The sequence below is a fragment of the Bos grunniens genome, chromosome 15, assembly GCF_055505025.1.
Source record: "Bos grunniens cultivar Pamir isolate PY7600 chromosome 15, Bosgru_T2T1.0, whole genome shotgun sequence".
Classification (NCBI taxonomy): domain Eukaryota; kingdom Metazoa; phylum Chordata; class Mammalia; order Artiodactyla; family Bovidae; genus Bos; species Bos grunniens.
The window spans coordinates 1915333-2037971 of NC_141179.1; the positions used below are offsets into that span (position 1 = coordinate 1915333).

General features: G+C 39.2%; 2 protein-coding genes across 16 annotated transcripts; one reads left to right on the forward strand and one right to left on the reverse strand.

The window, feature by feature from the left end:
* Window positions 1–9516: 9516 nt before the first annotated feature.
* Window positions 9517–82758, reverse strand: MRE11 (MRE11 double strand break repair nuclease). Of its 13 annotated transcripts, none has more exons than XM_086338817.1 (20): window positions 82651–82758; window positions 81520–81626; window positions 79827–79959; window positions 74239–74399; window positions 69806–69893; window positions 68341–68482; window positions 64298–64412; window positions 58925–59110; window positions 58072–58243; window positions 55337–55417; window positions 51756–51882; window positions 48459–48559; window positions 46639–46812; window positions 40470–40532; window positions 31090–31309; window positions 29864–29947; window positions 22474–22532; window positions 20367–20434; window positions 14829–14907; window positions 9517–12724 (listed from the first exon to the last, which is right to left on the reverse strand). In XM_086338817.1, exons 2-20 carry the CDS (start codon window positions 81537–81539, stop codon window positions 12671–12673), a joined length of 2127 nt encoding a protein of 708 aa, XP_086194943.1. In that variant the 5' UTR covers window positions 81540–81626; window positions 82651–82758; the 3' UTR covers window positions 9517–12670. The 13 variants fall into 13 exon arrangements, 12 of the variants coding, with proteins under 12 accessions (XP_086194943.1, XP_086194941.1, XP_086194942.1 ...); XM_086338815.1 differs by lacking the exon at window positions 82651–82758 and adding an exon at window positions 82523–82627; XM_086338816.1 differs by lacking the exon at window positions 82651–82758 and adding an exon at window positions 82476–82627.
* Window positions 82759–82783: 25 nt separating this feature from the next.
* On the forward strand, window positions 82784–100508 carry ANKRD49 (ankyrin repeat domain 49). 3 transcript variants are annotated; one of them, XM_086338833.1, is made up of 4 exons: window positions 82784–82814; window positions 83667–83848; window positions 97946–98296; window positions 99009–100508. In XM_086338833.1, exons 3-4 carry the CDS (start codon window positions 98042–98044, stop codon window positions 99468–99470), a joined length of 717 nt encoding a protein of 238 aa, XP_086194959.1. In that variant the 5' UTR covers window positions 82784–82814; window positions 83667–83848; window positions 97946–98041; the 3' UTR covers window positions 99471–100508. The 3 variants fall into 3 exon arrangements, with proteins under 3 accessions (XP_086194959.1, XP_086194958.1, XP_086194956.1); XM_086338832.1 differs by lacking the exon at window positions 83667–83848 and having other exon boundaries at window positions 82784–82911; XM_086338830.1 differs by lacking the exon at window positions 83667–83848.
* Window positions 100509–122639: the final 22131 nt, after the last annotated feature.

Sequence of the window (122639 nt, forward strand, 5' to 3'; positions counted from 1 at the left end):
CCTATATACAATGGAATATTACTCAACCATAAAAAAGAATGAACTTGAGTCAGTTCTGATGAGGTAGATGAATCTAGAGCCTGTTATATAGAGAAGAAAGGCAGAAAGAGAAAAACAAATATAGTATACTAACACATATACATGAAATCTAGAAAAGTGATACTGATGAACCTATTTGCAGGGAAGAAATGGAGATGAAAATGAAGAGAATGGACTTGTGGACACAGTCAGGGAGGGAGAGAGTGAGACGAATGGAGAAAGCAGCACTGACATATATACACTATCAGGTGTAAGAGGGACTGCTGGTGAGAAGTTGCTGTGTAGCACAGGGAGCCAGCCTGATGCTCTGTGATGATCTGGAGTGATGAGATGTGGGGAGGGGAGGGAGGCTAAGGAGGGAGGGGATGTATTGCATAATTATGGCTGATATGTGTATGGCAGAAACCAACACAACATTGTAAAAATTCAAAAATATATTTGAAAAAGTCTGTGTTCCACTGAATCCTCAAGGCTAGGGCAGTAGCCTCAGTGCTATCTATCTGTAACTGGAGTAATTAAACATGTCCTGAAGCCAAATATAAATATATATATATATATGCATACACATATATATGTGTGTGTGTATCAAATGAATAAAACAAATTCTATTTTGACAGTTAAAAATGACATGTCCCTTAAGGTTAATTTAATTACTAATAACGTCCTGGGCTTATTAGCTATTTGCATTTCCTATCTATCACTTTAAAATGCATGTCCTCAGGCCATTCAACAAGGGAATTTGTTAGCCTTTACCAAGTCTTTAAAATGTAACCACACTTTATATTCAAAAAGTTCATGTCTAAGAATTTATCTTAAAGAAACAAAGTATATTCACAAATACATATATATTTATTATATTAATTATTTATTTCCAATTTTTTTATAATCAGAAAAAAATAATCAATGTGATTTGGGGAGAAAACCAAAAAATAGAAAAATTTCCATAGGAAATTATTAAATAATTTTAGTTGCTGGACACATTAAACCTAACTGAATTAATCCTGACAATCCCAGTGGTCACCCATTCTATAATCTATTATCTATTATAGATTTTATCTGAACCAACTGGATACCATTTACTTTTCAATTTTCACAAGAACTTGGTCAATGAGTCACCCATATTTACTGCTTATTGTTTAATATGAATCCTTGTAACCATTTGAAAAGTCTCTCTCCACGGGAAAGCTCTCCTCTGGGTGTTTACTCTGTCTGGGCCAGTCACCAACATGAGATCCAGCTCACAGTTTCCTTTGTACTTTGCCCTTCTTTTTTATATAATCTCTCTTCAAAGATGCACCAGGATTTGAGACTACTGTTTTAGGTTGTTAAGTCAGGACATGCCTCAGTTTCATGGGAGGCAGTGTGGTCATGCAGAAAGAACAAGATATGGATTCAGATTTAAATCTCAGCTCTACATTTACTAGCTGTGTGATCTTGTTCAGTTGCTAAATCACGCCTCACTCCATGTGTGACCCCATGGATTGCAGCACTCCAGTCTTCCCTGTCCACCATCTTCCAGAGTTTGCTCAAACTCATGTGCATTGACTTGATGATGTCTTCCTCTTGTCCCCTTCTCCTCCTGCCTTCAATCTTTCCCAGCATCAGGATCTTTTCCAATGAGTCAGATTTTCACATCAGGTGGCCAAAGTATTGGAGCTTCAGCTTCAGCATCAGTCCTTCCAAGGAATATTCAGGACTGATTTCCTTTAGTATTGACAGGTTTGATCTCCTTGCTGTCCAAGGGACTCTCAAGAGTCTTCTCCAACACTACAGTTCAAAAATTTCAATTCTTCATTGCTCAGTTTCCTTATACTCTAACTCTCACATCCAAACATGACTACCGGAAAAACCATAGTTTTGACTATTCAGACCTTTATCAGAAAAGTGATACCTCTGCTTTTTAATATGCTGTTTAGGTTTTTCATAGCTTTTCTTCCAAGGAGTTAAGTATCTTTTAATTTCATGGCTGCAGTCAATGTCTGCAGTAATTTTGGAGCTCAAGAAAATAAAATCACTGTCAGTGTTTCCATTGTTTCCCCATCTATTTGCCATTGAAATGATGGGACTGGGTGTCATTATCTTCGTTTTTGAATGCTGAATTTTGTCAGCTTTTTCACTCTCTTTCAACTTTATCAGAACTCTTTAGTTCTTCTTGGGTTTTTGGCTTTAGGGTGGTATCATCTGCATATCTGAGACTGTTTATGTTTCTCCTGGTAATCTTGATTCTAGCTTGTTTGATTCATCCATCCCAGCATTTCACATGATGTACTCTGCATATAAGTTAAATAAGCAGTGTGACAATATACAGCCTTGATGTATTCCTTTCCCGATTTTAAGCCAGTCTGTTGTTCCATGTCCAGTTCTAACTGTTGCTTCTTGACCTGGATGCAGGTTTCCCTGTAGGCAGGTAAGGTGGTTTGGTATTTTCATCTCTTTAAGGATGTTCCCATTTGTTGTGATCTTATGCTCTTTAAAAAGGGTAATAATGCCTACTTTTTAGTGTTATGAGAATAATGAGCGCACATATACACACCTGGAAGCCTGGTGGCTCAGATGATACAGTTTGCCTGCAGTTCAGGAGACCGGGCTTTGATCCCTGGGTTGGGAAGATCCCCTGGAGAAAGGAATGGCTACCTACTCCAGTATTCTTGCTTGGAGAATTCCATGGACAGAGAAGCCTGGCAGGTTACAATCCATGGGGTTAAAAAGAATTGGACACAACTGAGCGAGTAACACTTTCATACACAGTTGGGCCTGACAGGGAAGGGCAACTCAATGAACATCACTCTCCTTCATCGTCCACCTCTCCTCATTCCCTGGTGTGACCCCTGGGGAGAAGGGACCCCTGCAGAATACAAAGGGATGTCATGTAGAGTGGACATGAAGACGGAAGGAAACCAACAGCTGGAGAGACAGAGGGGGTTGGATAGTGAGGGTCAGAACTGGCAGAAAGCCTGGACTGGCTATTTTGTAAATGAACAAAGGGTCTCGGGAGAGGAGGGTAATCCACCTGGCTTACACAGCTTGGAAGAAAGGAAGGTGGGTGAGGTTGGGGCATGGGAATCATTACTACTCTCTCCTGACAGGCTAGGTCACCAACAGGCAAAGGAACATTAGGCCAGGTAAACAAGGTTGGTAACATTTCAGGTAAGAAACAGAAAAATAACAGCAAGAATAGGATATTTTCTTAATGTCACAAACATTAGCTAGCTCTTAGCAACCCAAATTGGTTTCTTTGACTATCAAAGGAAATGTCAAGTCTGGGAATAAGATCAAAGTTTGAATTAAATCAACTACAATCGATAACAGTTAAGAATTATAACCAACCATATAGAACAGGGAACTATATTCAATGTCCTGAGATAAACCATAATGGAAAAGAATAAAGAAAAAAGAATGTGTGTGTGTGTGTGTATATGAATCACTTTACTGTACAGGAGAAGTTAACATAACATTGTAAATCAACTATATTTCAATTAAAAAATTATAACCAAACTGAAACTACAGAAGTATTTTTGCTAAAAACTTATATTAACTCACAAGCAGTATATATGATTATAAAATTTACTTGAAAATTTATGGAGCCAAGAATTACCAAGATATTTTTGGGGAAATAAAAAACAAAGAGGGAAGGCATGTTCTAGTAGATGAAAAGCTCATTATAAAAGTATAGTAATGAATTTGAAACAGAGTAATGGAACCGAATAAAAAGGTCAGAAATAAATCCACATATGTATATGTGGTCTGTTAATTAATGACTAAGAGAGCTCTGCACTGCAGGGGAAAATGACAAGTGATATCAACAAATGGTGTTGGGGCAAGGGCGTCTCCATGTGGAGTAGAATGAAATGATTCATATCTCAGACCACACATAAAAATAAATGCCCAGCTGGACTGTAGAGTTACATGTCAAAGACAAATCAGATAAACTTTTGGGAGATAACATAGATGAACCTCCAGATCCTAAGATCTTAGGATAGAGAAATAAGACACAAAAACGTTAATCACTGATAAACTGAACTTTGTTGAAATGAAGAACTTCTTTTCAACAAAACATCACTTACAGAATGAAAGGGTAAGCCATTGGAGAGAATTTTCAATACATATACACAATAAAGAAATCATATAAAACATACATCTCAGAAATCAGTTTAAAAAAAAAGCAGAATACTCACTCAAAAATGGGCAAAATATTTGAATACATGTATTACAAAAGACATCAAAATTGTGAAAAAAATATGCATGTATGTTTCTTAACATCATTAGTTATCAGAAAAATGAAAATAAAAACAGAAGACAGTACTACATATCCATCAGAATGACTAAAATGAGAAAGGGTGAAAATATCAAGTATTTTATAAGGACATGGACCATGCTATGTGGCTGGTGGGAGTGGGAACTGCTATAAGCAATGAAAAAGTAGGGAAATGCTGCAACATGGCTGTAGCTCATATATCACATTGTGAAAAAGAAGTTATACACAAAAAAAGGTACACACTGTATGAGCCCATTTGAATGAAGTTATCATTTGCTAAATTTATAAAATTTGGAGAAGAAGCTAAAATTTTATGTTCCTTGTCTGTACTTTGCAGTTTTTTGATATATTTACACTGGAGGCCAGTGCACTTAGATAAGACAAAAAACATTAAAGGCATAAAAACTGAAACAAGACCTAAAAATATCTTCATTGGCAGATCACATAAAATTACACCTGAAAAAGCCAAATGTATCAAAGATAAAACAAATTTAAGTGACAGGATTCATCAAATTAGCAGGATATAAAATTATTATACAAAAACAAATAGATTTCATATATAAAAATAATACCAAGTTATAAGATATAATGGAGGAGAAAAACCATAATCACAGTACCAGCATGACAAGATGAAATAATACTGATGATTAGATTTTTAGTGTTCAAAACCTCTATGAAGAACATTTTAAACATTTTTAAGACACATAAAATAAACTTGAATAAATGTTAGTCTTTGTTCTTAGATAGGACATCCTTAAAAGATATCAGTTCTTCCTAATTTGTAAATTTAATAAAATTCTAAAAAAATATACCAAAACAGTTTTTGTTGCTGTTGAAGCTACAAAAGTGATACTTAAATTACTTTGGAAAAACAAACACAAAATACCTAGGAAAACATTGAAAATGAAAAGCTATGAGGGGTAATGAGCCCTATTACATTCAGCTCAGTTCAGCTCAGTTCAGTCAGTCGTGTCTGACTCTCTGCAATCCCACGGACTGCAGCACGCCAGCCCTCCCTGTCTATCAGCAACTCCAGGAGCCTGCTCAAACTCATGTCCATTGAGTCAGTGATGCCATCCCACCATCTCATCCTCTGTCGTTTCCTCCTCCTCCTGCCCTCAATCTTTCCCAGCATCAGGGTCTTTTCTAATGAGTCAGCTCTTCGCATGAGGTGGCCAAAGAAATGGAGTTTCAGCTTCAACATCAGTCTTTCCAATGAACACCCAGGACTGATCTCCTTTAGGATGGACTGGTTGGATCTCCTTGCAGTCCAAGGGACTCTCAAGAGTCTTCTCCAACACCACAGTTCAAAAGCATCAATTCTTCAGCACTCCGCTTTCTTCACAGTCCAACTCTCACATCCATACACGACTACTGGAAAAACCATAGCTTTGACTATATGGACCTTTGTGGGAAAAGTAATGTCTCTATTTTTTAATATGCTGTCTGGGTAGGTCATAGCTTTTCTTCCAAGAAACAAGCATCTTTTAATTTCATGTCTGCAGTCATTTTGGAGCCCAAGAAAATAAGTCTGTCACTGTTTCCATTGTTTCCCAATCTATTGCCATGAAGTGATGGGACAGATGCCATGATCTTAGTTTTTTGAATACTGAGTTCTAAGCCAGGTTTTCACTCTCCTCTTTCACCTTCATCAAGAGACTCTTTAGTTCCTCTTCACTTTCTGCCATAAGTGTGGTGTCATCTGCATATTTGAGGTTATTGATATTTCTCCCAGCAATCTTGATTCTAGCTTGTTCTTCATCCAGTCCAGCATTTCGTGTGATGTACTCCGCATATAAGTTAAATAAGCAGGGTGACAATATACAACCTTGATGTACTCCCTTCCCTATTTGGAACAACTCTGTTGTTCCATGTTTGGTTCTAATTCTTGCTTCTTGACCTGCATACAGATTTCTCAGGAGGCAGGTAAGGTGGTGGTCTCGTATTCCCATCTCTTGAAGAATTTTCCACGCTTTGTTGTGATCTACACAGTCAAAGGCTTTGGCATAATCAATAAAGCAAAAGTAGATGTTTTCCTGGAATTCTCTTGCTTTTTCAATGATCCAACAGATGTTGGCAATTTGATCTCTGATTCCTATGCCTTTTCTAAATCCAGCTTGAATATCAGGAAGTTCACAGTTCATGTACTGTTAAAGCCTGGCTTGGAGAATTTTGAGCATTACTTTGCTAGCATGTGAGATGAATGCAATTGTGCAGTAGTTTGAATAGTCTTTGGCATTGCCTTTCTTTGGGACTGGAATGAAAACTGACCTTTTCCAGTCCTGTGGCCACTGCCAGTTTTTCAAATTTGCTGGCATATTGAGTGCAGCACTTTCACAGCATCATCTTTTAGGATTTGAAATAGCTCAGCTGGAATTTCATCACCTCCACTAGCTTTGTTCATAGTGATGCTTCCTAAGGCCCACTTAACTCCTCACTTCAGGATGTCTGGCTCCAGGTTGAGTGATCACACCATCATGGTTACCTAGGTCATGATCTTTTTTGTACAGTTCTATTCTTGCCACCTCTTCTTAATATATTCTGCTATTAGTCCATATGATTCTGTCCAATTTATTGTGGCCATCTTTCTATGAAATGTTCCTTTGGTATCTCTAATTTTCTTGAAGAGATCTCTAGTCTTTAATACTACACATTAAAACATACTATACAGCCTTCATATTTAAACTTTGTGCTATTGGTGCATGAAGAGCACCAATGGAAGGGAACAAACTTGAGAAATAGACCATACAACATATGGGAACCTAGCCCATCACTGGGGCAAAGAGGCAGCTTTAATAAATGATGGACAGACAACTGGAGAGTCATTTGTAAAAGAGAAAATTAAATCTATTCTTTACAACTTTACACAAGAGCAAACTCTAAGTGGATCAGAGATCTAAATGTGGACAAATGAAACTAAGAGCACAAAAAGAAAGTAATGCATTATAGACAAAGGGCTAATATCCTTAACATAAAAGTATTTTTACTAATTGGTGGGGGTGGAAGAACTAAAGATCTCAGGAAAAGGGGTTAAATACATGAACAAGCAATATACCAAAGATGGCCCTGAAATATATATTTACAGGTTCATAACAGAAATGCAAACTAAAATTATATGGAGATGCTCATCCACTAGATTGGCAAAAAAATCAAAAGCTTGACAATAAATTCTAATGGTGAGGCTATGGAGAAATAGGCTGTCTCACATATCTTTGGCAGAAATACAAAACAGAGTAACCTCTATGGAGGGAATTTGGTGGTATTTAGCAAAACTACACAAACATTTACTGTTTTACCCAGCAATTCCACCTTCCAGGAATTTACTCTGAAGATACACATCCATAAATAAGAAAATACTAACAATGTTAACATTGCAGAAATGTTTATATAATTGCAAATACTGGAGCTACTTAAATACCCAAATACAGGAAAATGATAGAATAAACCACTGTATTTAAACTCAAGGGAGTACTATGCAGCTATGAAAAACAGAAAAATCTATATAAATTGTTTGGTGTAATTTTCAGGATATATTGTTTGGTGGGGGGCAGGGAGAGAATATATAGCATACAACTTTTTGCATAAGAAAAATGGAGAAATTAAAATACACAAATTCATTTTTAGCCAAAATAAATACAGAAAAGATAAACAATGAAATTGTTTACTTACAATAGAGCAGAGAAAGGGATGTGGGAGGGAAGAGAACAACATTTGAGGGCACACTAAAATACACTGAAGTATTAAGGGGCAAAGAAGCATTTCCCCTTGCAATCTACTCTCCAAAGACTGCAAAAAAAATTACACATAAGTGTACATGTTCATGTTTGTATATGAATATATGTATGGATCCCCGGTGGCTCAGAGGTTAAAACCTCTGCCTGCAATGTGGGAGACCTGGGTTCAATCCCTGGGTCAGGAAGATCCTCTGGAGAAGGAAATGGCATGGAACATACACACATAGAGAATACTTTTTTTAATGATGAAAAGTTAAAAATTGGTGAATCTGAGTAAAAGGTAAAAAGTTCTCTATTATCCCTGCACATTTTCCATAAATTTGATATTATTTCAAAATTAAAAGTTTAAAAAATGTAACCTGGTTTCAAAGCACTACTGAAAAGCTCAGAAATCAAGACTAGAATGATGAGCTGCTGGGTGCTTTCAGGTATGTCTATGACAGATGGTTAGATGTCATTTCACAAGTCCTATTTCTAGACTATCAAGACCTACAGGCAAAACAAAACAAAAGACCATCAGATACGCAATTGTGCCTCTCATTCTACTAGGCAATGCCTTTTCACCTCTAGCAACACTTGCTCAAAGTCCAGATACATCCCATAATCAGTTCAAATGCAATTATAGGTAGACCGAAGTTAGTTTTATAAGCTTACAGATGAGAAAATACTGATTTTTAAACATAACAAAAATGAAACACTTGAAATGAGGTACTGTGATCAAGGGCACTCAAGTGCTAGTGTTGGGTGGCTGTACATGATTCATAAGCACTGCTGTAGCTCTAACAGGCAGAACAGAGCAGCCTGGGCCAAACAGCCTAATATCCATCGTGCTTCTTTTGGCTAATTAACTATTATGTGCAATCACTGGTCAAGAGCCCTTTGAATCCTGCTTTACCACTTATGACATCAAGGCACACAGATTAAATATTCTTTTATTTGACCCAAATTATTAGAGTGATAACACTTAAATTACACATTGGAAAGCACTGCAATTATCTCTTAAAAAAAAACAGACAATGGTGGCTTAAATTAAAACAGCTTGAGAAACAAGATACATAAAACTCAGGATATCAAAGTAAATACTAAGGTGAACATATACCTTGACACAGAGACTGTTCAACCATTTTTGTTAGTAGTCATGTCAAAAGCAATTAGAGAAATATGTACCTAAACTGTTGAGAGGTTGTTTGGGGAGAAGATTATGGGGAAATACATGTTTTGATAAAGATTTCAATGTCTGAATTTTGAAGAATATGCATTGCCTGTATGATTTAAATAGCTAAAATCAGATTTAGCTATCAGTCACAGAACAGATATACAAATGTGCTTGGCAAGAGAAAGCTATATGAACTGACTTCATAGAGACCTATCTAAACTGCTAGTATTTTGAGACCTAGTTATTAAACATTAAGTTCAGAAATATTAAAAGGGAATAAGATAAGCAAATGATGAAATGTAGACATTTTTCATTCAAAAATATGGAAGCTCTTTTGACTCAAAAAAACCAAATCTTTATTCTATAACAAATGAGCTTAAAAAAAAAATAATAATTAGCTTTAAAAAGCCATAAAACAGTGTGACAAATGTATAAGGAATACAAAAAAGGACAACAGATTACACTGGGGGAAAGTTATTTTTAAATACAGTACACTTCAACAGAAAAATTTTACAATGGGAAACTTTTTAATTCCATTTTTCTAATAAAGACTTTTCTCTCTTTATTAAAATATAAAACATTTTCTTCTTGAACCTTTACATGTAAAATTTATTGAACTGACAATTTCCTTAGTAACACAGGCTGAGCCAGGTGAAATATGCCAAGCAATTTACATATAAAATTAGAAAGCTAATTTTGGTTTTAACTGCATAGGTTCAGTATTATTGCATAGGTTCCAAACTTACTGCAAAACTACACTGAGTAAATTTTAAATTTGGAAGCATCACCTTGTGGCGAAAGAACGAACTTCTCAATGGCAGGGGTCAAGATGGGGTTTCCTAGAGAGGACACCAGTGCTCCTGAGGCACTGGTGAAATTCTATTTTCTGACCTGTACAGAATGCCATGAGGCTCACTTTATCATTATTTGTTTAACTACATGACTTTTCTGTTACTGTATTTCATAATTTTAAACATTTATGAAAACCATATCCAATATGTACCCAAATTGGAAGTCTGAATGCCTGAATTTCCTAAGTACCAACTTTTATTTCCTAGAATTATAAATGTACTATTATATTTTTGATATAAAATGCCAGAAAAAAGATATTCTTTGGTAAATGATGAAAGAAGTTTTCCCCTCAGAATGTTTTCACTGATGCTTTCTCTCAGCCTCTGAGGAAACTGCAGGGGTTCTGCAGTTATCACCTCTACACATCTATCCCAACTCGAAAAATCATCCAAAAAGCCCTAGATTTTACTGCATCAATATACAATAAAAAGGATATGTGGCATACTTAACTATAGAGCAAAATTCATCAAAAATGTCTTTCTTTCCTACTTTACTTACTATAGCTGCTGCTGCTGCTGCAGCTAAGTCGCTTCAGTCGTGTCTGACTCTGTGTGACCCCATGGACAGCAGCCCACCAGGCTCCTCTATCCACAGGATTCTCCAGGCAAGAATACTGGAGTGGGGTGCCATTTCCTTCTCCATACTTACTACAGGGTTGGCCCCAAAGTTCATTTGGGTTTTTTGTAACATTTCATGGAAAACCCCAACACTTTGGGGCCAACCAATATACAGGAAGTGACATGCTATTCACAAAATGACCTGAATTAGCTGGGGAGAATTCACCTTCTCTCCCTGCCTGAGTTACTTTTCACAGGAGCTAAATGCATCCCATTTAGTACCTCTTTCATACCATAGAGCAGTTTGCAGAGAGGAAGTCGTTACTCTTTTTCTCAGGAACCTGTCAGGTTTAATTAATGACCATGTCCCTTACTATGACTCTCACCTGAACACATCTGATTGGCAGGTGAGAAGAGTCATTGGCTGAGTCTTCCTAGAGACTGTCTCCCAAACCAGCTTCCATCCCACCGTGGAAAGCATCTCATCTTTGCTTCATTCAAATACTGGGAATATTAAAGATGGGAGTAGATGTGCTGGAGAGTATTTCACAGGCCAAGGCCTTCTGCTGAGGCTTTGGTGCTACCTACTAAAATAATCCTATACTCAAATGAAGTACAGAAAATATTTTTAAAGAAACCAGGGCTACATTGCAATTCTTGACTTGGGTCCTTGCAAAGGGCTATGATATACAGGCCAGCCACTAAGCTAATGTTGTCTTTTGGAGTTTGATACATTCTAGGTTTGAATATACCAAAGATCAGGGCTATTGCTCCATCTAGTGTTTGTTTCTACCTATGAAGAAATGTCATAATGTCTTGCACCACCAAGATCTGTAACTTCCTTTAGGAGTTTGACTAAATAGCTGCATTGTAAGATGAAAACAACACTCCAACGGGGTCTTTTAACAGTCTTAAAAAGGAAAATGGGATTACTGAACTTAAATCTGAAGAGGTCAAATTCTTTGGTCCTAAGAAGTAGTAAGAGCCATTTTCTCCTTTCTTACTTACAAGTAAGAAAAAGTAACAGAAGCTGCTTCTCTAAGATTTTGGAATTGCCCATGCTCAATGTTAAGATAAAATATTAATAGTGAGGAATCTTGGCACTGATATTCCATAGAAGTGATACTTCATTGTTAATCTAATATAACCATAAGGCTCAATTGGCCAGTCTATCTAAAAAAAAAAAAAAAGATTCAATATTTCTAAGAAAATATGGTTAAACTATTTTAACCCTTTCCTCTTAGAAATAGATAAGGAAGAGACAGAAACTTTAATAATGGAAAATAATGCAGGAAATTACTACCAGTCAATGGAAGCACAATCTTTTAGAATCTTTGCTACAACTGGAATAAGAAATGATAATTATGACAGACTTTATTGTTTGATACCAACTTTTATCGAGTTGTTCAAAGTACAGGATATATGTAATCATTCAAAGTCTCTGGCTGATACCTTCACAAGCATTAGAAAAAGAACATATATTGAAAAAGAACACATATTGAGTAACAAACAGTGAGCTTAGGCACTGTTCATATAAACTGTTTTACGTGCAGGAAATCCAGGATGTCTAGAAATTACTAAAATTATAAAAAAAGGGGTAAAGCTCTTTTCCTCAACTCTGGCTAAATGTCATCACCTTAAAATACTGACACAGTGTTTGATTATAAAGCAGAAATGTACAATGGTAGATTTATTTTAGTCCTTATTCAAGAATGATATTTACAGAAAGCTCTCACTCAGTATAAATAAAACTATTGTATGTCATATAACCTTCTAAGTTTTATAGAGCATTTATAATACAGGTAACATTAACACCAGATTGAAAAATAAGGAGAACCAAGGCTACTCTATGTGTCCTTGAACTGGGAAGTTTCTCAGACAGTGGAGTCATGGTCAGGAAATGATACTAAAAAACATAAATTTTTATACATTAGTTTCTCCATCTCTGTGTAAGCAAGAATGATTCAAATTCTTCAGTTAACTGCAATACTCAAAAAATCTTCAACTGGTAAACTCTTAGTCTGCAATGTTTCAGTTTTTCCCGAATCTTAAAAACTTCAAACTGCCATCAAATATATTATCTTCTGTTTCTTCTTAAACAACTAAGGTTCATAAAAGGATCGTCATCGTCCTAAAACGACATCCAAATGTAAAATTAGTGACTGTTCCATGCTTCACTGAGATAAAACAGAAGTGCTTACGGGCAAACAATGCCAGTAAGAGCCATCTTCTCTTTTCACATCGGGTATGCTTTCGTGTTTCTATTTCCTTCATAAATATAAATTGTCAGTTTTTTTTTCTCTTTCTCCCTTCCTTAGTAGCCATTTCACTGTTAAAATAAATAAGCTCAACTGAATTTTTAGCAAGCATTAAAAATAAAAATTTATCCTGCTTTATATGAGTGTGTATATATACACCCATAATATATGTCAATATATGTCTCTCAGTTATTCATCCTACAAAAAGCAAATAAGGTACGGGAAAGCCAAAAAATAAATACTATTCAAGTTATTTCTATTAGGTTTTTAAACAGGTTTTTTTTTTTCAATTTACAGTTTATAACTGGTATATATCACGTTCCAGAAACTGAAAGCCAAAAAATTAATGAAGCCACATGATCCAGTTTAGAAATAACTGCAATTTTTATTCCCACTACCCATATAATGCCAGAAATAGATCCAATACTCTCAGAATGATGCAAGAAACAATCTAGCAAAGCAATCTTTCAAATATTTTTTTAGAAAAAGAAGTAGACGGGCTATTTCAGTTTCAATGAGTTCCTGTGTTCCTGGGTTGTTTATTACATGTACAGTATAAATAGGCAAGAATATCAGATGTTTGCTAAGAATTTAGAGAGAATGAAAAGTAACAAACCTAAAATAAGCCCCAAACACATGATCTAATGCAGATAACATAAATCAATGATTATATATTTTATAACTAAATATTCAAAAGAGAAAGCAAAACTGTAAAGTTTTGGTTTATGTTTCTTTTAAGAAATTACTAAAAAGGAATAACTATTTGGTGTTAGGCTCTGTTGGCGATGTTAACACATTCAAATGTTCACCAAGTTAGCCATCTCTAGTGATATATGGATGTCTTGAGAAATACAAATTCGCTCTCACTTATTGATTCATTTTCTGCTACCATAAAAGGCAGAACTGATTTATAAATGAGAGTTAAATCCAAACTAAGGTATAGTAGAGAATTTGCAAATAGTTCTCCTTTGCAGTTAACTTGAAGTATACAAATTTTTTAAGTAACATATAACCATATGTACATCTAGATGCTCTGGAATTAACAAATGCATCAACAATTGCTCACTTCTCTCCTGGAGGCAACATGTTAGTATTTAATAGACAGACTGTATGAGTTCATATTGCCATTTTTCTCTGTAGCCCGAGTTCTAGGGAGTCTTTCTTCGAGCTGTTTCAAAACCACATCTGAGACACAGGGAACATGACAGCAGCAGGTGAAGCTCAAAATCATAGGTGTGATTCACATGCTACAATGGGGATAACCCTGGAGAACACTGTGCTCAGTGAAATAAGCCAGGCGGAAAAAGACAAATTCTATATAATCCCACTGATCTGAAGTATCAGAGCAGTCAAAATCATAAGGACACTAGAGTGGTTTCTAGGGGCTGAGGAGAGGGGAAATGGAAAGATGTGGTTCAATGGGTATAGATTTTTGGTTCTGGAAGATGCACAGGTTCTGGAGGCTGTTGCACAACAATGTGAATACACTTAACACTAGTGAACTATTGATAATTGTACACTTAAAACTGGTTGAGATTTAAGTTTTATGTTCATGTTTCTACCACAGTTGAAAATTACCACCATGCATCCTTATATAGGAAATGTGTAGAGCATATAATGAGGATTTAATAAACATTCTATTAAAAAGTAACTTCTGTGATATTATCACCGCTATTTCTCCAAACATAAACAACAAAAGCTTAAAAAAACTATTCTGATCCTACTGTTAACTGGGCAGGTTAAATAAGAGCTGAGTGAATATTAGACGTTAATTTCAGGCCTTTCACATCTGAGACATTTCCACTGACAGGCACTCAACAGAGGCCACTCATCGATTCCACAGTAACTATGGTTCCAAGGAAGGTGATCAATGAAACTATATTCAGAAATAATTTTTAGCAACTAGCTTAGCAGTTCCTATTCAGATTTTATAAACACTTATATTATTTAAGATTTAACTTAGTACTTCATTATTACCTCATCTGATTCAAAGTCGACCCCTTTGGTGATCTGGCTCTGGGACATGGGTTTGCTTGATGATGAAGTGCTTGAACCTCTGAGGCAAAATAGGAGAAAAACAGAGAAGATGAACCAAAAATTCATCACGGGAGCCTTTCTTGCCAAATTTTTCATTTTAGTAGCAGCGATAAATAAAAACAGCTAGTACATTCTCTTCGAGCTGCATTAGAGGCAGTAAAAGCTCAGAGATGTGTGAGGAAAAGCACTCTGAGGTCAAGGTGTGAATTCCAGTTCTGCCCCTTCTGTTACATGGCTTCTAGCAAGGTATTCAGCCTCTGTGCCACAATCTCCTCAGATATGAAACGAGGATAATAATACTTTTTTAAGAGATTAAATGTGTTAGCCATAAAAAGGAATGAAACTGGGTCATTTGTAAAGATGTAGATGGACCTAGAGAACTGTCATACAGGATGAATTAAGTCAGAGAGAGAAAAACAATTATCTTGCATTAATGCACACATGTGGAATCTAGAAAAATGGGAGAGATGAACCTATTTGCAAACCAGGAATGGAGACTGATGCACAGAACAAACATACAAACACCAAGGGGGGAAGGGGAGGAGTGGGAGGAACTGAGAGATTGCATTTACGTGTATGTACTCTTTATGTTGTTGTTGCTGGTTAGTCACCAAGTTGTGTTTGACTCTTTGTGACCCTATGGAATGAAGCCTGCCAGGCTCCTCTGTCCATGGGATTTTCCAGGCAAGAATACTGGAGTGGGTTACCATTTCCTTCTACAGGGGATCTTCCCAACCCAGAGATCAAACCTGCGTCTCCTCCATTGGCAGGTGGATTCTTTCCCATTGAGCCACCAGGGAAGCCCATATACTATTGACACTCTCTGTAAAATAGATAACTAATGAGAACATACTATGTAGCCCAGGGAACTCTACTTACTGCACTGCAGTGACCTGAATGGGAAGAAAACCCCAAAGTGAGGGAATATATGTATGTATATGTATGGCTGATTCATTTTGCTCTACAGTAGAACCTAGCACCGGACAAGGCTATGGCACCCCACTCCAGTACTCTTGCCTGGAAACTCCCATGGATGGAGGAGCCTGGTAGGCCGCAGTCCATGGGGTCACTAAGAGTCGGACACGACTGAGCGACTTCACTTTCACTTTCATGCATTGGAAAAGGAAATGGCAACCCACTCCAGTGTTCTTGCATGGAGAATCCCAGGGACAGGGGAGCCTAGTGGGCTGCCGTTTATGAGGTCACACAGAGTCGGACACGACTGAAGTGACTTAGCAGCAGAACCTAGCACAGCATTGTAATTATACTCCAATAAAAAATAATTTCAAAAATAAAAATCAATAGCCACTTAAAAAAGATTAAATGTGTTAATATACCTAAACACTTCGATCAGTGCCTGACATGTATGAAGCATTTCACAGATGTTTGCTTGTATTATCATAGTTCTTAGCATGTATTAACACATATCTACTACTATCCTCTACTCCTCAAAATTATGGCAACATTGAAATATTTTAATTCAACTATCAGCTATGTTTCCATAAAAGGATAAAAGGATCTTGGAAAAGCCTCACTGCTTTCTAGGGTTGCTTCAGTTAATATTATTCATGTTCTGTCCAAATTGAATAGCAAATATTTATTTAGTACTTGATCCTTGCCAAGTACTAAATGATAGGCCCTGGGAAATATCGGTAACCAAGTTAATCAGGAATCTGCTTTTATGAAGCTTAACTTGTAGTAATGGAATTCATATTCCTGTCTTTTTACTAACAAAAATTTTAAGTTATCTTAGAACAGGGGCCAGCAATCTTGGTTAGCAAGCCAAATCCAGCCTACCTGTTGCCCACAGATGTGAGCTAAGAATGGTCTTCACCTTTTGAAATGGGTACATTTAAATCGTTAAGTACCTACATAATATCCCCAATATTGTCTCCTGGCCCACAAAGCCTAAAATATTTACTACCTAACCCTTTAAGAAAAAGGTGGCTGGCTCCTGTCACAAATGAAAGCAGCGTTTGTGAATTCCTAGCCAACGATTTATTACCACACTTTGGAATGTTATTACAGCAAAAGAACTGAAGGTCTTGTCTGGACAAACTGTTTGAAACAAGAGGTCTTATGTCAGAAGGAAACAGAAAAACCCACAGGTTCTCAGGCACAAAGGTAAAGGAGGATATGACGAGCAAACTCGAAGAGCAACACAGCTTCAGAGACAGCAGATCAAGGAACTTATCAACCGATCCAACTGGGACTCTCCTACCTCTCTGTATTTGACCTAAGCTGGAACTGGTCATTGACTGGTTTCCATCTGTGACAGGAAGACAGAGCATCAAGAGCATAAAGCCGAAGCCCACCACGGCAGGCAAGGCATTGTGGATACGGGGGCTGGGGAAAGTGGAAAGTTAAGAAAGAAGCACGCACTGAGACCTGACTCTGCCTGCTGCTGTCTCCCCAGACAAATAACCAATAGTGCCCAGACATCTACACCAGACGCTGACTCATGTGATCACAGCAGGGGCCCCTAATTCTATACCAGAGGACCCCACAGACTGACAGATCCAGTCTATAAGAGGTCCCCTATCCTTATAAATCAGTGCTGGAAGCAAAAAATGGCTATATTGCTTTGACTGCTAGGCCAAATAAATAAATGGCTTTTGTCCTTAATGACCAAAAAAAAAAAGGTTTAATTTGATGAGCTTTAAGGCAGAGAGGGTGTATTAAATTGTGTGCAGGAGCTCTAAGTCTTCTTCATTTTTGCACAGATATAATTTGGAGCCACAGGTCAGAATTCCTGTCTAGAGATGTTCGCCCAATTATGTCAGTTGTAGCACTGTCACAAGCATAAGATAACATGTTAAATTGGCCTTGGCACATAAAAGGTGCCCCCGAAATGTCAGTTCCCCTCACTGTGAGGTTTAACAGGATCCCTTCCATCTCTCCTCTTCCCCCTGGCCTGATGGGACCGGGTCTTCTCTTGCTCGTGGCTTTAAGATGAGGGTGGGTACCACCAGCTCTATCAAATCTGGAAGGGTCCTCTTATTCCCAGTACAACAAGGTAGAGTTAGTCACTCAGTTGTGTCCAATTCTTTGTGACCCCATGGACTGTAGCCTGCCAAGCTCCTTTGTCCATGGACTTCTCTGGGCAAGAATACTGGAGTGGGTTCCCATTTCCTTCTCCAAGTGATCTTCCAGACATAGGATTCGAACCCAGGTCCCCCACATTGCAGGCAGATTCTTTACTGTCTGAACCACCATGGAAGCCCACAGCAAGGTAGAGTTTGCTGCAATTTTTCCAAAGAAAAGTGGGTGGACCACCATTGCCTATCCAGCAGAAGGGAGTTTTACAGCTGAAAGTTCTTTCCTTTTTCAAGTTAACCACCAGAATATTAGTGCTTTCACTGCCTACCATTCTTCATATTATTCTCATTCGATTTCCCTAGCCTGTTCCTCTTTATAGAGGTGTTACTTTGTGCCAAGTACTGACAGAGTTAACTTAGGCAGGTTGATAGGGAGTCCAAGGCCCCTTTAAGGAGGTGAACATTCTTTCTTTTTCACATTCTTTTGCCTTAGCCACGTAGGCCTTGTAAGCCCTATCTCTTGCTCAAGGACATGTATTTTTTAAGCTCAAGATGTATGCTGTGGGAAAAGAGGTCTGACAAAACTTTCACAGCTTTGACGCATTCTTTTTATCTATTCTCAACAGCCAGTTGAAAAGTATATAATGCTTTTATATAAATATATTTAATGCTTAAATATATTTAATGCTCTGCTTAAACTAGCGAGGCAGATACTTTTCTACCCCCTTCCTGTGCCTTTTGCTAGAACACTTTTCTATCACTTTCACTTTAATAAAATCTCTGCTACACAAAGCTCTGAGTGACTGAGACTGTGTCTTTGGTCCCAGAGTTAAATCTTCTCCTTTGGAGACCACAAATCCGGCACCGTTCACCATAAGCTATCAGTGCTGTACTTAGCACTTCACTAACATTAACTTACTTCTAAGCCTCATAATAACCCTTGGAGATGAATATTCTTGTCTTCATTTTACAAATGAGGACACTGAGGCACAGAAGAAACTTGTACAAGGCCCATACTCAGTAAGTAGGAGAGCTTAATGCTTCCAATTATGACTAAAATAAATATACCAACCATGTTATTACTAAATAATTTCTACCAAACAACCTAAATCGTGTTACCCAGTTGCTGTCATTAGGAACACAAATCTGCCAAGGCTGATTTCAGATTTCTTGCCAAAATGTTAGTTTCTAAATCGTCTCGTCATTTAAATGACTCTTATTCATGCATAGAGGTCTGAGAGTTTAATCTATTATGTTAAGAAGCAATAGCAGAGGATGAACCTAGAGATTATCATAACAAGCAAAGTAAGTCTGAATGAGGAAGACAAATACCATATGATATCACTTATATGTGGAATTTAAAATACAACACAAATGAACTTATTTACAAAATAAAAATAGAGTTACAGACACAGAGAACAGACTTGTGCTAGTCAAGGGGGAGAAGGGTGCAAATGGGATAGACTGGGAATCTGGAATTAACAGATGCAAACTATTATATATAGAATGGACAAACAACATGGTCTTACTGTATAGCACAGGCAACAATATTCAATATCCTGGGATAAACCATAATGGGAAAGAATGTGAAAAAGAATGTATATATATGTATAACTACTCTGCTGTACAGCAGAAAATAACACAACTCTATAAATCAACTAATACTTCAATAAAATTAAATAAAAGAAGCAATGGCAGAGGTGAGTCCTGGAGCAGAATGCCTGGTCCGTGACTGGCTGGTGACCTCAGGTAAGTTATTTAAACTACCAGGCTTCACTTTCTTCAAAGACAAAAGGGAGGAAAACAGAGTTATAAATACATTTACCTCCTGGAGTGACTGTCAGCAGCAAACAATCTAATTCATATGCAAAGGCTTAGAATGGTGCCTGACATACAGGAAGTGCTAAAAGCTAAAACTGAATATAAACAAAATACAAAGCTGTTTTCTGTTAATTGAAGAGAACACAGTACTCTAACAAGAAAATCACTGGTTAATAAAGGCAAAAGGAAATGAATGACAAGTTATTCAAACTGTCACTGAAAATACTTGTAATAATGATGCACTGACTCTATGAACTAGCCCCTGGTCTATTTTTCACTTCTGTATATACATGACTGCTTCCCAGGTGGCTCAGTGGTGAAGAATCTGCCTGCAATGCAGGAGATGATGGTTTGATCCCTGGGTCGGGAAGATCCCCTGGAGGAGGGCATGGCAACCCCACTCCAGTATTCTTGTCTGGAGAGTTCCATCGACAGAGCTTAGTCCATGGGGTTACAAAGAGTCAGACATGACTTAGTGACTAAACAGCAACAACAAATACATGACTAGTTGAAAATGAATCTGTTAGATTTCCATGACTTAGAAAAATGTATAAGGAGAATTCTGGATAATTTTTAATTTTTTCAGATGTTTCTTCTTGTAGGAAGTGACTACACCTACCTTTGATCAGTTTTGAAAGTAGTCAGAAAAACGTCTTCTTCGGTATCTGACTCATCCACCTCAATCACCTAAGAGGGAGAAACAGCAAATAGTCTTTGTGGGGATGGAAAATTTGAATAAAAATGCATTAAAGAGTCTAAGAATACATTTTTTATAAAAATTTACAAAGAAGGAGGCAGAAACCATGTTAACAGCACCCTGTACCATGGCAGCCTGGGTACGTACAGGAACATGTACCTAGACTGGTGAATGACTCACATAGGGTCACATGCAGATAGTGCCCTGTGACTGATTCTCTTGGGTTTGAAATGAAAGACCGTCGTTGTTTCATCTCTAATTAAAAATGAGGTATATAAGACTGTGTGGCTTCGAAGTACTGAATATCTGTTTTTCTGTTACATTTATCCCTGTTAAATACCACTTGTTGCCTTTAAGCCTCACTAAAGATATTTATGATTCTTGATTCTATAATCCAAAATACCACCTATTCTATATTTCTGTTATCTTGACACTTAATACACACATTTGCTGTGTCTTCATCTAACTGATAAAGTCAAAGACAAAACAGTGAAAAAAACAGCACTTGAGATCCACTCCCTCAACAGGTTAACATTGAACTATTAGTCAAAAACCATTAAATGAAGCTATCAGCTATGAATCCAGACAATATTTTTGTCCATGAAACTGTCATTAGATTGTCTTATGTACCTTGAAGTAATCTAACACCTTCAGCATTCCTCTAAACCACCACTGCTGCTGCTGCTGCTAAGTTGATTCAGTCGTGTCTGACTCTGTGCGACCCCATAGACGGCAGCCCACCAGGCTCCCATCCCTAGGATTCTCCAGGCAAGAATACTGGAGTGGGTTGCCATTTCCTTCTCCAATGCATGAAAGTGAAAAGTGCAAGTGAAGTCACTCAGTCGTGTCTGACTCCTAGCTACGCCATTGGACTGCAGCCTACCAGGCTCCTCCGTCCATGGGATTTTTCAGGCAACAGTACTGGAGTGGGGTGCCATTGCCTTCTCCACTATGTAAGCCCAATTAAAAAAATGAAAGAAAAAGTTAGTTTGCCATGACTTAACTCTTTTTGAACTCATATTCTTACATTATAAAAGAAAAATCTAGAAGGGAAGCTTCCTTGTGGACATGATGAAAGTTCTGTTTGTTTTCATATATGAAGCGATAGAGGGCAACAGCTGACGGAATAATGAAATGGAGGTCAGGATAAAAGGACCAGAAGAGGTGGAAAAAAAAAAAAAAAAAAGATGAAATTAAGAGAAATAAAAGAGCAATAGTAGGAGCAGGACAGAGAAGCTTTCTGGAAGAGGAGGTCAGCCACATCACAAGCTCGCAGAGACCAGGAAGGGATGAATTTAACATTGCTAGGGTGGTATGATACAGAGCAGTGATTCTCAGATAGGTGTGATTTTTAACCCCTACTCCCATTGCAGAAACGTCTGGCATGTCTGGAGGCATTTTTGATTATTATATCTCAGGGTGGGGGGGGGGGGTGGGGGGTGGGGGGGGCGGACCCACAGCCACTCAGAGGCAGAAGCCAGGAATGATGCTTGAAAAGTGAGACACATGGGTTTTGAAAACAAGGGAAGAGGAGACTCAAGCCAATTTTGGACTCTCCTTGGAATCCAAAGGAACAGCAGAAGTTTCATGTTAAATCTAGAGTCACACAGAGGTCCATAAACTCAGACCTTGTAATCTGTCTTGAGTCTAGTTTCAGCCATTAAGACACAGCCAGAGTATGTAAGTAACAAAAGGACACCAACAAGAAACAAGACCACTCTGTGCACTGAATGCCCATCTTCTGTAACAGTTTTCCACGCACGGACCCTTCTGGTTCAACATTATTATTCTTAAAACTATTACTGGGGACACATATTTATGGATGTAAATTAAGGTGATTCACTCTTTTTTTAAGAGAGAAAACAAAATAAAAACTCCTAGAAGCCCTCAGCCTTTATAATCAGTAAAGTTCTCAACAGTTTTAACATTTTACATTTTTTTCTTTTATTTACTCTGTAAAGCAAAGAATTGACAATCATAATGTACAAAATATAAAGTAGCCCACAATTATAAAACTTTTGTTCCTTACCTCGGTATAATTTTTAGTAGCAACATTTCGGGAGGGCTGCTGTCTTGTAGATTTAAAGGCTACAATGAAAAAGATGATACATCCATTATGTTTTTCTTAAAATAGTTTAGAAAAATCTGCATGCTTCTTTAGCTGATTATTTCCTAAGTTTTATCTGTAAAAGCTCATGATGACTAATTATAAAACCACTTACATTTCTTAAAATCTGAAGGGACATGGAATTATATGTGTAATTGTCAGTCTCAAATGATTTTTCTGATTTACTCAAATAAAGTAATAAGCAGTGTTCATAAAGACATCTATAGTAAAAAGTATTTTACAGCAAAATACATGGATAAAACCTGATCACCAAATAGACTGAATTCCAAATAAGTGAAAGTAACCTTCTCAGGTCTTCTCTTATAGTTGGCAAGCTCTTTCCTCGTGGCTCTACTGTGTTAGGAGCCACTTGTTCCAGTAAGAGCTTCCTTACTCTCCTCTACTGTGTTAAAAATATTCAGTATCTAAGTAATTGTCCAGAGGGAATTCTAGAAAAACTACGTTGTTTCACAATAACTTTCCTAGAAATCCTTACATTTTCACCTTTGTAAACCTGGTTAGAATCATGAAGTTTATTCTTCCCAAGACTATCATATTATGATTTTACAGTAAGAAACATAATTTGGTCTTCATCCACATTTCTGGCAGAGAGCCCCTAGCCAGTCAGTGTTAGTCACTCAGTTGTGTCTGACTCTTTGCAACCTCATGGACTGTAGCCTGCCAGGTTCCTCTGTCCATGGAATTCTCCAGGCAAGAATACTGGAGTGGGTTGCCATTCCCTTCTCCAGGGGATTTTCCCAACCCAGGAATCGAACCCAGGTCTCCTGCATTGCAGGTGGATTCTTTACTATCTGAGCAACCAAGAAGCCCAGGGAGCCCCTAAAATGCTGATTTCCTGAAATGATGAGAGCCATCAAGGTGCTTTTTACTATGTTAACAAGGCAACTTTGGGACCACAACTGAGGGAGGCTGGGTACCAGGGAACCAACTAGGAAGAGAAGGTTGGAACTTTCAGTCCCCAACCTGATTTCTGGGGAGGGTAGAGAAGCTGGAGGTTGAATCAATCACCAACAGCCAATAATCTCATCAATCATGCCTATGTAATGGGGCCTAGATAAAAACCCAAAAGGAGAGGGTTCAGAGAGCTTCCAGGGAATGAATCAGGATATTTCCACATGCCACCATGCCTAGACCCCAAACTTGATACAGACAGAAGCTCCTTTGTTCTGGCTCTTGCCCTAAGTATCTCTTCAACTGGCTATTGATTCATATCTTTAATATCTTTGGTAATAAGCCAGTAATCCAGTAAGTAAACTAGTTTCCTGTGTTCTGTGAGTCACTCTAGCAAGTAAATTGAATCAAGGAAGGAGTCATGGGAACCTCTGATTTATGGCCAAGTGGTCAGAAGTATGGGAATAACCATATTCCAGCATGTGACTGGCATCTGAAGAGAAGGAGGCGGTCTTGTGGAGCTGGGTTTCTCCCCTGTGGAATCTGATGCTGTCTCTGGGTAGTCAGTGTCAGAACTGAGTTGACTTGTAGGACACCCAGCAGGTGTCTGAGAACTGCATGGTGGTATGGGGAACCACCCCCCAACCCCACACACACTGGAATTAAGAGCAGAATATTAAAAACCTAGAATAAAATGTAAACAGCCCTTCAGAGGTTTAAGTTTCTCCTAAGCCTTACCAGTTTCCTAACATAAAAAAAAAGGTCTCCCCCAAGATAACCCCAAAGCCAAACAACAGGGCAAGAGGAGATAAAAAGACAGAGGATTTAAAGAAGTCAAATGCTCAAACAATCCCACAAAGTCCAAAATTCTCCTAGTAAGAAAACTCAGGAATCTACCCACCTTAGACCTAAGATACCATTTACTCCCTTTTTCCACCCCCAATCTTGGCATGTCTAGCTAAGAGGGGAGAGGAAAGACAGAAGCAGAGTTCTTACCCACGTACTCTATTACTGGCTTCACATCCTACTCTACTCAAAGGCTGGACAGGGCAACTGAATGAAAGAGCCAGTGACTGTGACTCTTCCAAAAAAATATTTCTGCTCAATTATTATTCACTAATGGACTCCTCAAACTCTCAGCTCCTTGAAGAAGAAACAAGAGCCTTCCTTTCTTTCTATCCCCAATAAATGTTTGTGTGATAAATTAACATTATCAGAAAATTAAGCACTGGGTTCTATTAGGAAGGCAATGCATACTGTACTGGGGGCTAAAAGCTCTGGTTTTAAGAGTTAGACCTAGGTGGACTCTCTAGCTGGGTGACTGTGACCAAGTTCCTTGGCTTCTTCAAATCTCAGTTTCCCTACCTATAAAACAGCATTAATAATACTTCATGCTGAAAATTGTTGAAAGGATAAAAAGAAGTAGTTAATGTAATGTAAATTGTTTTGGCAAGTGACTATAGGAGTAGGTATTCAAATGATGTCGCTAGTAACAGAGACTACTACTATCATCATTGTAGACGGAGTAGCACCAATGGTAGCCATGGTAAATTAAATGCAAAGACAGAGGCTCTTTTATTTACTTAGTCACTATCCTTTGCAGACAAACTTCTATGGAAAAATGTTGCTGCTGGCTATAAATGTAGTATCTAATAATACATTTCCCAATAAAACTCCAATGCAGTAACAAACCTCTACACTCCATGTAGTTTGTTATAATAGAATTGAACCTTTATTTATCTCTTCATTCCTCCATTTAGAATACAAACACAGAAGCTATAGTTTTAAAGCTGCTTTTGTCCCAAAGTTACAACAACTATAGCTAGTACTCCATGGTTATTCTGTCACAGACTGTATTAAAAAGTCAGTTTTATTTTTCAAAAAAAGGCCCAATGTTGGATGTAACCAGTTAAATGTAAAACCACTGAGCCAAATCAACTGTATAAAAGACAAATTTAGACTAATTTATGGACAATCCATTTTCATAAGTTTATTGTAAACACTGCCACTAATACTATTAATAACAACAGCAATCACTGATTGGATTCTTATCAAGTGCTAAGCTCAGTAATGGATATGCATAGTTCACTTAACACTTTTAATTACTCTGGGAAGTTAGTACTACTCCCCAGTAGGAGGACAGAGTGAACAGGTTATATTTATTTAATTGAAATCTTAGAAGAATAAGAACAGAATAGAGGTAGTATCTGAAGGGATAACAACAAAGGATTACTAGAAGTGATAAAACACACCAATTCACAGTTTCATGAAGCTGAATAAGTTCTAAGCAGGACAAAAAAAGAATTGAAATCTAGATTCATCATAGTGAAAGTGGGGAACACCAAAGACAGCTAGATGGAGAAAAAATGGACTACTTAAAAAAAAAAAAAGCAACAAGCTAAACTAACAGCTGATTTCTTAACAAGAACAGTGGAAACTTGAAGACTCAGTTTGAGTGATTAATTCTGTCCCATGGTGTTAGGGAAAGCTTCACAGAAAACAATAAAGCCTGGACTTTTCTGATGGTACAGTAGTTAAGAATCCGCCTGCCAATGCAGGGGATGCAGGTTTCATCCCTGGTCCGGTAAGATCCCACATGCCATGGAGCAACCCATGCACCACAACTACTGAGCCTACAGGCCCTAGAGCCTGTGCTCTGCAACAAGAAAAGCCACCTCAAGAAGTCTGCTCACTGCAACTGAAAAAGCCGGTGCATGGCAATGAAGCCCCAGTGCAGCCAAAAGTAAAAAATTAATTAAAAAAAAACAAGCAAACAAACAAAAAACTGAACAAAGCCATGATGAAAAAACTCAGTTTGGGCTCAGGTAAAGGCAGGTAATTTACAATGTCCATGCCTCTGTGTTGCACATTAACCAAATTGTAGTGGCTTAACAACGTGTTCATATTTTATTCTTGTTCCTTTCCTAACTCCCTCTTTTTTTCCAATAATAGCTCTATCTCTTTTTTAACATTAACATTTCACAAAAGCCTACTATGTGCCAGCCTTTGGGGGGTGGGGGGGCACCCTATCATCTGGCTTGCAGGATCTTACTTCCCCAACCATGGATTGAACCTGGGCCCTCAGGAGAGTCCTAATCAGTGGACCACCAGTTAATTCCCAGGTTTTTTGCTTTTAATCTTCAGAATAATCGAATTTGGCAAGATTAGTCCCAATTTACACGTGAACAGACTAGGAGAGTGAGTGACTCATCTAAAGTCACAGAACTTTTCATATGTTGAACTCAGCCCAGATTCTTTACAGTGCTTTTTTTTTTCACTTCCTTTCCCCTTCTCTGCTTTTATTTTAGACCTGTTAAGAATGTCTCAGTATCCTTCTAGATGCCATTTTCTAAATGGCAACAGAGACAACATACTTATGAAGTCAAATGGATTTCAGTTGGCTCTATGCAAATATTGAATAATTCTTGAATAAAAACATAGCAGCAGAACTTCTGATAAGAAGATTCTTTGAGAATCATTTAATAGATCTGATGTCTTTATCTGTTCTCCAAAGGCATCTGTCATCCAAAAAATACTGAAAAACTTCCTCTGATGGAGTCACAGGTCATTTCCTTCTGAGGTGGCTTACTCCATGTTTGGGCTGATTGACAGGCTCTTCTGTATAATGCAAAGACTACTGAGAACCAATTAGCTCAATCAACCAATTAGCTCAATCTCTAATTTTATCTCACTCTGGAAACTAGTATAGTGCTTAACTACTTGTCCTGAAGGCCAGAGAATGTGGGGGATCAATTCAAGCTTCAGAATTTACCAGCTGTGAGACCTTAGATAAACTGCCTATCTTTTCAAAGCCTTGGTTCTCTTTTCTGTAAAACAGAGAAAATGTAAGTACCGACCCTACTGAGCAGATGCTAAAGAGTCTGCCTGCAAAGCAGGAGACCCAAGTTTGATCACTAGGTCTGGAAGATCCCCTGGAGAAATGGCTACCCACTCCAGTATTCTTGCCTGGGAAATCCCATGGACAGAAGAATCTGGTGAGCTACAGGCCATGGGGTAGCAAAGAGTCAGACATGACTGAGCGACTAACACTTTCACTTTCCATTGAGCTGTTGACAGGCATCCAGTAATTGTCTCATAAATATTAGTAATTATAGTTGCAGACAATTAGCAATTGTCTCATAAATTAGTACTATCAGTGGTTTTATCAACCTATGGCAAAATATTTAGCTCAATTCCCTCGTCTATAAAAGAGGGAGTACGTGAAATTGTTCTTAAGTCTTCCAGGTCTCTTTTATCATATAATAAACTTAAATCTGTGTGTGATTAGGTTTTCCCATCTGTCCTCACTGGGGAGCAGTTCTTAACCTAGAGCCCATGGATGGGCTTCTAGGGGATCCCTGAACCCTTTGAAATTGAATATAATTGCATAAGTATTTATTTAAAGACAGGATATGTAGCTTGCAGAATTTATAACTTAAAACAGATTTAAAACCACTGTCTTTAGGACTGTGCAAATCATATCTATTCGATCTTTGACATGATTGAACTTTGTTAATGTAAAGATTTCAATTTTTCCCAGGTTAGCTATCCTAAGTTCCTTCTAAGAGATTTTTTTATATTATATGGTTTCTCTTCTGAATGATCATATAAAGCTGATATCCTTCTTGAAACATGGTTCCAAAGATGAGCACAGTATTCTTGACATGATACATCCAATCAGCACAGAGAGAGAACGTCCTTGCTGTAGAGAAGCACTACTTCTATAAATACTGCTTTAGGCACTGAGAGGGTAACAGGCAGGAAGCCTAGGGGTCTCCAAACGGAGGAAACAGGCTGCAAGTGTCAGACGATTTTCTCTCTCTTAAGCGGCAGGAGGAAACAAACTACAAGTATCAGAATTTTTTCCTTCTCTATACAAAATTAAAAGGTTTCTTTTAAAATTCTATGTTGCCATGATGACACCTGGTTCCACCTGAACTTAACTTTTCTCAAACCTTGAGCTAACCAATGTGTTTTTCTTACGGAAATGCTTTTCTTAAGCTATGTTAATGAACTATGTCTTTCTTCAAGTCAGTTCCCTTAAGAGACTCAGAACTGATAAGGGCTCAAGGAACCAGTATGTTTTACTCATACAATTGTTCTCCTAATCTATGTTAATGAAACTATATATTTGCTTGGAAACCTGCCTTTCTTCAAGATTCATGTCAATGGCTTTATGGCCCAGGATGACTCACCTTGTGCCAATGTTATGTCAAAATGCATGTTGTGGATGAGGGGCCTGGTGCTGGTCTCTGAGTTTTGAGATATTTCCTTTCTCCAATTAGCAGCCTGCTAGTAGCTATATAACATCCAGCCAAAAGCTAGCAGGGAGGCACTCTTTCCTTCCACTTCTGATGTCTATGTCCATAAGCCTTCTCTATCTCTTTTATACTTTAATAAAACTTTATCACACAAAATCTCTGAGTGATTGAGCCTCGTCACTGGCCCCAGATTGAATTCCTCTCCTCCAAAGAGCAAGAATCCTGGTGTCCCTTATGGCTCAGCAACAGCCTTTTAGGCACCATCAGATTGAGACAGTTAGATCAACCTTTGCACAACCTTAGTGACCTAAGTCTTTCTTACTTGGTTTCCTGCTAATATCACATACTTCTCAGAACTCTCTCTGTGCAGCCATCCTCTTAGACATATATACAGCATGTATTTACCCTTCACAAATTTCATCTTGTAAGATTTAATCCAACTCTTTAATCTGTCAAAAATTAATCTCTAATAAGATAATATAAATACAATACATATGGATATACTCTCAATTCAAAGGAGAAAAAAAATCACCTATTTTAACATATATTTTCACAAATCTGATTTATAATTTCTGCTGATCTCATAAACTATAATATTAAAAATAGTTTATTAAATTTCTATAATAATTATCTAAATAGTTTATAAAAAAATAGGTTCCCTTAGTTTGAGGCTAGCTTTCAGACACAACACATATACAAAATCAATGCATAGAATTCTGTCTGTAATTTCCCTTGAATGCAGCTCACATGACTATATTAACAGTAGAGATGGACAAAAGCAGCATTAGAAAAGCAAGTTAACAGTATGTTAAGAAGCAGTTCCTTGTCTCTTAATCACTGTTGATACACTGACCAACTGCCTTTTCTATGTCTCAGTGATCCCTCTATTAAAGGGAAATCATCAGATCTAATATCAGATATTATAAAAAATACATTTTAGAGCTCACCTTCTTCAATAGCCCCCCTGAATGGCAAAGGTCTTTTAAATTAATATAATTTATCCTGTGATTTCAATAACTCTTTTGACTCCCCAGTGATGACAACACAAACCAGTAAGACTTATTCATGGGGTTTCCTGGGTCTTTTTGCATTGGAATTTATAAATAACTGAAAGATGATCACTTGCAGTCTATACTCACCATCTATAATAGACATATTTCTAGACGTTGATGTAGTGGCCTTTGAACCTCTGCCTTGAGTAGAAATCTCCAGACTAGTGCCTGCTGTTAGAATATTGAGCAGTTAATATACAGTCCATCAGTAGCTAAAGTTTTCTTTAAAAAAATAAAATCAAAATGAAATCTTAAAAAACTTATCTCAAAACAGTTTATGTGTAAAATGCCAAATATATATATATATATATATATGAAGAAACATCTAGAGTCTGATCAGTCAATTTTCAAAGACTATACTTAGGCCACATCTGGTTCATATTGCTCCATTTAAAATTTAAGGAAAATATTTATAAATGCAAGGATAATAAAATAATCATCAATAGAATATGGAGACTTTTCTCCTTGGAGATTTTTAAATAAATTAGTCCCCATTTTAACCAGTTTAAAATTCCTATAGATAAATATTTAATAAAAATAATTTTTAAATATTCCTAGGGATTTTTATACTTCATTAGGAAGTCACTGGGTGAAAGCTTTTATTATTTGGACTATTCAATGACAACAGTGTCACATTAAACACAATGATGGTAATTAATCTTAACTAACATTAATAAATCAAATTGTTTGAGGGCAGTTTTTCTTTGTAAACAAATTTTATAAAGCCATTTCATGATAATGTGGGCATTTGTATCTTATGACACTAACAAAAATAATTTTTATGATCTGGAGTTTTATTCTTACTGTCAGTGGGCCTTAGTTAATCATTTTCCTTAAGTGTTTCATTCACTATTACTTTGTATATGTGAGAGTAAATGTATCAATTAAATATATCAAATGTATAAGAAAAACTGAAACTTTTTTTTTTTGGCTGTGCAGTGAGACTAGAGGGATCTTAATTCCCTGACTAAGGACTGAACCCACACCCTTAGCAGTGAAAGTTCAAGTCCTAACCACGGGATCTTTAGGAAAATCCCCAAACACAATGAAATTCTTTTAAAAAACAGGAGAGTAGGTATTAAACTCTTTTATTATGTAAAAAAATATATATTAAAAACTTTATGTGCATGTGGCTATTCAATATTTAAGTGAAATGTATATGTCAGAACTACATTAAAGCCTATCTCAGCACATTATAAAGATAAATTTTTGAAGGACTGTGTAACTCAATTCTGCCAATGGGGATACAATTCTGAATTTCCTGCACAACTGCCAAGTGTGAATGTGTAGGGAAGACAGTACTTGGGGCTAACCTCTTCCTCTCTGTGACCCCCTTCTTGACATTGAATTCTGCCCTCTTCCTCCTCTTTGGCCTCTTCCTCGGCCTCTTCCTTTGTTGGCTGCTGCTTTGATGCTATCATCAGAGTCATCAGCCATCTGTTCTGCCAAATCTATGCTCATAAGGTCTTCAGCAGTCAAGGCGGAAGCGGCGTCCTCTGACTGAGATCTGAGGGCTCTGGCCCTACTCATGGCCTGACAGGGATGATAAGAGGAAAGCACGTTAGTAGACAATGCAGCATCCTCCCAACTCATTAATCTGGTCACTCTGGTGAACTTCTCATATTGAGAAACTGTCTAAACTATTATTTTTCACTAATTATGCTGTTATTGTTGTTGTTCAGTTGCTCAGTTGTGTCCAACTCTACAATCCCATGGGATGCAACATGCCAGGCTCCCCTGTCCTTCACTATCTCCCGGAGTTCACTCAAACTCAGGTTGACTGAATCAGTGATGCCATCCAACCATCTCATCCTCTGCCGCCCCCTTCTCCTCATAGTCACACTAAAAAATGCAATACAAGAGAAGCCTTCTCCACCAGCAATCAAATTCAGTGCCTGTGATTTGCCAGACCGATTTGCAATACTACCTATAAAAGGAGACCTTTTGAAAGGTATACTAAGGAGAATAAAATTTCACAAAATCAGAAGTTTCAGAACTGGGAGGAATGGCAATTCTGGCAGGAGTTAGCAATCAACCCTAATTCAACAGGCTTTGCAAGTGGTGCCAGTGGTAAAGAACCTGCCTGCCAATGCAGGAGACATAAGAGACGAGTTCTATCCCTGGGTTGGGACGATCCCCTGGAGGAGGGCCTGACAACCTCTCTTGTCAGGAAAACAAGAGGAGAAAATCCCATGGACAGAGGCACCTGGTGGGTTACAGTCCATAGAGTTGCAAAGAGTTGGACATGATGGAACTGACTTAGTACACATGCACGCATGCCTAATTCAACACCACAATTTGTAAGAGACTGTCATCATTTGAACTTCTCTATACAATGCGCTATTGATAAATAACAAGGAAAAAACCTCACGAAAAATAGCTTCTATCTCTGAGTGATGACATTTTAGGGTGCTTTTCTTTTCTTCATTATTATTGAATATTACAAATTTGCTACAATGTACATTTTCTAAAATATGACTTTTATAATCAGAAAAACATAAGCAATAATTTCTTACAAATATATATAAAAAGAGTTAAGTAGAACAAAACAAGTGAAAGCCTGGAAAAGGATTAAAACCTTAGGATCAAGATTTTAATTTAATAAATAAACTGTCTAAAGAAGACCAGTTTGACACTTAACGAAATATCCTGAATAACCCTGAAGTGACAATAGATTTCCTGATTAAAAACAAAAAGAGCAATGCTCTGATCTCTTCCTTTAAATCTATCAAAATGTAACAAGAAGAACAAAAATGTTTTTTAATGTTTTCAATGAAATTAGAAAAATGCTCTACCCACAAAACACAAAGCCTAGGAGAAAGAGTTAATGGGTAGGAGAATGAATAACTGGCTTGGCTAAAGAAGAATGCTGAAGAGTTTCAGACAGTGTAGAGAGCTCCAAAATTGATCTATCCCTCCCAAAAGACCATGACAACAGTCTCTCTTGCTTAGAATGACAAGTTCTTGGTCTAAGAACAGGCACCTAGAGTGTTTCCAAGCTCTCTGTGATCCATGAACTATGGACAGACAGGGCTAACTAAGGAGATGAGAACAAAGCAGGCAGGGCAGAAGCAGGAGTGAAGTGGTGGTGGGAGGGAACCAAGCTTCACGATGAGGCATCTGTTGGAGTAGAACAGCTAACTCACTACAAGCGTTCAACATGGCATTACAACTCAAAAAGAAAAAACTTCAGGGAATACAACAAAAAATATAAAAAAACTGTAAAGATTTCAATTAATCTTTCTTGTCCCAGATAAAGTATGGCCAATCCTCATAATTTTCACATCCCATATATGCAAACTCACCTACTTGCCAAAATGTTTTTGTAACCCCAAAACAATACTCCTGATGTTTTTGTGGTCATTTATGGGCATATGCAGTGAAAATTTTTAATTGCCTGACACACACATTCCCAGATGATGTCAAACAATGTGACACTTAGCCTTCTGGTTTCAGCTCTCGTATTTGTAAATGAGTGTCCTTTTCAGAATACTTGTAGTGCCATGTTGTTCACAATTCTGTGCTTTTGGATGGTGATTTTACTTTTAAAATGGCCCCTGGTGTACTGCTAAAGTGTTGTTTACTGTTCCTAAGTGCAGGAAGCTAAGACGTGCCTTGTGGAGGAAATACACTTGTCAGATAAGCGTCATTCAGACATGAGTTATAGGGCTATTGGCCACAAGTTCAATGTTAATCAATCAATGACATATACTGAATAAGGTGTCCTCAAACAAAAACACACACAGAAAAGGTACTGCATTAATCAGTTAGCAAAGATTTTGTAACCAGTGGCTGGCAAGAGCCTATTGTATTTCTTCTTGAAGCAGTAAGTTAAATACTCACTCAGTGTTTGTAGTGACTTTATAGAATACAACTACCATAAATAACAGTACATTAAAAAATGTACTAAAGACCTAAATTACACACTAAGTCAAAGTGTGCTCAGTCGTGTCCGACTCTTTGCGACCCCATGGACTGTAGCCTACCAGGCTCCTCCGTCCATGGGATTTTCCAGGCAATAGTACTGGAGTGGATTGCCATTTCCTTCTCCAGGGGATCTTCCCGACCCAGGGATCGAACCCAGGTCTCCCACATTGTAGACAGACGCTTTACTGCCTGAGCCACCAGGGAAGCACTGTAAATTACATACTAAGGTAGATGTAATTGATACATGTTGAACTCTGTACTCTGAAAATAAATAATATACTTCTTTTCAAGACCCCATGAAATGGTTTAACTGATATATAATGGGATGCTAAGAAAAAGATCAATTCTAAATAGCAAAAAAGAATAGCATACTTTCTCATCACAGTGCAATAATATTAAAAATGAAAATACCCTGACTTCAAATTGCAAAATAAAACAAAAAGTACAGAATATCTAGAAAATTATAATAAAAATACTGAATATCAGAACAGATGAAAGTATTTTAAAATGAATTGTTAAATTAAAGCAAAGAAATGAGAATGGACGGAGAAAAAAAATCTAAGGAAAATTGAAAGAATTATGACAAAGCACTCTGTTCAATTCTAAGTAATTTGGAAAATAAATGACCTCAACTAAACCAAGACAGTCTCAACAGACTAATTAACAAACAACATTTTGAGAAAATTATTAAAAGATCTACACTCCAGAAAATGACCACAACCAGAGAGTTTCACAAGTAAATTCTACCAAATCTTCAAAGAATAGATGATTCCATGGCTATTTCGATAGCATTAAGAAAGAAAGCTGCAAATTTCTTTTTATAAAGCCAGCATAACATAGTACCGAAAACTGACAAAGGACTGCATGCACAGAAGAAAAATTACAGTATTTTACTCATGAATATCAAAGCAAACAAAAGGAATCCAGGGCACACTGAAAGACCAGTACACCCATTACCAGGGGGTTCATAAAGTGATACTAAGGATGTGTCAATAATAGAATAGAAAATAATATAATTCACCATATTAACAGAAAACAGGAGGAAGAACCCCACAGGCGTTATCTTCACAGATGCCAAAAAAGCTTTTGATTCATTACCTATTCCAGATTTAAACAAACAAAAAACCTTCAGGAACAAAAGGAGACCTCTTTTACATGAAAAAAACCCCTAACTCTGCTACCCAAACACTCAGTATGAGTGTGCACACACTTTCACCTGAGTGCTCTTATAAATCAATTAGAGAAAGGCCAATGACCTAGGCAAAAAAAATAATACTCTATGTAAAGAACATGACAAAGTGTTTCATATAATGTAACTTATAAAAACTGTTCAGACTTACTAGTAATAAAAAAAGTATGAATTAAAAACAACAGTAAGAAATAATTTTTCACCACTTAGATTTGTAAAGATCATATAGCAATTCCATGTTTAACCTTCTGAGGAATCATCATACTGTTTTCGACAGTAGCTTTTATCTTCCCACTAGCAATGCACTGGCAATCCACTCCAGTACTCTTGCTTGGAAAATTCCATGGACGGAGGAGCCACCATGGTAGGCCGCAGTCCATGGGGTTGCTAAGAATCAGACACAACTGAGCGACTTCTTTTACTTTTCATTTTCATGCATTGGAGAAGGAAACAGCAACCCACTCCAGTGTTCTTGCCTGGAGAATCCCAGGGACGGGGGAGCCTGGTGGGCTGCCATCTATGGGGTCGCACAAAGTCAGACACGACTGAAGCGACTTAGCAGCAGCAGCAAAGCACAAGGGTTGCCATTTCTCCATTTTCTTGCCATTATTTGTTACCTTCTAATTTCTTGGAGAACAGCCATTCAAAGGAATACAAAGTGTATCTAATGGTTTTGATCAGAATTCCCTAGTATTTCATGATATTGAGAATCTTTTCTGTGCTTAGTGGTTAACTGTATCTCTTCTTTAAAGAAATATCTAGGCAAGCCCTCTGTCCATTTTTAAAATGGGTTGTTTTGTTGAATTTTAGAGCCCTTTATATATTCTGGTTATTAATCCTTTATCAGATATATGATTTGCAAATATTTTCTCTCATCCTACTGGCTGCCTCTTCACTCCATTAATAGCACTTGGTATTACAGCTTAAAAAAAGATATTGACCCTGAATCAAATTCAGATAGAACATAAGAAAGAAATCAGAGGCCAGTCCAACTATGAACTTTGGATCAGACTAAGAACAGTTTCTACATTTTTAAAGGGCTGTTTAAAAAAAAGTGACATATACCACAGATGGCCAGCAAAGCCTAAAATATTTACTACTGATATTTGGCTTTTTATTTAAATAGGAACCTACAGTTAAAGAAAATACTTGAGAGTTTTTCTATGTGAACAAGACATTAAAGCATGTTTTTTATCTCTAAAGGAAAAACTAATGCTTTTGTTTGTCTGTTTAAGTAACCTAAGTATGATACTGGGATTCATGTTCTGAGCTAAATAATTCTACAAAGCTGTGAATTACACCTTGGGAAAGCCTCGAACTTTATTAGTCAAGTTCTAAATAGTATCAGTTCAGTTCAGTTTGGTGTCACTCAGTGGTGTCCAACTCTTTGTGACCCCATGGATTACAGCACACCAGACTTTACTGTCCATTACCAACTCCCAGAGTTTACTCAAACTCATGTCCATGTGTTGCCATGATGCCATCCAACCATCTCATTCTCTGTAGTCCCCTTCTCCTCCAGCCTTCAATTTTTCCCAGCATCAAGGTCTTTTCAAATGAATCAGTTCTTCACATCAGGTGGCCAAATACTGGAGTTTCACCTTCAGCATCAGTCCTTCCAATCAATATTCAGGACTGATTTCCTTTGGATAGACTGGTTGAATCTTCTTGCAGTCCAAGGGACTCTCTCTCAAGAGACTCTCTAACACCACAGTTCAAAAGCATCAATTCTTCGGTGCTCAGTTTTCTTTATAGTCCAACTCTCACGTCCATACATGACTACTGGAAAAACCATAGCTTTGACGAGACAGATCTTTGTTGGCAAAGTAATGTCTGCTTTTTAATATGCTGTCTAGGTTGGTCATAGCTTTTCTTCCAAGGAGCAAGCATCTTTTAATTTCATGGTTGCAAACACCATCTGCAGTGATTTTGGAGCCTCAAAAAATAGTCTGTCACTGTTTCCATTGTTTCTCCAACTATTTGCCATGAAGTGATGGAACCGGATGCCATGATCTTAGTTTTCTGGACGTTGAGTTTTAGGCCAACTTTTTTACTCTCCTCTTTCACTTTCATCAGGAGGCTCTTTAGTTCTTCTTCGCTTTCTGCCATAAGGGTGGTATCATCTGCATATCTGAGGTTAGTGATATTTCTCCTGGCAATCTTGATTCCAGCTTGTGTTTCATCCAGTCCAGCATTTCTCATGATGTACTCTGCATATAAGTTAAATAAGCAGAGTGACAATATACAGCCTTGATGTACTCCTTTCCCGATTTGGAACCAATCTGTTGTTTCATGTCCAGTTCTAACTGTTGCTCCTTGACCTGCCTACAGATTTCTCAGAAGGCAGGTAAAGTGGTCTGGTATTCCCATCTCTTTAAGAATTTTCCACAGTTTGTTGTGATCCACACAGTCAAAGGCTTTGACATCATCAATAAAGCAAAAGTAGATGTTTTCCTGGAACTCTCTTGCTTTTTTGATGATCCAACAGATGTTGGCAATTTGATCTTTGGTCCCTCTGCCTTTTCTAAATGCAATTTAAACATCTCTAAGTTCACAGTTCACATACTGTTGAAGTCCGGCTTGGAGAATTTTGAGCATTACTTTGAAATATGTCAGGTGAGTGCAATTGTGCAGTAGTTATAACATTCTTTGGCATTTCCTTTCTCTGGGATTGGAATGAAAACTGACCTTTTCCAGTCCTATGGCCACTGCTGAGTTGTCCAAATTTGCTGGCATATTGAGTGCAGCACTTTCACAGCATCAACTTTTAGGATTTAAATTAGCTCAGCTGGAATTCCATCACCTCCACTAGCTGTGTTCATAGTGATGCTTCCTAAGGCCCATTTGACTTCATATTCCAGGATGTATGGCTCTTGGTGAGTGATCACACCATCATGGTTGTCTCGGTCATAAAGATATTTTTTATACAGTGCTTCTGTGTATTCTTGCCACCTCTTCTTAATATCTTCTGCTTCTGTTAGATCCATACCATTTCTGTCCTTAATTGTGCCCATCTTTGCACAAAATGTTCCCTTGGTATCTCTATTTTCCTGAAGCGATCTCTAGTCTCCCATTCTATTGTTTTCCTCTATTTCTTTACAGTGATCACTGAGGAAGGCTTCCTCATCTCTCCTTGCTATTCTTTGGAACTCTGCATTCATATGGGTATATCTTTCCTTTTCTCCTTGGCTTTTGGCTTCTCTTCTTTTCTCAGCTATTTGTAAGGCCTCCTCAGACACCCATTTTGCCTTTCTGCATTTTTCTTGGGGATGGTCTTGATCACTGCCTCCTGTACAATGTCACAAACCATCCATAGTTCTTCAGGCACTCTGTCTATCAGATCTAATCCCTTGAATCTTTGTCACTTCCACTGTATAATCCTTAGGGATTTAATTTAGGTCATACCTTAATGGTCTAGTGGTTTTTCCCTACTTTCTTCAATTTAAGTCTGAATTTGGCAATAAGGAGTTCAGGATCTGAGCCACAATCAGATCCTGGTCTTGTTTTTGCTGACTGTATAGAGCTTCTCCATCTTTGGCTGCAAAGAATATAATCAATCTGATTTCAGTATTGACCATCTGGTGATGTCCACGTGTAGAGTCATCTCCTATGTTGTTGGAAGTGCTATGACAAGTGCGTTCTCATGGCCAAACTCTGTTAGCCTTTGACCTGCTTCATTCTGTACTCCAAGGCTAAACTTGCCTGTTTCTCCAGGTATCTCCTGACTTCCTACTTTTGCATTCCAGTCCCTTAAAATGAAAAGGACATCTTTTTGGGGTGTTAGATATAGAAGGTCTTGTATGTTTTCATAGGACCAGTCAAATTCAGCTTCTTCAGCATTACTGATCAGAGCATAGACTTGAATTACTGTGTTCTTTAATGGCTTGGCTTGGAAACGAACAGATATCATTCTGTCATTTTTGACATTGCACCCAAGTACTGCATTTCAGACTTTTATGGACTATGAGGGATACTCCATTTCTTCTAAGAGATTCTTGCTCACAGTAGTAGATATAATGATCACCTGAATTAAATTCACCCATTCCAGTCCATTTTAGTGCACTGATTCCTAAAATGTCGATGTTCACTCTTGCCATCTCGTTTGACCACTTCTAGTTTACCTTGATTCATGGACCTAACATTCCAGGTTCCCATGCAATATTCTTCTTTACAGCATCAGACTTTACTTCCATCACCAGTCACATCCACAACTGGGTGTTGTTTTTGCTTTGGCTCCATCTCTTCATTCTTTTTGGAGTTACTTCTCCACCCTTTTCCAATAACATATTGGGCACCTATGGACCTGGGGAGTACATCTTTTAGTGTCAGATCTTTGTGCCTTTCATACTTTTCACGGGATTCTCAAGGCAAGAATGCTGAAGTGGTTTGCCATGCCTTTCTCCAGTAGACCATGTTTTGTCAGAACTCTCCACCATAACCCATCTATTTTGAGTGGCCCTACATAGAGTGGCTCATAGTTTCTTTGAGTTAGAAAAGGCTGTGGTCCTTGTGAGCAGTTCCAGCTCTTTCCAGTTCACCACCTGTCAGCTGCTGCTGCTGCTAAGTCGCTTCAGTTGTGTCCGACTCCGTATGACCCCACAGATGGCAGCCTACCTGGCTCCCCTGTCCCTGGGATTCTCCAGCCAAGAGTACACCTGTCAGCTACAGTTCTGAAATATTTAGGCAACAAAAATGGACTAATGGGACAGTTGTATGAATTCAGTGAGGATGAAACTTCTGGTCATATAGTTTAAATTTTTCTTTCTGCATATCTCTGTCTCACGTACTAAACTGAGACTCTCTGGGGGAACCAGACCATCTTTTTCATGTTTATATTCCTAATAAAAAACACAACGGCTACCCATAACAGATACTATAGAAAATGCTGAAGGAAAGCAATCAGAAGTCCAAAATAAATAATTGATAAAATAATTTTTAAGTACTAGACAGCAATCATCCAACACTTACAGCAATTAGAAAATAGGAAAATATAGTTCAATTTGAATTTCAATCATGAATTCACCAAGTACCAGACAGAGGCCCAAAGTTTAAGTTAAGAGTTGCTAACCCCAAATTCCTAATCTAAAAAGAGATGGAAAAGACAGTGATGAGGGCAATCAAGAAAATTTCAACAGTTTAGAAAGACCAGTGGACACTGTGCATTTACGTTTAATGACACTGCTAACCAAAACACTAAATCTCTTCTTTTTTTGCTGCAAACAATATCAGCTCAGTGGGGTAAGGTTTTATCTTATATTGATAAGATGTTCTAATAGCAGTTGGGAATTATTTTGACTAATAACAAGTCTTCAAACTATTATTCCTGCCCCCTGCCCTCCCACTCCATACACGTATCAACAATTAGTTAAGTTTTAAACAATAGCAGAAGGTTAAAAAGAGAATATCAGCAACCACAATATTCATAGGTTGAACTGGAATAAGTCAAAGGCAGCTGTCATCAGCCAACCCCTGCTCAGTCCCACCCACCAAACCAAGATCCTGTAGACTAAGTAAACCTACTAGTTATTCTGATTTAACAAGCTGACAAATATGCAAAGGAATTAACAGGAAAATTACCTCTCGAACTTCATCATCTTCTTCATTCGTATTCTTTTGTCTGCTTTCTCTGAAACGACGTACCTGGATTGTAACAGAAAAATTCATAAATATGTTACAAACACGTCTGTTATGTAAATACAAAACTGCTTAACAGACGCTTTTCATTTCAACATAAAACTTGGAAATTCAAGTATAGTTTTGTTTCACAAAAGATTAAAGAAGTCGTATTTTCCCAGTGCTGCTGCTAAGTTGCTTCAGTTGTATCCGACTCTGTGTGACCCTATAGATGGCAGTCCACCAGGCTCCCCCATCCCTGGGATTCTCCAGGCAAGAACACTGGAGTGGGTTGCCATTTCCTTCTCCAGTACATCAAAGTGAAGTTGCTCAGTCGTGTCCGACTCCTAGCGACCCCATGGGCTGCAGCCTACAAGGCTCCTCTGTCCATGGGATTTTCCAGGCAAGAGTACTGGAGTAGGCTGCCATTGCCTCCTCCAGTGACTTACATTAAAAATTCAGAAATGTACTCTAAGAAAAATTGGCCATAAGCAAAATTATATTACCTGCTGCCAAACAGCCAGTCAGACTACAGAGGAAGAACCTGCAATGTCCTATGGGTGTTATACTTCAATAAAATAGCTAAGAACAAAAACCTCTCGAAAACAGGTTTGAGTTATTACACTACACAAATTATCCTTAGGCTCCTCTAAAATAGTGTCCCAAATGGGTGGGCCCTTGAAGATCCGTTTTGTTAACAGTCAACCACTGAAAGTTTAATGATTGCAAACCCTGGTCCTGGTGCCACGGATACAGAGCTTCCTTTGTTACCAGTTGCTGCTCACAAAGCTCTTACAATTTAGTTATGTTGCTGGAGATACGCTCCATTTATTTAATAATTTACTCAGCACATATTTACTGAGCCAAGCCACTAAGTACCAGGTACTACTGTAGGGGTGGAGAATACAACAATCAACAAGAGTCAGAAAGTCTGCCCTTAAGGAGCTTATAATCACTGTGTGCATGTTGTCTGTGTTTGAAAATCAGAAACAAATAAGCTATATTGTATTTTAGAAGGTGTATGGGATCAAGTCTAGTTGGGATCAGCTAGACTGGGAAAACTGTTCTTACTTACCTCTGAGGAGCCTCTGGCATTCCCAGCGCCAATTTACTATGGTTTCCTACCTGGATGAGCAGTTAGCATGGCTTATGTGACTAGAGTGGCATTAAAAAAAAAAAAACCCTGTCAACTTCTGCACATATCTTGCTATGTGTCCAGTCCTGGGTTTGCAATGTGCATACAAGGAGAGGAGGAGTGGGTGCCTGGCATTTCCCAGATCTCTAATGCCTGCCTATACTCTATACCAGCTGCCTTTAAGTAAAAACCTGGAGTATGCTCAGTGGAGTCTTCAGAGTCCTTTCAAGTACGTGAACCTGTGAAATTTTTGCAAAAGGTTTTACATGCTCCCAGAGAAATAATGCAGGAAGAGGCAGAGAGAGTGCCAAGGAGAGGCTACAGGAGATCATCAAAGACCTGACTGAAAAGGTAATAAAGTGATAAAGTGGCAAGGATTTTAAAAGGTAGGGAATGCACTTCACAAGTACCTGGGGGAAATCATTCCAATCAAAAGAAAGAATACATGCAAAGGCACCGGGGCAGAAACACTATATGTTTAAAACAGCAAGGGGGATGCTGGGCTTGAGCAGACAAGTGGCTGAAGAAGTTACAAAAACCAGATCCAGTAAGGCCTTGGGAACAACTGTAAGGGCTTTTTCTTCTCTGGCAGGAGTGACTTCATCTGAATTACTTTAGGACCACCAACAGTGGAACTGAGGACAGAAAAGAGGGTGGAGGACAAGAAACACAGGCAGAACAGCGAGACCAGTTTGGAGGCAACAGGAGTAACTAAGGTGAGAAACAGCCATGCCTTAGACCACTGATAGTGATGGAGGTGGTGAGAAACAGTCACATCTGTACAGATTCTGAAGGTAGAGTTAAAGGATTTCCAGGCAGGATACAGGTGACAGGAAGAGAGGAATCAAGGATGATTTCAAGGTTGATCGCCTGAGCAAATTAAAGAATGGTGCTTCCACTAGGGGCTAAGGATTAGTGGCTCAGATGAGGAATGCTGGAAGCTGAGGAGGTCTCCTGAACACCTGAGTGGAAACATCCAGCAGGCTCTTGGCTACAGAAGACTTGAGCTGACAGAAGAGTTCTGAGCTAGACTTTTGAAAAGTTATCATCAAACTGATGTTGGTATTTAAAGCCAGGAAGTTGGATGAGAATACAAAAGGAATGTGTAGATAAAGAAGGGGTCAAAGGACTGAGTTCTGGAGACTCCAACATAAGAGGGTTAGAGAGGTAAGAGGAATCAATAGAGACTGAGAGGCACAGATAATGAGGTGGGAAGACAACCAGAAGAGTGTGGAGCCCTAAAAGCCAATGGAAAAAAGAATTTAAGAAAGTGGTCAAGTGAGATTTAAGATGGAGAATGGACAGTGAATTTAGCACCGGAGTTCACTGGTACTTTGACCAGAGTAAATTCACTAGAAATATGGGGTCAAAACCCCAGAAGGAACAGGTTTAAGAGAAAAATGAAGGCAAAGATTCCGAGCAGCAAATATAGAAAAAAATTCTGCTGTGAAAAATGAACAAAGAAGCAGAGAAAGAGCTAAAAGGAAATAAGATCTAAGCTCCAGAGTTTTGTTAAAAGAAATAGCAGCGTGTATGTTATGATTCAGTAAAAGGGGGGAAATATAGGAAAAATCATTGTTTTTTAAAAGATAGCATAGCATGTAATAGTACTCCAGGTAGCATATGATATACCAAAAGCACTGGGTCATTCACAGACGAGAAATGAGAATCAGGGAAAAAATACGGAGCAGGCATTATGTGCCAGTGTACCTAGGACTTACATGTGTTCTTTTAATCCTCACAGTTTTGATGGTAGTTCTATTATCCCTATTTCATAGATGAAGCAGAGATATTAAAACAGCCCACTGACAGTTCCACAGCAAGTAAGGTCGTCCAGTCTGCAGTCCATACGCTTAGCCCCCATGCTACACACACACACACACACACACACACACATTCTCTCTCTTTCTCTCTCTCTCTCTCTGTCAAAAGTCATGATGTCACTCCAGGTGTAGATGGTCCTTCTGGAGGGTAGAGTATGAGGAGGGGAGCTTATTTTATTTATTTTTTTTAGAGTAGCTTGGGTTCACAACAAAATTAAAATGAAGTTACCTAGATTTCCCATATACCCTGTCCCACATATGCACAGCCTCCCCTATTAATATCAACATCCCCCACCAAAACTGTTCAGCTGACACTCCACACTCCATACTCTGTATCACCCAAACTCCAGAATTTACCTTAAAGTTCACTTTAGGGTAAATTTACCTTAAAGTTGGTAAATACCAATTGGTATTTACCACTTGTACCTTAAATTTACCAGAATTTACCTTAAAGTTCACATATGCTCACTTGCCAATGCTCACTCTTGGTGCTGTGCATTCTATGAGGCTGGACAAATGTATAATGTATACATGTATAATCCACCACTTTAGTTTGATACAGTGTGGTTTCTCTGTTCTAAAAAACCTCTGTGAATCTATCTATTCATCCTTTCACCCCACCCCCACAACCACATCTTTTTACCAAGTCCATAGTTTTACCTTTTCCAGAATGTTACACAGTGAGGAATCATGTGCAGTACATCAAGTTACTTTTTCAGATTGGCTTCATTCACTTGGTAATATGCATTTAAGGTTTCTCCATGTCTTTTAAATGCTTGATAGGTCATTTCATTTTAGTACAGAATAACATTTCCTTATCTAGATAGTTTCACAGTTCACTTATTCATTTCCCTACTGAAGTACATTTTGGTTGCTTCCAAATTTTGGCAGTTCTGAATAAAACTGCTATAAATACCATATGCAGGGTTTTGTTTGGACTTAAGTTTTCACCTCTGTTGGGTAAATACCAAGGAGTATGACTGCTGAAGAGCATGGGAAGAGTGTGTTTACTTTTCTAAGAAACTGCCCGACTGTCTTCCAAAGTGACTATATCATTCTGCATTCCCACTAGCAATATAAGAGTTCCTATTGCACTACATCCTCACCAGCATTTGGTGCTGTTGGTGTTCATTCCGATAAGTGTGTAGTAGCCTCGTTTCCCTAATGACATGAGATGTGGAGCATCTTTTCATATGCTCACTTGGCAATAGTCTATCTTGTTCTGTTAAGGTCCCTGGTCCATTTTTTAATTGGATTTTAAAAATTTTCTTATTGTTGAATTTTAAGAAATTTTTTCATATTTTAGATAATAATCCCTCATCAGATGTTGTTTCTTTTGCAACTATTTTCTCCCAGTCTGTGGCTTGTCTTCTCATTTTTTTAGTCTTTTGTAAAAGAAAAGTTTTAAATTTTAATGCAGTCTGGATTATCAATTACTCCTTTAATAAATCATGGTTTTGTTGCTGAATCTAAGTCATTACCATACACAAGGTCATCTAGGTTCTCCTACGTTATCTCCTGGGAGTTTTGTAGTTTTGCATTTTACATTTAGCGGGGGATGGTCATATTATATTTATGACACTTAACTGAGAAATCTACCCATGCTAAAAATTTATGAACCTAACACATCCAGAATCACAGAGTAAGGGGTTTTAAAGTGTAAATTATCTGCCTTCCCTGTAAAAGTACCTGGCATTTAATATTACTGGTTGTATACTAGCTGACATCATTAGGCTTTAAAAGAATGATGTTAAATAATTAAAAGCACAAAAATAAAAGTCAAGTGGAATGAGTTTTAAAAATAATACTTTGTTCTTCTGCCTAGAGGGAATTTGGAAAACACAGGAAATGATCCCTTATAATCCTACTACCTGAAATAACCACTGATAACATCTGGAATATTTTCTTCCACTTTTTCGCATACACACATAGACATACTCACATAGAAAATACAAATAATTGTGATCACGTGTATAGTTTTACTTCTTTGGAATTCTTTTCCCACTTAACACTGAAAATACTTTTCCATGTTCTTAAAATATAATTTTTAATAGCTGCATAGTATTCTATGGGCTTCCCAGGTGGCACCAATGGTAAAGAACCCACCTGCCAATGCAGGAGACTCAAGAGACATGGGCTCAATTCCTGGATAGGGAAGATCCCCTGGAAGTGGGCACGGTAACCCACTCCAGTATTCTTGCCTGGAGAATCCCATGGACAGAGGAGCCTGGAGGGTCCTAGTCCACAGGGTTGCAAAGAGTCGGACACGACTGAAGTAACTTAGCACAAACACATAGTATTCTATAGTATCTATGTGCCAACATTTTACCAAAACATTTCTGACATCTCCCCTACAGGTAACACTGAGATAAATTACATCCCATTCAAATCTCTATCTCATTATTGTCTTAAGAAAATTTCCTAGGGCTGAATTAAAGGGAAAATCTTAAGCCTCTTGACATACACTGCCAAAATGCTTTATAGTGCAGCTGTTCAAACTCAATACTCTACCAGCAGGGTACTAAATATCTTTAACAAATCATTGCTACTTTGACAAATAAAAAATTAATTTGAGTTTCTTTGATTATCATAGGTTAAATACCATTTTCATATGCTTATTAGCCATTTGTATTTCTTTTGTGAACCACCTATTCAGGTCCTCTGTTCATTATGTTATTGAAATATTTAGTAATCTTAAGATTCATAAGAGCCCTTTAACATTATATTAAGAATATTAACCTGTTATTCTGCCCACATACAAGTATGTTTTCCATGTCAGTACCATGTGTTTTTTTGACAATCTGACATGCAAACATTCAAAAATTTTATGTAGTCAAATCTAAAGAGTTTTTACTCTGCTTTTATGCTTACAGGAACTGCATTTTCTAAGTGAAATTCAAAATCTTAATCAAAACTTACTAAAAAATTGAAGTAGACATTTTCACCCTATGAGGTTCATTTTAAAGCACTTAACATTCACTAGGTATCAATCATTTTTGAGACCATATTCTAGACACTTATTAGACATTTTATAATTTAATCCTCATTTTGTGATCTCAATTTTAAAGATGAGGAAACTGAACAAATCAGAGAAGTAGTGATTTACCAGAAAGGAATGCAGAGCTACTCTTAAGGAGAGACTATCTAAATAGATTTTTCACCCCAAATTATTCACCTCTTCATCGATTTTATCTTCTAGGGCATCAATATGACGTTCTTTAAGAAATCGCTGTGTTTTTTCCAACTGATATTTCACTAATTCCTCTATGGCATCTTTTTCTTCCTTGTCCACAAATTCTTGTACTGCTTCACCCATTCCCCTTTCTGTTAGAAGTGAGAGCTGTACATTCTGTAAGAGACAGAAAACAGTATTTTCTGATGCAGAAAACAGTATTTTCCCTACAAAACAATTCTATACAAGTAAGGAAAATTACAGAATCAAGGAAAAAGACAAAAAAGTTATCTAGTTACTGGAGGAAAAATGAAGCAAAGCAAAAGAAAACAAAGGACAGTAATTAAGCCTAGAAATATTACAGGCCAACAACAGCAAAGTGTAAAGTAACAGGAGTAGAGTCCAGGACCTATGAAAACAGAGAGGCCTGAGTGTCTGGGACACAGAGTGCAGAAATGGGAGCTGATGATCAGATTAGGTTGACCAGCGTGGAAGGCAGAATTGTTTGCTGTTTAGTCATTCAGTTGTGTCTGACTCTTTGTGACCCCATGGACTGTAGCCCATCAGACTCCCCTGTCCATGGGATTTCCCAGGAAAGAATACTGGCGAGGGCTGCCATTTCCCTCTCCAGGGCAGAATAGTGGCCCCCTTAAAGATGTCCACATCCTAACCTCTGTGACCCATGAATATGTTACATGGCAAAGGAGAATTAAGGTTACAACTGGAATTAAGATTGCTAATCAGCTGGATCGGAGAAGGCAATGGCACCCCACTCCAGTACTCTTGCCTGGAAAATCCCATGGACGGAGGAGCCTGGTAGGCTGCAGTCCATGGGGTCGTGAAGAGTTGGACACGACTGAGCAACTTCACTTTCACTTTTCACTCTCATGCATTGGAGAAGGAAATGGCAACCCACTCCAGTGTTCTTGCCTGGAGAATCCCAGGGACGGGGGAGCCTAGTGGGCTGCCATCTATGGGGTCGCAGAGTCGGACACAAGTTGGACACAACTGAAGCAACTTAGCAGCAATCAGCTGGATACAAAATGGAGATGAGCAGGGACTATCCGGGTGGGCTCAGTATAATAACAAGCATCCTTCATAGCAGAAGTGAGGCACAGAAGGGAGTCAGAGAGATGTATCTGGGGAAAGACAGCAAGGCAGATACAATGTTGCTTGCTTTGAAGATGGAAGAAGGGGCCTTGAGCCAAGTAAGGTAGGAACAGCCAGAAGCTGGAGAAGTTGAGAAAATGAATTCTACTCTACAGCTTCTAAAAGGGAACACAGCCCTGCTAATACCTCAATTTTAGTCCAGGGAGAAGAGTGAATTTCTGACCTAAAAGATTGTTAAAATAATAAATTTGCATTGTTCTAAACCACTAGGTTTACATTGTTTTAAACCACTAAATTTATTTCGGCAGCAACAGGAAGATAAAATAACCAGAGGATCTCAAAATGGCATATACTCATGATGGTAAGAGTAGCATCACCATCCTGTGGCTATATAATAAAGCAATTCTGAAATTACATCCTGATGCAAGAAAATTAAATCCCAGATTCAAACTTATGTAGCAGAGGTAAAAAGAAAGGATAACAACAATAATACACAATAATTGTGGTGTTAATAACTAACATTAATTAAGCAGTTATTTTTCTTGATATATAATAACTATAAATGAGTGTAACTGATTATCACCCTACTTACTTCATGAAAACATTCTGAGGATTCATTTTGTTTAAATTGTCAATTATACATATCCTAAATTGAAATCTGTTATTATAAGATCACCACTAATTCAAATGGAGAACTGTAATTAAGAAATTACCTTCTCCGCAGTTTGAAAATACTGTTTTACAAGGTCTTCAACCCTTAGTGTTGTTCCTTCTGAGGGTTTTGAGATGAACTTGCCAAAGTTGATCTCTTCTCCTAGAAAAAAGACATCCATGAAGAGAAAAAATAACAGTTTCTATTTCAATGTTGGGGCCTTCCTGGTGGCTCAGTGGTAAGGAATCCACCTGCCACTGCAGGAGACGTTGGTCCAATCTCTGGGTCAGGAAGATCCCCTGGAGAAGGAAATGGCAACCCACTCCCTATTTTTGCCTGGAAAATCCCACGGACAGACTGTAATCTGTGGCGGACTACAGTCCATAGACACGACTAACCGCACACAGACACCTTAATATTAAAGTACCCAAATTCACTGCACATTCCTGTCAGTGGAGGAGGTATGCCCAAACTTTATCAACTGTCAGCTTGCTCAACGTAATAAATTTTGAGACAAAAATATGGCATTTTTGCTAGTTTCAAGAGTCTTTCCCCCCAAGTCTCTACTTCTTTTCCTGATCTCCAAGTGACATGTCTCTTGGCTCCATCTTCAAGGGTGGTCCACAGATCTCTGGGAGTTCCCCATACTGCTTCAGGGGGCTCAATAGTAATACTAAGACATTATTAACCTTTTCCACGGTATTGCCACTTACACTGATGATACAAAAGCAGCACTGGGTAAAACTGCCAGTGCCTTGGGATGAGTGAAGGCAGTGGTTCTGAGCTCTACTAATAGTCATCACCTTGTATTCACAGTTCAAAACAAGACAAAGCAAACAGCCAGTTTCACTAAAGAATATCCTTGATGAAACAGCAAAAATTATTAATTAAATCTGAGCCCATAGTACATATATGTTTAATATTCTGAGAGACAAATAGGAAGCGTGTGTAGTAAAGCAGATTTACTGCATTCTTACGCAGGATGGTTGTCTCAAAAAAAAGTAGGTACAGAATAAAAAGAGTACTGGGTAAGAAGTCAAAAAGCATGTCTGGTAATATGCTCTGTTCATAACTTTTGTCAGGGAAAATGAATATTAACTGTCCAGCAGGTGTGCAACATGGTGTGGAAAATACAATAATAAAATGATAGGAGACAGCCCATAATAGCTAATGATTACAATAAAAGGTGGTAAGTGCTACAACAGAGCTGAGAATAAAAATATGACACACCAAGAAGAAATGAACTATTTCTTCCCCAAGAAGACTCAAAATAATGTGCAGATAGCAAACACTACTATCACTTGACTCAAGACTTGCAGAATGAGTAAGACTCACTAAGCAAAAAAAGAGAAAGACAAAATATCTTAGGCAGAGGGAAAAGCTTATGCCATGGCTTACAGGATAAAGAGGCACAAAGTTCAGCATGCCTCTTGCAAAGCAGTGAGGACAAGTAAATAGAAATCCTTTTTGAATTTCAAGATGGGAGAATTAATGCTGCTGCTGCTAAGTCGCTTCAGTCGTGTCCGACTCTGTGCGACCCCATAGACGGCAGCCCACCAGGCTTGCCCATCCCTGGGATTCTCTAGGCAAGAACACTGGAGTGGGTTGCCATTTCCTTCTCCAATGCATGAAAGTGAAAAGTGAAAGTGCGACCCCATGGACTGCAGCCTACCAGGCTCCTCCGTCCATGGGATTTTCCAGGCAAGAGTACTGGAGTGGGGTGCCATCGCCTTCTCCGGGGAGAATTAATATTATTTCATAAATATGATTACTACATTTCACTACGCCAGACACTATGTTAAGACCATTTACATACATTATATCTTCTAATCCTCACAACAGTACTCTGAGGCAGGTACAGTTATTATCCTAATTTTGATGACAAGAAAACTAAAGATCAGAGAGATTAAGCGATTTGCATGATTTCACACAAGTGGTTGAAGTAGCAGAGCTGGCCAAAACAACAAACAATTTCATGCTTTCAAAATGATACATGAAAGGGTCATTGTTTCCATTAAGCAATTAATGTTTAAGCAAAAAAGGGATCATCAGAACAAGACTCACTATGGATGAAACAAATAAAATAAGGAACCAGTTCTAAATTCCATATTCTCACAAATGCTATACCAATAAAACTCCAAGGAATTGATAAGGATGAATGATTAAAGTAAATCATCATCAATAACTAGGTAAAATTAATAGCATAAAAACCTTTCTCTGATATGGATTGTTTTCCCCTAAAACAGTATTCTATGAGCTCTATTTAAATATCCAAATGACTATTTCAGGCTGAATTAACAGTACACACTATTTTGATCACAACTTAACTATGAAAATAGAAGCTCATTAAATCAGGGTTAATAAAAACCAATGTGGTATATATGTAAACAAGGGACATATTAATTCTGACTCAATAGTTCTAAGGAGAAGAGCCATTGTATTTAAAAAAGGTCAATATTTCTTATGAAGAAGCACTATTTCAGTCAGGTTACCTGTTTTTGATAAATGCTAAAATAAAGGCAATTAGTTTTCACAAAACTTAATTAGCCCTTAAGTATATATCTTTTTAATATTCTGGGACATCTCTTAAGTCCGGAATCTTAAATCATATATGCCGTGAAGTTGAAATATTTAGCTGTAAAATTTAAGAGTATATTCTCTAAACATTAAGAATATATAGTAATAATAGATATGTAAACACTAAATATATAAAGTATGTGTTGTTAATCAGCAGCATGTTTAAAAAAAAACTATGAAAGCTATCATTTCTTCACTGATACCCGCAGGTTTATAAGCGATTGCTATCTAATTTTTGCCTGCATGCGTGAGTGTTTAGTCACTAAGTCGTGTCTGACTCTTTGTGAGTCCACTGACTCCTCTGCCAGGCTCCTCTGTCCATGGGATTTTCCAGGCAAGAATACTGTAGTGGGTTACCATTTCCTTCTCCAGGGAATCTTCCTGAACCTGGGATCAAATTTACCACAGGTGGCTCAGTGGTAAAGACTCTGCCTGCCAATGCAGAAGACGTGGGTTTGATCTCTGATCCGCGAAGATCCCACATGCCTTAGAGTAACTAAGTTTGTGCACCACAACTATTGAGCCTGTGTTCTAGAGCCCGGGACTGCAACTACTGAGCCCACTTGCCAAAACTACTGAAATGCAAGTGCCCTAGGGCCCCGAGCTCCACAACAGAGAAGGCACAGCAATGAGAAGTTCCCATACCCCAACTACAGAGTTGTCCCTGCTTGCCAAAACTAGAGGAAAAACTGCAAAGAAACAAAGACCTTGCATAGCCAAAAAAATACCTTAAAAAGAAAGATGCTAAAAATATCTTTAAAAAAACAGACAACCAGCTTACCCGTGTTTTCCTTTTGTTCTCTGTGCCTGAAAAAGTGGATAACATCTTTTGGATTAGCTACCCGATCCACAAATTTCTGGCTAAAGCGAAGAACACTGAATGGTTCAAAGCCTCCACTATAGTCCACCTGGAAATACAGAACAAGTTACAAAGGCTAGCAAACAAGAGAGCAACAATTTCAGTATTTATGGGTAAGACTTTTAAGTTAGTACTGTATGTTAATATTCTACAATTCATTTTAAAGATCATGATGATGTTACACAATTTATTCTATGAAAAAATAAAGCTTCAAAGGTTTATGCTTCTGCAAAACATTGTTTGATGGAATCAAGGTACAGCAAGAATTCCCACAATGTCAGAATCACTGTATCTCCCCATGGTAAAAACACTCTAGGAACCAGGAATATCATCTGAAAAAGGATGGGATATTTCTAAACAAGTTTTCTTAAACTTTTAAAACAGATATCCAAATAGAATGCTGGCTGGCACTAGATGTATTTATTAATTGGTTTATCACGTAAGGATAAGCTTTCACATCAGACAATAATAAACACTGGGAAAATTCATGGAGGAAAAGAAGCAAGTCTGTGAGCTTTGAGAAATGATCACCTTCAAAACACGTGACAGTCACCTCTTGGTATTTCAGGGGGATTGATTCCAGGACCCCTGGCTGGGAACACCAAAGTCTGCAGATGCTGAAGTCCCTTGTATAAAGTGGCAGAGTTCAATCAGCCCTCCATATCTGCAGATACGAAACTGCAGGTACAAGAGGGCTCACGATTTCTATTTAGAACTAACAATGATTCTCAAGGCAGGCTTTTTCTAAAGACATCTCTTATGGCACCAAGCCCCTTACAAAGAAAAACAGATATAATCATTTTCCTAAACCAGCTGTTCTCAAAGGATGCTCTGGGAACAAGCTTTGTACTACATCACCAGCCTCTCCAGACTACACCTAACCTCCACCCCACTTACACTCTCTGTCACACTTAGCACTAGCTAAGATTCTGTTCACATATTTGCTATTTGTTTATTTTGTCTCTTCTCACACCTCCACCTCCTGTAAGCCTTGTCTATTTTATCTTCACTGCCCACCCCACACTCTCACATGCAGAAAAGAAGGCACTCAGTAACTCAGTAAACATCTGTTCATTGAATTAGTGAATCAATGAGGGTCATCTAGCCAATATTTTGGAATACTACCTACAGGAAGATATTTCTTCTTTTTATCATTAATGAATTAGTAATGTGTTTGGGAAAAGGAACGCCTATTTCCAATTTAAGTCTGATTAGTTTTAACAGTATCAGGCAGACATAGATGAGAAACATGGTGCTTCTGCCCTGATAAAGAGATCTGTGTGGTTCTCTTAAAGCAGCTAAGTTTCTATTACCCAGACAAACCATCTCTACAGCTGCCACGTTCTAAACCAGAAAACGCCAAATGCTCAAGCTAGGGGGTCTCCCCAAAACACATTTTTAACAACTGAACTCCAGTCTAGTTTTATTTGTAATTTTCTGCTTCTAAATGTTACAAAATTATTCACTAAGCAAACTTTACTGAAGTGTCCACAATGTCTAAGTACTCTGCCAAGGGCCAGATATAACATAAATAAAACAGCATCCTGGTTGGAAAGAAACTAAGAAGCTGGCTAGGAAGACAAACCATGTAAAGAAGCAGCTGCAAGCAGAACCTGAACAGTGCTGTAAGAAGTATGTACAGAGGAGATTAAGGACACAAAGGAAGAGACTGCTAAGAGAGCATCCGGGCTCAGCTACAGCAATGACAATGAGATGGAGAGAATTCACTCAGATCTAGAAAGCACATACCCAGGGACAAGAGACCCAGTGGCTCAAGGTCACATAGCTAGTGACAGAGCTGGAATCAAACCAGACAGTCTGACTCTAGACTGTCTTCTTTACCTTCATCCTGTATGGCCCAGGGCTTCTCAAATTTTCATGTGCATATAAATTTTGGGGGGATCCTGTTAAAATGCAATTCAGTGGGTTTAATATGGAGCCTGAGATTCTGTATTTTTAAGATTTTCCCAGGTGATGCCAGTGCTGCTGCAGTTTGAGGGTCATATCCCTTGGGCACAAGGCTTTAGAAGGACTCTTGGACTCCAACAAGGATGTCTCAGGGGTAGGTCAAAATTTGGGAGCCATCATTCTATAGGTGATCATATGCCTAGACTGGACACAGGACTAACTAAAATATAGGAAGGGACAAAGAAAACTTGTAGAAGAGAATGCCAAAGAGTGACTCACTAAGATGAAAAAAATCTACTGGATTTGACAGTTGAAGGTTGCATTTTTCACCTGAGATGGTGGTGTCACAGCCTTGATTATAGTGGACTGCGGAAGAGACTGTTATATGAGCAATACAGACAATGTATTATTTTGGGGGGAAGAAAATCAGAAAAGGTAGGAGCTAGAAGAGAAAGGCACAGGGGTGGCCAAAAAAAAGAAGTCTTGTTATTTGTGAATATCATGATGCAAAAGATAAGCAGGTTTAGAGGCACAGGAAACACTTCAATTTCTTAGAATTTTCTAACTCTGAAATGTCAGTTCTTGCCACGTATTTATCAAGCACTTGCAATTGCCAGGGACTGTTCTGGGATCTCTGGCTACATTAGTTAACAAGATTCACAAAGTTCCATGCTTCCGTAGAGCAGATAGTTTGGTAGCTGAGGACAAATAATAACCAAAATAAATAAACAAATAAATTGGATGTTGTAGTTCAGGTGGATGTGTTGTGGGGAAAAAAAGAAGACGTAGAGAAGGGTAAGTGAAATCAGTAGTGCTGGAGAGAGGACCTGGGGGTTACAGTCTTAATCAGGCTGGGGTCCACTGAGGTGACTACTTGGGTGACGTGAGCAGACCTGGAGGAAGTGAGCGGGTCTGATATGTCCGAGGCACTGCAAGAAGTCCGAGTGCCTGGAAGGAGGGGAGAGCGGGGACCGCAAGCGATGAAGTCCGAGAGCTCGGCCAACCTAGTCAACACAACACTATTTAGAAATGAGGGAAGCAAGAAAACAAAACCATCAAACCTATCAGAATAAACTAAAATGGATAGCCAACAAGGACCTGCTATATATATAGCACATGGAACTTTACCAGTGTTATGTGGCAGCCTGGATGGGAGGGGGATTTGGGGGAGAACATATATATGTATGGCTGAGTCCTTTCACTGTTCACTTGAAAGTGTCACAACATTTTTAATCAGCTATACCCCAATATAGAAGGCAACGGCAACCCACTCCAGTACCCTTGCCTGGAAAATCCCATGGACAGAGGAGCCTGGTAGGCTGCAGTCCTTGGGGTCGCTAAGAGTCGGACACGACTGAAGCGACTTAGCAGCAGCATAACCCAATATAAAATAAAAAGTTTATAGAAAGGAATGAAACTATGATTAAATCAAATACTGGCTGCTTTATTATTTTCTTCACCAATGATGATAGCTCTTTTTACTATACGTACTCTCTTTGCTATTTTACCAAAAAAAAAAAAAAAAAATTCATGTAAACTGTACAAAACTCTCCTTTGAAAATCAATAAAGCTGAATTCATCTAAATAGGACTTACTCGCAGTCGTATAAGAGGCTTCTCTGGCTGTTGAGAATTTCCCAGACGTTCCCGTTCTGCATTTTCAAGCATTTCTTCAACCTCAAAATAAAGATATTGTCATGACTAGGGGGAAGAGGTATTTCTGGCTGGCATCTAGTGGTAGAGGTCAGAGAGGACTTGTAAAAATCCCACTGTGCACAGAACAAGCTCCCACAACAAAGCATTTCCCAGTCTAAACTGTCAGCTGTGCCAAGGCTGAGAGACCCTGAGCTCCCTGACTAGGCTGGGACAATCCACTCACTCATGCTCCATCTCCCTCGCCTGAGAGATCGGGTTCAGGGACGAGTACATGACCTCAGTCCAGGGAAACTCAATGTTTAAGGGGTTTATCTGGAACCACTGGGAAAAAAATGATTCTTTTAGCTGTAAAGGCAATGTAAGTCTGTGGGCCACTGCATGACAGACTTCCTTACATACAGTGAAGCTTGAGATAAAAACCACAGGACTGGGTGGCACAGGACTAAACATGGAAACAGAGACAGAAGGACCTGCTATCTTAATCTAAGTTTCTGAATCTGGTCATCTTGAAACCAGCAAACCTAAACCTTTCAGTTATTTGAGTTACATGCTGCTAGTAAAGTTGACACATTGGGTGAGTTACTTTAAGGTTCAGCTCCAGTGGGCGTTTCCACAGTTTACTGGTTATCATGTTTGTCTCACTTTAAGGTTCAGCTCCTCCTTCTATAAAGTGTGGATGGTAGACTCTACTGTTCTATAGCATTGCTAAGTGGATTAAATGCAAAATGCTGTCAACAGTGTCAGGAATATACAAGCAATGAAAGCATTATTATCATGCTTTTTGTGAGAATAAAATGCAAAGCAGAAGAGCATACACAGAGTTAAGAACTGAGTAAGTGTTAGCAATTAATGTTACATATGAATGACTTCTGTTCCAACAGCAAATCTGTAAGTCTAATTTGTTTGTAAGTCTAACAGTTATCCTAGGTACTCAACTAACACAATCGGCTACATAATCCTATTCTGTAATAGGTTTCCCAGGGGGTGCTAGTGGTAAAGATCACATCTGCCAATGCAGGAGACACAGAGATGCAAGTTTGATCCCTGGGTCAGGAAGATTCCCTGGAGGAGGGCATGGCAACCCACTCCAGTAATCTTGCCTGGAGAATCCCATGGACAGAGGAGCCTGGTGGGTTACAGTCCAAAGGGTTGCAAAGAGTCAGACACAACTGAAGCAATTTGGCACACATGCACAAATAGGTTTATAATACTTTTCATACAAATAATACATAAAAACAAACACAAAAAATAAAGAAAATATTTTTAATCTTAAATGTAGTACTTTGAAAAGTACAACAGTACCAGCTACATCACTGCTGCTTTTACGCTTCCTTCCAGACATTCTTCAGCTTGAAATAAAGATACTGTATTACTATACTCTATACAGTGGTTGTGGTGGTTTAGTCACTAAGTCATGTTGGACTCTTACGACCCCATGGACCATAGCCCACCATGCTCCTCTTGCCTGGGAGTCTCCAGGCAAGAATACTGGAGTGGCTTGCCATTTCCTTCTCCAGGGGACCTTCCCAACCCAGTGATCAAACCCATGTCTCCTGCACTGCAAGCAGACACTTTATTGCTGAGCCATCAGGGAAGCCCTCTGTACAGTGCAGTGCAGTACAGTACACCAGAGTACAGCCATTTGCAGAGGATGCATGCATGTGACAATGTACACCAGACATGTGAACTAATTTAAGTGATGGGACATGCAAACGCATGTCCGCATCTTTCAAAGTTTGCAACTTAAAGATTCACGTGTAGGGGACTTACTGTATTAAGATGTCAAGTTCCATATTATCAAATGCATTCATCCAATTTCAAAGTGGCTCAAGAAATTCTACAGAGGTTTAGGGATGGTGATCTGTATGGGAGGAGGTATGGGACTTACACTGAAGTGACATGTTCCCTGTGCTGTGCTTAATCGCTCAATCATGTTTGACTCACTGCGACCCCAGGGACTGTAGCCCACCAGACGCCTCAGTCCATGGCATTCTCCAGGCAAGAATACTGGAGTGGGTTGCCATGCCCTCCCCCAGGGGATTTTCCCAACCCAGGGATTGAACCGAGGTCTGCTGCATTGTAAGCAGACTATTTACCATCTAAGCCACCAGGGAAACCCAACAATACTGGAGTGGGTAGCCTATCCCTTCTCCAGGGGATCTTCCGGACCCAGGATTGAACGAGGATCTCCTGCATTGCAGGAGGATTCTTTACCAGCTGAGCAACCAGGGAAGCCCTAGCAGACATATTTCAAGATTTTATCTGGAGGTAGATTTCAGGGTGAAAGGATGTGTGAGGGAGATTACTAGGCTAAGGTTCTCCTCATCTACCATAGTATCCTGTGATTCCCCAAAGTTACTGCTTTCATTAATAAAATGAACAAATTATCAAATCAGGATAAAAAGAGAAAAGTGATTATACATACGTCTCTGAGAAGGAGGAAAGGATCTGGGAGTGGGGCTTAAAGTTTCCTCTATATGTAACATTCTTCCATCTCAAAGACTTAAAAAAAAAACCTTACGCCTAAACTCATTTACTGAACAGTGGTTCCTTAAAGGTTTCATGAGAATATAGCAAATGTAATGTCTTCCCTCTAGTCTACTGAAGTATTTAATTCAATGTAAATAACCTCTCAACTAAAATAGATTTCATTGACCTTTATCTAGAAGAATTACCTTCTCCAAGCAGAAGTTCTGTATGACTTGTGTTACTTTAGGATTATCTGGGTTAAAAATGTCTGGATGATCAGCCAGAACAACATCTTCCATGAAAAACTGCCTCACTGTGCGGAGAGGAATTTTCTGCATATTCATCTTCCTTCCTTTAATACGCAGCAAACCAATGTGTCTGAAATGAGGAGGGAAATGAAAGCCTAGTCACATTGTAAATTTCCTCAGGAAGATGTGCACATCAAAACGATCATATTTGTTAATGTCTACAAAATCCTTACAACCTCCCCTCCTTAAAAAATGTTTAGTAATTTGATCTGTTTTTTTTTTTTTTTTTTTTGGCTGTGGACTTTCTAGTTGTGGCATACAACGCTTAGTAGTTGTGGTGCCTGGGCTTAGTTGCTTTGTGGCATGTGGGATCTTAGTTCCCTGATCACGGATCGAACCTGTATCTTGCATATTACAAGGCAGATTTTTAACCACTGGACCACCAAGACTTTTAGTAATTTGATCTTAATGTTATATCACAGGAAAAAATGTAAACATTCTTCTTCCCCAGAATAAAATCTACTCATTCATCAACTTTCCTATAGCATTCTACTTAAAATTTAATTAATAAAAAATGTTAGCCTTGAATTGGCCTAATGAACAGCAAAATCATTAATACCACTGGGGTCTTCTCCTGCTGAAAACAGCTTAAAATCTGGGAAAATAGTAACAGTATATGGAATGATCAGTCTTTATAAATAAATTTATCATATAAGTAACAGCACCATCAGTACTTTTGGCCTATGAGATGACCAGATTATTATAGCAAATATTTTTAAGAACTGATTTGGAAAATATAATCATTACTCACTTCTTTACAGCTTCTCCTGGGGAAAGAGAAGTGACCACTGAACTTCCAGGCTGTGACACGTAGAAGAGCTGTTGTTCATTTTTGGTTGGAGCTATTTTACACTCATGTTCATGGCCCCAGATAACAAGATCGATGAAGTCATCCAAAAACTGCTCTGGAATGAAGTTGGTACTTCCGTGTTTACTCCTATGCCAAGATTTTTAAAAACAAGTATTATAAATGTCCATAGATATAAAAAAAACTTCATAATAAGTCTTTCTCCAGTCACTAAAGATTTATTATCCCTTCTGTAAGCCAGAAAGTATTCAAGGGGTTGGGGATACAAAGATAGTATCTAATTCCTAATCTTAAAGGGTTTACAAGCTTGCAGGACACAGACAAGTAAAAGCCTCAAAAGAGAAAGCAGTCAATTCTACACAAAGGCAGGTCACAAAAGGTAGAGAGGAATAACTCTCCCTGTGGGAAAGCCAGAAAAGCATGAGCTCCAGAAAGAGTAAAAAACCTATAAACTGGTCTGAGTGTATACCAAACAGAAAACAGAAGATGACAGTGAATTTAACCTAAGCTTTAAAAAATAAAGTCAAATCTCTGAATATGTCCCATCACTTTTAACATGTTTCTTTTACTGATTAAAATAATGAGAATGTCAGTTTTATATAAGAGAGGAGAGTTTTCAATATTAAATATTGTATGAATGTGATTTCCAAACCCTTATTTTAAACCTAGATTAGCTGCTATTATTAAAAGATATTTGAAAACCCAAAGAGAGGAAGATAAGAAAAAAATTTTCTACAATACTGATTTATATCACTGAGAATTTAAGTACAAGTGTTCAACTACTTCAACCAGCATTCACTTGAGGCAAGCCGACATTCATTCACTCAACAAACATTTACTGAGTGTCTATGTGTCAGGTTTCCCAGGTCTCTTCTAGATCCTGAAGACAGATATGAACAAAGTCCTTGCTCAAATGGGGGAACTAGCAATAACACAACATGCTCATGCATATGCATACACACACACATATACATATATAAATCTTTGTTTTTTATATAAAGTTTTGTCAGATAGTGATAGGTGCTATAGAAAAATAAAGAAAAAATAAAGGGGAAAGTTACATGTAAAAGGGAGGCTACTATGCACAGGGTGGTCCAGAAAGGCCTCTCTAACAGGAGACAAGTAGCAGAGCATTAAGATGAGGGACCAGGAATGCCCGAGACCTAGGCAGAGGGAGGAAACTGATGGCAAAGGCGCTGACATGGGAATGTGTCCAGTGAGTTCAAGAGCAGCAAGGGGACCAGTGTAGCTGAACAGAACGATGCACGGAAGAGCAGGAAGTGAAAGAAGCTCATGTATCTAGGAATGTTTATGTAAAAACAAACTTTTATGTAAAAAATGTATAATGCTATCACAATGACTGAAGAGAGCAGAATAACTCAAATAAACATGAGGTATGTGTGCCTTCCTGGAGCACTGGAAAAGGGAGAATTACGCTGGTGGGTTGATTCTGACTTATGACATAGAAGCTGATTAGAACATCCTTGTGGAAATATTTTGCATGACAAAATCTGTTTAGGGTTTACCTTCTTTTGCTGCAAGAAAAAGAAAACTGATCAACATATAGAAACAAATAGGAAATAAAGTAAAATATAAAAGGCTCAAAAATTCTTGCTCAACATGAGAAAATCAGTTTTTCTTTTACAAGGCCCTGAAAACATACTTACCCTGAAAACAATAAGTATGTAACAATGCTGAAGGTGAAAAATGATCCTAACAGCATTATAATAAAAACCTATTATAACCACAATGAAGGGTAGGAGAAAAGGAACTGACCTAAGGAACTTTAGAAAGTGGTGTTTTTTACTAGATATAGTAAGGCTATGGACTAAAATAATATATAAACACTGAATCCTGGCTGGTAAATTTTCTCAATTTTAAAATTATATGTGAATTAAGATTAAAAAATAAGTAAACATAAAGATGATACAATCCAGGTTTCTATTACAGAAAGAAGTCTCAAATAAGGGAGAAGACAAAAATGAACCCTGTAGGGATGGATTCGAATCAGTATGAACTTGCGCTAGGGTTTTTTTTTTTTTTAAACACATATATTTGTTGTTCAGTCGCTCAGTCGTGTCTGACTCTTTGCGACCCCATGGACTGCAGCACGCTAGGCTTCCCTGTCCTTCACCATATCCAGGAGCTTGCTCAAACACATATATACATACAGACATGTATGCATGAGTTAGTAAATATACATATATTCCTTTAACTCTAGTCATGAGGGCTATGGAGACCTGCAGTAGCACTAAGCACACTTAGTGGCCATATCTGGGTTTCTAAATACCACTCTCTGATGAAAGCAATTAGGGCTCCTTGGCGAAGTAGTTGATTCCTGGGCTTGAGAGAAAAATACAAGAGAAGCCTGGAGCATCTTGTAGGACTGGAAGGTTAATGACATAGCTCAAAAAACAAAAAGGAAGAGGGCTTGCTGAAAAAGCACAGAAGCCGATGTAAAAAAGCTCTCAACGGTCAGAGTTGAAACAAAGTAAGCAACAACAAAAACTGATAATACTGGATTGTACCTCAAAGAATAAATATCTTGAGTCTATAATAAGATAAATAAATGAATGGAATGAATAAGTAAATAAATGAGAATGACAAATTTTCCTAACAGAAGACTTTCAGTCAATAACTATAGAAAGAATAAGGGAAATTTAAAAAGTTACAAACGACACCACAGCATTAATTACTGGAAACAAGTTGCACCTTCAGTTCAGTTCAGTCACTCAGTTGTGTCCAACTCTTTTCAACGCCATGAACCACAGCACACCAGGCCTCCCTGTCCATCACCAACTCCTGGAGTCCACCCAAATCCATGTCCATTGAGTCGGTGATGCCATCCAGCCATCTCATCCTCTGTCGTCCCCTTCTCCTCCTGCCCTCAATCTTTCCCAGGGTCAGGGTCTTTTCCAATGAGTCAGCTCTTCACATCAGGTAGCCAAAGTACTGGAGTTTCAGCTTCCACATCGGTCCTTCCAATGAACACCCAGGACTGATCTCCTTTAGGATGGACTGTTTGGATCTCCTTGCAGTCCAAGGGACTCTCAAGAGTCTTCTCCAACACCACAGTTCAAAAGCATCAATTCTTTGGCACTCAGCTTTCTTCACAGTCCAACTCTCACATCATACATGACCACTGGAAAAACCATAGCCTTGACTAGACAGACCTTGGTTGGCAAAGTAATGTCTCTGCTTTTGAATATGCTATCTAGGTTGGTCATAACTTTCCTTCCAAGGAGTGTCTTTTAATTTCATGGCTGCAATCATCATCTGCAGTGATTTTGGAGCCCAGAAAAATAAAGTCAGCCACTGTTTCCCCATCAAGATGCCCCAGTGGATGCTAAAGCCTGTGGGCCAAATTCTAAGGAGAAACAGGATATTCACATAGTCTCAATGTATTTTTCCCAAAATATTTATTATTATAAAGTAGAAGATGTGACCTTTCCAGTGGAGAAACCTGCTCTACACCACCTTAATCAAATGATCAAGATTATTAACATCACCTTTAACAGCAACCAGCCATACCAACATTATATTACCCATTCCCCTTACCAATGCTGCCACTCCACCTCTCATTCTGGTATGGAATGGCTTATGACCATTCCTTCTGACTTATTCCTACTTGGGGAAAGCAGAAAGTATAGCAGAACTGGGAAGCCCTCAGCAAAAGAAGGAACAAACTCCCTGTCTGTTACATGGAAACCAACATATCAAAACCCTGTCCTGTTCCTCCTTTGAAACTTACCATGTTTATTCAAGAATATACATAAGGCAAAATAACACTGCAGCCTAAAACCTTTCTTTCACTGAGTTGTGGTGATGGACAAGTACCAGACTATTCTACAGTCAATAAGCATCTCTTCAATAAATAATACTATTTAATAATAAGAAGAAGAAATTATATAATCAGGCCCCATATCCCTTCAGATTCTATTTCAATAACTTTTCAACTTTGTTCCTTATATATCATTTCACTGCCACCACTGTTACCATCTCACATTTTTTTACTATAATTATCACATAATAAATCATGTTTCTTCAAATCTCTATTTCCTTTCAATCAACCTTACACCCTGCCACTAGATTAAATTTCTTAAAACTACCAACAAAAAGAAGCTTATCTACCTATATTTGATATTCTGGAAAAACACCTGTATATATGTACCAGGAGTAATGTATAAGAATATTCCTGTGCTCACTTCAGCAGCACATATACTTAAAAAAAAAAAAAAAAATGAATGTTCCTAACAAAGAGATTAAAAAAAAAAAAATCTGGAAATAACAAAACACTCATCAACAGGCGAAAAAGTTGAAATGTATATACATCAGTGAAAATGAGTTATGCTGTTAAGCAGCAAAATGAATTATAGTAACATAGGGCTTCCTTGGTGGCTCAGTGGTAAAGAATCCACCTGCAATGCAGGAGATCTGGGTTTGATCCCTGGGTTGGGAAGATTCCCTGGTGAAAGGAATGGCTACCCGTTCCAGTATTCTTGCCTGGAGAATCCCATGGACAGAGGAGCCTGGCAGGCTACAGTCCATGTGGTCGCAAGAGTCAGAAACGACTAATGACTGATACTTTCACTTTGAAGTAACACACTGTTGAACAAAAATAAGCCAACTGCAAATAAAGCATGGTTCCAGTTATACCAAAACCAAATAAAGATGACTCATGAATAAGTGTGTAATTGAACAATAAAGAAAGCTATGGACAGATTAAATAAAAAGTGAAGATAGTGCTTCCCCTATAAAGTATGTGGGAAAAGATAGGGTCAGAAAAAGGCATGAGGTAATGTACTGCTCATGTTCTACTTCCTTCTGAATTTAGGAGCATTCATTTTACGGTTTTTGGTATACCTTATCCATATGCTAGAAATACTCATTTGTATTAATAAGTATGAATATATATTGAAAATGATTTCAAGATGCAGTCACACAAAGCCTATCTAAGTTTGCCTGATCCTGCATTGACAGCTTTCAAAGAATAAGGAGCCCTTTACTAAAATATGGGCTTCCCTGGTAGCTCAGACGGTAAAGCGTCTGCCTACAACGCGAGAGACCCAGGTTCGATCCCTGGGTCGGGAAGATCCCCTGGAGAAGAAAATGGCAACCCGCTGCAGTACTCTTGCCTGGAAAATCCCATGGACTGAGGAGCCTGGTAGGCTACAGTCCATGGGGTCACAAAGAGTCAGACATGACTGAGCGACTTCACTTCATACTTCACTTTACTAAAATATAGGTAAGCTTAGAAACAGAGATTTGGGGAACCTCAACATTTGACTCAAGAATTTTCAGAGACAAAACTTTTACCTGTTCTGATGAATCACAAATAAGTTAAACCAAGAGTTCTCATCTTCTTTGGGTCTCAACATTGTTACTTTTTTGTTGACAAACATTCGATAGAGCCTTTCATCTGGAATAGATCCTGAAATAGACATTACATTATTTTAAAAGTTTTGCTTCTAAATTATGTGCTTCTCTGAGTATCTCGTTTTCCTATCAGAGATATTTGAAATCTGATATCATTATTCACAAATGAAAACGTTCCAAGTTCATGCCTGACAGCTGCTGAGCAGTTGTTGTTTAGTTGCTCAGTCGTGTCAGACTCTTTGTGACCCCATGGACTATAGCCCGTCAGGCTCCATCTATTTGTGAGATTTCCCAGGCAAGTACTGGAGTGGGTTGCCATTTCCTTCTCCAGGGGGTCTTCCCGACCCAGGGATTGAACCTGAGTCTCCTACAAGTGTCCAGGATTGGCAGGGGGAATCTTCACTGCTGAGCCACCGGGGAAACCTGCTGAGCAGTTGCATTCAAAGAATGTTTTTCATGTCAAGCATACTACTACTACTACTACTACTACTACTAAGTCGCTTCAGTCGTGTCCGACTCTGTGTGACCCCACAGACGGCAGCCCATCAGGCTCCACCATCCTTGGGATTCTCCAGGCAAGAACCCTGGAGTGGGTTGCCATTCCCTCCTCCAATGCATGAAAGTGAAAAGTGAAAGTGAAGTCGCTCAGTCATGTCTGACTCTTAGCGACCCCACGGACTGCAGCCCACCAGGCTCCTCCGTCCATGGGATTTTCCAGGCAAGAGTACTGGAGTGGGGTGCCATTGCCTTCTCTGACGTCAAGCATACGTACCTTCAAAATCTAGAAAATATAGAATAAAAATCTGTTTTCTATGCTCATAGTCTTATTAAAATTTTTAATAATATTGTTTTCTACTCTATTTTTTCTATGTGTACTCTTGATCTAACATATACATTGTAAAATACACAGGAAATGACAGTAGAAGGGGTGAGATTTTAAAATGTACTTAAAAATAATAGTTTTATGTATATTATGCTTTTAAATAAAAACAGTGTGCTTTTAAATAATTTAATGACTTTTCAATAACTCTTCCTAATTCCCCAAAGGATAGTATAGGTCAATGAAAATAAACATGCAAATTGTAATTTTAAATACTATAAAAGGAAAAAAAGTCAGGATGCTAAGAAGGCAATTATCAGTGGGAGGACAAGGTTACTACTTCATGGAGTGATTAAGGAAGAAAACCCAATGCTGCAGAAGTATAAGAGCTAGAAGAGGTCTAGCTTCTAGAGAGAACTCCTAGTGCTGCCAATGAAATGATGGTGGAATGTATGACTGGGATAAAAAAGGCAAGACATGAAAATCCAGGGCATTAGAAGGTTGATCTACTTAGCTGCAGAAACACTAAGAACACTGACAAAATTGGAAGGCAAGCAGGTAAGAAAACTGAGGTAATGGAAAGGGCAGTTTACTGGTTGGCAGTTAGCTTCAAGGATACCTGAAAAGGAAGGACAGGTGGTGGCAGTGGAAAGCAAGGACAGCAGGGACTTGGCCTCCAGCCCTTCCGCCCTAGAGCCTGTGAGAGGCCAGGAGAAAACTGCACAAGACACAGGAGACTCGTGGGCCACTGTCACTGAGAGTGGCACAGCACAGGGAGCATTCAGGGACTGATGATATGAGTCTGCTAACTAAAAAGGGCTCTAGCATATGGCACCCCACTCCAGTATTCTTACCTGGAGGGTCCTGTGGACAGAGGAGCCTGGTGCGCTGCTGTCTATGGGGTCACACAGAGTCAGACACGACTAAAGTGACTTAGCTACAGCAGCATATACCGAGCTGGGGTGAGAGCAGATGCTGGAGGGTAGAGACTGAGTCCAGTTAAGGAAAATAGAACAGGATGAGATGAGAGACTGGGGATAAAAGGGATGACGGAAGCAGTTTGCCTCTGGCAGTGACTAAGGCATAATGGGGTTTGTCCTTGGTTTTAAAGTGTGAGGATCAATCATTTTCTTCAGATATGATCCCCAACGTTACAGTGATTAAAATATTGGTAGTTTTTTTTTTTTTTTTAATGTATTTTACTTCTTGCTCTATCACTTGCAAAAATCAGACATAATATTTTGGTCTCATCTTCTGTATCTCTAAAATAGAGATTGCCATGATGCTTTTCTATTTGTTGGCAAAATTATGTAACTTGGGCAAAGACTCTACACTTCCTACAGAAAGTATTTAAATAAAACATCCATCTTAATTATTCTTTAAAAACATATACAAAGAGAAATGAGTACTAAGGCTTCTATTATACTAAAATCACTCAAAAAATAATGAAAACTATGTTGAGGTTAGTTACAGCATGAGTTTTTTCTTAATTTCCCTTGGGGTACTTTAAAACTGGTTTAACATGAAGTATAATTTTTATAATACTTAGGAAATGGCAACCCACTCCAGTGTTCTTGCCTGGAGAATTCCACGGATGCAAGAGCCTGGTGGGCTATAGTTCATGGAGTGGCAAAGAGTTGGGCACAATTTAGCGAATAAATGATATACATCAAAAACAACAAAACTATTGTATTCATATAACAAATATCAAACTGAACTTAACCAAATGAAGACACAAAAAATACACTGAATGCATGCTGAAAATGGTTTTACCAGTAGTCATGTATGGATGTAACAGCTGGACCATGAAGAAGGCTGAGCATAAAAGAATTGATGCTTTCAAACTGTGGTCCTGGATAAGACTCTTAAAAAGTCCTTTGGACTGCAAGGAGATCTAACCAGTACATTCTAAAGGAAATCAACCCTGAATATCAACTGGAAGGACTGATGCTGAAGCTGAAACTCCAATACTTTGGCCAACTGAATCAAAGGGCCAACTCATTGGAAAAGACCCTGATGCTGGGAAACACTGAAGGCAAAAGAAAGGAGCAGCAGAGGATGAGATGGCTAGATAACATCACCTACTCAATGGACGTGAATCTGAGCAAACTCCAGGAGACAGTGAAGGACAAACTCAATGGGGTCTCAAGAGTCAGACACGACTTAGCCACTGAAGAGCAACAAACAAAAACAGTCTTCCATTCACATGTAATAAAGCCTAGCAAACAAGCTTTTACCTACTGGAAACTAAATAAATTACAGAAGTTGATAAAGCAAATTTTCTGAGCATTGTAGACGACAGTTCTAAACTAGCACTAATAAAAATATCATGTGAGCCACCAAAACGGGCCAAATACGTAAATTCTAATTTTCTAGTAGCCACATTAAAATAAGTAAAAGAAATTGGTAAAATTAATTTTAATATATTTCATTTAACCCAATATCTGAGTAAGATATTTTACATTTTTTTCTAAGTCTTTGAAATCTAATATGTATTTTATACTTATAGCATGACTCAATTTAGATTAGCCACTTTTCTAGTGCCTGATATCCACATGATTACTGTATTGGACAGTGAAACTTTAAACCTTTCAAAGACTTCCAAAATATCAAAATGCAGTTGTTCTAAATTACTCTACAGTTCTATGTTCAGGATTCTTGTCTGAGCCTAAAAGAAAAAAAAGAAAGAAATAACAAACAATAGATACTAAGGGGAAAATATTTTTTCATCAAAACTGCTATTAAAAACAAATCTCAAGAACTATTGAAATGAAATGAAATGAAATGTCAGTCGGTCCTTCATGTCTGACTCTTTAAAATCTGATGGACCATAGCCTGCCTGGCTCCTCTGTCCGTGGAATTCTCCAGGCAAGAATACTGGAGTGGGTAGCCATTCCCTTTTCCAGGGGATCTTCCTGACCCTGGAAGATCGAACCTGGGTCTCCTGCACTGCAGGCACATTCTTTACCATACTGGTGCTTATAAAATAATGAAAAATGTCCACCAAAACGTTGTAATATTTTTTAAAGTCACCCATAAGGAATAATTAGATTTGCCTCAATTCCTTCCAAACAGCAACAAAGTGAACTCCAGAATTTGATTTCCTAGTTGCTTAAACAAGTAAACATTTATCAACATAAATAGTAATATAAACCCATCTTACCTAAACCATATAGAGCAATTTTTGTGCTTCCTTTCTGAAGCAAAACTGGACTAATGTCTATCTTCTCCACAGACATTGAACGTCCAAAGTGATTGACAAATCCAGCACAACTTAAAATATCCAGGGCACAGAGTGCATCTGCCTATGCAAAATATTTTCAAAGAATATTAATGTATATCTAAAAACTAATAATCTGCATATGTTATTACTTATTAAAAGTATATTCTGTATAGCAGTTATAAAAACCTAGACGAAGATAGTGCCTTGTCAAAACAAGATTACAATAGTAAAGTATGTGCTATCCTTTTCTCTATCACTGTGAGTAGAATCACATGTTAATACATGTTAAATACAAAGTTAATGTTTCATCAAAATTTATCATGTCTTGTTCACTGAAAAATAAAACCAGCTATGGAATCAGTTATTTGTCATATTAAGCAGACCTCTCAAGAGGTGAGGAAAAAAAAGACTAGCTAAATAGTGATTTATAATACATTAATGACCAGAAAAAATAAAATGATATTTTTAGATTACTTTAGGATCCCTATTATTTGAAATCTTCCTCAATTTACAGTGGATTTAGGTACCAATAAATCCATAGTAAATTGAAAATACTGTAAGTCAAAAATGCAGTTAAAGTACCTCATCTACTGAAAATCATAGCTTAACCTAGCCTACTTTGAACATGCTCAGAACACTTACATGAGCCTACAGTTGGGAAAAAGTATAAATATTTTACAATAAAGTACTGAGTATCTTGTATAATCAATCTACTGTACATGAAGAACAGAATGACTGTATGGTACATACCCATACAGAATGGTTTTAAGTGTGGCAACTGTTTACCCTTGGGCTGGGGTGGCTGATTGGGAGCTGGGCCTTGCTGTCTTTACTCAGCATCACAAGAGAGTATCTTCCCACAAATCATTAGCCCAAAAATAGATCAAAACTCATAATTCAGGTTCAACTGAACGCACGTCAGTTTCACACCATTGTAAAGTTTAAAAATCTTAGGTCGAACCATCACAAGCTGAAGATGGTCTGTACTTCCTTATCAAACAAAATAAGATGATCTAATTTAGATTTAAAACTGTTCATGAAACAATTATTTCCTATAGTGAGATTTTTGAGATAAAAGCACCAGGTAATCTGTAAAGTATTATACAAATGTTAGGCTATTCCCAACATTTATTTATTCCTAAATGTTATTCCTTCTACTGGTTATTTATTGCTAACTTTGGCACTCAAGAAATAAAAACATATCTCATACATCAATTATTATCTCAGATTTTTTAAAGTATCTAAAAAGCAGTATAAAAGCCTATATGAATGATAAAGAGTCAATTTGAATCTCTGAGTCAATCTGACTAAAAGTTGCTGGGAAGAAGTGGAAGAATGCTTCCCATAGACAAATTAAACAGAAAATTTCTAAAATTTCAACAAACTTTAAGAACACAATAATTACCCCTGTGGGATCATCATGATTGCCGTGAATACTAAACACCGGAATTGAAATGTTGAGATTGCCATCTTGGTAGTTCACCCATGGAAACCTTAAAAAAGAAAGAAAAAGTTTCTGTAAGAGACAAAAGCTCTTTCCTCCATTCTCCTCCTCCAAAAACTTAATACTGTTACAGGCAAATTGGATGATCTAACTCGGCAGATGACTTTGGAGTTTTAAAAAAAAATTCAATCATAGGCAATAATTCAAGTTTGAAAAGATCACAAAGTACTGCACTTGAAAACCTTACAGTATATGATGCTTGTGAATTGTATGAACGATTTGATTATCTGAATAGTAAGCTAACAGGCTTTCAAAATTTTGAAAGTCTCTGTGTAAGGTCTGTATTTGTATTGTAGAAGCGGGAGGGGAAAAATACACCTACTCTGGAATACAAGACCTTGATTAAAAATTCCAGCTCTATCACTCACTACTTGTATGACAAATTTTCACACTACTGTCCCTAGTCACCAAGCTCCTCTTCTCAGAGGAAATGACACTAGTAATTTCTACTTTATCTGTGAAAAAATATCTTATATCTGTAAAGCAAATAAATACATCTTCCTTCTTCCACAAATGGCAGCACAATACAGACCTTTGGACCCTGCCTTTATCACTTAGCATACTTTGTAAATCATTTCATATCAGTATATAAAGAGCTTCCTTGTGGCTTTTTTTAGCCAGACACTGTATGGATTATTACAATGTGTTTAAGTAGATACCTACAAATAGACATTTAGGCCATTTCCAGTCTTTTGTTTCACAAATGGTTACAGTGAGTAATCCTGTACAAAGATGCCCTTGTGAGGAAATTATCTAGGAGGACACTGTCAGGTCAAAAAGCACACCTACATTTGTAAATTTGATTACTGCCAACTTCCCCCCATTGAGGTGGTTTAACTTACATATAATACAATGGCACAGCATGAGACCATTTCCCCTTACTCCACTAGTACAGTATATGATCAAACTTCTTCAATCTTATGCCAGTAGTTCTAAATCCTAGCTGCACAGCAAAATTCTCTAGGGATCTTTGAAGATCCGCCAATGTCTGAGACACAATCAGGGAGATTAACTGAGCTAGAGACTGGGCATCAGTACTTTTTAAGATTCTGAGGTAAAGATAATACACACCCAGGACTGAGAATTACTGATGTATATAAATCCTATAGGAGAAAAATATCTCAGTATACTTCATCTCATATCTTTCATATTCTTTTAGTATGTTTAAATGTCACTTTATTTCCTTTTCAGTGAATGATGTCCATATTCTTTACCTAACTTTTTTTTTATTAACTCATGAATTTCTTTTAACTAACTTGAAAAAATTATTTATCTATTGGGAAAATTAGACATTAATTTGCCTTGAATTAAAAATGTTCTTCCTGGTTGAACCTGGACTTCCAACTTCCATGGGCAGCTCTTGCCATGCAGAAATTTACAAAGACAAAAACATCAATCTTTTATGGATTCTGGATTTGTGCAATACTTAGAAAAGTCTTTCCACATCCAGGTTTTTTAAAATGCTTAACAGTTTCCTCTAGTTCTTTTATTGAATAAGCTATATTTTCCTGGAGATATGTGATACCACCTTTATCAAATACTAAATTCCCACATTTACTGAGGCTATTTCTGGAACTTCTATACTTTCAATTATCTGCCTATCAATTCATGAGTTATACCACATTTTTTATTATTGTAGAGAAGGCAATGGCACCCCACTCCAGTACTCTTGCCTGGAAAATCCCTTGGACAGAGGAGCCTGGAAGGCTGCAGTCCATGGGGTCGCTGAAGCTTGGACATGACTGAGCAACTTCACTCTCACTTTTCACTTTCATGCATTGGAGAAGGAAATGGCATCCCACTCCAGTGTTCTTGCCTGGAGAATCCCAGGGACAGGGGAGCCTGGTGGGCTGCCATCTATGGGGTCACACAGAGTTGGACACGACTGAAGTGACTGAGCAGTAGCAGCAGCATTATAATATACTTTTTTCCAGCTATACTGTGATATAACTGACATGCAACATTGTGTTACTTTAAGGTATACAAATATGTTGGTTTGATATATTCATATACTGCAAAATGATAACCACTGTAACTTACCTACCACTGTAAGCTTAACACACACTCCCTTCAACAGCTGCCAGCATGTCACACAGTTACCATCTCCTTTTTCTAGTGAGAACGTTTAAGATCTACTGTCTTAGAAACTTTACTAACTCATACTATGCTGTACATTAGATCCTAGGAATGTAATCATTTTTTAATCAAAATTATACTTTTTGACCAGCATCTCCACTTTCCCCCCAACACCCGGCCCTGGTAACCACCATTCCAGTCTCCATGAGTTCAGATTTCCTATACTGCGTAAGTGATATTACACATTATTTGTCTCTTTGTCTGACTTAGTTTACTTAGCATAAAGCCTTCAAGGTCCACACATGTTGTCTCAGATGAAAGGATGTCTCTTCTCACAGTTGAGTAACATGTATGTATTACACATACACACACACATATATATTACATGTTTATCCATTCTTTCACTGATGGACATGTACACTGTTGCCACCACTGCCTTATCTTGGCTACTGTGAATAATGCTGCAGTGAACGTGGGAGTGCAGACTATCTCTTTAAGATACCGTTTTCATTCCTTCTGGATATATACCCAGAGGGAGAACTACTGGATCACACGGTGGTTCCGTCTTTGAGGGGGAACCGCCAGTGTTTTCCATGGGCTGCACAAACTGACATTCCGAATAGTGCGCAAGGGTTTTCTTCTCTCCACATTCTCCCCAATACTTGTTCTCCCTTGTCTTTTTGATGACAGACATCCTAACAAGTGTGAGGTGATATCTCATTGTGGTTTTCATACGCTTTTCCCCAATGATTAGTGATGCTGAGCACCTTTTCCTGTACCTGTTGTTTGTTCTATTTCCATGAAAGCTACCATTGGAATTTTGATAGGGATTGAACTGAGCTAAACACTACTTAGTAGTCCTCTTTTTCAGAGTTTCCCTATTTTTTTGTTGTTCTATTTTTCTACATGAACTAGTAAACTGGAACAGAAAATTATCCAAAATGTAGTACAAAGAAATAAAGTTATAGGGGATATTAAAAAGTGGGTAAGATATAATTTTCAGAAAGAGAACAGGAAAGAAGGTTTGAAAACATTTGCTACTGTTGTTTAGCTGATAAGTCATGTCCAACTCTCTTGCAACCTCATGTAATGTAGCCCACCAGGCTTCTTTGTCATGGGATTTCTCAGGTAAGAATACTGGAGTGGGATGAAAGAAATCAAAGAGGACACAAATAGATGGAAAAATATACCATGTTCATGGATTGCAAGAATCAATATAGTGAAAATGAGTATACTATCCAAAGCACTCTATAGATTCAGTGCAATCCCTATCAAGATACCAATGGTATTTTTCACAGAACTAGAACAAATAATTTCATAATTTGTACGGAAATACAAAAAAACCTCAAATAGCCAAAGCAATCTTGAGAAAGAAGAATGGAACTGGAGGAATCAACCTGCCTGACTTCAGGCTCTACTACAAAGCTGCAATCATCAAGACAGTATGGTACTGGCACAAAGACAGAAATATAGATCACTGGAACAAAATAGAAAGCCCAGAGATAAATCCACACACCTATGGACACCTTATCTTTGACAAAGGAGATAAGAATATACAATGTAGAAAAGACAATCTCTTTACAAGTGATTAGAATGTTTAAAACAAGGACATACGTTAAAAATTGTAAGAATCTTTCAAAATCTAATTCTGCTGCTGTGTCGCTTCAGTCATGTCCGACTCTGTGTGACCAAATAGACAGCAGCCCACCAGGCTCCGCCATCCTTAGGATTCTCCAGGCAAGAATACTGGAGTGGGTTGCCATTTCCTTCTCCAATGCATGAAAGTGAAAAGTGAAAGTGAAGTCGCTCAGACTTGTTACATATTTGACTATGAACATCAAAATTAAGTATTTCTGTCAACAAAAGGTCCTGTGAACAGTCCAAAGACAATCCACTGATTGGGAAAAAAATATATATGCATAACAAAGGCTTGATATCTAGAATATATAAATAGCTCCTGCAAATTCAACATGAAAAGCAAAAAAAAAAAAAAAATCCAAATTTTTTAATAGACAAAGGATATGAACAGAGATTCCAAAAGTACAATAAAAATCTAAGAAGTTACTCAATCTATTAATTAGGGAAATACAAATTAATACAATAATGTACAGAAAATTTAAAGAACTACAACTGCCAAGGAAATAGCTTATAATGAAGAGAAGATGACTAATTGTTTATGTGTTCACACATCTTACATAGGAAATGTTATATATCATAGACACAAGGAAACATTCATTGAAGCATTTAAATATACTTACTTACTAAAACCAAAGTTAACTGACTGGTCGCTGAGAATTTCAAACTGTACAGGACGATCCCCCATACAATATTTTCTTAATAACTCGAGGCAGGTATGTAATGTTTTTCTTGAGGGTTTATTTTCATGAAAAAGATCACCACCTAACAAAATAAAATCCACCTAATCAAAAGAAAATAGTGTGAAAATTAGTGTGTTTTATAGGTAAAATTTTTAAAACTATAGACCAAAGAGAGAAAAAAATTTTATAGAAGATACCACTATGTGTGGAGATTTAAAGTTTCATATTTTGTTCATTTAAAGGCCCTTCCAATCTGGTTACTAATCTGATTCCCACTTAGGTTCCCAGGCGACCTTCAAAAAGCCATCTTTAAATTACTATACCAAGTCTCTAACTCATGCTACCAGAAGTGATTTCTTTTTTTAAAGTTATCCAAATCAAACATAAACTCTGCACTTTAATAAAACCTATTGAAGGAATGGTTCAGTGGTAAAGAATCTGTCTGCCAAGCAGGAGACCCAGCTTTGATACCTGGGTCAGGAAGATCTGCTGGAGAAGGAACTGGCAACCCACTCCAGTATTCTTGCCTGGGAAATCCCATGGACAGAGGAGCCTGGCGCGCTACAGTCTATGGGGTCACAAAGAGTCAAAGACAACTTAATAACTAAACGACAACATGCAAGGAAGAGCTGATTCAATCCAAATTATTCACTAGATTCATTCAACAATTATTTAGACTTCCTATAGGCAGTGAAAGCTCAGGAAATAGCAATCTACAAAACAGATCATGTCCCTGCCCTCACTGAATACAATGTACCATACGTCATACTGAGTATGATGAATAAAATATGACCCCTATTCTATTCAAAATCCAGTGGGAGAGAAAAACTGCTATGCATCTAAACATAAATCAGACTCTGAATTTAGACAGGGGATATATACCAGAAGAGCTATTACCAGAGATAATTTCTGGTATCAGAAAGTCTCATCACAGGGCATGGCACAGCATACACTTGTTTAACAAACATCTGCTCTTCCCATCTTCCTATGCACTGTCTTTCTCCTCTTTAAAGCCCCAGACTCCCTTCCCCTTCTCCTTAGATCAGGATGGCAGATAAGCCTCCATTACCTCACTGCTGGGAGTCTCATATTTTTGTGGGGCTCCTGCATGGGAAATACCATGGACAGATGAGCCTGACGGGATATAGTCTGTGGGGTCACAAAGAATTGGACATGACCTGAGTGACTAAACAACAACAGTGCACATAAGCGATATTTTAGTCCATTAATCTGTCTTGCGTGCATGCTAAATTGCTTCAGTCTTGTTCGACTCTTTGCTATCCTATGGATTATAGCCTACCAGGCTCCTCTGTCCGTGGGATTCTCCTGGGAAGAACACTGGAATGGGTTGCTGTGCCCTTCTCCAGGGGAGCTTCCCACATCTCATGTCTCCTGCATTGGCAGGTGAGTTCTTTATCACTAGTGCCACCTGGGAAGCCCTTATCTGTCTTATGTCAACTTAATTATCAGACCAGTCAGAGAACCTAGAAGGGAAGAAGGAAAAGATTTCTGGCCCCTACACTAGTCAGAGAGACTGCAATTAAAATTTAAGCTAGGTCTTCAAAACTAAACATGATTTGAGCAAAGGAAAAAAATGATCACAATCAAAGCCATAGAAAACACAACTTAAGTAAACATTTTTATAAGGGAGAGGAAGGGAAAGAGTTGTTTAAAAGAGTTTTGGAGGTTAGTTACTCAAACATACCAATGGGCTTAATACTACTCAACTGAATCCTTAAACATGGTTAGGGTGGTATGTTTTATATTATCAAGAGCAAAAAAAAAATTTTTAATATCTTTAAAAACTGGTTTGTGACTCTAGTGATCACTGAGAACACAACTTGCTTCTGAGGTATTCCAGCCCTACATGAATCTACTCATGAGTAAATGTCAGACACATCCAATCGAGGAATATTCTACAAAAATAATTACCTGTGACTCTTCAAAAATGTCAAGGTCATGCTGAGAGAACAAACTTATGGTTGCCAGGGGTTAAGGATAGAGGGGAAAGGATAGTTAGAGAGTTTGGGATGGCATGGACACACTGTTATATTTAAAATGGATAACCAACAAGGACCTACCACATAGAATAGGGAACTCTGCTCAAAGTTATATGGCAGCCTAGACAGGAGGGGAGTCTGGTGAGTGTGTGTGCGTGCTCAGTGTCCAACTCTTTGTGACCCCATGGACTGCAGCCTGCCAGGCTCCTCTGGGATTTCTCAGGCAAGAATATTGGAGTGGGTTGCCATTTCCTTCTCCAGGGGATCTTTCTGACTCAGGGATAGAACCCAGGTCTCCTACACTGCAGGCAAATTCTTTACCATCTAAGCCACCAGAGGACTCTGGGGCAGAGTGAATACATGTATATCCATTGAGTCCCTTCACTATTCACCTGAAACTATCACAACTTTGTTTAAAAAAAAAAAAAAAGCCAGAGTCATTAAAGACAAGGCAGACTGAGGAAATGTCCCAGATTATAAGAGACTAAAGAGACATGACAACTAAATGTAAAATGTAATCCTGGGTTGGGATCTAACAGCACTGACCTGCCCCCAAACTACTATGACATTTGTTGTGGGGAAAACTGGCAGCATCTTAGAATTACGTGATAGTACTGGAGAAACATCAGTTTCCCGGGTTCTGACAAGTGCACTCTGATTACACATGCAGTTTACTCTCAAGTGGTTCAGAAAAAGTGTGTCTGTCTGTGTGTGTATGTATGGAGAGAGAGAGGATAAATTAAATGTAAAAGTGTAGGAAGGGCATCCCTGGTGGCTCATATAATACAGATTCTTCCTGCAATGCAGGAGACCCTGGTTTGATCCTAGGTCAGGAAGATGCCCTGGAGAAGGGAATGGCAGCCCACTCCAGTTTTCTTGGCTGGAGAATCCCATGGACAGAGGAGCCTGGGACTACAGTCCATAGGGTCAAAATAGTTGGATCCAACTGAGCGATTAAGACACAGATACAAATTCTCACACACACACACACACACACACACACAGTGTAGGAAAATCTCAGTGAAGGGTAAGAAATTATTTGTACTATTCTTACAATGTTTCTGTAAGACTGATATTGTTCCAAAATTAAAAGTTAAAAAAAAAGACTCTGAAGAACTAGAGAGTACAGATTAGCCTGACAGAACTAAAGAGTAGAGATAAGGCTGGTTAGAAGGCTGCTGCTACGTCGCTTCAGTCGTGTCCGACTCTGTGCGACCCCATAGACGGCAGCCCACCAGGCTCCCCCATTCCTGGGATTCTCCAGGCAAGAACACTGGAGTGGGTTCCCACTTCCTTCTCCAACGCATGAAAGTGAAAAGTGAAAGTGAAGTCGCTCAGTGGTGTCCAACTCTTAGTGACCCCATGGACTGCAGCCTACCAGGCTCCTCCATCCATGGGATTTTCCAGGCAAGGGTATGGAGGGGGGTACCACTGCCCACAATATAAAGGACTTAAAAATCAGGAAGAATTTAGACTTCAGTAAGAAGAAATAGACACAAAAGATGGGGGAAAGTAAATATAACATGCATTTGGAGGTACCAGCTTGGGGCTGTGGGCTGAAGAGGACAGTTAGTATTAAAGAGTACAGGGAGAGGAAGCAGAAGGAAAGGAAATGACACAGCAAAGGAAAAAAAAAAGCTTGCGCTCAGGGAAAGACATAGCTCTTCAGCACCTAAGCATAGAAAAGGACACAGGATTCTCTAGCAGGAAACAAACCTCCTTTGACTGTTAATTTCTCTCCCTTCAGGGTAAAAGGAGACGATACTAGACATTCCCTCATTCATGAACACATTTATGAGAGTGCCTCCCACTTGGCAGATCCTTTCGTGGTACTAAGATACACATGAGCAAACAGAAAAGAATCTTCATTTTCATCTAATTTATCTTCCAGAGGAGAAGAAAATACACAAGTAGATAATCCAACAAATTATTTCAGATGGTGCTATAAAAAAATAAATGAGTAATGTGATAAGACTGGAGTTATCAGGGAAGACTTCTCCAAAAAGATAAAACTTGAACTGAGAGGTAAACCCTGACAAAATCAAGATGCTCGGAGCGGGAAGAGAACTAGACACACAGAGGTCCCAGAGTAGAATACACACTCCAGTGTAGATGGAGCACAAGCCAAGCACCCAGAGTCAAAGGAGATGAAGTCTTCTAGTAGGGTCAGATCATACTGAACTCTGTAGTTTAATTTTTACTCTAGATTCAATGGAAGGCCACTTAGATTTTGAAGCAGCAGAGTGCCATGATCTGAGTTATGATTTTATAAGTTCACTCTGTCTGCTACGCTGTAAAAAAGAAGAGAAAAAAAAAACTAAGGGGAGCTATTGTAGTTCAGCAAAATAAGATAAAAGTTTTGAATTAAGCTTATAGACACAAAGGCAGAAAATAGTGGGGAGGTTCCACTCATAAATATTTAGAAATATGAACTAAAGGACTTGCAGAAAAACTGAACAGAACTCTAAGGAAAAGTCAAAGTTGAAGATAACAGTTTGCAAGTCACCCGAATTTATGTTTATTTCCCAGTTGTCTTCTGGGCTCTAGATAGACATTTTATCTGTCTGCCGGAAGGTTTCCTTGAATACCCTATTGGAACCTCCAATAGGAGGCTAATGGCCTAAATCAAAATTCATCACCTTCCCACATAATGAAGTATGTAATAAGGAAGTGTGAAAATAAGAAAGAAATCTTCCTTATTTAAAACCTACTTCTATTACGGGTACCACCATTCACCCAAACTTAACACACTTCAGAGATACTGTCATCCCTTCTCCCTCATCCGCATCTCCTAATCAAAGTATACAAACCCTATTTTTGTCATAGTTCTTGTATTCACTTCCTTTTTTCCATTGAAAGCCACGACTTTAAAAAAGCCTCAAACTTACCTTGACTTCATGCTAGACTCTTGTCAGAAGACTTTCTATTAGTTGGGTACAAAGTCTTCAATCTGGCATTTGAAGCTCTCACTGAAGCTCAAACCACATTTCTAGTTTTTCAGCCCTCTTTCCCAAACAAGACCCACCAGTGAGCCAACACAGCTGCTACATCCCTTCCAAGCCCAAGTTAAATGCCACTTAATTTATCTCATCTTACTGTCCTATTCTAAATGTGATCTCTTCTACCTCTAATCTCTCAGGAAATGCTGTTTATAATTTTCTTATGGCTCTTATCACACATGACCTTGCATCTGAGCATTTTAGACATTTATCATATCTCACATACTGATTTGCCTGTTGTATGTTCTTTGAAAGCAGAAACTATAACAGTCATCTTTACAGTTCAAAAAGAAACATGCTGCACTTAGTAATCACTTCATCAATTGTCATAAATTTTTACAGACTATTTACGAAAGTCACTCCTATTTGAATTCAAAGAATAAGGCACACGAAATCTGATTTGGACTTTTAGCATACTTATATTTAAGCAGGCACTCTGAGCACAAGAACATATGAAACAAAACTCTAAAAGGAAAAACAGTAAGTATAGGAACTTGGTAGAAACTGCAAAAATGCAAACCAAACTCACATCATTTTCCTGGGCAAGTCTTAAAATTTCATCAAGTGTTACAAATGTATCATTTCCTCTCACAGCATCTTTTTCCATAAATCCCAGATGAATATCCGTTGCAACCAAGATTTTAAATGTGTTTTCATCATCGCTGTATTTAAAAAGAAGAAACACTTCAATATAATTCATTGAAAGAATGTTCAAGCAAACTGAACATCTAACCTAAAATCTAAAAAAAAATCTAAATTAAATCTATAAAATAGCAATTATGAAATAAAATTATTTTTCCAGCTCTAAACAAGATCTGAAAATTTGAAGCATTTAATTAACATCACAATCTTCCTACCACTAATACAATGTAGAATATATACACACTTTTTAAAAGGCTCTGTAACTGCTTCAAAAATATATAACCGTGTTACAAGCAGTTTTATACACTCATATGTAACCTGGATTTGAAAGTTTATTTTCCTACTCTGTTTCACAGCAAAAATCTAACAGAATTTGATCCCAGTATCTAAACTTGCTATTTATCTACTTTGCACTTTTCCAGGAAAATCAGAATTAACTAGTTAATTTAAAAAGCACTCCTCTTATTTTATAAGTAGACTTCTATTCTAATAAGCTAGTAACTTACATCCAGGTCCCTGCTTGACTACTCTCCATACAAAGTTAGCTTCCCATTAACAAATCTGGCCAAGTTTACAATGCCATTTAAATTTGGTAGTACTCCAAAGATTCAATACTTTCATGTGAAGCAGCAATATGATAATTATTAACATTCTCTTAAACTTAATGTGACTTTTTAACTGTCTTTAAAATAATTTGGTATCTCTGATCTCATCTCAACTCTCACATGTAAAGAGGTTAGGTATTATTGTTTCTGAATCATGAAACAGAATGGTAGAAATGGTACTAAAAGCCGGGATTAAAATTCAGGCTGTTTCCACTAAAACATACGAACTTAAAAACAAACTTTTATTTATCTCTAAAATTCAAATCTTTATACACAAGAGAAATTTCCAGAAAATGATACGCAGTTCTGACTGCTATATACATACAGATTTAGTCAGAATACTTTCAAATCACATTACTATCCAGACTTCCACAGCAATTTCTAAAATATTTTCACTTGAGTTTTTTCATTTAAATACGAAAATTTATCATTTTAACTTGATACAAATGAAGAAATTGAGGTGAAGTTTAAAGGCTTGCTAACTTGCTCAGGGTCAAACAATACTAATCAAGAAATTAAAACCAGGATGAAAGACTCCAAGTTAAAAGCTTTTCCCACATTACTTTTCCTAGTTCTTTTATTTATTTTCATTTTAGTCAGATTCATTTGCAATTTATTCAGTACCAGGGCAATTTATCCCTCTAAAAATGTGCTCTAAAAGACTTGCATTAGCTAGTAAGACTTAGTTCAAGAATATTTATAGCTTCAAGTTTAAGACAAAAACCTAAGAACATAAACTTATACAGCAATATGCCAATCTACTGCAAAACCCCAATCTACTGCTGCATATTATCTTTAATTAATAAACATACAGTATGAATTGTTAACCATTCCAAATACTTTTTTTGACGACTAACACTTGTGTTCATGCAAGCTCTTTATTTACTAAATAAGTTTTCTTTTATGGTGAACATAGTCGACAGGCTATTTGGTAGAAACGCAAACCAACAAATATTTCGGAAGAAAGGTGCTTACAGGGCATCCGCAGGACTCATTTCTATGGTCAGTCCACCTCCTCCGAGACCAGTTCCTTCTCCAAGTACCCTTGGGTCCGGTGCTCAAAACTCACTCGATTATAAATTCTAAAACAAAATTTTATTTAAAACATATTTTTTAAATGCAGACTGGCAATTCTGAGTCTCATTTTCACTTAAGCACCTACTATATTTTTAATGTTAACAAAAAAAATAACGTGTCTCCAGTGCCACTCCAGTTTTACCACTATAATTAAACTCCCCTAGCTCCTTTTGCGTGCCCTGTGGGAAGCTAATATTTGTTAAATGAATGGGCAAAAGAGTCACACAATACTTCCGGTTTAGCACACGAATAACTCTGAACAGAAATGTTAAAGTTGCATGCAAGGGCTACTCTGGAGCCTAAGGGGATCCTGTATTTCCTGCTTAAACACAGAATTATTTTAAAGACACGGGCTTGTTTTGAAAGGACATGGGGTCCACGTTTGAATAAACAAAAATACGTCGTTGAAGGAAAATACCCGGAGGAGCCTGGGAGAAGGAAATGGCAACCCACTCCAGTGTTCTTGCCTGGAGAATCCCAGGGACGGGGGAGCCTGGTGGGCTGCTGTCTATAGGGTCGCACGCAGTCGGACACGACTGAAACGACTTAGCAGCAGCAGCCGGAGGAGCCTAGTAGGCTACAGTCCACGGGGTCGCAAAGAGTCGGACACTACAGAGCGACTTTACTTTCACTTTCGAGGATGAGAGTCTGCCACCGTGGAACGACCCCTCCCACGCCCAAATCGCCGGTTCGGTGAGGATCCCAAACCTCAGCGCGCCCGCACCACAAAACTCGCGGAACCTCCAAGCTCCTCCCTAGCCTACTCGGCCCATTCTTCGCACAAAGTCAGTACTCTCTGGGCTTCCGCCCGCGACGCCACAGACAGAGGAAGCAACTCGCAAATTACCCCACACCTGGACTCTCCACAGCCCCACCCTGCGGACCCGAGGCTGGCTTTTACCCGGGAAGAAGGAGGGACAATCACGACACAAAAAGCAACAGCACCGCCGGGGATGGCGTCTCAGAACCAGCTTGTTGGAAAACCCGAATTAGGCGGGAGAGTAACAGCTTCTCCTTCTCTCGCGATACCTCATTGATGACGCAAGCACATCAACTCTTCTCATTGGCTGTCGAGTGCCGCGAGGTCGTAATAAAAGTTGCAACGAGGCCCCGCCCTCGTACAGGAGCCAATCCTGAGTAGCCGAGATGGAACCCGGAAGCCAGGTTCCTGGCGGCGCTTTTCCGACTATGAGGTGGGTAGCTCTTTCTCGTCTGGGGTCACACTTCCTGCTCGCTTGGCGCCACCTTTGAGCGCCTGAACCGAAAGGGGCGGGCCCCTGTGGACCCCTGGTGAGCTCTGCAAACCCGGCCGCGAAGTTTGGTCTTCGGTAGGGCTGGAGCAGTTTCTTCGGGCTTAGCGGTTTGGAAGGCCGCAGACGCGCCTCCGGGGCCTGTGAAGTGACCGGCCAGTGCCGGGGTCGCGACTGGTGGCCTTCTCTCACTGCCCTCCTCAGAGTGAACATTCGACTTCTAGTTTACAAGCCTTTCCCTGCGTCTCCTTATTGTCTCCGTGGACCCCAGGTTCAGCACATCTGTATTGCTTTGTGCTGACAATGCATTAAAAAAATAATAATAATGTGAAACTTTTGAATTAGAAAATCTGGGCCTTTAGTTCCATTGAAAGTTGTTTTAATCTTTATAAATTTGAGCGCCTTCGCCTGTCTAATGGGGCTTATCGCTCCACCTGTCACTGAGCTGTTTAGTAAGAGTTGACATACTTTGTGGAATGTGATCTTTAAAAAACATAACCTAGTTCCTCCTGTTGCAATATCATCAAGTAGAAATCTTGATCGACTGTTTAAATCTTGAATCAGGGAGATGCACCAGAGTTTGACTTTTTAAATTAAATTAAGAAATTTTTGTATGTAATTTATTTTACCTGGAACAGTAAATTCAAAATTTTAAAAGAGTTTTTATAAAAAGGAGAGGAGGGGCACAAGATCTGTGCTATAATGTTGCTGTGCTGTACTTACACTCTAGCTTAAGTCCTGTTCGACTCTTGTGACTATGGCTTGCCAAGCTCCTCAATCTATGATATTCTTTAGGCAAGAATACTGGAGTGGATTTGCCATGCCCTCCTCCAGGAGATCTGACCCAGGGATCGAGCCCACCTCTCCTGAGTCTCCTGCATTTCAGATGGATTCTTTACTGCTGAGCCACCAGGGGATGCCCCAATAATGTTACTATGGATGCTGTAATTAATATGTGAACTTTACATTATTTACTGGTATTTATTGTTTAATGAATAGATGTATATTGCATTGTAAGCTTCAGAGAATAGCTTGAGAAAAAAGTGAAAATATTAGAATATAAAAACCTTTCTGATAGGGTCTCCTGATTGATCTGAAAAACTGAACTATCTTTGAAAATTCTTTAGTGCAGTCCTTTTTTGTGCATAGGGTCTTCCTTCTTGACTCATGGTAAAGAATCTGCCAGCCATGCAGGAGACCCAGGTACTATCCTCGCATGGGAAAGATCCCCAGGAGAAGGGAAAGGCAACCCATTCCAGTGTTCTTGCCTGGAGAATTCCACGGACAGAGGTGTCTTGTGGGCTACAGTCAATGGGGTCACAAAGAGTTGGCCATGACTCAGCAGCGAACACTGCATTGTGCTACAAAGTAACAGGTCCAGAGAAGGTATTGGTCATGAGTGATAGATTTAAACTTGACTTTAATGCTCTTAGCAGTAGTATTAAAATATAGTGATGCACTCAGTTCTGTTCAGTTCAGTTGCTCAGTCGTGTCCATCTCTTTGCGACCCTATGAACCGCAGCATGCCAGGCCTCCCTGTCCATCACCAACTCCCGGAGTTTACCAAAACTCATGTCCATTGAGTCAGTGATGCCATCTAACCATCTCATCCTCTGTCGTCCCCGTCTCCTGCCACCCTCCATCTTTCTTAGCATCAGGGTCTTTTCCAATGAGTCAGCTCTTCGCATCAGGTGGCCAAAGGATTGGAGTTTCAGCTTCAATATCAGTCCTTCCAATGAACATCCAGGACTGATCTCCTTTAGGATGGACTGGTTGGATCTCCTTGCAATCCAAGGGACTCTCAAGAGTCTTGTCCAACACCACAGTTCAAAAGCATCAATGCTTCTGTGCTCAGCATTCCTTATAGTCCAACTCTCACATCTGTACATGACCACTGGAAAAACCATAACCTTGACCAGACGGATCTTTATTGGCAAAGTAATGTCTCTGCTTCTTAATATGCTATCTAGATTGGTCATAGCTTTTCTCCCAAGGAGTAAGCGTCTTTTAATTTCATGGCTGCAATCACCATCTGCAATGATTTTGGAGCCCCCCAAAATAAAGTCAGCCACGGTTTCCACTGTTTCCCTATCTATTTCCCATGAAGTGATGGGACCAGATGCCATGATCTTAGTTTTCTAAATGTTGAGCTTAAAGCAAGCTTCTTCAGTCTCCTCTTTCACATTCATCAAGAGGCTCTTTAGTTCTTCACTTTCTGCCATAAGGGCGGTGTCATCTGCATATCTTGAGGTTATTCATATTTCTCCCGGCAATCTTGATCCCAGCTTGTGCTTCATCCAGCCCAGTGTTTCTCGGGATGTACTCTGCATATAAGTTAAATAAGCAGGGTGACAATATACAGCCTTGACGTACTCCTTTTCCTATTTGGAACCAGTCTGTCGTTCCATGTCCAGTTCTAACTTGCTTCCTGAACCTGCATACAGGTTTCTCAAGAGGCAGATCAGGTGGTCTGGTATTCCCATCTCTTTCAGAATTTTCCACAGTTTATTGTGATCCACACAGTCAAAGGCTTTGGCATAGTCAATAAAGCAGAAATAGATATTTTTCTGGAACTCTCTTGCTTTTTTCCATGATCCAGCAGATGTTGGCAATTTGTTCTCTGGTTCCTCTGCCTTTTCTAAAACCAGCTGGAACATCTGGGAGTTCACGGTTCACATATTGCTGAAGCCTGGCTTGGAGAATTTTGAGCATTACTTTACTAGCCTGTGAGATGAGTGCAATTGAATGGTAGTTTGAGCATTCTTTGGCATTGCCTTTCTTTGGGATTGCAATGAAAACTGACCTTTTCCAGTCCTGTGGTCGCTGCTGAGTTTTCCAAATTTGCTGACATTGAGTGTAGCACTTTCACAGCATCATCTTTTAGGATTTGAAATGGCTCAATTAGAATTCCATCACCTTCACTAGCTTTGTTCATAGTGATGCTTTCTAAGGCCCACTGGACTTCACATTCCAGGATGTCTGGCTCTAGGTGAGTGATCACACCATCATGATTATCTGGGTCGTGAAGATCATTTTTGTACAGTTCTGTGTATTCTTGCCACCTCTTCTTAATATCTTCTGCTTCTGTTAGGTCCTTACCATTTCTATCCTTTACTGAGCCCATCTTTGCATCTTTTTCCACTGGTCATGTATTGGACTACAAAGAAAGCTCAACATGGAAGAGTTGATGCTTTTGAACTGTGGTGTTGGACAAGATTCTTGAGAGTCCCGTGGACTGCAAGGAGATCCAACCAGTCCATCCTAAAGGAGATCCATCCTGAGTGTTCATTGGAAGGACTGATGTTGAAACTGAGACTCCAGTCCTTTGGCCACCTGATGCGAAGAACTGACTCATTTAAAAAGACCCTGATGCTGAGAAAGATTGAGGGCAGGAGGAGACGGGGACGACAGAGGATGAGATGGCTGGATGGCATCACCAACTCGATGGACATGGATTTGGTTGGACTCTGGGAGTTGGTGATGGACAGGGAGGCCTGGCGTGCTGCAGTTCATGGGGTTGCAAAGAGTCGGACATGACTGAACGACTGAACTAAACTTGCATGAAATGTTCCCTTGGTATCTCTAATTTTCTTGAAGAAATCTCTCGTCTTTCCCATTCTATTATTTTCCTGTATTTCTTTGCATTGATGCATTCATTTGCATTGATGCATTCAATTAAAACTCGTGAAAATTAGGTAGAAAGAAGTCTGTATCTTAGGAGTATGAGTAACTCTAAGATTTCTCAGAATCCATTCCAAGCAAAATCAAGTGATAGCACTTTAATCATGTTAATTATGCAAATGTTTTAATGCCTGTGTATCTAAGTCGGACATAAATGTAAGTTAAATATAGTCCCTATTATTAAGCTAACAATCTCTTTAGAGGCTAAAACAAGAATAAAGTTAGTGATAAGACAGTATGTATCACCAAGAAACAGGAGAAACTAGAGAGAGAGATCTAATATGCAGCCTCAACAAAGACTTAAGAGAGAGGCAACTTCTGGGAAGAGTCTTAAATGACTAAAAAGGTTTCAACAAATATAATTAGGAAGCTGAGAGATATTTTTAAAATATCTATTATACTCATTTTCTTTAAGTGGTGTTAAACTTTGATATGCTGTACAACTTTTTTATAATTAATGAATTCATTTTAATTGGAGGCTAATTACAATATTGTGGTAGTTTTTGCCATACATTGACATGAATCAGCCACAGGTGTACATGTGTTCCCCAATCCCAAACCCCTGTCCCACCTCTCTCCCCATCCCATCCCTTTGGGTTGTCCCAGTGCACCAGCTTTGAGTGCCCTGTTTCATGCCTCGAACTTGGACTGGTCTTCTATTTCACATATGGTAATATACATGTTTTAATGTTATTCTCTCAAATCATCCCACCCTCGCCTTCTCCCACAGAGTCCATTAGTCTGTTCTTTACCTCTGTGTCTCTTTTGCTATCTCGCATATGGGGTCATTGTTACCATCTTTCTAAATTCGATGTATATATGTGTTAATATACTGTATTGGTGTTTTTCTTTCTGGCTTACTTCACTCTGTATAATAGGCTCCAGTTTCGTCCACCTCATTAGAACTGATTCAAATGCATTCTTTTTAATGGCTGAGTAATATCCTATTATGTATATGTGCCACAACTTTCTTATCCATTCGTCTGCCAATGGACATCTAGGTTGCTTCCCTGACCTGGCTATTGTAAACAGTGCTGCGATGAACATTAGGATACACATGTCTCTCTCACTTCTGGTTTCCTCGGTATGTATGCCCAGCAGTGGGATTGCTGGGTTGTATGGCAATTCTATTTTCTGTTTTTGAAGGAATCTCCACACTGTTCTGCATAGTGGCTGTACTAGTTTTCATTCCCACCAACAGTGTAAAAGGATTCCCTTTTCTCCACACCCTTTCCAGCATTTATTATTTGTGGACTTTTTGATACCAGCCATTCGGACCAGGGTGAGATGGTACCTCATTGTGGTTTTGATCTGTGTTTCTCTGATAATGAATGGTTTTGGGCATTTTTTCATGTGTTTCTTAGCCACCTGTATGTCTTCTTTGGAGAAGTGTCTGTTTAGTTCTTTGGCCCAGTTTTTGATTGGGTCATTTATTTTTCTGGTATTGAGCTTCATGAGCTGTTTCTGTATTTTTGAGATTAATTCTTTGTCAGTTGATTCATTTGCTATTATTTTCTCCCATTCTGAAGCCTGTCTTTTCACTTTGCTTATAGTTTCCTTCGCTGTTCAAAAGCTTTTAAGTTTATGGGAGGTGGGTCATAGAGAATCTTGCTGTTATTTATGTTAGAGAGTGTTTTGCCTATGTTTTCCACTAGGAGTTTTATAGTTTCTGGCCTTACATTTAGATCTTTAATCCATTTTGAGTTTATTTTTGTGTATGGTGTTAAGAGTGTTCTAGTTTCATTCTTTTACAGGTGGTTGACCAGTTTTTCCAGCACCACTAAAGAGATTGTCTTTTCTCCATTAATATTTTTTCCTCCTTTTCCAAAGATAAGGTGTCCATAGGTGCATGGATTTATCTCTGAGCTTTCCATTTTGTTCCATTGATCTATATTTCTGTCTTTGTGCCAGTACCATACTGTCTTAATGACTGTAGCTTTGTAGTATAGTCTGAAGACAGGCAGGTTGAGTCCTCCAGTTCTATTCTTCCTTCTTTCTCAAGATTCTTTTGGCTATTAGAGGTTTTTTGTATTTCGATACAATTTGTGAAATTATTTGTTCTAGCTCTGTGAAAAATACCATTGGTAGCTTCATAGGGATTGCATTGAATCTATAGATTGCTTTGGGTAGTATACTCATTTTCAGTATATTGATTTTTCCGATCCATGAACATGGTATATTTCTCCATCTGTTAGTGTCCTCTTTGATTTCTTTCACATGTGTTTTATAGTTTTCTATATATAGGTCTTTTGTTTCTTTAGGTAGATATAGTCCTGTGTATTTTATTCTTTTCGTTGCAATGGTGAATGGAATTGTTTCCTTAATTTCTCTATTTTATCATTATTAGTGTATATGCAAGGGATTTCATGTATTAATTTTATATCCTGCAACTTTACAATATTCATTGATTAGCTCTAGTAATTTTCTGGTGGTGTCTTAGAGTTTTCTATGTAGAGGATCATGTCATTTGCAAACAGTGAGAGTTTTACTTCTTTTCCAAACTGTATTCTTTTATTTCTTTTTTTCTCTGATTGCTGTGGCTAAAACTTCCAAAACTATGTTGAATAGTAGTGGTGAGAGTGGGCACCCTTATCTGGTTCCTGACTTTAGGGAAAATGCTTTCAATATTTCACCATTGAGGATAATGTTTGCTATGCGTTGATCATATATGGCTTTTATTATGTTGAGGTATGTTCCTTCTATGCCTGTTTTCTGGAGAGTCTTTATCATAAATGGTTGTTGAATTTTGTCAAAGGCTTTCTCTGCATCTATTGAGATAATCATATTATTTTTATCCTTCAATTTGTTAATGTGGTATATCACATTGAGTGATTTGCAAATATTGAAGAATCCTTGTATCCCTGGGATAAAGCCCACTTGGTCATGATGTATGATCTTTTAAATATGTTGTTGGATTCTGTTTGCTAGAAATTTGTTGAGGATTTTTGCATCTATGTTTATCAGTGATATTGGCCTATAGTTTTCTTTTTTTGTGTCATCTTTTTCTGGTTTTGGTATTAGGGTGATGGTGGGCTCATAGAATGTGTTTGGGAGATTACCTTCCTCTGCAATTTTCTGGAAGAGTTTGAATAGGATAGGTGTTAGCTTTTCTCTAAATTTTTAGTAGTATTCACCTGTGCTTTTGTTTTTTGGAAGATTTTTTATTATAGTTTCCATTTCTGTGCTTGTGATGGGTCTGTTAAGATTTTCTATTTCTTTCTGGTTCAGTTTTGGAAGGTAATACTTTTCTAAAAATTCGTCCATTTCTTTCAAGTTGTCCTATTCATTGTCATATAGTTACTGATGCTGTTGCTAAGTCCCTTCAGTCGTGTCCGACTCTGTGCAACCCCATAGACAGCAGCCCACCAGGCTCCGCCGTCCCTAGGATTCTCCAGGCAAGAACACTGGAGTGGGTTGCCATTTCCTTCTCCAATGCATGAAAGTGAAAAGTGAAAGTGAAGTCGCTCAGTCATGTCCGATTCTTTGAGACCCCATGGACTGCAGCCTACCAAGCTTCTCCGTCCATGGGATTTTCCAGGCAAGAGTACTGGAGTGGGTTGCCATGATAGTAGTCTCTTATGATCCTTTGTATATCTGTGTTGTCTGTTGTGATTTCTCCATTTTCAGTTCTAATTTTGTTGATTTGATTCTTCTCCCTTTTTTACTTGCTTAGTCTGGCTAATGGTTTGTCTATTTTACTTATCTTCTCAAAGAACCAGCTTTTAGTTTTGTTGATTTTTGCTATGCTGCTGCTGCTAAGTCACTTCAGTCATGTCCAACTCTGCGACCCTATAGACGGCAGCCCACCAGGCTCCCCCGTCCCTGAGATTCTCTAGGCAAGAACACTGGAGTGGGTTGCCAGTTCCTTCTCCAGTGCATGAAAGTGAAGTCGCTCAGTTGTGTCTGACTCCTAGCAACCCCATGGACTGCAGCCTACCAGGCTCCTCCATCCATGGAATTTTCCAGGCAAGAGTACCAGAGTGGGATTTTTGTTATAGTCTCCTTTTTTTCTTTTTCATTTATTTCTGCCCTAATTTTTGTGATTTCTTTCCTTCTACTAACCCTGGGGTTCTTCATTTCTTCTTTTTCTAGTTGCTTTAGGTGTAAAGTTATTTATTTGACTTTTCTCTTGTTTCTTGACTATGTTTTCAGTGCTATGAACCTTCCCCTTTACACTGCTTTTCAGTTCAGTTCATTTCAGTTTAGTCACTCAGTCATGTCTGACTCTTTGTGACCGCGTGGACTGCAGCACGCCAGGCCTCCCTGTCCATCCCAACTTTGGAAGCTTGCTCAAACTCGTCCGTTGAGTCGGTGATGCCATCCAACCATCTCATCCTCTGTCGTCCCCGTCCCCTCTCACCTTCAACCTTTCCCAGCATCAGGGTCTTTTCAGATGAGTCAGCTCTTTGCATCAGGTGACCAAAGGATTGGAGTTTCAACTTCAACATCAGTCCTTCCAATGAACACTGCTTTTACTGAATCCCATAGGTTTTGGGTTGTCATGTTTTCATTTTCATTTGTTTCTGTGAAGATTTTGATTTCCTTTTTCATTTCTTCCATGATTTGTTGGTTATTCAGCAGCATGTTATTTAGCATCCATATGTTTGTATTTTTATAGTTTTTTTCCTGGAGTTGACATCTAATCTTACCGCATTGTGATCAGAAAAGATGCTTGAAATGATTTCAGTTTTTTTGAATTTACTAAGGCTAGATTTATGGCCCAGGATATGATCTATCCCAGACAATGTTCTGTATGCACTTGAGAAAAAGGTGAAATTCATTGTTTTGGGGTGAAATGCCCTATATTAATTGGGGCTAACTGCTCCATTGTATTATTTAAAGTTTATGTTTCCTTGCTAATTTTCTTTTGGTTGATCTATCCATAGGTGTTAGTGGGGTATTAAAGCCTTCCACTATTGTTGTGTTACTGTTAATTTACCCTTCTATACCTGTTAGCATTTGCCTTTTTATTGAGGTTCTCCTATGTTTGGTGCCTATATATTTATAATTTTTATATCTTCTTCTTGGATTGATCCTTTGATCATTATGTAGTGTCCTTCTTTGTCTCTTTTCATGGCTTTTATTTCAAAGACTGTTTCATCTGATATGAGATTGCTGCTCCTGCTTTATTTTGGTTTCCATTTGCATGAAATATCTTTTTCCAGCCTCTCACTTTCATTCTGTATGTGTCCCCTGTTTTGAAGTGGGTCTCTTGTAGACAGCATATATAGGGGTCTTATTTTTGTATCCATTCAGCCAGTCTTCGTCTATTGGTTGGGGCATTCAACCCATTTATGTTTAAAATAATTATTGATAAGTATGATCCTGTTGCCATTTACTTTGTTGTTTTGGGTAGAGTTTATACACCTTTTCTGTGTTTCCTGTCTAGAGAAGATCCTTTACATCTATTGAAGAGCAGGTTTGGTGGTGCTGAATTCTCTCAGCTGTTGCCTGTCTGTAAAGCTTTTGATTTCGCCTTCATGTTTGAATGAGATCCTTGCTGGGTATAGATATCTGGGCTGTAGGTTTTTCTCTTTCATCACTTGAAGTATGTCCTGCCATTCCCTTCTGGCCTGAAGAGTTTCTGTTGAAAGATCAGCTGTTATCTTTATTGGGATCCCATTGTGTGTTATTTGTTGCTTTTCCCTTGCTGCTTTTAATATTTGTTCTTTGTGTTTGATCTTTGTTAGTTTGATTAAATGTGTCTTGCGGTGTTTCGCCTTGGGTTTATCCTGTTTGGAACTCTCTGGGTTTCTTGGACTTGAGTGAATGTTTCCTTCCCCATCTTAGGGATTTTTCAACTGTTATCTCCTCAAGTATTGTCTCATGCCCTTTCTTTTTGTCGTCTTCTTCCAGAATTCCTATGATTCGAATGTTGGGGTGTTTAACATTGTTCCAGAGGCCTCTGAGGTTGTCCTTATTTCTTTAATTCTGTTTTCTGTTTTCTTCTCTGCTTCATTTATTTCAACCATTCTATCTTCCACCTCACTTATCCTGTCTTCTGCCTCAGTTATTCTACTGTTGGTTCCCTCCAGAATGCTTTTGGTCTCAGTTATTGCATTATTCATTATTGATTGACTCTTCTTTATTTCTTCTAGGTCCTTGTTAAACATTTCTTGCATCTTCTCAATCCTGGTCTCTAGTCTATTTATTTTAGTTTCAAAAGTTTGTTTTCAAGATTTTGGAGCATCTTGACTAACATTATTCTGAATTCTTTTTCAGGTAGACTCCCTATCTTCTCCTTTTTTTTTTTTTTTTGGTTTAGTGGATGCTTATTATGTTCCTTTACCTGCTAAATATTTATCTGCCTTTTCATTTTGTTTAGATTGCTGTATTTGGAGTGTCTTCTGTAGGCTGGAAGTTTGTGGGTCCTCTTTATTGTGGACCCTGCTCCCTGTGGGTGGGGTTGTACTAGTGGCTTGTCAAGGTTTTCTGGTTAGGGGAGCTTATGTCTGTTCTGGTGGGTGAAGCTGAATGTCTTCTATCTGGAGTGCAATGAAATGTACAGTAGTGAGTTTTGGGGTGTCTGTGGGTTTGGTGTGACTTTGGGTGGTCTGTCTTTTAATGTCCAGGGCTGTGTTCCTGCGTTGCTGGAGAATTAGCATGATATGTCTTGCTCTGGAACTTGTTGACTCTTGGGTGGTTTTTGGTTTCAGTGTAGGTATGGAGGCTTTTGATGAGCTCTTGTCTGTTAATGGTCCCTGGAATCAGAGGTTTTCTGATGTTCTCGTGTTTTGGAGTTAAGCCTCCTGCCTCTGGCTTTCAGTCTTATTCTTACAGTAGCCTCAAGACTTCTCCATCCATACAGCACTGATGATAAAACATTAAGGTTAATGGTGAAAAGATTCTCCACAGTAAGGGACACCCAGAGAGGTACACAGAGTTACATAGAGAAGAGAAGAGGGAGGAGGGAGATAGAGGTGACCAGGAGGAGAAGAGGGGAGTCAAAAGGGGAGAGAGCAGTCTAGCCAGCAATCAATTCCCTAAGTGCTCTACACAGTCTGGAACACTCAGAGAAGTTTACGGAGTTCCATAGAGAAGAGAAGAGAAAAGGAGGAAGGAGATAGAACTGACCAGGACGAGAAGAGGGGGAGTCAAAACGGGAGAGAGCATTCAAGCCAGTAATCACAACCCTAAGTGAACATGGATACTGAAGATTAGATTCTTAAAGGTACAAAATTAATTAAAAAAAAAAATACCAAGAAGCAAAGATTAAAAATATAGACTAGAGGTTAGACTCTAAAAAATATAATATTAAAAATAAAAAAAAGGAATCACAAAAATTATAAAAAATATATATATGAAATTTGCTTTTACAATAGGATCTTTTTTTTGCAAGGTAATAGTAGGTTATAAAAGTGAAAATTAAAGTAGTAAAGAACTTAAAAAAAATTAAAAAGTGATCATATAAAATATATTTAGGAATTTCTCTGGAGCTGTTGTGGGCAGTGTGGTGTGAGTTCAGTTTCAGATAGTTCCTTGTTCCAGCTTGTACTTGTTCTCAAGGTCTATAGGCCCCCTCTAATGCTTCAGTTCAGTTCAGTTGCTCAGTCGTGTCCGACTCTTTGCGACCCGATGAATTGCAGCACACCAGGCCTCCCTGTCCATCACCAACTCCCGGAGTTCACTCAAACTCACGTCCATCGAGTCCGTGATGCCATCCAACCATCTCATCCTCTGTCATCCCCTTTTCCTCCTGCCCCCAATCCCTCCCAGCATCAGAGTCTTTTCCAATGAGTCAACTCTTCGCATGAGGTGGCCAGAGTACTGGAGTTACAGCTGTAGCATCGTTCCTTCCAAAGAACACCCAGGGCTGATCTCCTTTAGAATGGACTTCTTGGATCTCCTTGCAGTCCAAGGGACTCTCAAGAGTCTTCTCCAACACCACACTTCAAAAGCATCAATTCTTCGGCACTCAGCTTTCTTCACAGTCCAACTCTCACATCCATACATGACCACTGGAAAAACCATAGCCTTGACTAGATGGACCTTTGTTAGCAAAGTAATGTCTCTGCTTTTCAATATGCTATCTAATGTTTAGTCAGTGTTAACTACAGGGTTTTAATCTGTTGCATGTGTCACTTCCGGAGCGGGTCCCTCTTCTTTATTTTGGCTTCCTCTGTTTGAAAGTCTCTTCAGTGTTTAATTTCTGCCCTGACACAAGGGGGCAAATGTGGTCACTTATTTATGCTCACTTGTTCAGTTGTGTTTTGGGGAGGGAGGAACCCTGCAAACAAATATCACTGGCATGTGTGGGGAGTGCTCACAATGTATGGACCACACTGGGTTTGCCCAAGCTCACAGCATGTTCTTTCTGGTTCTACACTGCTCAGGCTGCAGGGTGCTCTGCAGGGCACTGTCCAAAGCGGGCCCTGGGTTTCATGCACTTTCCAGGTCTAAGCCCCTCGGGTTCAGGTTCTCGGGTACTCCACAAGGGCACAGACTCTGTTGGGCATGTGTTTTGTGCCCTTCCCAGGTCTGAGCAGGTCAGGCGACCAGGTGCTTGGCGAGCACACTGTCCCCGGTGGGCCATGCATCTGAATCACCTCTCTGGTCTTGGGTGTGCCATGTGTCTCCTCTGGGAAGCTGATCTCAGGCTATGACCCTCCTGGCAGATGTCAACCATTCAGGATCCCAGGAGACATGGTTAGCAATTGGGGGCCTGCTCAGTTCGGTGCAGGATGCTGGTCTCTGAGGCCGAGATTAGAGCAGCCCCTTGCCTTCTGGCTCTGGCCATTGCCTGCCTGCCTCTCTGCCTCTGGCGGGAAGGGAACTGTATGCAGCTGGCTAGCTCTCCTTTGGTGATTACTCAATCCTTTGCTCTGTGAGTGGGCCAGGCTGCACATTAAGTTGGAACATTTCACAGGAAAGTGTTTTTTTTTTCTCTCTCTCTCTCTGGCTATCCCACAGTTTGGGCTACTGTCTCACATTAGCTCCCTCAGATTGTCCTCAGAGCATTCAGGCCTGGTCCTTACCTTAAGCATGCAGCCCGCGCCTCCCTTTCCAGCCTGCGGTCGAGAATCTGGGCTACTTCTCTGCTGGGATGTGTGGTTAGGCACCTATTCTGTGGGTTTTTGGTTTTTTTTTTTTTTTTTCTTCCTGGTTATCTTGCCCTCTGAGATTCTAAAACTCCCCATAGACCCGCTGTTGGGGGGGGTTTCCTGGTGTTTGAAAACTTCTCCTTCATGACTCCCTCCCTAGGATGGGTCTCCGTCCCTAACTCTTTTGTCTCTCTTTTTGTCTTTTATATTTTTTCCTACCTCCTTTTGAAGAGAATGGGTTGCCTTTCTGGGTGCCTGGTGTCCTCCGCCAGCATTGAGAAATTGTTTTGTGGAGGTTGTTCAGCATTCAAATGATCTTTTGATAAATTTGTGGGGGAGAAGGTGCTCTTCCTATCCTATTCCTCCTCCATCTTGGGACTGCCCTCCTGCATAACTCTTTAAGCTTATATTGTTTATAAATTATTATGGCAACCTAGCAGAATAAATATCATTTCCTTCAGGAAGCCTTCTGTAATCCCTTGGTGGTGGTATTTTAGTCACTAAGTTGTGTCCAACTCTGCAAACCCATGGACTGTGGCCCACCAGGCTTCTCTGTCCATGGGATGCTCCAGGCAAGAATACTGGAATGTGTTGCCATTTTCTTCTCCAGGGCATCTTCCCAACCCAGAGGTTGAACCTATGTCTCCTGTGTTGGCAGACAAATTCTTTACCACTGAGCTATCAGGGAGGCCCTCAGTAATCCCGTAAGACTGGGTTAATTACGGTCTTCCTGTATATTCATTGTATCTGGTTACAGTCTTATCATAGTACTTAATGCTGTTTTTGCCACTCTTCCTGACTAGATGATAAACTTCATGAGGTTAAGACATGGATCTTGTTCATTATTGAATCCCAGTACCTAGAGACTGGCGGGCTTCTGAAGTGGTGCAGTGGTAAAAAAAAAAAGAAAAAACCTGCCTGCCAATGTAGGAGACAAAAGAGAAGCAGGTTTGATCACTGCATCAGAAAGATCCCCTGGAGAAGAAAATGGCAACCCACTCCAGGGATTTCTAGCCTGGGAAATCCCTTAAACAGAGGAGCCTGCCAGGCTATAGTTCAGTTCAGTTCAGTTCAGTTCAGTCGCTCAGTCGTGTCCAACTCTTTGCAACCCTATGAATTGCAGCACGCCAGGCCTCCCTGTCCATCACCAAATCCCAGAGTTCACCCAAACCCACGTCCATTGAGTCAGTGATGCCATCCAGCCATCTCATCCTCTGTCGTCCCCTTCTCCTCCTGCCCCCAATCCCTCCCAGCATCAGAGTCTTTTCCAATGAGTCAACTCTTTGTGTGAGGTGGCCAAAGTACTGGAGTTTCAGCTTTAGCATCATTCCTTTCAAAGAACACCCAGGACTGATCTCCTTTAGAATGGATTGGTTGGATCTCCTTGCAGTCCATGGGACTCTCAAGAGTCTTCTCCAACACCACAGTTCAAAAGCATCAATTCTTTGGTGCTCAGCTTTCTTCACAGTCCAACTCTCACATCCATACATGACTACTGGAAAAACCATAGCCTTGACTAGACGGACCTTTGTTGGCAAAGTAGTGTCTCTGCTCTTTAATATGCTATCTAGGTTGGTCATAACTTTCCTTCCAAGGCTACAGTTCAGGGGGTCGCAAAGAGTTGGGCATGATTGAGCCACTAAGCACAAGCACATAACACCAAGAGACTAGCACATGCCAGGTTTTTTTTCATCTTTGTTGAATGAAGGAGTGAATGACAGCCAAAATCCTGTTTCACAACAAGAACCCAACTAAGAACAATAGTTGTCTGTCAGTGAATAGGACTACTTTTTAAAGCCATGAATTTTCCTCAGCCAGAAATTGTTTAAGTAGAAAGAGGAGGATTATTATAGATGTCATGGTAAAGATACCTGCATTGATGAGAGATTGGGACATGTGTTCTCTGGGGACTATTCCATCTCTAAGAATCTCTGATTCTTGGAAGTAGTTTTTAGGAAATACAAATTTTTGCTTCTTTTCTATAGCATCTATGTGTCTAGTTTATAAAAATGGTGAATGTTCTCATTTTATTGTATTAGTTATAATTTAAAAACTTCAAGCATTAATCAACTGTTAGTGTAATATAACATAGTATCTAAACCAGTAGATTCAAAATAAGTCAGAGTCATAACTACTGACTTAGAGGAAAACAATAAAAAAATGAGTATTAGGCCATTACAAATAAAGATAACTGAAATCTGTCAGCTCCAATATTTGATGAATGTAAAGAGTATTAATAAACACCAAAAAGTTTAGACAGAGTATATTTGTGTATGTTTGCAAGACTTATTTATGCTATTAATAAAGCCTCAATTACTGGTTTGTTCCTAATTTTTGTGTTTGTGTTTTCAGATCTTGATGAATAAAATAAAGCAGACATAATCATCTCTGGAGAGATTATTTATAGCCTGGTGTTTTAAATGATTTATATTTAAAATAGTAGTAAAAATGGAAAAAGAAAAAGTAAATGATGAAAAACCAGACCCAGAGAACTCCTTGGACTTTTCTGAACACTTCAACCAACTTGAACTGTTGGAAACACATGGACACCTTATTCCCACTGGTACCCAAAGTCTCTGGATAGGGAATTCTGATGACGATGAAGAGCAAGATGAAAAAACTGAAGAGTGGTATCAACTGCAAGAAAAAAAAATGGAAAAAGATCCAAGCAAATTGCTTCTTTGGGCTGCTGAAAAAAATCGGGTAAAAAAAAAAAAGAAAAGAATGGTTAGAAAAGAAACCTTAGTTTAGTCGAAAAACTACTAGATTGGAAGCCAGAGGACCTGTCCCTGAAGCTTACTTTTTCCTCAGACCAAACTGAAAAAAAATCACTTCATGAAAGCAGGTGTCTGAGGTTATTTTAGTTAGAAGGAATTGAGCTTCTTAATCTCTAGATTTCCTTTTTAGCATTGTTTTCTACTGATAAAAGTTTATGTTTTAAAGTTTTATACACACACACACAAGAAAAGTTTTATACATCATGCATATTGGTGTGATAATCCTACTACTGAAAGATCAGAACATAATGTCCCCTTATTATGTTTTCTTCGCAAATGAAACATAACATATCAAACATGATTCTAGCCTGTATTTTTCATCTAACTGTAGCTTTAGTGCAGTAAGCCTTAATTGGACTAGGAGTAAATGTATGGATTGGTTTTCAGAGAATCACGTTCATAAAATTAAGTTTATGAGGGAAAAAAAAGCCAAAAGAATTTATAATTAACACTGACTTGTTCATTGTTAAATCGGTTGTCCTCCTCCCCACAAGAAATCTTAAGTTTATTTTACAGTCATCTACTAACAAGGAAGTTTTCATTTAACTTAATTAAATCTAACACCACTAGACTGTTTCATGTTGTTTACTGTTTTGTTTCATGTTGGGTTTGTGAAAGATCTCCTGTTTTATTCTCAGCTGACCACAGTGCAGAGACTGCTTTCAGAAAGGGCTACCCACGTGAACACTCAAGATGAAGACAAGTACACACCGCTCCACCGAGCAGCCTACAGTGGACACTTAGACGTGGTCCGGGAGCTGATTGCACACGGGGCGGATGTCCATGCGGTGACCGTGGATGGCTGGACACCCCTGCACAGTGCCTGTAAGTGGAATAATGCCAGAGTGGCTTCTTTCTTACTGCAGCATGATGCAGATGTCAACGCCCAAACGAAAGGCCTCCTGACCCCCCTACACCTTGCTGCTGGGAACAGAGACAGCAAAGACACCCTAGAGCTCCTGCTGATGAACCGCTACATCAAGCCAGGTCTGAAGAACAGCCTGGAGGAAACAGCATTTGACATCGCCAGGAGGACCGGTATCTATCACTACCTCTTTGAAATTGTGGAAGGCTGCACAAATTGTTCACCTCAGTCTTAATAACGGTTCTAATAATTTTCTTAAGTTTCTAAGTCTGAGTGCCTGCTTTGTGTGAGATGTGAAATATCCCCATTGTACAAAGTTGACATCAAAAGTCTTAGGACAGTAATTCAGTGGTACTCACGATACTATCCCTCCAAGTGAATTGCCTGACCTTGATGTCAAAATGTATTTGAAAGTTGTTTGGATTTATATTTAATGATTTCCATGACGTTTGTGATTTTTACCAAATCATTTTAACTTGTCTATATTGAAAAACTTGTCAGAGGTTGTACAGAAAACTAATGATATTTTTGGTGCTGATCCAAGAGAAATGTATTTTTACATTTACAATATCCCCCATCCTAGAGCTTTGTGGAGTATTTAGTATATCAACATGTATTTTTATAAGGTCAAGTAACTCAGAATTTTATTTAAAAATCTTAAATATACTGGTGCAGTTCAGCTGTCTTCTCTGCATCACCATAGCCATTTGCTTTCACTGTAAACCGTAAGAATGAACATATTAGTGACTTGAATCTTCATAAGTTTAAAAAAAATTGAGAAACCTAGATCTTTGTTTTTTATTAATAGAACCATAGATGTTTAATCTACGAATGTTATATACTGCCTCTCCTTCCACAATCCACACAATCCTGTGGACCCTCCTACCTCACCCACCCTGGTCAACCTACATAATCCTTATTCTCCTGGTGAGTCATCACAACCCTTAAGACATGCGCACAACTATACCTTGGTCCAGGTGATCATAGCCTATTTGCCATCCAGCTAGTTTTACCTGTCTGGTCCTGCTGAGCCAGGCCCTGCTCACCTCATCTTCCAGGGTCACAGGAAGGGTTCTTTTCCAGGATCCTCATTTTATAGAAGCCACACAAAGTCAAAGTGACAAGGGAAAAGGAATTCTAAGATGATTATACTGGGGCAAGAACTGCAAAGTGGCTCAGGCGTTTTATAAAAGCCACGTTGTAGATAACAACAAAAGCGTAAGTATAAATATTCTAAAAAAAATAAATAAAGGTTTTAAACAACCAAGAAAAAGCGTAAATAATTCTTATACCTGTGTGTATCTTATCTATCCGGCATACATTTGTTTAGCTTTGACTCTGTCCATCTCTCCAGCAGCAGCTTCCTGTTCCTTTACCCTTCTGTGACTAAAACAAGAGTTATCTCTCAACTTCTCAGCACCAGAACTGACACACTGGGGAAAGGGAGCTGAACTAATGGGCCTTTTCTTTGGTTATATGTGTGTATGTGTGTATATAAACATATATATATGTATATATAGTTTTTTATTTTCTTTTTTTCTTTTTGGCTGTTCTGCGAGGCTTGCAGGATCTTAGTTCCCCAAGCAGGGATTGATCCTGCATCCTTGGCAGTGAAAGCTCAGAATCCTAACCACTAGACCACCAGGGAATTCCCTCTATGGTTATATTTTTTTTAATGTCCACCAAAGTATTTGTCTCTTTTGACCCAGTCCATGTGACCCAATTACCTTAAACTAAGTAACAACGTAATTTAATCAAATATATGTGGCAGTTTTTAGGTTAAAAGAAGATTGGATCATCTCAGAAAATTTAAAGATGACATATGAACTGAATCATTGTGACAGTGATTTTAACACTTAGGAGAGCTTTGGTTATTTTGTGATCTCTGGCTAGGACATAACTCTATTTCAGGGTATCAATACCTTTGATATAAGGGTTTTGGCGATAAGTGAGAGGTTTATTTCTGTTTAATCTGACCTAATGTAGTGATGCCAAATGACAAGGTATAGCTGATAGAAATGACAGTAGAATAAGACCCCAACTACCCCCATTAGACGGAATGAAGCAGGACAAAGACTAATAGAGTTTTGCCGAGAAAATGCACTGGTCATAACAAACACCCTCTTCCAACAACACAAGAGAAGACTCTATACATGGACATCACCAGATGATCAACACCAAAATCAGATTGATTATATTTGCAGCCAAAGATGGAGAAGCTCTATACAGTCAGCAAAAACAAGACCATGAGCTGACTGTGGCTCAGATCATGAACTCCTTATTGCCAAATTCAGACTTAAATTGAAGAAAGTAGGGAAAACCACTAGAAAATTCAGGTATGACCTAAATCAAATCCATTATGATTATACAGTGGAAGTGAGAAATAGATTTAAGGGCCTAGATCTGATGGATAGAGTGCCTGATGAACTATGGAATGAGGTTCATGACATTCTACAGGAGAGAGGGATCAAGACCATCCCCATGGAAAAGAAATGCATAAAAGTAAAATGGCTGTCTGAGGAGGCCTTACAAATAGCTGTGAAAAGAAGCAAAAATCAAAGGAGAAAAGGAAAGATATAAGCATCTGAATGCAGAGTTCCAAAGAATAGCAAAAAGAGATAAGAAAGCCTTCTTCAGCAATCAATGCAAAAAAAAAAAAAAAAAAATAGAGGAAAACAACAGAATGGGAAAGACTACAGATCTCTTCAAGAAAATCAGAGATACCAAGGGAAAATTTCATGCAAAGATGGGCTCGATAAAGGACAGTAATGGTATGGACCTAACAGAAGCAGAAGATATTAAGAAGAGATGGCAAGAATACACAGAAGAACTGTACAAAAAAGATCTCACGACCCAGATAATCACGATGGTGTGATCACTCACCTAGAGCCAGACATCCTGGAGTGTGAAGTCAAGTGGGCCTTAGAAAGCATCACTACAAACAAAGCTAGTGGAGGTGATGGAATTCCAGTTGAGCTATTCCAAATCCTGAAAGATGATGCTGTGAAAGTGCTGCACTCAATATGCCAGCAAATTTGGGAAACTCAGCAGTGGCCACAGGACTAGAAAAGGTCAGTTTTCATTCCAATCCCAAAGAAAGGCAATGCCAAAGAGTGCTCAAACTACCGCACAATTGCACTCATTTCACACACTAGTAAAGTAATGCTCAAAATTCTCCAAGCCAGGCTTCAGCAATATGTGAACTGTGAACTTCCTGATGTTCCAGCTGGTTTTAGAAAAGGCAGAGGAACCAGAGACCAAATTGCCAACATCCGCTGGATCATGGAAAAAGCAAGAGTTCAAGAAAAACATCTATTTCTGCTTTATTGACTATGCCAAATCCTTTGTGTGGATCACAATAAACTGTGGAAAATTCTGAAAGAGATGGGAATACCAGAGCACCTAACCTGCCTCTTGAGAAACCTGTATGCAGGTTAGGAAGCAACAGTTAGAACTGGACATGGAACAACAGACTGGTTCCGAATAGGAAAAGGAGTACGTCAAAGCTTTATATTGTCACCCTGCTTATTTAACTTATATGAAGAGTACATCATGAGAAACGTTGGGCTGGAAGAAGCACAAGCTGGAATCAAGATTGCTGGGAGAAATATCAATAACCTCAGATATGCAGATGACACCACCCTTGTGGCAGAAAGTGAAGAGGAACTAAAAAGCCTCTTGATGAAGTGAAAGAGGAGAGTGAAAAAGTTGGCTTAAAACTCAACATTCAGAAAACGAAGATCGTGGTATCTGTTCCCATCACTTCATGGGAAATAGATGGGGAAACAGTGGAAACAGTGTCAGACTTTATTTTTTGGGGCTCCAAAATCACTGCAGATGGTGACTGCAGCCATGAAATTAAAAAACGCTTACTCCTTGGAAGGAAAGTTATGACCAACCTAGATAGCATATTCAAAAGCAGAGACATTACTTTGCCAACAAAGGTCCGTCTAGTCAAGGCTATGGTTTTTCCAGTGGTCATGTATGCATGTGAGAGTTGGACTTTGAAGAAGGCTGAGCGCCGAAGAATTGATGCTTTTGAACTGTGGTGTTGGAGAAGACTCTTGAGAGTCCCTTGGACTGCAAGGAGATCCAACCAGTCCATTCTGAAGGACATCAGCCCTAGGATTTCTTTGGAAGGAATTATACTAAAGCTGAAACTCCAGTTCTTTGGCCACCTCATGCGAAGAGTTGACTCATTGGAAAAGACTCTGATGCTGGGAGGGATTGGGGGCAGGAGGAGAAGGGGACGACAGAGGATGAGATGGCTGGATGGCATCACTGACTCGATGGACGTTAGTCTGAGTGAACTCTGGGAGTTAGTGATGGACAGGGAGGCCTGGCGTGCTGCGATTCATGGGGTCACAAAGAGTTGGACACAACTGAGCGACTGAACTTAACTGAACCCCATTAGACTGCTCAACAAGGCTACCTGATTACCTGAAAGTCACAGAGCCTATGGCTCCTTTCTTACTTGCAAATGAGTTGCATTCGTGATTTTATATATATATATAAGCTTTCCCTATGAGTATGACTCCAAAGGAGCTGCTTTATTTCTAAGAAAATGAGATATGACTTCTCCCTTTTTTTCAGTCTTCAATCACTCAACCAGTCCTAGGGAGCAAATTTCTACATATTAGAGAAATCCCTTGCATCCCTGAGGGTGGAACTTGTATTATTTGCTTCCTTTATACCTTCCATGGTGGTTTTTAAATTTTATTTATTATTATTTTTTCTTTTTTAATTGAAGTATACTTGACATAAAATATGTATTTCAGGTATATAACAAAAGTGATTTTTTTTTTTTTTTTTCTTTTTGGCCATGCTTCATGGCCTGCGGGCCTTGGTTCCCCAATCAGGGATCTAGCCCACACCCCTCACATTGGAAGTGCACAGTCTTAACCAGTGGACCACCAGGAAGTCCCAACAAAGTGATTTGATACTCTCCTTAGTGTTTTCTGACTCCTCAGTCCACAGAAGATGTGCTCTAATCATGCTTTTCACTACTCAGTGGACCCTTGAATACACATTTGTATCGTGCAGGTCCATTCATAAGCAGTACTACACAACCCATGCTGAAGAAGGAAATGCCAACCCACTCCAGTGTTCTTATCTGGAAAATCCCACAGACAGAGGAGCCTGGTAGACTACAGTGCATGGGGTGGCAAAGAGTTGGGCACAGTTGAGCACACATGCCTATGTGCACACAACCTATGCAGTTGGTTAAATCTGTAGATGCAGAACCACAGTTCCAATGAGAAAGTTCGATTTTTGGTTATGCAGAGGGTCAGCACCCCAATCCTTGTGTTTAAGGGTCAACTCTGTATTAGCTGTGTTTACCAGTTGAAGAAGACTAAATCATTTCCAAACAAAATTTTCACTAGTCTCACATAGTTTATCTCAAGAACTTTTAAAAAAATAAAATCTGTTTTGCATAACAAGGCTTAACTGTAACTATGTGCTTGAGGAACTTTGTCATTGTTCAAGGGACAGTGACCCACAATGAAATTAGTTGACTTTGCTTTTATAAATCTTAAATGTGCTTCTCCAGGTCCCAAACATTTGTTCTGGCTCATAGCTTACAACAGTGAAAAGATTTAGCATTTTTATACTATGGATGTGAAAGCATCCTTTTGTTTCTCTTCATTGGCATCTATTATTGCATTTACCACTATGCTAGAAGATCATGATCAAAAGAGGCCCAGAGGGGGGCAAAAAAAAAAAATGTCAGAGAAATAAAACTTGGTCTAAGACCTATGTCCCATACCAAAATGAAATTGCATCAGTTCTCCATTCCTGATAAAAACAGGTGCCATCTTCACCCTACCATAGGAATTTACAGCACTGCTTTGACTCAGGGAGGTACCAAACATGATCACAAAATCATTGATAATGGCTTACTTCATTAGTTACCATGGGATGCTCCGGTCCTTCTGTAAGTTCATAGAATGACCATTCAACTTGTGTAAGACAGAGTGCTTTCTCTAGAGGGAATTAAAGATCCATGTTTATTAAGTTCATAAGACAGTAAACTAAGAAGGATTGAGTGTAGGTAGCATATTGATATTTTAAATTCCTAAAAGTTTCCCTTGGAAATCCTACAATTTCAGTCTGGGAACCTAAGTGGAAATTATTAAAATCATTGCTACTACATAAAACATAATGTGAGCCACATAGATAATTTTTTTTCTAGTGGCTGCATTAAAAAATGGGTGAAATTAATTTTAATAATTTACATCATCTAACCTGATACATCCAAAGCACTCATTCCAGTATGATACACATGTTTTTAAATTATTGAGATATTTTACTTTTTTTATATTATATCTTCAAAATGCAATGTGTATTTTATGTTTTTACTCAGTCAGTAAGTCATGTCTGACTTTTTGTGACCCCATGGACTGCAGCATTCCAGGCTCCTCTGTCCTCCACTATCTCCCTGAGTTTGCCTAAATTTGTGTCCACTGAGTCAGTGAGGCTATCTAATCATCTCATCCTCTGCCCAAGAAAATATCTGCCATTGCTTCTAGTGTATTTTATGGCACATCTTAATTCAGATGACCCCATTTGACTAGTGGCTACTTTGTTCAGCACAGGTCAAGATGCCTGAAACTTTCCCTGGAGGCAAAGCAGAAGGCTAAGAGGAAGAGCAGGAAATTTTGAGCCAGATAAATCTGTGTCCAAATCATGATTGCCTTTTGGCAAATGACCTGTTTTCTCACATGTAATATGCAGATAGTATCTATCTTGTTACAGTTTTGTGAGGAATAAATGAGATGTAATATAGAAAAGGTATTTCCTTTCCCGAACATTTCAAGCAGGAATGCCCTTTCTATTTTAGGTATTTGGATCCTTGAAGATCCCAAAGTTCTTCCTTGATATTCCTATAGTTCTTTCTCATGACTTTAGTAGGATATGCAACAAACAGTTTCTTTCAAGAATCCAAGCAAAATGCCTTCCTGTCTTCAAAGGCCCTTGCCAGATGTCAAGGCCTCCAACAGAAGAAAAAACTTCAAGGAATAAGAAAAGGCAAAGAATTTCAGCAGCTAATTCAATTTTCAGTTATACAGAGGGTCAGCACCCCAGTTCTTGTGTTTAAAGGTCAACTCCATATTACCTAGCTAATTATAGCTAATTATAAGGACTTGAAGGAAATGAGATTCTAAGAGAAAATCTGTTTGCACTGTGGACCCAGAGCCTTGAAACTCAGAATACTTTACTGCTCATTCCATATGTGGAACTTTCTGGTACTTACCAAATGAGTGGTTCTAAATTGATACCATTTTCCCTTTTCATGATGGGTCTTATTAATGCTGAGCAAATGCAATAAAAGCACTCATATTTGGTTTATCACTTTAATTATTCAATCAAGCCTCAGGAACATCTAATAGTCCTCACCATGAATTGAATGACATAGCCCCATCTGCCAGTGGATCTCAGAAAAGCAGAAATTTGTAGGCCCGAAACTGTGTTTAATGAAAGAAATGGCTTATGAAATCTAAAAGCAAACTACTACCTAATTTGTTTTCTTGTTTCCCTTTCTATTATAACATGTTCAGCATTTTGTCTCTGCTAGACAGTGCTTGGAAGTTAGGAGAACAACACTGAAGAATAAATGTTGGTTCATAAGCACTTACTCGAGTGGTCATTGGAATTCCTTTTTCAGACACAGCTGTCTTAAGGCAATTTTTAGCAATAAAAACCAAATGAAAATGTGAGTCTGCCTTTATTAAAAAATCAGGTGTCTCTCAGTTCAGTTCAGTTCAGTCGCTCAGTCGTGTCTGACTCTTTGTGACCCCACGAATCGCAGCACGCCAGGCCTCCCTGTCCATTGCCAACTCCCGGAGTTCACTCAGACTCAAGTCCATCGAGTCAGTGATGCCATACAGCCATCTCATCCTCTGTCATCCCCTTCTCCTGCTGCCCCCAATCCGTCCCAGCATCAGAGTCTTTTCCAATGAGTCAACTCTTCGCATGAGGTGGCCAGAGTACTGGAGTTTCAGCTTTAGCATCAGTCCTTCCAAAGAAATCCCAGGGCTGATCTCCTTCAGAATGGACTGGTTGGATCTCCTTGCAGTCCAAGGGACTCTCAAGAGTCTTCTCCAACACCACAGTTCAAAGGCATCAATTCGGCGCTCAGCTTTCTTCACAGTCCAACTCTCACATCCATACACGACCACAGGAAAAACCATAGCCTTGACTAGACGAACCTTTGTTGGCAAAGTAATGTCTCTGCTTTTGAATATGCTATCTAGGTTGGTCATAACTTTCCTTCCAAGGAGTAAGCGTCTTTTAATTTCATGGCTGCAGTCACCATCTGCAGTGATTTTGGAACCCAAAAAAATAAAGTCTGACACTGTTTCCACTGTTTCCCCATCTATTTCCCATGAAGTGATGGGACCAGATGCCACGATCTTCGTTTTCTGAATGTTGAGTTTTAAGCCAACTTTTTCACTCTCCTCTTTCACTTTCATCAAGAGGCTTTTTAGTTCCTCTTCACTTTCTGCCATAAGGGTGGTGTCATCTGCATATCTGAGGTTATTGGTATTTCTCCGGGCAATCTTGATTCCAGCTTGTGCTTCTTCCAGCCCAGCGTTTCTCATGATGTACTCTGCATATAAGTTAAATAAGCAGGGTGACAATATACAGCCTTGACGTACTCCTTTTCCTATTTACACCAGTCTGTTGTTCCATGTCCAGTTCTAACTGTTGCTTCCTGACCTGCATACAAATTTCTCAAGAGGAAGATCAGGTGGTCTGGTATTCCCATCACTTTCAGAGTTTTCCACAGTTTATTGTGATCCACACAGTCAAAGGCTTTGGCATAGTCAAAAAAGCAGAAATAGATGTTTTTTCTGGAACTCTCTTCCTTTTTCGATGATCCAGCAGATGTTGGCAATTTGGTCTCTGGTTCCTCTGCCTTTTCTAAAACCAGCTGGAACATCTGGAAGTTCATGGTTCACGTATTGCTGAAGCCTGGCTTGGAGAATTTTGAGCATGACTTTACTAGCGTGTGAGATGAGTGCAATTGTGCCATAGTTTGAGCATTCTTTGGCATTGCCTTTCTTTGGGATTGGAATGAAAACTGACCTTTTCTAGTCCTGTGGCCACTGCTGAGTTTCCCAAATTTGCTGGCATAGTGAGTGCAGCACTTTCACAGCATCATCTTTCAGGATTTGAAATAGCTCAACTGGAATTCCATCACCTCCACTAGCTTTGTTCATAGTGATGCTTTCTGAGGCCCACTTGACTTCACATTCCTGGAAGTCTGGCTCTAGGTGAGTGATCACACCATCATGATTATCTGGGTCGTGAAGATCTTTTTTGTACAGTTCTTCTGTGTATTATCAGCCTTACCTAATCGTTTTCAATGTAATGCACAAGTAGAATAACCTCAAATGGTCGTCTTTATGAAAGTTTCTGTATATCCAGTCGTGCTACACTGAGTCGCTGTGATAATAATGACTTTAACTGTGTGCAGGCTGTGCTGTAGGACTCACATACATTGCTTCATGTGAGCCTCACAGTAACTCTCAGAGATAGGATGCCATTGTATATACAGGAAAGTGGGCTTATGGAGGTTAAGTAAATTGTCATGCAGTTAGTGAGAGATGGAGATAAGTTTCAAGCATGTCTTTGTGATTCTACCACCTTTGATCTTTGTAAAGCTGATTAAAGAAGATATCCTTTGGTGCACATTGAGTTTATTTTCTTTGAACTGTTTACAGAAAAGTTTGTTCAAACATTACCGCTTTTCACATGAGTGTTACTATCTCAGTATCACCAGTTAGTTTATCAAATAACCATAACAAAAATTCAGTTTTCTTTCTTTTCCATTTTCTTTAAGATATTTTTATGTAGTCAGTTTACAGTAGTGTTTGAGTATATAAAAAATTACTATTCTTAGGAGAAAGGGCTTCCGTGGTAGCTCAGCTGGTAAAGCATCTACCTACAATGCAGGAGACCCTGGTTTAATTCCCTAGGTCGGGAAGATCACCTGGAGAAGGGAGTGTCTACCCACTCCATTATTCTTGCCTGGAGAATCCCATGGACAGAGGAGCCTCGCAGGCTAGACTGTTTCACTCTCAACCCCACCTGGGAGAACATTCTGGGTGCTGAAAAATTCCCACTATGAAACACTCTTCAGTACTATCAGCTCCTGACACAACACGTGAATTTTCTGGCTGAAGCACAGTGCTCAGATCTCCTTCCCAAGAGCTCCATCTGCTAGAACACCTAGGTTCATAATTCCTTGTGTGATTATTTCAACTCAACACACAGAGAACAACCAGGTCACTCTACTTCCATCATCCAACGTTGTTTGACTCAAGTGTATATCTTCAGTGCTGAGACACTGCAAGGAAACATCAATTCAGTTCAGTCGCTCAGTCGTGTCCGACTCTTTGCAACCCCATGAATTGCAGCAGCAGCAGGCCTCCCTGTCCATCACCAACTCCCGGAGTTCAGTCAAACTCACGTCCATCGAGTCGGTGATGCCATCCAGCCATCTCATCCTCTGTCGTCCCCTTCTCCTCCTGCCCCCAATTCCTCCCAGCATCAGAGTTTTCCAATGAGTCAACGCTTTTCATGAGGTGGCCAAAGTACTGGAGTTTCAGTTTTAGCATCATTCCTTCCAAAGAACACCCAGGACTGATCTCCTTTAGAATGGACTGGTCGGATCTCCTTGCAGTCCAAGGGACTCTCAAGAATCTTCTCCAACACCACAGTTCAAAAGCATCAATTCTTCGGCACTCAGCTTTCTTCACAGTCCAACTCTCACATCCATACATGACCACAGGAAAAACCATAGCCTTGACTAGACGTCATGCTGGGTGTCAAACTGGCAACTGGGCTCTGCTAGCAAGAAGTCTGCTCTCATCCTATGAAAGCAAGAATGTGTCATTCTTAAACCCACCTAGGGAAACACTTTGGGTGTTTGAGAAAACACTTTGGGTGGTAGTGATGATCCCTCACTACCATCAATATTGGTCACCTAGCAGTGACTTTTCTGAAGAAGCGCTGTGTTTTCATCTCCTTACTAGGAGCTCTACCTGCAGAACACCTAGATTCATAACACATTGTAGGGTTATGCCACTCATGACACAAAGATGAACCAGTGCACACCACTGTCTTTGTGGAAAGGTTCAGTGTGTTCCAAGTGAGTAGATTCAAGTTTGGAACAGTGCCAGGAAATACGCTGGTTTTGTGAACCTGCCATTTGTGGACTGCTGGCATAAACAGTGTGTTCACCCTGTAAATGCAAGAACGTTTCACTCTGAAGCCTCTTACAAAAACACTTTGATTCTCAGTTCACAACCATCAATGTTTAGTGCAAGCAAGTAGTATTTCTAAAGTAAAATTTGCCTGACTGGCCTTACTACCAGCTCTGCTTATTGAACACCTAGGCTCCTACTGTCTTGTATGAGTTGGCCACTTACCACATAGAGAAGAGTTCACATAATTTTCTAATTGCAAAGGTTCAGTTTGTACTAACTGTTCATTTCTAGTGCTGCAAGACAGCAGAGGAGTATGTGGGGTGTGCCTCAGCCATTTAGGTTCAGCAGGCAAACGCCGTTTTCTCACCCTTTGCAAGCTAATAGTGTTTCAATCTCAAACCCCCTTGGGGAAGGAGCTTGAGTGCTGACTTTCTCTTCACTACAGACAGTTAATGTAAGGAGGTGACACTACTAAAGGACACAATGTGCTTTGATCTCCATAGTAGGAATTCATCTCATAGAACTCGTCTTCGTAATGCATTTATTTTTTTGCCATGCCCGACACACAGAACATCAGTTCAACTGCTCCTTTCGTAGAAAGGTTCAGTTTGTCCGAGGTTTGTATTTTCAAGGCTGAGACATTGTTGGGCAGTATGATGGGTGTGAATCTGCCATTTGAGTTCTGCTGGCCAAAACACTGCTCTCACCCTGTGAATGCTGGACTGTTTGTCAAAACCACCTAGGAAAACACTTTGGGTGCTGATTTCATCTCCACTACAGTCAATTTTTATCACCTGCAAGTTGCTTTTCTGAAGAAACACTGCTTGGATCTCCTTATTGAATTCTCATCACTGAGAACAAGCTAGATTCAAAGTGCATTATATGGTTAAGGCTGTCACTGCACAGAGAACAATCAGTTGATACCACTTCCTTCATGGAAATGTTCAATTTGTTCCAAGTGAGTCCTTTCAACTCTGGGACACTTTCAGGAAATATGCTGGGTATAAACTTGCCAGTAGTGGACTGCTGGCAAAACAGTGTGCTCACCCTATAAATAATAGAAGGTTTCGCCCTGAGTCCACTTACAAAAACACTTTGGGTGCTGATTTTCACTTCACTATCATCAATTTTTAATGCTTGCAAGTTACTTTGGTGAAGGAAAAACTGCCTGCATCTCCTTACTATAAGCTCTGCTTATAGAACACCTTGTATGGTTATGCCACTAAACATCCAGTGAAAAACCATTTCACACCAGTTCATTTGTGGGAAGTTTTGGTTTGACCCAAGTGTATATTTTCTGTGATAGGACATTGCAGGGATTTATTCTCAGTGTGAACCTGCCAAATGGGGTCTGCTAGCAAAAACACTGATCGAATACTGTGAAAGTTTGTGTGGCATTCTCAAAACCCATTGATGAAAACACTTTGGGTACTGATTCTCCCTGCATTCAAGTCAGTTTTTCGTCACTATCAAGTGACTCCTATGAAGAAATGCCATGCTTGGATTGCTTTAATATGAGGTCTTCTCATAGAAGACCCAGGTTCATAATGCCTAGTATGGTTAAGAAGCTCATCACACAGAGATCAGCCAATACACCCCACTTCCATATCAAAAGGTTGTTTGACTCAAGTGTATATTCTCAGTGCTGAGCCACTGCAAGGAAACATGCTGGATGTGAACCTGGCAATTGGGGTTTGCTAGCAAAAACTCTGCTTTCATCCTGTGAAAGCAAGATGTGTCATTCTCAAACCCACTGAGGAAAACAATTTGGGTGTTTGAGAAAAACATTTTGGGTGCTGATTCTCTCTTCACAACTGTCAACTTTTCTGGCCAATGCATGCCTTTTCTGAAGAAACACTGTACTTGGATCTCCTTACTAGGAGGTCTGCATGTAGAACACCTAGGTTCATAATGTGTTGTAGGCATATGCCACTCACGACACGGAGATCAACCACTTCACACCACTTCCCTCTTGGAAAGGTTCAGTTTGTTCAGAGTGAGTACTTCCAACTCTGGGACACTTTCAGGAAATAGGCCTGGTGTGTACTTACCAGTTGTGGACTGCTGGCAAAATAGTGTGTTCACCCTATAAATCCTAGAAGGTTTCACCCTGAAGCCACTTATAAAAACACTTTGGGTGCTGATTTTCACTTCACCACTGTCAATTTTTAGTGCAAGCAAGTTAACTTGCTGAAGGAAAAACTGCCTGTGTCTCCTTACTACAAGCTCTGCTTATAGAACACCTTGTATGGTTATGCCACTAAATACCCAGTGAAGAACCAGTTCACACCACTTCCTTCATGGAATGGTTGGGTTTGACCCAAGTGTCTGTTTTCAGTGCTGGGACATTGCTTGGATTTATTCTTGGTGTGAACCTACCAATTGGAGTCTGCTAGCACTCCAGCACTCTTGCCTGGAAAATCCCATGGACAGAGGAGTCTGGTGGGCTGCAGTCCATGGGGTCACGAAGAGTCAGACACGACTTAGCCATTTCACTTACACTTTTCACTTTCCTGCATTGGAGAAGGAAATGGCAACCCACTCCAGTGTTCTTGCCTGGAGAATCCCAGGGACGGTGGAGCCTAGTGGGCTGCCGTCTATGGGGTCGCACAGAGTCAGACACGACTGAAGCGACTTAGCAGCAGCAGCAGCAGCAGCAAAAACTGCTTGAATACAGTGAAAACTTGAATGTAACATTTTAAAAACCCAAAGGAACACAAAGGAAAACACTTTGCGTGCTGATTCTCCCTTCACTCTTGTCGATTTTTTTGTCACTATCAAGAGACTATTCTGAAGAAACGCCTTACTAGGAGCTCGTCTTATAGAACACCTAGGTTCATAATGGCTTGTTTGGTTACGCAACTTCACACACAGAGAACAATGAGTTCACCCCATTTCCCTCACCGAAAGGTTGTTTGACTCAAGTGTGTATTTTCAGTGCTGAGAGACTGTAAGGAAACATGATGGGTATGAACATGACATTTGGGATCTACTAGCCAAAACTGCTCTCATCCTGTGAAAGCAAGAATGTGTCATTCTTAAATCCACCTGAGAAAAGCTTTCAGGGTTTGAAAAAACACTTTCACTACCATCAATTTTTGTTGCTAGCTCTTGACTTTTCTGAAGAAACATTCTATATGGATCTCCTTACTAGGACCTCTTCCCATGGAACACCAAGGTTTATAGAATATTCTAGGGCTATGTCACTCATGACACAGAGACCAACCAGTTCACACCACTTCCTTCGTGGAAAGGTTCATTTTGTTCCGGGTGAGTAGTTTCAGGTTTGGGACACTGCAAGGAAATATGCTGAGTGTGAACTTGCCAGTTGTAGACACCTAAGCATAAACAGTGTGCTTACCCTGTAAATCCTAGAATGTTTTGCTATGAAGCAACTTACAAAAATACTTTGCTTCTCATTTCATTACCGTCAATTGTTAGTAACTTTTTGAAAGGAAAATCTACCTGACTCTCCTTACTACCAGCTCTTCTTATAGAACACGTAGGGTTCCTACTCTGTCGTATGGGTTTGCCACTCACTACATAGAGAACATTTCACATGGCTTTCTAAATGCAAAGGTCCTGTCTGTACCAAATGTATATTTCTAGTGCTGCAAGACTGCAGAGGAACATGTGGGGTCTGACTCGGCCATTGACCATCAGTGTGCAATAACTGTTTTCTCACCCTTTGAAAGCCATAGTGTTTCACTCTCAAATCCTCCTAGGAAAACAGCTTGAGTGCTTGTTTTCCTTGGGTAATTGACTTCGCTACAGTCCATAAGTTCAAGGAAATGACACTACTAAAAGAAACAATGTTCTTGGATATCCATACTAGGAGCTCAATCATACAACACCAATGTTCTTAATGTGTTTAAGTTTATATCACGCACCACACAGAAATCAGTTCAACCACATCCATTATGGAAAGCTTCAGTTAGTGCTAAGTGTGTATTTTCAGGGCTGGGACACAGCAGGGAGGTATGATGGGTGTGAACCTGCCATTTGAGTTCTGCTGACAAAAGCATTTCTCTCACCCTGTGAAGTCTAGACTGTTTCACTCTCAAACCCACCTGGGAAAGCATTTAGGGTTCTAATTCTTTCTTCACTACTGTCAATTCCTGATGCAAGCAAGTGAATTTTCTGACTGAAACACGGTGCTCGGATCTCCTTCCTAAGAGCTCATCTTCTAGAATGACTAGGTTCATAATTCCTTGTATGGTTATGCAGCTCAACCCACAGAGAGCAACCAGGTCACTCCACTTCCATTGTCAAGAGGTTGTTTGACTCAAGTGAGTATTTTCAGTACAGAGACACTGCAAGGAAATACACTGAGTGTGAAAATGGCAATTGGGCTCTGCTAGCAAAAACTCTGCTCTCGTCCTCTGAAAGCAAGAATGTGTCATTCTCAAACCCACCTAGGAAAATACTAGTTTGGGTGTTGATTCTCTCTTTGCTACCGTCAATGTTGGTAGCTTACTTATGACTTTTCTGAAATAACACCGTGCTTGGATCTCCTTATCTGGAGCTCTACCCATAGAACACCTAGGTTCATAATGCCTTCTAGGTGTAGGCCACTCACAACAAGAGATCAACCAGTTCACACCACTTCCTTCGTGGAAATGTTTTAGTTCTGAGTAAGTACTTCCAGCTCTGGTACAGTGTCAGGTAATATGCTGGGTATGAACTTGCCAGTTGTGGACTGCTAGCCAAACAGTTTGCTCACCTAGGATGTTTCACTCTGGAGCCACCTAAAAAAATACTTTTGGTTCTTATTTTCACTTCACTACCATCCATTTTTAAGGCAAGCAAGTTACTTTTCTGAAGGAAAACCTGTGCCTGAGTCTCCTTCCTAAGAGTTCTGCTTATAGAACACCTAGGTTCACTCTGTGTCTTATGGGTTTGCCACTCACCCCCAGAGAACAATGTACACATCATTCTACATGCAAAGGTTTGGTTTGTCCTAGCTGTGCATTTCTAGTGCTAGGAAACAGCAGAGAAACATGCTGGGTGTGTATCAGCTGTTTACGTTCAGTGGGCAAAAACATTTTTCTCACCCTTTGAAAGCTAGAATGTTTCACTCTCAAAGCCAGCTAGGAAAACACCTTGGGTGCTGACTTTCTCTTCACTACAGTCAGTTAATGCAAGGAAGTGACACTACTAAAGGAAACAATGTGCTTGGATCTCCATCTTAGTGCTCATCTCATAGAACACCAACATTCATAATTCATTGATTTTTCTGCCACACAGCACACAGAGAACAGCCAGTTCACACACTTCTTCATGGAAAGGTTCAGTTTGTCCCAAGTGTGTATTTTCAAGGCTGGGACACTGCAGGGAAATAGGACAGGTGTGAACCTGACATTTGAGTTCTGCTGGCAAAAACACTGCTCTAACCCTGTGAAAGTTAGAGTGTGTCACTGTCAAACCCACCTAGGAAAATAGGAAAACACTTTGGGTGCTGATTCTGTCCTCACTCCAGTCATTTTTTTTATTGCCAGGTAGTGGCTTTTCTGAAGAAACACTGTGCTTGGATACCCTGACTGGGGTCTCATCTCCTAGAACAACCTGGAATCAAGATACATTGTATGGTTATGGGAGTCACCACACAGAAAACAAGCAGATCACACCACTTCCTTCATGGAAAGGTTCTGTTGGTTCCAAGTGCATAATCTCAATTCTGGGACCCTGCAAGGAAATGTGCTGAGGGTGAACTTGCCAGTTGGGGACAGATACCAAAACAGTGTGTTCAACCCATGAAAGCAAAAATGTTTCACTTTCAAACCAAGCTGGGAAGAGTCTTTGGTGCCTATTCTCTGTTCACTACAGTCAGTTCTTGGATCAAGCAAGTGAGTTTTCTGAATGAAACACTGTCCTTGGATCTCCTTCCTAAGAGCTTATCTCCTAGAACACCTAGGCTCATAATGCCTTGTATGGTTATGCCACTCCACACACAGCAAAACAACCAGTTCACACCACTTCCTTCATGGAATGTTTTGGTTTGACCCAAGTGTGTATTTTCAGTTCTGGGATATTGCAGGGGATTACTCTCAATGTGAACCTAAGAATTGGGGTCTGCTATCAAAATCACTTCTCAAATACTGTGAAAGCTTGAATCTGACATTCTTGAAACCACCGAGGAAAACACGTTGGGTGCTGATTCTCCCATCACTCCAGTCTATTTTTGTCACTATCAAGTAACTATTCTGAAGAAACACCATGCTTGGATCACCTTACTGGGAACTCATCTCATAGAACACCTCGGTTCATAATGCCTCGTTTGGTTATGCAACTCAGCATGCTTAGAAAAACCACTTCACTCCAGTTCTATTGTCAAAAAGTTGTTTAACTCAAGTGTGTATTTTCAGTGTTGAGACACCCTAACGAAACATGCTAGGTGTGAACCTGGCAATTGGGGTCTGCTAGCACAAACTCAGCTCTCATCCTGTGAAAGTAAGAATGTGTCATTCTCAAACCCACCTGGAAAAACAATTTGGGTGTTTGGGAAAACACTTTGGATGCTGATTCTCTCTTCACTATTGTCAATTTTTGTCACCAGCTTGAGACTTTTCTAAAGAAACACTGTGCTTGGATCTCCTTACTAGGAGCTCTGCCCATAGGTTCAGAATGTGTTCTAGGGCTAGGCCACTCACGACACAGAGATCAACCAGTTGACACCACTTCCTTCGTGGAAACGTTCAGTTTATTCAGAGTGAGTTCTTTCAATTTTGGTACACTGCAAGGAAATATGCTGGGTGTGAACTTGCCAGTTGTGGACTCCTGTGCTCACCTTGTAAAACCCAGAATGTTTTACTTTGAAGCCACTTACAAAAGCAGTTTGATTCTCATTTCACTAGTGTCAGTTTTTAGCGCAAGCAAGTTACTTTTCTGAAGGAAAATCTGCCTAACTCACCTTACTAAGAGCTCTGCTTACACAACACCTAGGTTCATAGTGTGTCATATGGGTTTGCCACTTTCCACATACAGAACAGTTCACACAATTTTTTTTAATTTAATTTTATTTTTAAACTTTACAATATTGTATTAGTTTTGCCAAATATCGAAATGAATCCGCCACAGGTATACCCGCATTCCCCATCCTGAACCCACCTCCCTCCTCCCTCCCCTACCCTCCCTCTGGGTCGTCCCAGTGCACCAGCCCCAAGCATCCAGTATCGTGCATCAAACCTGGACTGGTGACTCATTTCATACATATTATACATGTTTCAGTGCTATTCTCCCAAATCTCCCCACCCTCTCCCTCTCCCACAGAGTCCATAAGACTGATCTATACATCAGTGTCTCTTTTGCTGTCTCATACACAGGGTTATTGTTACCATCTTTCTAAATTCCATATATATGTGCTAGTATACTGTATTGGTGTTTTTCTTTCTGGCTTACTTCACTCTGTATAATAGGCTCCAGTTTTATCCATCTCATTAGAACTGATTCAAATGTATTCTTTTTAATGGCTGAGTAATACTCCAGAGATAGCCGGCGGCAGACCACACAATTTTTTAAATGCAAAGTTTTGATTTGTCCCAACTGTGCATTTCTAGTGCTGAGACACAGCAGAGATATATGCTGGTTGTGAATCGACCATTTACATTCAGCGGACAAAAACACTTTTCTCACCTTTTGAAAGCTAGGATGTTTCATTCTCAAAGCCACCTAGGAAAACAGCTTGGGTGCTGACTTTCTCTTCACTACAGTCAATTGGTGCAAGGAAGTGACACTATTAAAGAACACAATGTGCTTGGATCTCCATCCTAGGAGCTCATCTCATAGAACACCAACTTTTTTTTTCTCTTTTCCCTTTTATTTTATTTTTTTTAATTTTATTTTATTTTTAAACTTTACATAATTGTATTAGTTTTGCCAAATATCAAAATGAATCCGCCACAGGTATACATGTGTTCCCCATCCTGAACCCTCCTCCCTCCTCCCTCCCCGTACCATCCCTCTGGGTCGTCCCAGTGCACTAGCACCAAGCATCCAGTATCGTGCATCGAACCTGGACTGGCAACTCGTTTCATACATGATATTTTACATGTTTCAATGCCATTCTCCCAAATCTTCCCACCCTCTCCCTCTCCCACAGAGTCCATAAGACTGTTCTATACATCAGTGTCTCTTTTGCTGTCTCGTACACCGGGTTATTGTTACCATCTTTCTAAATTCCATATATATGCGTTAGTATTCTGTATTGGTATTTTTCCTTCTGGCTTACTTCACTCTGTATAATAGGCTCCAGTTTCATCCACCTCATTAGAACTGATTCAAATGTATTCTTTTTAACGGCTGAGTAATATCCATTGTGTATATGTACCACAGCTTTCTTATCCATTCATCTGCTGATGGGCATCTAGGCTGCTTCCATGTCCTGGCTATTATAAACAGTGCTGCGATGAACACTGGGGTACACGTGTCTCTTTCCCTGCTGGTTTCCTCAGTGTGTATGCCCAGCGGTAGGATTGCTGGATCATAAGGCAGTTCTATTTCCAGTTTTTTAAGGAATCTCCACACTGTTCTCCATAGTGGCTGTACTAGTTTGCATTCCCACCAACAGTGTAAGAGGGTTCCCTTTTCTCCACACCCTCTCCAGCATTTATTATTTGTAGACTTTTGGATCGCAGCCATTCTGACTGGTGTGAAATGGTACCTCATAGTGGTTTTGATTTGCATTTCTCTGATAATAAGTGATGTTGAGCATCTTTTCATGTGTTTGTTAGCCATCTGTATGTCTTCTTTGGAGAAATGTCTATTTAGTTCTGTGGCCCATTTTTTGATTGGGTCATTTATTTTTCTGGAGTTGAGCTGTAGGAGTTGCTTGTATATTTTTGAGATTAGTTGTTTGTCAGTTGCTTCATTTGCTATTATTTTCTCCCATTCTGAAGGCTGTCTTTTCACCTTGCTAATAGTTTCCTTTGATGTGCAGAAGCTTTTAAGGTTAATTAGGTCCCATTTGTTTATTTTTGCTTTTATTTCCAATATTCTGGGAGGTAGGTCATAGAGGATCCTGCTGTGATGTATGTCAGAGAGTGTTTTGCCTATGTTCTCCTCTAGGAGTTTTATAGTTTCTGGTCTTACGTTTAGATCTTTAATCCATTTTGAGTTTATTTTTGTGTATGGTGTTAGAAAGTGTTCTAGTTTCATTCTTTTACAAGTGGTTGACCAGATTTCCCAGCACCACTTGTTAAAGAGATTGTCTTTAATCCATTGTATATTCTTGCCTCCTTTGTCAAAGATAAGGTGTCCATATGTGTGTGGATTTATCTCTGGGCTTTCTATTTTGTTCCATTGATCTATATTTCTGTCTTTGTGCCAGTACCATACTGTCTTGATAACTGTGGCTTTGTAGTAGAGCCTGAAGTCAGGTAGGTTGATTCCTCCAGTTCCATTCTTCTTTCTCAAGATCGCTTTGGCTATTCGCGGTTTTTTGTATTTCCATACAAATTGTGAAATTATTTGTTCTAGCTCTGTGAAGAATACTGTTGGTAGCTTGATAGGGATTGCATAGAACACCAACTTTTATAATGTGTTTATTTTTATGTCATGCACACACAGAGAACAGTCAGTTCAACTGTTTCCTTGTGGAAATGTCCATTTTGTCCCAAGTCTTTATTTTCAAGGTTGGGACACTGCAGGGAAGTATGAACCTGCCATCTGAGTTCTGCTGGCAAGAACACTGCTCTCACCCTGTGAAAGCTAGACTGTTCCACTCTCCAATCCATACAGGAAAACACTTTGGGTGCTGATTCTATCTTCACTACAGTCAATTTTTGTCACCAGCAAGTGGCTTTTCTGAAGAATCACTGTGCTTGGATCTCCTTCCTAAGAGCTCCTCTCATAGAACACTGAGTCTCATGATGCCTTGTATGGTTATGCAGCTCAACAGACAACAAACAGTTCACCACACTTGCTGTGTCAAAAGGTTATTGACTCAAGTGTATAATTTCAGTACTGAGACACTGCAAGGAAACATGCTGTGTATGAACCTGGGATTTGGGGTCTGCTAGCAAACCCTGTTCTCATCCTATGAAAGCAAGAATGTGTCTTTCTCAAACCTACCTAGGAAAGCACTTTGGGTGTTTGGAAAACATTTTGGGTGCTGATTCTCTCTTCACTGCCATCAATTTTGGCAGCAGCTCATGACTTTCTGAAGAAACACTGTGCTTGGATCTCCTTACTGTTATCTCATGACCTAGAGAAACCAAGGTTCAAAATGCATTGTATGGTTATGGCAGAACCACACAGAGAACAACCAGTTTGCACCACTTCCTTCATGGAAAGCTTCTGTTCTAAGCTTCTGTTCTTCATGGAAAGTTTCTGTTCTAAGCTTCTGTCCTTCATGGAAAGGTTCAGTTTGTCCCAAGTGTGTAGTTTCAGGGCTGGACACTGCAAGGAAATATGCCGGTTGTGATCCTGCTAATTGGGGACTTATGGCAAAAAGAGTATGCTCACCCTTTAAAGGTAGCATATTTCATTCTCACATTCACCTAGGACTCATTTAGGAAAACAGACTTCACTTACACTTTTTACTTTCATGCATTGGAAAAGGAAATGGCAACCCACTCCAGTGTTCTTGCCTGGAGAATCCCAGGGATGGGGGAGCCTGGTGGGCTGCCGACTCTGGGGTCGCACAGAGTTGGACACGACTGAAGCGACTTAGCAGCAGCAGCAGCAGTTTTGAACTGGCTATTTTTGGCCAGAGCGCTAAAACAGTTTTTTCCCCTTTGAATGGTAGGAAGTTTCACTCTCAAACCCACCCTGGAAAACATTTTCGGTGCTGATTCTCTCTTCATTACACTCCATTTTTGACACAAGCAAGTGGCTTTTCTAAAGGAAACACTGTGCATGGATCTCAATAATAGGAGCTCATCTCCTTGAACAGCCAGGTTCACATTACGTTGCATGGATATGCCACTCAACACAGAGAACAACTAGTTCCCACCACTTCCTTCATGGAAATGTTCAGTTTGTCTCAAATGTATATTTTCATTTCTGAGACACTGCAGGGAAATATCCTGTGTGCGAACCTGCCAATTTGGTCTGCTTACAAAAACAGTGTTCTCACCCTCTGATAGCTAGAATGTTTCACTCTCAAACCCACCTAGAAAAACACTTTGGGTACTGGTTCTCTCCTCACCAGTTAATTGTTAGCACAAGCAAATGACACTTCTGAAGGCAACACTGTGCTGGGATCTCCTTACTAGGAGCTCATCTCCTAGAACACCTATGTTCATAATGTATTGTATGGGTATGCCAGTCAACAGACAGAGAACAAGCCAGTCATACCACTTTCTTGTAGAAAGTTCAGTTTGTTCCAAGTGTGTATTTTCATTTTTGGGACACTGCAGAGAAATATGCTGGTTGTCAACTTGCCAAATGGGGACTGCTTACAAAAACAGTGTGCTCACCCTGTGAAAACTATAATGTTTCATTTGCAAACCCACCTATGAAGATGCTTTGGGTGCTGATTTTCTCTTCACGACAGTCAATTCTTTGCACAAGCAGGTAGTTTTCTTAAGGAGACACTGTGCTTGGAGTTCAATACTAAGAGCTCATCTCCTACAACACCTAGGCTCATAAGGCCACTCACCACACAGAGAACAACCAGTTCACACCACTTCTTTCATGGAAAGTTTTGTTCCAAATGTGTATTTTCAGTTCTGGGACACTGCAGGATATATGGTGGGTGTCAACCTGCAAATTGGGGTCTGCTAACAAAGTGAAGGAAATGGCAATCCACTCCAGTATTCTTGCCTAGAGAATCCCAGGGATGGGGGGAGCCTGGTGGGCTGCCGTCTATGGGGTTGCACAGAGTCGGACATGACTCAAGCGACTTAGCAGCAGCAACAAAGACGCTGGAAATTGCTGGCTCTTGGGTGGAGCTTGGATTCAGTGTAGGTATGGAGACTTGAGTCGGCTGTCGTCTATTAATGTTCCCTGTGGTCAGGAGCTCTATGATGATCCAAAATTCTGAAGTTGAGTCCCCTGGCTCTGGGTTTTAGTCACAACCTCTTACAATAGCATCAAGACATCTCCATCCACACAGCACAGTATGTAAAACCCCTAGGTCAATGATGAAACAACTCTTCACAGCCAGGAATACCCAAAGAGATTCACAAAGTTATATAGAGAATAGAAGAGGGAAGAAGGAGAAAGAGGTGACCAAGAGGAGAGAAGAG

Coding starts and splice junctions, on each gene's coding strand:
- MRE11 (XM_086338817.1), bottom strand. CDS start 81,539: ATGAGTCCTGCGGATGCCCT. Junction 68,483..69,805: donor ATCATGATGATCCCACAGGG/GTAATTATTGTG, acceptor TATTTTGCATAG/GCAGATGCACTCTGTGCCCT. Junction 58,244..58,924: donor CCAGGAGAAGCTGTAAAGAA/GTGAGTAATGAT, acceptor TCCTCATTTCAG/ACACATTGGTTTGCTGCGTA.
- ANKRD49 (XM_086338832.1), top strand. CDS start 98,042: ATGGAAAAAGAAAAAGTAAATGATGAAAAACCAGACCCAGAGAACTCC. Junction 98,297..99,008: donor GGGCTGCTGAAAAAAATCGG/GTAAAAAAAAAA, acceptor TTTTATTCTCAG/CTGACCACAGTGCAGAGACT.